The following is a 144179-nucleotide window of genomic DNA, read 5'->3' as shown; positions in this document are numbered from 1 at the left end:
ACCTGTCACCCTCCCATCTCCTGCCCATCTCCCACCTGTCACCCTCCCATCTCCTGCCCATCTCCCACCTGTCACCCTCCCATCTCCTGCCCATCTCCCACCTGTCACTCTCCCATCTCCCGCCCATCTCCCACCTGTCACCCTCCCATCTCCTGCCCATCTCCCACCTGTCACCCTCCCATCTCCTGCCCATCTCCCACCTGTCACCCTCCCATCTCCCGCCCATCTCCCACCTGTCACCCTCCCATCTCCCGCCCATCTCCCACCTGTCACCCTCCCATCTCCTGCCCATCTCCCACCTGTCACCCTCCCATCTCCTGCCCATCTCCCACCTGTCACCCTCCCATCTCCTGCCCATCTCCCACCTGTCACCCTCCCATCTCCTGCCCATCTCCCACCTGTCACCCTCCCATCTCCTGCCCATCTCCCACCTGTCACCCTCCCATCTCCTGCCCATCTCCCACATGTCACCCTCCCATCTCCTGCCCATCTTCCACATGTCACCCTCCCATCTCCCGCCCATCTCCCACCTATCACTCTCCCATCTCTGCCCATCTCCCACCTGTCACCCTCCCATCTCCTGCCCATCTCCCACCTGTCACCCTCCCATCTCCTGCCCATCTCCCACCTGTCACCCTCCCATCTCCCGCCCATCTCCCACCTATCACTCTCCCATCTCCGCCCATCTCCCACCTATCACGCTCCCATCTCTGCCCATCTCCCACCTGTCACTCTCCCATCTCTGCCCATCTCCCACCTGTCACCCTCCCATCTCCTGCCCATCTCCCACATGTCACCCTCCCATCTCCCGCCCATCTCCCACCTATCACTCTCCCATCTCTGCCCATCTCCCACCTATCACTCTCCCATCTCTGCCCATCTCCCACCTGTCACCCTCCCATCTCCTGCCCATCTCCCACCTGTCACTCTCCCATCTCTGCCCATCTCCCACATGTCACCCTCCCATCTCCTGCCCATCTCCCACCTGTCACCCTCCCATCTCCCGCCCATCTCCCACCTGTCACCCTCCCATCTCCCGCCCATCTCCCACCTGTCACCCTCCCATCTCCTGCCCATCTCCCACCTGTCACTCTCCCATCTCTGCCCATCTCCCACCTGTCACCCTCCCATCTCCTGCCCATCTCCCACCTGTCACCCTCCCATCTCCTGCCCATCTCCCACCTGTCACCCTCCCATCTCTGCCCATCTCCCACCTGTCACCCTCCCATCTCCTGCCCATCTCCCACCTGTCACCCTCCCATCTCCTGCCCATCTCCCACCTGTCACCCTCCCATCTCTGCCCATCTCCCACCTGTCACCCTCCCATCTCCTGCCCATCTCCCACATGTCACCCTCCCATCTCCTGCCCATCTCCCACCTGTCACCCTCCCATCTCTGCCCATCTCCCACCTGTCACCCTCCCATCTCTGCCCATCTCCCACCTGTCACCCTCCCATCTCCTGCCCATCTCCCACCTGTCACCCTCCCATCTCCTGCCCATCTCCCACATGTCACCCTCCCATCTCTGCCCATCTCCCACCTGTCACCCTCCCATCTCCTGCCCATCTCCCACATGTCACCCTCCCATCTCCTGCCCATCTCCCACATGTCACCCTCCCATCTCTGCCCATCTCCCACCTGTCACTCTCCCATCTCCCGCCCATCTCCCACCTGTCACCCTCCCATCTCCTGCCCATCTCCCACCTGTCACCCTCCCATCTCCTGCCCATCTCCCACCTGTCACCCTCCCATCTCTGCCCATCTCCCACCTGTCACCCTCCCATCTCTGCCCATCTCCCACCTGTCACTCTCCCATCTCCTGCCCATCTCCCACCTGTCACCCTCCCATCTCCTGCCCATCTCCCACCTGTCACCCTCCCATCTCCTGCCCATCTCCCACATGTCACCCTCCCATCTCTGCCCATCTCCCACCTGTCACTCTCCCATCTCCCGCCCATCTCCCACCTGTCACCCTCCCATCTCCTGCCCATCTCCCACCTGTCACCCTCCCATCTCCTGCCCATCTCCCACCTGTCACCCTCCCATCTCTGCCCATCTCCCACCTGTCACTCTCCCATCTCCTGCCCATCTCCCACCTGTCACCCTCCCATCTCCCGCCCATCTCCCACATGTCACCCTCCCATCTCCTGCCCATCTCCCACCTGTCACCCTCCCATCTCCTGCCCATCTCCCACCTGTCACCCTCCCATCTCTGCCCATCTCCCACCTGTCACCCTCCCATCTCCTGCCCATCTCCCACCTGTCACCCTCCCATCTCCTGCCCATCTCCCACCTGTCACCCTCCCATCTCCTGCCCATCTCCCACCTGTCACCCTCCCATCTCCTGCCCATCTCCCACCTGTCACCCTCCCATCTCCTGCCCATCTCCCACCTGTCACCCTCCCATCTCCTGCCCATCTCCCACATGTCACCCTCCCATCTCCTGCCCATCTCCCACCTGTCACCCTCCCATCTCCCGCCCATCTCCCACCTGTCACCCTCCCATCTCCTGCCCATCTCCCACATGTCACCCTCCCATCTCCTGCCCATCTCCCACCTGTCACCCTCCCATCTCTGCCCATCTCCCACCTGTCACCCTCCCATCTCTGCCCATCTCCCACCTGTCACCCTCCCATCTCCTGCCCATCTCCCACCTGTCACCCTCCCATCTCCTGCCCATCTCCCACCTGTCACCCTCCCATCTCCTGCCCATCTCCCACCTGTCACTCTCCCATCTCCCGCCCATCTCCCACCTGTCACCCTCCCATCTCCTGCCCATCTCCCACCTGTCACCCTCCCATCTCCTGCCCATCTCCCACCTGTCACCCTCCCATCTCCTGCCCATCTCCCACCTGTCACCCTCCCATCTCCTGCCCATCTCCCACCTGTCACCCTCCCATCTCCTGCCCATCTCCCACCTGTCACCCTCCCATCTCCTGCCCATCTCCCACCTGTCACCCTCCCATCTCCTGCCCATCTCCCACCTGTCACCCTCCCATCTCCTGCCCATCTTCCACATGTCACCCTCCCATCTCCCGCCCATCTCCCACCTATCACTCTCCCATCTCTGCCCATCTCCCACCTGTCACCCTCCCATCTCCTGCCCATCTCCCACCTGTCACCCTCCCATCTCCTGCCCATCTCCCACATGTCACCCTCCCATCTCCCGCCCATCTCCCACCTATCACTCTCCCATCTCTGCCCATCTCCCACCTATCACTCTCCCATCTCTGCCCTTCTCCCACCTGTCACTCTCCCATCTCTGCCCATCTCCCACCTGTCACCCTCCCATCTCCTGCCCATCTCCCACATGTCACCCTCCCATCTCCTGCCCATCTCCCACCTGTCACCCTCCCATCTCCTGCCCATCTCCCACCTGTCACCCTCCCATCTCCTGCCCATCTCCCACCTGTCACCCTCCCATCTCCTGCCCATCTCCCACCTGTCACCTACTTGGCAACTGGCAGTCTCTCCCCCCCCCCCCCGTCTCCTACTCATCACCTGCCTGTGACCCACCTATCGCCCAGCCATCTCCTGCCCGTCGCCCTCCTGTCTCCTGTTTGTCTCCCACCCATCTCCTGCCCCTCACCCGCCCGGCTGTCTCCCACTCGTCACCTGCCTGTGGTCCACCAGTTGCCCGGCCATCTTCTGCCCGCCGCTCTCCTGTCTTCTGTGCGTTATCCTGTCCATATCATGTCTGTTTGGCGCCGGGCTGCCTCCCATCCATCGCCTGCCAATGACCCACCTGTCGCCCGGCCTTCTCCTGCCTGTCGTCCTCCTGTCTCCTGTTTGTTTCCCATCCACCTCCTGCCCATTGTCTGCACGGCTGTATCCCACCCGTCGCCTGTCTGTGGTCCGCCCATCTCCTGGCCATCTTCCACCCATTGCCTGCCTATGACCTGCCCGTCACCTGTTGCGTGTCACTGTTGCACAAAGTGAGTGGTAGATGGTATCATTTGCAAGCATGAAAAAATGCAACAGGATGTGTGTCTTGCAAATGTTGTCAAAATGACTCTGTAGAAATGGTGAAAGCTAAGTGGAAAAAACAGAGTGTAAAAAATGTATTTTTATTTAATTATTAATAATTTAGAGGAGTTGGGGCCACCCTGGTGAGAGAGAGAAAAGCATTTCTGGGGTTTTGTGGGGAAAGTTAACCCATACCTTGCTGCCAATCGTCTATTGTCTGGTTGTGAAGTGGAATCCCCTCACTTAAAAACATAAACAGACGACGGAGGGTGCATGACACTCTGCACACCGCCCACATCCATCACGCGCTCTGTAAACAGGCTTTCATTTAGGAATCCTGCTCAGAGTCATCTCAATCCTTACATGGAGAGCCCCAAAGCAACTCTAGGTGCTCCCCTGCAAGACACCCCAAACATCTTACAAACAGCTGCACGTACATGGCTGGTGGCAAGGCGGAAATTCCGGGACAGATTGATGAGCAATCTGTGTAACCGGCTTCAAGAGGTATATCCCCTGACTTGTGGACCCCTCTGCCCTTTGGACCTGTGAGGAGGCGTGTCATGTTGCTAAATCTCACACATTGGCACTCAAACTGTAGAAGCTAGTTCCTTGGACGGTGTCTCATAGGGGACAAAGGAAGGGGCAAAAACAAATTTAGCTTGTGCCTGTTTCAGCAGAGGCTCAGGACACATGCAAGGCTGAGCAAAACAAGAGGCAGAAAACAGGTGGTGTATTGCGCAAATAACTAAACTTCTGACTGACTGCATCCACTGTTTCTGATAACCACTGGCACTAATCACTTGCTACACTGACAGTTTATTGAATAAAACCAATTTGGATTACAACACAACTGGGCAAAAGCCGACCTGCAGAGCTATTTTTTACAGGCCTGTTTGATCGTTACAAAAACAACAGGAGGCTTTATGTTCAAATCCTGTAAACAATAGTAAATAAATAAATGATGAAAATAATTTAATAAATGGCCCCTGCTGACATGATGAAGCTTGTGTTTGGCCCTTTACAGGAAGTAATTGCCCAGGCCTGTATTAGACCTGCATTTACTCATGTAAACTTTGCTAATGATGTTGTTGCCAACATCAACATCCAGTTATTGCAGGAGATTATAGAAAAGTATGAATACCATATTTTTTTTAATGTACACCCCTTGGGCATAAAAATCCCTTGATGTTAGGTAATTGAATATTATTAGGTTCATTTCTGGGTCTTAAATTACTACCAAGTTTAACTATGAACTGCACATTTAGTATGACGAGACTGATTAGTTATGAAACACTGATGTCTAGCCGGTCAGATAATTCAGCCTTGCTATCATGTCACCACTGATGTGAAAGTAGAGATTGCAAAGTGGAAAGTTAATTAAGTACTTGAGCAATTTATATATATATATACAGAAACCATATGAATGATGCATCAAATGCCTTATTTGACTATGCGGTACCCTCTTTATTAGTATTCAACCAAGCCTGTACAAAAGTGTATATGCCATTAGTTTCCTCCTGCAGTCCTTTACGATATTTCCAACACTCACAACATGGAAAAGTCATTTCCAGGTAATTTTATACAGAAAATTCTCACTGCGAGCACCAGCAGGCTTCATCACTGCCTGCAGTGGCCGCTACGGTCCCCCCGCACCACTGGGCTCAGCTGTGAAGCAGAGCACTCCAAGGGGACACAATGGAGACTGTCAAATTACTCATACCTCAGGAAATTATGCATTATACACTGGAGGCAACACTGCCAGCATTCCACACGGCGCCCTCCGAGGGCTATTTCCTGAATTACGGCAGGACTCCAACTGTAGCACTGGTGAGAATTAATTTCAAACCCACTCTGAGCTGTCAAATTTTCACCAAGGAGCTTGGATTGCAACAGCTTTCTGCATCCTCATGCTGCTGCAGTGTAATTCTACCAAAACGAATGACACCACATACCCAGTGAGTGGAAAAATGCCAAACAATGTATTTCACAAGTTCAGAAAAAGAGCAAAATGACATCAATATTGTTAAATATATCACTAACCCTGTATGATACTCCTCCAAGTAGTGATATTTAACACTATGCTCTGAGTCAGCAGCATCAGGCTATATTTTTACCTACAAAAAATAAGACAGTCTATATAGGTCAGTGGTGCAGGGAATAGAGAGAGAGGGGATGGCAGGAGGGGGGCAATGAAAGGGTGAAATAGTGTGTCGAACAGGAAGAGTTGAAGGTGACACAGTGAGGAGGAGGCTTCAGTTATGTATGGGTGTGGAAATGCCCCGCCAAATCTGCATAAACTGTTTGCTTTTCCCCTGTCTAAATAGGGCATACAAGGACCATGAGGGCTGCCATGCCTCCTCAGAGTGTGTCCAATATTGGCCCACTTAGTGCATCCCGCTGGGGGTGGTGGTGGTGGGAGGGGGGGGTTCAGAGGCAGGGCGTAGAGGAAGACTCCAAGGAAGAACAAACATTTCTTTCCTGTGGATCGGTCACCTGTTATGGCCGGATGTCATCAGGAAGTTTCTGCAGAGCTCCAGGTGGACACCAAGGGATATGGCCAGACCTCATCAGGAAGTTTCTGCAGAGCTCCAGGTGGACACCAAGGGATATGGCCAGATCTCATCAGGAAGTTTCCGCAGCGCACCAGGTGGACACCAGGGAATATGGCCGGATGTTATCAGGGAGTATCTGCAGAGCTCCAGGTGGACACCAAGGGATATGGCCAGATCTCATCAAGAATTTCTGCAGAGCACTAGGTGGACACCAGGGAATATGGCCAGATCTCATCATGAAGTTTCTGCAGAGCTCCAGGTGGACACCAGAAGATATAGCCAGATCTCATTAAGAATTTCTGCAGAGCACTAGGTGGACACCAGGGGATATGGCCAGATCTCATCAAGAATTTCTGCAGAGCACTAGGTGGACACGAGGGAATATGGCCAGATCTCATCATGAAGTTTCTGCAGAGCTCCAGGTGGACACCAGAAGATATAGCCAGATCTCATCAAGAATTTCTGCAGAGCACTAGGTGGACACCGGGGAATATGGCCAGACCTCATCAGGAAGTTTCTGCAGAGCTCCAGGTGGACACCAAGGGATATGGCCAGATCTCATCAGGAAGTTTCTGCAGAACTCCAGGTGGACACCAAGGGATATGGCCAGATCTCATCAGGAAGTTTCCGCAGAGCACCAGGTGGACACCAGGGAATATGGCCGGATGTTATCAGGGAGTATCTGCAGAGCACCAGGTGGACACCAGGAGAAATAGCCAGATCTCATCAAGAATTTCTGCAGAGCACTAGGTGGACACCAGGGAATATGGCCAGATCTCATCATGAAGTTTCTGCAGAGCTCCAGGTGGACACCAGGGGATATGGCCAGATCTCATCAGGAAGTATCTGCAGAGCAGCAGGTGGACACCAGGGGATATGGCCAAATCTCATCAGGAAGTATCTGCAGAGCAGCAGGTGGACACCAGGGGATATGGCCAAATCTCATCAGGAAGTATCTGCAGAGCAGCAGGTGGACACCAGGGGATATGGCCGGATGTCATCAGGAAGTGTCTGCAGAGCACCAGGTGGACACCAGGAGATATGGCCAGATCTCATCAGTAAGTGTCTGCAGAGCAGCAGGTGGACACCAGGGGATATGGCCGGATGTCATCAGGGAGTGTCTGCAGAGTACCGGTTGGACACCAGGGGATATGGCCGGATGTCATCAGGGAGTGTCTGCAGAGTACCGGTTGGACACCAGGGGATATGGCCGGATGTCATCAGGGAGTGTCTGCAGAGTACCGGTTGGACACCAGGGGATATGGCCGGATGTCATCAGGGAGTGTCTGCAGAGTACCGGTTGGGCACCAGGGGATATGGCCGGATGGCATCAGGGAGTGTCTGCAGAGTACCGGTTGGGCACCAGGGGATATGGCCGGATGTCATCAGGGAGTGTCTGCAGAGTACCGGTTGGACACCAGGGGATATGGCCGGATGTCATCAGGGAGTGTCTGCAGAGTACCGGTTGGACACCAGGGGATATGGCCGGATGTCATCAGGGAGTGTCCGCAGAGTACCGGTTGGACACCAGGGGATATGGCCGGATGTCATCAGGGAGTGTCCGCAGAGTACCGGTTGGACACCAGGGGATATGGCCGGATGTCATCAGGGAGTGTCCGCAGAGCACCAGGTGTACACCAGGGGATATGGCCAGATCTCAGAGACCTTCAGTTGTGACATTGCACAATCTACCAATTTGTTACTTCGTTCATTTCATTTTAAATCATTGACAAATAGTTGACGTGTTAACAGTATTGTAATGTGGCATATTTGTTGTATTTTGTTGAAGAGTAATAATTAAAAATGAGCGTCTCTCCGGCTATTAAGAACACTATGTGTGGCTGTCAGACGTTTGTTTTTAGAGCCATTTGCCAAAAAAGGTTTTAGATTTTAGTTTTTTTGTTCATGAATATTCACCTTCTGTTCAGAGAGCAATGTCATGAACTGTTGTCAGACACAGTGGAGTGAAAGGGTTTTATGCTGTAGTCGCTACACTGGATCCATGCGATTGAGACTTCTGTTTTTAGTATTGGAAAATGTCTATACTGAATTATTATAGTTGTAGTTTTGAAAACATGGAAGGAAACTCTGTATCTGCGTTTTATTTAACAGATTTAAATAAAAGTGTTCGTGACATCTCATATATTTATATATATTTGTATTAATAAACAGCAAGGCCCACCAAGCTAGATCAAAAAATCAATTCACTCAATCCTGAACCATTATTCTACGTTCAATGCTCCATTCATATATTATATTTTTGAGTTAATAAAATGAATCAGATGCTAGTTAGTTGCTGTCTTGGCTCGTCCATACATCTGAAGACATTTTTAAATGAAAAATACCTAGTATTTACTCTAATGACAAGCCACTTTAAAACTGGAAAGCTAAAACGGAAGTATTAGGTCTATTCACCGCAAAATTATTCTAATACTATTCCACTGTTCTGAAACATAAAAATAGACAGAGATATTTTTCCATAGCTAGTTTTAAATAGCAGCTGAACCAGATACAGGGCTGCTTTCCTGTACTGACCTAGAAAAGACATGCTTGGTGCCTCTCTTGCTCTTCCTTCAATTATACATAGTCCAGCAGACACACATGCATAAACACCCTCTTTAAACATTGCATTGTTAGATCCATCTTTTACACTATTGCTTGTATTCAGGGACTTTTGTTTATGTTGGTGCCTTTTTGTTTTCCTGTACACTCTGCACCCCCATTCTCTGTACCTCTGCATGTCCCTCCTCTCCTGTTTTCCTGTACCCTCTGCACCCCCTTTCTCTGTACCTCTGCATGTCCCTCCTCTCCTGTTTTCCTGTACCATCTGCACCCCCTTTCTCTGTACCTCTGCATGTCCCTCCTCTCCTGTTTTCCTGTACCCTCTGCACCCCCATTCTCTGTACCTCTGCATGTCCCTCCTCTCCTGTTTTCCTGTACCCTCTGCACCCCCTTTCTCTGTACCTCTGCATGTCCCTCCTCTCCTGTTTTCCTGTACCCTCTGCACCCCCTTTCTCTGTACCTCTGCATGTCCCTCCTCTCCTGTTTTCCTGTACCCTCTGCACCCCCATTCTCTGTACCTCTGCATGTCCCTCCTCTCCTGTTTTCCTGTACCCTCTGCACCCCCTTTCTCTGTACCTCTGCATGTCCCTCCTCTCCTGTTTTCCTGTACCCTCTGCACCCCCATTCTCTGTACCTCTGCATGTCCCTCCTCTCCTGTTTTCCTGTACCCTCTGCACCCCCATTCTCTGTACCTCTGCATGTCCCTCCTCTCCTGTTTTCCTGTACCATCTGCACCCCCTTTCTCTGTACCTCTGCATGTCCCTCCTCTCCTGTTTTCCTGTACCATCTGCACCCCCTTTCTCTGTACCTCTGCATGTCCCTCCTCTCCTGTTTTCCTGTACCATCTGCACCCCCTTTCTCTGTACCTCTGCATGTCCCTCCTCTCCTGTTTTCCTGTACCCTCTGCACCCCCATTCTCTGTACCTCTGCATGTCCCTCCTCTCCTGTTTTCCTGTACACTCTGCACCCCCATTCTCTGTACCTCTGCATGTCCCTCCTCTCCTGTTTTCCTGTACCCTCTGCACCCCCTTTCTCTGTACTTCTGCATGTCCCTCCTCTCCTGTTTTCCTGTACACTCTGCACCCCCATTCTCTGTACCTCCGCACGTCCCTCCTCTCCTGTTTTCCTGTACACTCTGCACCCCCATTCTCTGTACTTCTGCATGTCCCTCCTCTCCTGTTTTCCTGTACCCTCTGCACCCCCATTCTCTGTACCTCTGCATGTCCCTCCTCTCCTGTTTTCCTGTACCCTCTGCACCCCCATTCTCTGTACCTCCGCACGTCCCTCCTCTCCTGTTTTCCTGTACCCTCTGCACCCCCATTCTCTGTACCTCCGCACGTCTCTCCTCTCCTGTTTTCCTGTACCCTCTGCACCCCCATTCTCTGTACCTCTGCACGTCCCTCCTCTCCTGTTTTCCTGTACCCTCTGCACCCCCATTCTCTGTACCTCTGCACGTCCCTCCTCTCCTGTTTTCCTGTACCCTCTGCACCCCCATTCTCTGTACCTCCGCACGTCCCTCCTCTCCTGTTTTCCTGTACCCTCTGCACCCCCATTCTCTGTACCTCCGCACGTCTCTCCTCTCCTGTTTTCCTGTACACTCTGCACCCCCTTTCTCTGTACCTCCGCACGTCTCTCCTCTCCTGTTTTCCTGTACCCTCTGCACCCCCATTCTCTGTACCTCTGCACGTCTCTCCTCTCCTGTTTTCCTGTACACTCTGCACCCCCTTTCTCTGTACCTCCGCACGTCCCTCCTCTCCTGTTTTCCTGTACCCTCTGCACCCCCTTTCTCTGTACCTCTGCATGTCCCTCCTCTCCTGTTTTCCTGTACCATCTGCACCCCCTTTCTCTGTACCTCTGCACGTCCCTCCTCTCCTGTTTTCCTGTACCATCTGCACCCCCTTTCTCTGTACCTCTGCATGTCCCTCCTCTCCTGTTTTCCTGTACCATCTGCACCCCCTTTCTCTGTACCTCTGCATGTCCCTCCTCTCCTGTTTTCCTGTACCATCTGCACCCCCTTTCTCTGTACCTCTGCATGTCCCTCCTCTCCTGTTTTCCTGTACACTCTGCACCCCCATTCTCTGTACCTCCGCACGTCCCTCCTCTCCTGTTTTCCTGTACCCTCTGCACCCCCATTCTCTGTACCTCCGCCCGTCCCTCCTCTCCTGTTTTCCTGTAATATATAGATAAAATATAATATATATATATATATATATATATATATATATATATAAATATTAGAAATTATTTGAGTTGATGAATGGATGAATTTTCATGGTTGTTTCTGTCTCTTTGGGTCTCTGCAAACGGTGGAGGTACATTTTGCAGTGCAGGGATTTGTACTTATAGATAGGTGATCAGAAATGACCTCACAGCGCACCCCCACCTGACTTTTCGAATGTCTTATTAGCACTGAATATGGGTTACTGCCAAGACCTAATCTGGGTAAATTTTCCACTTTTTACTTGCGCATAAAATCCTCAGATACTCCTCATGCCGCTGCTGATTCTCTTCCTTGTGCTGCACATCTCCAGAAGCTTTCCTGTCAAGATGATCCCCAAAAGTGCTATTTAGGGGTACTGTTAGGAGACAGCATTGATTCAGAAATCTGGTGAAGGCCCCTCAAGGTGCTGTTTCCCAGCAAGCCAAGGAGCTATGCACGCATCTCCATGGCAACCACTGCCACTAACCCTAGCTAGATGAATGGGAGTTTAGTGGATCAGGTGAACCGATACCTGGTGTTGTCTCCTGCCTGGGTACAGAGAGCTCTCCATGGAAGTGAATTATGGATCTCGGTTACAAGATCCCCTTAAGAAGAACTAGCTTGTGAAAGAGATTTCAATCCTTGTAAATATATTAGACGATGCTTGACTGTGATAACGATGGGCATGGTCATGTTTGGTTTCCTTGTAATACTTTGCTGTTGCCATGGGGAGGCATACAAACATATATTACAGGACACCTACATCATCTTATCAGTACTAATTTACAATGTGGAGATTATTTTTGTAGCTGACCTTTGCTTTATGTACTCAGCCACCTGTTGAAGATTTTCATTTTTATAAAATGTAGAGAAATTACACAACAGAAAAAAGTAAAGTACTAACTTGCTAAACATCAGTGGTGTTTGGGAGAATCTAAGTTATGCAGGAAGATTACTGTGTCCCTTTGAGTGACGGACCCAGTCCAACCATTTTTTCTGGTCTCCCCATCAAATTCTGCCTTTAGTAGTTCATCTATAATTTACATAAGGTAGCACACGACAGTAAATTTTTACCTTTTTCTTTGATGGCTTAATAAATAAACAGTTTTTTTTGCAGTGCTAAGAAAGGAGTTGTGTTTTATTTTTAGCTAAACCCCTACTGTGTATTCATTTTAGGAAATTACCGATGAAAGTTTGCCCAGTGCAGCCAGTAGGAATCATGCCAGCAGTTCTTCAGTGCTGTAACAAGGTTGAATTAATTGACTTTTGTATACTGGGGAAAAATATGTACCCTTTTTCCTGGAGCAAGACCTGGAGATGATGTTTGCTGTTGAGAGCCTGGAGGCCATGCAGCCCACATAATGCAGCCGAACTCAGCCTGGAATGGCTGCCCAGAACCGTCTTGTGGGTGCAACATGCACAGCGATATAAGGGGGGTGTCAGGGGAGGCAAGCATGAGTGGGGAGGACCCAGACAGGAGAATCCTATGAAGCTGAAGAATATCTCCCATGCTGCACAACTTTAGCTACACTGAATTTCAACAGCCAGCCCAGTCTTTTCGTTTTGCAGTTATAGACAAATTAGTGTGAGAACAACCAAACAGAACCTCTGGGTCCATTAGTGTCACTCGGTTCCATTTACACAGTAGTGAACAGGGTTCCACTAATTCCACTAATTAGCAAAGATAATTTTTTTCGATAGCAGATTAGCATTTGCGCTAACTTTGATAACTGTTGGTGACCCACTAACTGTACATCTGGTAACATTTTTTCACAGGTAAAGTAAATAGAGTTTAAGTCAAAAACTTTGTAAACCATAAACTCATGCATATTTGTTTGTCTGTTGTGGATGTGTATGTAATCTGGCACGCCGTTGGATGACTATGCGTAAACACAAGATTTGATTGAGCAATAACTTGTCAGATTGAAGGTAGTCTACACTAAATGTAAATTTACGAAAATAAAGTCCATTTAAACTGGGGTACCCTGAACTAAGTGGAGAACAGCAACCTGTATCACGAAGTTGGATTTCCTGCTTAGCCAGATAACTTGTCAGATTGAAGGTACCCCAAGACAATGTCTTATGACTGTCAATCGAAGATGCTGTAATGGTTTTTTAAATATTATACTGCTCATTATAGTGCATTATGAAATGACAGTACATGTGTCTTCTAGTTTTACAAATGGCATGCAGGAAACACATACATTAGAATGAACTATTATCAGTGAAAAAAGAACCAGTCAAGCATATCTTCTAAATGGCTAAACCATTAAGCAGACAGCCTTTCCTTTAGGTAGCTGACCCAACAACAAATATTCTTGCATTAGGAAAATTGTGTGTTGGCATAATACTTTAACCTTTTCTGAACTAACCTCTTCATCATGCACTTTTTGAAACATTTTGGAAGCTCTGCAAATTCTGGTAAGAATGAGCTGAAATTCTGCCTGAATTTGTATCCATGTCATGTTAGAAAGATTCCAGATCTCGTGACACTTTCACATTCCAGCTGGCTATTTTAGGCATAACATTTTTGATTAACTGTGTCCTATCCAGCAATAAATTTACTGTTCACTAATTCTGATGTAACCATAAATATAATTTTTGCCTATGTATACTAATATTACCATTTTAAACCAGGGTACAGAGCTACTTATTACGTTATGTAAGGATTATTCTTGATTATAAGTTTCATTTATAATTAAATGAAAATGTATATTTTCATGAGGGCTGACAGTCAGTGGAATACACCATGTGCTATAAGGGAAAGGCTTGTTCTTATACTGGCTACACATTACAAAACTGCAGTAAGCTAATATAATACCGTTAAACTTAGCTAGCAATTAAAGATAGCAGACGTCATCCATGGCTCCCTTGGGCTCGTTCAACAGTAGCAATCAGGTCACACAGTTTAAACTGTTAAAAGTCATAAAACTACACAGCCCCCTGACACTGTAATGGTGTAACTACACACAGGGCGGGGCTGTCAGAGGGCCGTGTGCGATTGTCTGTGATGGTGTGACTGCACATAGGGCGGGGCTGTCAGGGGGCCGTGTGCGATTGTCTGTGATGGTGTGACTACACACAGGGCGGGGCTGTCAGGGGGCCGTGTGCGATTGTCTGTGATGGTGTGACTACACACAGGGCGGGGCTGTCAGGGGGCCGTGTGCGATTGTCTGTGATGGTGTGACTACATATAGGGTGGGGCTGTCAGGGGGCCGTGTGCGATTGTCTGTGATGGTGTGACTACACACAGGGCGGGGCTGTCAGGGGGCCGTGTGCGATTGTCTGTGATGGGGTGACCACACATAGGGCGGGGCTGTCAGGGGGCCGTGTGCGATTGTCTGTGATGGTGTGACTACACACAGGGCGGGGCTGTCAGGGGGCCGTGTACAATTGTCTGTGATGGTGTGACTACACACAGGGCGGGGCTGTCAGGGGGCCGTGTGCGATTGTCTGTGATGGGGTGACCACACATAGGGCGGGGCTGTCAGGGGGCCGTGTGCGATTGTCTGTGATGGGGTGACCACACACAGGGCGGGGCTGTCAGGGGGCCGTGTGCGATTGTCTGTGATGGTATGACTACACACAGGGTGGGGCTGTCAGGGGGCCGTGTGCGATTGTCTGTGATGGGGTGACTACACACAGGGTGGGGCTGTCAGGGGGATGTGTGGGATTGTCTGCGATGGTGTAACTATCCACCAGTGGGGGAGAGGTATGGTTGAGATACGCAGGAAAAGTTGACGAAAGGCGTTCCTGAAAATAAGAAACTTTGGGGGGGCAGTCCAGGGGTCTGAATTATATTGTACTTAATCACAATGAAATTTCTCCATGTTTAGGGGGGTTGGTAATAAAAAAAATTACAATCTTTATGTTATAAACCACTAACCTATACTTGTGTCAAACGAAGCATTTTTCTCCACTGCCCCCTCACCCCCCCATAAACCAGTAGATCGGAGTTTTACTGGCCCCTTGTATATTTCTACTGGCCAGTTTATTAATCATGTCTATATCTCGTATATAAACATTTATCCTAATAACAAAGAACTAAATCATTTACTACTTTGAATATTCCTTTTTGGTTTTATTCATGACTGCATTCAGTAAGAGATGTGGATCATTCTGTCTGCCTCACCTCTTTCATTACTTTGTAATTTAAAGAATCCTGAGAATTTATATCTTATTTTTCACCTTTATTAAGGGTGCACAAATGATATAGTAGTACACTCTTGTTTAATTAACCAGAAATTGTTACTTGTGGATCATATGTTCGTTCATCAATAATCAATCATAATGAATCATGTGTTTCATGCCGTCATCAGAACAATGCAATATATTTGCAATCCAGCAGTAATGTCGAGTACCAAGAATGTCCGCGGCAGCTCAAACTGCTCGTCTTCTGCAGCCTGAACATGAAGTTTGGATATCGGAAACCATGTCATTATGGACAATAAAAGCAGCCACGTGACATAAAGCACTAATGGATATGAGAAGTCTTGTAAGTACTTTCATATTTTTGTATTTGCAACGCAATGAACACTAAGTTTTAAACAGTCTCATAAATTAGCTAGCTAGCCAGTGTAGCTGCACTACAGATGGTTAATGTAGCATAGCTTGGCTATATAATGAAGCTTGGTTGCTAGCTGACTGGCTGATTGACATGATATGACATAGTCTTATTTTGTGCATACCATCATTCATGAGCAAAGTTACACTAACACTCACAATAACTTGCCCGACATTCATTTTTACTGACCCAGGGCCATTGCTAATGTCCATGCATTAAATACATAAATACTGTGTTCACGAGATGAAGTATCTTCTGCAGCTGTCCCTTCCTTCCTTTGCTGCCATCAGGCACTGCTGCTTTAATTTTGAGGCTATTTGTCTCAAAATGGAATCAGGTATAAAAGTTTATCCTTATAATATTCTTGTGAAGAGGCAATGAGATCCATTAAATACTTTTTGAGCTATCATCTTCACAAGATAAAGTATTTTCTGCAGTCACCATTGCCTTTGCAGCTTTGCTTTATTTTGGTGCAATTTATCTCAGAATTAGATCACTTCCAGGTCTTCACCCATAAAATGCGTCTGAAAAGGGAAATCATGGAGAACAGGGGGACAGTGTTTCATTTGGTTTCATTCTTCAACAAACAAACGATCTTTGTATTTAAATTATTAAGTTGTGTCCTCCCCCACTTTCAAGCTCTCTCCTATGCCATTGCTTAAAATATTTTTTGGGTTATTATGCTGACGAGACCATGTGTCAAATCTGCCCTTGTCTTTGCTATCACTATGTGGTGCTGATTCAATTTGGCATAGTCTGTCTCAAAATTAGATCAGTTTCGTTATCTCCACCCACAGAATGTGTCTGCAAAGACTGGAGAAGATCTGTCAAACACTTTTTGAGTTATCATGCAAATGAGAAGGTGTCTGTGGTAGCGGCAGTGGACCAGTCCCAAAAGCACATGTATTCCCCATCTGGGTAGTGTAAAAACATGCACTTTTTGAGGAAGGACCGCTTCTTTCCTAATAGTCCACCAGCTCCCCTTAGTCTATTAAATCTAGAATAAGCCTTATTTTTTCCCATGGAATTTTTTCATGAGCACACGTAGCTTTTATAATATGGTACAAGTAATAAAATTCAATTCACTGTTCATGATCTCACAAAAATATTGGTACAAATATCATACCAATACCAAAACTCTTTCAGTCTTTTAGCTCCTTTTCACAGATTCAGCCAAAATGATTGTTTACAAAACACATGAGAGTTTTAATGTTATATCAGGCTTCCAGTTACACATTTTTAATGACCTCCTGGTTATATTTTTTATTCCATTTACTGCCTGCCAGATTTACCACATCTGCTGTGAAACTTGATTATATGCCTCATCTGTACAGACACAGTACAGATAGTCTTGCTGATGTTTTGTTTTTTCTTTCACTGAGGGAACACCTGCTATGGGTTGATGCTGAACTAGGGCACAGTATTTAACAGGGATGAGCATCAAGTTTGGCAAAATCAGAGTTCTGGGAAGTCAGCACAGTCAGTCTGTCCTCTCCAAGTTGTGGGACAAAACGTAGCTTCTCCATATAAATAGAAAACAATTCAGCAAATGCTGGTCATCTGCCATTTAAATAGATTAATGGGAAGCCATTTAATCCATGGCATCTCTCAGACATTGAGTAAACCTTAGTACAACATATCTTCATTAGAAAGCAGCCATTTGATGATCATTTAAAATGTGCCCTTGTGTAAATATGGATTGACTCCAAAATTTCTTTAAAAAGCTTCTTGTAACCAGACTACAAGGTTATTCTTAGCTGAGATTCTGTGAAGATAAAAATAGTTTGACTGAATAAGCAAGAAATCCATCCATTATTAATAAGCATTTATGCGCTGGCACTGTGATGATTGAGAAATCCATAAAATGGACAGGATGACAGTGCAAGGTTTTCACACAGTGAAACACTAACACCACAGCAAACCGGGCTAAATGAAGCCCATCGCCCTGGAAAAATGACATAACAGTGTTACTTGCCAAGTCACTCCACCTCCTTGGCTCAGAGATGGGAATCAAAATTCAGTCTCATTTAAAGCTACATTTGATTTAGCTCATTCTGAAGATGCACAATAGTGGTTCGGTGGGCAGCATTGTAGCCTCACGCCTAAAGGATTGGGTCTTTGAAACCCTTCCCCTCTCTTTCTAGAGTTTGCATGCTCTCCCCGGGTTGTGTGGGCTTTCCTTTATGCACTCTATCGTTGTCCTGCAGTCCAAAGACTCGGTGAATTGGAATCTTTGAATAGGCCATTGTGACTGATTATGCCATCATGAGCTGATATTCTGGCCATAGTTTACCTCATCCTACTATATGCACCCTGGACTGGAAAATGGAAGGTGGAAAAAAGAATGGATGCAAACACAGAAGTACCACCTGCTTCAGAATCCGCTCACATTTTGCAGGCTCTTATTTCAAAGGCATCATAATTATAAGATTTCCCCAATCTGTTTGTCTGATTGTAACTAATGCCAACTAATGAACGCCTAACAGAAAATTCTGTCCCATTTCCAAAATATATTTAGGTATAAAACCATAATTAGTAACACTGGACATTGGGATTAAAAGTTGTGTTATTGTTACAGGAGCCTAAATATTTTAAGAGATTCAAAAAAAGTACAAGAAAGTCTTCTTGTGGTTCAAGTTGGAATATATAGCTTACACTGAATTACTAAAAATACGAGAGATATTTAAGGTTACAAGGGTTTTTCTGGTCGTAGTGGAGAAGGAGACCTGGAATAGTGAGTGTGAGAGAGAACAGCACACTGCCCTCAGCTATATGAGTAAGACTCTTACACAGCAAGAAAATTATTGTGAGCCTGTGAGGTGAGGTGGTGGTGGTGGGGGGGCTGTTATAGATTTACAGCTGCTCATGGAGTCTTCCACTTGGCTAAGCTACGTCAGCACACACTACCTCAGACACACACGCACCGAGAGTCAAAGCAATAAACTGGCCTCAGACCTCTGGCTCTTCCCTAAATGGTACTCAAAATGTCTGTAAGAGGTTCACATATTAATTGAAGTAGAAGCTAAAGAGACAAGGCCCACGCAGGCAATTCTGGGGCAGTCCCTACAAATCCATCTTCAGGAAGCTGCCCCATTTCCACAAGCTAAAGAAAAAAAGGTGTAGTGCATCTATAGAGACTTATTACATTCAGAGGGAATCCCCAAACTTTCAAAATGCCACATGTTGAGATTCAATATAGTTTAACAACTGCCCACATTTAGCTCGTAGCTCCATAGCATGAGTATCACATTAGCTTCAACTTAGGGTGTACTCACACTTTGCCCGGTAGCGTGCCCAAGCAAGATTGCCCCCCCCCCCACCCCCGCTGATCAGCACCCACTTTTCACTTAACATTCTGGGCCTGAGCACGCTTTCATCATTACTGTGTGACTTTTTGCACAGCACAATGGAGTTCATGATTAATGTCCTTATTTTGTGGCTTATTTTCGTGTCTATGTTCCGTGTCCAAGTCCAACTGAACCATGCCCTGGCTCAGCCCCTTCAAGCAGGTACAGAGTAATCACACTAGTCAAATGAACTACACTATGGTGGTGCAATGTACTCAGGTACAGTATGTACTGGGTAGTGTGAGTACACCCTGAGAGTATGTACTGGGTAGTGTGAGTACACCCTGACAGTATGTACTGGCTAGTGTGAGTACACCCTGACAGTATGTACTGGCTAGTGTGAGTACACCCTGGCATACTGTACAGCTCCTGCACACCAGAAGATTCTTTTGCATTAAACTATAGCCAGGAGTGCCAATAGAGAATTTTGCCCCCCAACCTAGACCGATCCAATTATGCTTCTCATTTTTCTGTGAGATTATCCTCACCCCCCCCCTTTCAGCACCCCTGACAATAAAGACTGACTCTATTTAACTTGCTTTGAATTCCTCCCATAACGATGGCAAGCAGTTCCACATGAGATGGTGGATAAAAGGACATAATGAGGATTTTATTGGAAGGAAGAGCCGCAAGCACAGCAAGAAAACTTTCTATAACAATCACTGAAAGCCTGCTTAATACTATTCAAGCATCCTAAATGTTTATTGGCTAGTAGCATTTAACCATTAACTAATTATTTGTCAATTAGGCATTAAATGCTCACAGGTAATAGGCTTGTCCTGGAAATTCACCCCACTCCAAAACCACACCCCCCACCCTCTGTCAATAAATATGTACTCTGTCAAAAGCCTCAACCCTGACTAAATAAGGCAGCATTGGGTAACCATAGGTGTAATGTTCTGACACCATAAGAGCAGCTGGATTAGTATCAATGTTCCTCAGTTCTGAATGCACAGAACACAAGCTACTACACATGTGGACTGATGGCTGACCAGCAGTGTCCCTCTCACCCCTGCACTTCGGCTTTGAATGTTGCCCTTTCTCTGTGGACTTTGCATGTCTTCCCTGCGTGGCACAGGTTTCCTCTCGGCACTCTGGTTTCCGCCCACAATCAAAAGAGCAAGGAGAGTTAGGCAAATTGGCAGCACTAAGGTGGCTATAGTATGTGACTGGATGTGTCTTGCAGCACCACATTCATGTGTGCCTGCCTGCCGTCCTGTGCTGCCTGGGATGTGCTCTAGGACCCCACGGCCCGGCTGCCCTCTGCTGCCTTGGATGTGACCCAGGATCCCACAGCCCTGCCGCCCTGTGATACCTGGGATGTGCTCCTGGACCCCACGACCCGGCTGCCCTCTGCTGCCTTGGATGTGACCCAGGATCCCACAGCCCTGCCGCCCTGTGATACCTGGGATGTGCTCCTGGACCCCACGGCCCTGCTGCCCTCTACTGCCTGGGATGTGACCCAGGATCCCACAGCCCTGCTGCCCTGTGATACCTGGGATGTGCTCCTGGACCCCACGGCCCTGACGCCCTGTGTTGCCTGGGATGTGCTCCTGGACCCCACGGCCCTGCTGCCCTCTACTGCCTGGGATGTGACCCAGGATCCCACAGCCCTGCCACCCTGTGATACCTGGGATGTGCTCCTGGACCCCACGGCCCTGACGCCCTGTGATACCTGGGATATACTCCTGGACCCCACGGCCCTGACGCCCTGTGTTGCCCCTGGGATGTGCTCCTGGACCCCACAGCCCTGCCGCCCCGTGATACCTGGGATGTGTTCCTGGACCCCACGGCCCTGACGCCCTGTGTTGCCTGGGATGTGACCCAGGATCCCACAGCCCTGCCGCCCTGTGTTGCCCCTGGGATGTGCTCCTGGACCCCACAGCCCTGCCGCCCCGTGATACCTGGGATGTGTTCCTGGACCCCACGGCCCTGACGCCCTGTGTTGCCTGGGATGTGACCCAGGATCCCACAGCCCTGCCGCCCTGTGATACCTGGGATGTGCTCCTGGACCCCACGGCCCTGACGCCCTGTGTTGCCTGGGATGTGACCCAGGATCCCACGGCCCTGACGCCCTGTGTTGCCTGGGATGTACTCCTGGACCCCACGGCCCTGCCGCCCTGTGATACCTGGGATGTACTCCTGGAACCCACGGCCCTGACGCCCTGTGTTGCCTGGGATGTACTCCTGGACCCCACGGCCCTGACGCCCTGTGTTGCCTGGGATGTGACCCAGGATCCCACAGCCCTGCCGCCCTGTGATACCTGGGATTTGACCCAGGATCCCACGGCCCTGACGCCCTGTGATACCTGGGATGTGACCCAGGATCCCACAGCCCTGCCGCCCTGTGTTGCCTGGGATGTGACCCAGGATCCCACAGCCCTGCCGCCCTGTGATACCTGGGATGTGACCCAGGATCCCACGGCCCTGACGCCCTGTGTTGCCTGGGATGTGACCCAGGATCCCACAGCCCTGCCGCACTGTGATACCTGGGATGTACTCCTGCACAGGCTGCCGCCCTGTGAAACCTGGACTCTTTAAAATGGCCGTTTTCTACAATCATGTACTGCTCACCTGATATCATTTCCCTTCCAATTTCTTTGTGGTAATTTCTACAAAATCTTCCCTCATATTTCTTTCTGTGACGCTGTCAGCCGCCCTGAAGCCTCAGGTGACCTGGTGTTCATTACATCTACATGACTTTCATCTTTTCCATTACACCAAAGTGAAGCCTGCTCTTTTGAATTCGGTGCTAAAAAACTAGCATCTATGCTGGCTGACCTGACTAGATGGATAAATCCCTTTCAGCTTTTAAATTTCTGCTGTTTAAGACCCGTAGAGTGGATCCTCTGTTATGAGGCCTGAATATCCCTTAGACAAGAGCCAGGAAGCAGCACTAAGAAACCAGAGCATGCTGTAGATTTTATGCACGACCATCGCAATATTTCACATAAGCTGGTTGCTTCCGTGAAATGACTCATTTCCCCTGAGAATAAGTAGAAGGTTATGAAGTGAGCTTGTTAGCGATATTTCTGCCCAGTCCCAGGATACTCTTTTGGACTTGCCTTATTTAAAACACATTAAGATAAAACACACAGTAATTTCTTTTTGTGCACTCTCCAGAAAGCCTTGTGCTTGTTATATATACATTTCCGCAAACAAGACATCCATAATTAATCAGGTACAGCTGAAGGTACTGCAGATGAAATGATATTAATGTGGTTATGATGGGCGGTGTGCAGCTGTGTGGGTTCGGACTCTGAGACCATGACGGGAAGGTCACCGGTTCTAAGCTCATGGGCGGCACTGTGATTTCAGAATGGTCCTTAACTGCAGCCATGCGTTCTCATTTGTATGTCACTTAAAGGATAAAGGCATATGCTAAATATATTTATATATATTTAACAGAATGTGTTGATTTTGCATGCTATCACTCTGAAAGTGGATGAGGGGGATACCCCCCCCCCACCTTGTGTACATTCACTGGGGGTTATTCCTGGATGGATATTGACATCAGGGACCACAGACACTCCTCACTCTACTTCCCCTTCTGTGTGAATTCAAGCTTTATTAACGTACAATGAAAAATTAACCTGCTGCTGAAAAATGAATGGAATGGAATCTATGCCAAGGAACTGGCGGTTTTACGGATTCTGCCCTTTGATAAAGCATGGGAAAGCTTGCCTGGACTAACCCCCCCATGGGGCCCTTCTCAAAACAATTGACAAAATGAAATCAGAATGTCCTCGTGTCACGCATCGTGCACGTGAAGTTTCATAGGATCCGGTTGCCACTGAGCACAGAAAACAGAAGCAAAACCAGAAAAGCTTCTCTTGGTTGCAGTGGAATAAAAATGCCCGCAGTTACAACCATTAGAATTTATTCTCTTCCAGATCCGGATGCTGCCTTTCACTAGAAAAAGTTTATCAGCTGAAGCACACAAGAATGTGTGTGTTCACAAACACTCCAGCACAGGCCAGAAACAAAGGGGAGAAGCCGGCGTAGGGAACACGCAGCTCATAAGCCCCGCGACTCCCACAGAGACGCAGGCAGACCAATACAATGAAATAATATAATATATATTTAATTATATAAATGCAAATATCAAATATATATACCGGAATATCAATGGAAATATTTAAACAAGAATTGCAAGGGCTCTAGATTGTCTTTATTTACGCCTGAATATCGCTGCAGTGGTGTTATTGCTTCTGTGCCCAGTCGTTATTCTCCTAACAGTGACATGCTGGAAAGCACACTTTCAGAAGTGTGAAAAACAAGGCGAGATGTGACAAATATTGGTTGTGACGTCTTCCTGACATTTAGCTGATGGTGCGGGGTACAGTCTGGCCACTGGAGCAGTTAGAGATGAGCAGGCTGGAGACGAACATAGACGTGGATCAGGCAGCGATTAGGCCACCTAAAGTGACAACTTCCCCTCGAACTGAAGTACTGTTTCTAGAATAGAAAGGACTTTCTGGGAACGGAAAGCTTGTGCACCATGTTTAGTCTCCACCCCTCAGAGGTTCATTAATGCCATTTCGTTTTGTTTCAAGTCAGACATTCTCTACACAGCCGCCTTTATTTCCTAACGCACAGTGACGTTGCCAAGTAACCACGTCTTTCACTCGCATTTCCAGCTGTGCTATCAAAGCCCCCATCTGCTCCCGTACCTCTTCAAACAGAGTCGGCCTCAGTTAAACAGAGAGGACAAACACATTTTCCACGTGCTCTCTTGCTGTGCTGTGGTAATTCCCAAAGAAGAGTAATTAGCAAATGGAGCTCATTCTAAAAAGACCGTTATTACAGATTTCAGTTTTACTATTGCTACTGACAAGATTTAGGTTTCAAGCTCAATTTCTCTGTCAAAACACCTTCTTCTCTTATGAATTAACAATCCTTAATATAGTTAGTATTTACCTTAAGATTTACCTTAAGATTTTTTATTTATTGCTTCTGGGAAATCGTATATCCATATATTTGCCTGTGCAAAAAAGAACATGATTTATTACAGGACAGATATGAACAAAAAAAAAAAGTGGCACACCATTGTAAAGTAAGCATACGATGGAAATGTAAGAAATTTTGGAATGGTTTTTGTGAATAGCACTAGGAAAATCTGAGCCGTTCTTGAGCGCTAGGTGATAGCCAGTAATTTACAGCAGACGGACGGAACTCTACAAGCACAAAAAGAGGGTTCCTCTATTGATCTAAAATAAATGGCTAAATATAGTTCTCGTAAGTGCTACTGTTGATGAAATGGCATAAAACAAGCTGTAATTCACATCAGTAAGACAGTGGTTTGGCAGAGTTGCTGTAGCTCATTGTTATTGTGTGTCAGGGGGCTGAGTGGACCAGCAAATTATTCCTACCCAGGGGTGAAGGGGGGCATGGATACCCTGGCAGATTCTGGGGGTCCAGTATTTTGCAGGGGCCCTTGACTACATAAAATTATACAATGCAAGGGGGGCGGGGGCCCAAGGTAACATTTTATAAGGAAGACCAGAATGTCTAGCTACTCCCTTGTTCCCACAACAGACATTCAGACAAACCAGCAAAGACATTCAGATAAAGCAGCTGAGCAGTGAGCAGTGTCCCTGCCCAGTGATGAACAGATCAAATCAACACACACCCAAGAATCCAGTTTCAATTGCAGCTGCGCTACGTTTAATGTCCGTGGCCCAGAGGATGAAAAACTGTCCCAGTTCTGTCAGATGGATGTCTGCCGAAGATGACCACTTGTGAATTGAAGTTCAGCGCTGGCATATTGGGAATCCTGGCCAGATTGAGTTTTGGGCAGCGGGCTGTACAGAAGGACAGGCTTAAAGTAAAGTGTCAGTAATGAGGCCACGTGTACCTGAGGGTACAGTGTCAGGTGTGGCACCCTGTGCTGTCACACTATCTCCTCTCAGCAGTTTTCTCCATCCTGAATAATAGTCTGTTTCTGAATATGTGACATGATGAAACACGTTATGCAGACAATCTGCAGAATGACATATATATCCTAGGACACTGTCTGTATATGCTAGGACACTGTCTGTATATGCTAGGACACTGTTTTTATATGCTAGGACACTGTCTGTATATGCTAGGACACTGTCTGTATATGCTAGGACACTGTCTGTATATGCTAGGCCACTGTCTTTATATGCTAGGCCACTGTCTGTATGTGCTAGGACACTGTCTTTATATGCTAGGACACTGTCTGTATGTCCTAGGACACTGTCTGTATATGTTAGGACACTGCCTTTATATGCTAGGACACTGTTTGTATATGCTAGGACACTGTCTGTATATGCTAGGACACTGTTTTTATATGCTAGGACACTGTCTGTATATCCTAGGACACTGTCTGTATATCCTAGGACACTGTCTGTATATCCTAGGACACTGTCTGTATATGCTAGGACACTGTCTGTATGTCCTAGGACACTGTCTGTATATGCTATGACACTGTCTGTATATCCTAGGACACTGTCTGTATATGCTAGGACACTGTCTGTATGTCCTAGGACACTGTCTGTATATGCTATGACACTGTCTGTATATGCTAGGACACTGTCTGTATATCCTAGGACACTGTCTGTATATCCTAGGACACTGTCTGTATATGCTAGGACACTGTCTTTATATGCTAGGACACTGTCTGTATATCCTAGGACACAGTCTTTATATGCTAGGACACTGTCTGTATATCCTAGGACACTGTCTTTATATGCTATGACACTGTCTGTATATGCTATGACACTGTCTGTATATGCTAGGACACTGTCTGTATATCCTAGGACACTGCCTGTATATGCTAGGACACTGTCTGTATATGCTAGGCCACTGTCTTTATATGCTAGGACACTGTCTGTATATCCTAGGACACAGTCTTTATATGCTAGGACACTGTCTGTATATGCTAGGACACTGTCTGTATATGCTAGGACACTGTCTTTATATGCTAGGACACTGTCTGTATATGCTAGGACACTGTCTGTATATGCTATGACACTGTCTTTATATGCTATGACACTGTCTGAATATGCTAGGACACTGTCTGTATATGCTAGGACACTGTCTGTATATGCTATGACACTGTCTTTATATGCTATGACACTGTCTTTATATGCTAGGACACTGTCTGTATATGCTAGGACACTGTCTGTATATGCTATGCCACTGTCTGTATATGCTATGACACTGTCTGTATATGCTAGGACACTGTCTGTATATCCTAGGACACAGTCTTTATATGCTAGGACACTGTCTGTATATGCTAGGACACTGTCTGTATATGCTAGGACACTGTCTGTATATCCTAGGACACTGTCTTTATATGCTAGGACACTGTCTGTATATGCTAGGACACTGTCTGTATATGCTATGACACTGTCTTTATATGCTATGACACTGTCTGTATATGCTAGGACACTGTCTGTATATGCTATGACACTGTCTTTATATGCTATGACACTGTCTTTATATGCTAGGACACTGTCTGTATATGCTAGGACACTGTCTGTATATGCTAGGACACTGTCTGTATATGCTAGGACACTGTCTGTATATGCTAGGACACTGTCTGTATATGCTATGACACTGTCTTTATATGCTATGACACTGTCTTTATATGCTAGGACACTGTCTGTATATGCTAGGACACTGTCTGTATATGCTATGACACTGTCTGTATATGCTAGGACACTGTCTGTATATGCTAGGACACTGTCTGTATATGCTAGGACACTGTCTGAGATGTACACTGCTGGTCTCTCCAGCCACTCTCACAAAATGAGAATTCTTCAGGGTATCAGCACCCCCTACTTTACAGTACTACTGTCTCCTTCCTGAGTGCCTTTACCTTTTCCCACAGTTCCCACAGCTCCCACACTGCAGCACAGCTCATCCTTGTGCATTTCTGCTCCTCTATTCTCACTCAAAGTGTCATATGTGCAGCAGCTCACTTCAGCAGAAAAATCATTACTTTGTACAAATATCTAAAAATGCCCCCTCCCCTACCATGAAAGTTGAATCTTTGCAGGGGATTAGCTGGTTTTGTAATACCTGCTGTGTTCGGCCAATATAAAGCCTCTGCTTGACAGACAAAAAGAAAAACATTTTCACCACTTCCCAAACATCTCTGTATCCACACAATTCTTTCTCAACTAAAACAATCCCTCAAACAACCCCTCTGATCACAACTGCCTGCTACTTGATTACTGCCCTTTTAATACTCATAATAGAAATTCTACTTCATTTTTTTCAGATTATATACAGTTTCTATCCCTGCGCAAACACCTTCATATTGGACTGCTGATGATCTTGTGGTGCACCGATACCAGCAAATCAACGCATAACACAAACAAAGATAAATAATAAGCAACTGAAAATATTAAGTACAGAACAATACAATTATAACTGAACCAGTAATTCTGGTGAATCTAGTGGAAAATTCATTTGACACTTGAAAAATCTTTTGAGTCGAATGTTATTTGCCAAAATAAACCAAGGAATCAATATAAAAAAATTAACCTTTCGACAGTGTATGTCTCCCTCTGTTTCAATATATACGTCATAACTTTCCAGTCAGGATGGAGACAATGTCTTGAAGGTTGCCAAGACAACCTCGTTCGTCAGAGGCTTCTGTAAATAGCAAACTAGATATGTTCAAGATTCTACACATACGTACTGACATGTGCCCAAATAAATTCAAATTAAGCCAGCAGGTGTCAATTTTGCGCCTCAGTAATAATATTGATATTGGTAATGATATCTATACTAATTATTCAACATAATTTATATTACAAAGGACTTCAGCATTCAGCATCATTCAGTAGTGTTACGAATCATTTTAATCTACGTCTGCATATGAAATGCACAAATAAATGCGCCATGCCTATGCATCTTCAGAACACACATACAGCTTATATATGGCTAAACTATCTATATAACTCTTCTATTCTTATTCCCATTTTGTATATGCACCTGATTATTATTGCCTGTAAAATGCCCGTCACATGCCGGCATTGCAAGTTCCTCCCTTCTCCCTACACACCACTAAATGAATAAACAGCGCTGAATATAAACAAACTGCGATGTAATGAAATATAAATGACAGTCATCTGGAAAGCAAAAAGGTGCCTGTTATACGGCCACGTGCTCACTTGCGGTGAATCATCTTCCCGCGCAGGAATAATTACGCTTTCGTGGACCTTCAGACGGTTTAACCTTTAAACGTTTAAGTGATTATTCTTTTTGTTTGCGCACTAGTTCCCTAGTGAATATAACCTACAGATGTGGGTCATGCAGCCCAAAAAGTTACAGAGAGATCTTTAAACTTATATTCTCTAAACATGGGGCCGCAATTGTCACTGGAAACATTTTGGTTAATAAATCCCCGTTGAGAACATTTGTTGTGGTTTCAACTGCACAACTTACATTGATAGGATAACAACTGCCACATATATAGAAATGATCAAGGGCATAGGAACTGTGGGAACTGAATTTTCCATTTGTATGTATTTCAGTTATAAAGTCACCCCCCAAAGCAAAAGACATACTGCCCTCCTACCTTTGCTGCAAGCGATGAACTTGGCTTTTCGAGAAGATCCCAGAGTTTCTTTCGTTTCTCTGCACAGCACGTGTTGTCGAACTCTTCCCCCTCCCTTTCCCTTAGAGTTTCCGCCTCTCGCTTCAGCTCCTCGTTCATCTGCTCCTTCTTCTGATGGTACCGAGCCTGACAGCACGACTCCAGGTATATCTCGTCAATGCCCCAGTAGTCCAGCTCTTGACTAAAGGACAAGGCGCACATTTCTTCCATCATATGCAACTTACCCGTGCGATAAAAATTTAGGATGGAAGTGAATGCGCCTGGGTGCCTGTCAAAAAAATACTCATTGTCCTCCAGAGAGTAATCATCGCATATTTCGATTAATGAGTCATGGGTGTTGCAATCTCGTAGCTTTCCTAGTCTCGTGCGGGGTAACCTGTCCAGCGTTCTCCACAGAACTTCATGCAGAAGTCCCCCGACATTAAGTTTGACTCTCCGAGTACCCGCCTTGCGTCGCAGAATTTCCACCGGCTCTGGGGGCAGAGAAGAAATCGATCTTGACCCGGATTTATTCATCCTCCCTAAAAAAGTATTTTCCACAAGGCTGGAAAAGTTCATGCAGTCCTGAAGACTCTATCCGGGAGGGATTTACCGTCTACATTTGATTTCTCTCTCCTCCATTCTTGCGCCTGGGAGGTTAGACAAAAGACATCAAGTCTAAAATGGTGACAAAACCCACATGAACACTTGAGAAGAACATTCGTACTAACCGGAGAAAGGAATAGATAATTCAATCGGGTCTAAGTCACAAAGAAGGTCTACTGTACAAAGTTCTTGGGAAAGGAAGACTCTCTAGTTTGGAGCGCTGTCCAAGGAAGCAGTGCTGAAATCGCCGCTGTCACTCTCAGAAACGATAACATTTATACACAGTTGTAAATTCTCAGTTCTGAAATCAATTACGACCTTTAATTAAATATAAGTCGCTCAGCATATATTTATTCATTCAGAAAGTTACAATAAATCGAAGGTGATCATGGAGATGGTAACCTGTCCGAAACTGGAGATACTGACAAAAAAAACGATAACGATAAATAATTGGCTATTGTACCGTAGCGTTTAAAGTCAACTGAATTCAATTGAAAATGACAATAATGGACAATTGAAGCAATGCACTGTGAATTTACGTATTCAACCTCTAATGCATACAGAAAATCCTTCAGCCATAAGTGACTTTTAAGTTTAACGCACAACCATATTGAGATGGTTATACGCCAGTCTTATTGTTTGTATAGCTATTTTAATTTACGCTCAAATGTTTCATTAACCCGAACATTATCAACGAGTTTCTAAGCAAAACAAATCTTCGTGTCTCGCCTTAAAGTACAATATCTTATATTATAGAATAATAACAGTGACACGCATAAAGCCAATGGTCAGTGTAAAAAGTGGTAGGTAAATGTACATTTAATTAATATATAAACGAGCCAACGTCCTCTTTAATGAGGAGAATAACCGGTAAGCGTTATTTGCATTGCTTAAATTACAGAGGAAGCTGTATTAGTTAAAATGCTCTAATTTGTTGCTTTCCAGAGAATGTGATAGGGACGACAAATGTTTTGATGGGCAAGTCCGCACACCTCACAGGATTGTACAGTTTGTTCTATTATTTCGGCAAAGAGAAGTCAAGCAAATTACCTCGCTTGTACAGACTATTTCCGACAGAAAATCATCTTCTGAAATTACATAATTACGTACCTTTATTGCGACCTGGAAGAAAGCATAAAACCACTCCAATGGAAATAAATGTGGAAAATCGTCAATGCTTTATCGCGCGTATTCCATGTGCTGTCTCTGTCATTTTGGGAAAGGGGTTTTAAAAAGCCTGCATCTCGTAGTCACATTTCCTCTCTGTGCAACAATAAAGATCAACAAGTATGTCGGGAATCCATATGATTTTCTATACCGGATCGTGGAGTCGCTGCATGGAGGGTGACAAACCGGAGGGGTTCTGCTGGGGGAGGGGGAGTGGAAGTAGGGAGGGATGAATAGAGGATGAGAGGGGAGGGGAGGAGAGGGGAGTCTCGTGGTGAGTCCGCCGACGGGCTCCAGCACCACCACCGGCATATTTAACTCTTGCGGTTGGTATGTGCTGGGCTGCGCACGGATCCACACCCCCCCCCCCCCCCCCCCCCCCGGTTTGGCTAAGCAAATCGTGGCATTTCCCCTTGCTTCATAATCAGCACAGTCCTTTTGTGTACTAGAAAAAAGCCACATGTTTGATACTTGCCCTAGACGATCCAATAAACATAATGAGCAATAAACAGGGACGCGAAAAGAAAGCATGAAAGCAAGCAAGCACAATATATGGGCTACATAAGAAGCATATTTATAACATAATTAAGCGAATAAATTGAGTAATTATGGAATAGTTTAATAGGCGTATTGTCCTTACAAGGCTGATGAAACGGTGAAATTGTATGTAGGCCTATGAAATAACATGCCTAGCAGAATTTTACTTCATGACAGTGAACCACAGTTCACCGTATACAGTAACATTCACGGTGACAAACACATCATGTAAACATGACATAACTCGTCTTTTACGTCACTTATTACTGACGCATACTTGGGTGTAGTAAAGACAGGCGTGTAGCATTTCATTACTATACATATTCGTCGTACTAACATACCATGCCTTTGGTAATGCAATACTTTGGCAATGTAGACATATTACATTCATACTATGTAGGCTGAGAGTTAAGGGATGATTTATCGCAACAAGAATAAATGTTGAGAAGGAAATTTGAAAAAGGTATGATGTACAGTATACTATATATATATATATATATATATATATATATATATATATATATATATATATATATATATATATAGTACAGTGTATATATAGGCCTAAGATATGGAACCGTTCTACATCTTAGGAGCATTTGGCCGATTGCAACGTTTTTCTTTCAAGATGAATATTGTAACGGGATGTTTCTTCGGAACTGTTTCTTCCAAGAGACTGTTTACTTTGGCTACAAGAAGGGGAGGAAGTAGCAGCCTAATTTAGATAGCAGTTTGTTAATACGAAGAGATTTCAGGTGGCAGCGGGTGAATAGATGAGAAATGCTAGAAATATGTATAAATATTGTCAGCTAAATTATCAGCTTATTAATACATGTTTATGTTTTACATGTGCCGTCCTATCCGTTACTCTGCAGGATATGTAAAGTTGCTGGACCATCTGAGTAAGACCTGACTCTTCCCAGGACGCTGCTAACACATAAAACGACTGGGCGTAGCATGTTATGGGTGCATAGATCTCGTCCGCTGAGCCCTGCAATGTCTTTACCGCGCTACTACTAAAGAATACACATATTGAACAGAATGAGTGATTAATTTAAATAGTTTATCTAACTGCACTTATCTTTCCAGCATTTATTTTTTTGTCTATGTAGAAAAGAATAACTGCAGGTCCAATCGCGTTTGCTGTTGCAAGTGGCGTTTAAGACTCCAAGTAAACAACTTGCATGCAAGGAGTCCAAGCAAAGATAATAAATTATATTATAAAACGGTAGGCACATTATTATTACAGTACACAATTGACTGACAAAGGTGAAATCTCACTTACCGCAAGCACGCCCACAACCCCGTTTCTCAGATCCGAAGCAAAATCATCGCTATCTGCCACAACAGAACAAATAAGCGCGCACAAGTTTTGATGGCAAAGAAGTTGATTTCTTCAAAGAAAGACATCTTTAATTTTAAATCTTAAAAGTAAATGCTCGACGTCAAAACAGCTTTACGTTTTTGCGTAACTGGGCATCAATCTTAACTTTCCAGTCATGTTCCCCAAGGGCTGAACAGGAGGGGAGATTGTTTAACAGTCGCCGAAAACATCGGGTCAGCATAATTAATGAGCAGTCAGTAAATGTTTAAACTACCAGCAGCAGCCTCATTATTTAAAAGTCCCTGCCTCAAACACAAATGCAAAACTGTAATTTAGCATGAAAGCTGGAGAATCTACTAGATTTTACTACACTGCTAAAGTAGTTGAATTAATGCTATTCCAAGAGAAAATGCGAATACTGCCGAGTACTGATTCTGTTGTTGCTGCTGCTACTCATATTACTTCTACTAGTAGTAGTAGTAGTAGTAATAATAATAATAATAATAATAATAATAATAATAATAATCCAGACACAGATGCAGTCAATAAAAGTATAATCTTCATTTGTATGTACATTAAGAGGTTCTGGTTATATAGTACAATATTGTGACACTTTGTAAACAAACATTAACCCATTTATTAACAACAACAACAATAATAATAATAATAGTTAAACAACTTCAAGACACTTAAAAATGTTAAATGTTATAACTTAAAATATGCTGAGACATACAAAATAATTTCATGGCAAATAAAAATGTAACACTTAATGAAAGAAACGTTGTAACACTGTTGCAGGTTTTAAAGACTGAGCTGAAATGGTCCTCTGTCAGCCTCTTCTCCCTGTATCCTATGACGGCTCTTTGAGCCTGTACCGGATCTGCAGGTCTCCTGCTGGCTGCAGCATGCCAAATCCATAACGGCTGGCATCTGCCACTGGCATTTCTGAGTCTGGATCACACAGCTCCAGGTCCAAGCGAGTGAGTAGCATGAACAAAAACCTGTCCAATCCAGAGGGAAAGCTAGTTAGGGCACAAGCTCATGTGTGGGTTTATGTCCTTAACGCATCACCCATTTCAAGTAGGTTATGACTTGATTTAGCTACTATTTATCAGGCACAAACATACTGCACATTACTGTGATTATTATTATCATCATAATTGCTATTAACATAACAACGCAATTCCGTAGCTGTTGGTTGGACCATGATGTGGCACCAAGGTAACATTCAGTTGTGGATGCTACATTAGGAGATCAGCATGGCCTCTGCATGCCACTGACAAACGGATTTCTCCGGTGCTCTGGATGGATTCCCCTCCCAGGCTAATCAATGACTATAGACCAGCTAGGTGACCAGAGGTCTCCCCCCCCCCACAAGGACACTCACTGCTTAATGCCGCTGATAGCAAAGTGTCGGCCCACACACACATTCTTCCCCGCTCCCCACGGCATGGTGTAGTACTTCATCTTTTGTCCACCTTTGAAAAAGTCCTTCCTCTCCGTGCCGTCTGGGTTGAGAAACCTGTCATATTTGTATTTCTACCCAGAAAACAGGGAAGAAACCAAAAGAGAAAGAAGAACAGAAAGACACAGAGCCAAATTAGGGATGACAATTACATGAGGTTAGTGACAAGTGATGAATGACGCCTCTCGCTTCATTACATATGGAGTAGGACCCACGCTCTCTCATGGATAGTCATCGCTATTGTGTCACCAGCAGCAGTAACTGTAGGGCTTTCCTGGCCATACACAGCTCTGAAAGTCAGGCTGATAAAATCACCCATGACATTCCTCTAACCTTTGTTTGTACTACGCCGGAGTCTAATCTGTGAAACACCTCTTTATTGCTTTATTATGTAAGCACAAAATCTGCTTTCATAGTGAAGTGGACAGACTGAAATAACACTGAGATACAGTAAGCAGGGGCTAACATCAGCGCTAAAGGTTACTGCAGGCTTTAGGCAAGCAGAGCAGTGCAGTGTGAGCTAAGGGTCAGTTGTACCTCTGGTTCCTGGTGGATCTCAGGGTCCATCTGAGGACTCAGGTAAGGGAAGAGGCAGACTCTGTCTCCCTGCCTGAGGTCGTACTCTTGCCCGTCCGCCATGTGAAGCGTGGTGTTCACCAGAACTTCTCGGGTGATGAAAGGAGCTGCAGTGAGCCTGAGGGCCTCGCTGAGGGCGCTGTCTGAGAACATTAAAAAACAAGGGCGCATAAGATGCAGTGCTGCACTGCGTCTCCATGCACATCCATGCACATCACCATGCAGTCCAGTTAGCCGGATGCAGAGCAGAGGCTCATGCCGGTACTTTCTGAGTTACTGCAGGCACACTTTATGGTACTGACCGCAGGTGGGGCAGTGGTACTACAACCAAATGGAAGAAGGCAGATGTGTGGCAGTAAATGAGGTCTAAGGTCCTACTGTCTACAGGACATTTCTTTAGTATCTACCTATCAGGTTCAGGCTTTTGGGGCAAATGGGTCCATATATTATGCTACATGCTATCTGGTGATGATCATTTATATTGCATATTTATATATTGTACATTTATTTATAACTGAAGAATAGAAGGTATTGTGTGTTGGAAAGATGAAAAAGTATGACCTGAGGGAATGTAAATAATCTTAGGTTATTGACTAATTTAAGTTATTGATTAATTTATTTTATGGTCATTGATTGATAGATTTTATGAACTGAAATATCCAAGGCTGAATGGATGTAAATAATTTAAAGATACACTCAAGGAGCTACCTAAACCCTTTTTCCTTTTCTGGAAGTACTACCCTATATATTACACTTTATACGAAGAAAAAAGCTATAGCATATCAACAGTTTATGACAAAGAGAATCAGCTATGGTTTCATTCTAAATTTAAGGGGAATAATGATCCTGACCCAGTTTAGAAGCATTCCTTTCAAATGTCGAGGCTCATCTTGTCTCAGATGTAATGCTACCGGATCCTGTAGGAGCCCATAATTACTAATGCTACGTGAGTGAGGCTCACCAAACACAGGTGTGTTCTGCAGATTTTCACAGAGAGTCTCCTCAGATGCCCCTGCTGCAGGCGTTAGGCCCTCAAACTCTCTCTTCACAGCCTCCATGGCCTCTGGAGAGGTCAGCAGGTATCCAAGGAGCCAGAATGTGGCCGGACCTGTATTGCCCTGGCAACAGAGAGAGACCCAGATGCACACCATAAGACCCTGAGATGTAACTGCACGTGGTAATTGTGGGTACCTCACTGTGTGCGGCTCAGTATGTTTGCAGTTGAATATAACCCATATGTTATATAGTCTTCATGACCATTCCCTGTGGTAATTCACTGGTAGGGGAATGCACTGCAAGATGACCAAGGTGGGAGCCATTTTCAATTTCTTGAGTACATCTTTAGATTATTTACATTCCCACTGGTCCTGGATCTTTCAATAAAACCTTAATGGGATTAGGACAGGAGTTCTAATGGGTAGACTGTAGCACACTATCCCACTGTCCATCATATAGAGGGGAAGCTGAGTAGAAACTCCCATTACAGGCTGCAGACATGTGATTTCCAAATTCACTGGAAGAAGAATAACAAATATGAAACCCCACCTTGCATTTGTATTCTATAAAGACTTCCTTTTATTTAAAAAAAACTGATTTTCCATAATGTCTTAGTGAGTCCACATTAAAAAAACAATTACCAAGTGAACTCACAAGCCAACATTGTACTCAGGTGGCAAGTTGAGGTATTGCACTCAAGTTATGCTATGTGTTTAGATACACACAGATTTCCTCTGGGAATACAGCAGACTGTCACCTCCTGTAGAGGCTGCTGCATTGAGTAGGAGACCAGAAGGCACAGCAACAAGCAGGCCAATACTGCCACCTCAGCTTACTAAATGCACTGTCTGCACGGGGTCAGTGGCTGAGTGACAGGAACAGAGCTGACGTCTTCAGCTGCTTTGATTTAATTAACAATACGTGACCCATAACTAATGTTGGGACAGCTGGCCAAGTTCTGCAGTGGGGCTTGCAAATTAGTTCCAGCGTGTGAAAGGTGGATGATCAAAGACATCAATTCACTGACGCGATGAAAGCCTGCAGGGATAGCTCATAATGGTCTGGCACTCTGTGTACCACTGGTGGCACATTCTCTAGCTGCATGAAACGTCACAGCTCACCTGAGTGGCCCAAAGCTGCATCAGCAAGGCCCGCCTCTGTGTGTCCGGGTCCGCACCCTCCTCCTGCAGACGTTTCAGGTAGCTCTGCAGCCAGGGACTAGGCCTCTCCCTCTGGTCTGGCCCCATGAATGTGAGAAAGCTCCATAGCCGTTCACGCGCCAGCTGGGCTTCACGTTTCTCCTCTGTCGCCGACAAAGGGCCAAGGGTAGAGTTAGTAAGATACGAAGATAAAAAGCAGGGACTTCCCTGAATGTGTGAGGGCAGGCTGAGGACTGATAGGTCAGATAAGACTGGAAGGGGCAGCAAAAATCCAGTTATGAGGCAAAGGGACTGAGGGGACACAGGCGTGAGGGGTCTGGCGAGGCAGAAGAATGATCAGCTATGATGACAATATAATATAGTTAAATGGCACTAGTAAGAAACTGTGACCCCAAAAAATGCCGCAGATCTGCATATAAGCTTCCAGGGCCCAACTCTCACTGGAAGTTAAGGGGGAACTGCATGTGTGCAGATCACAAACAGAGAAGTCCCTCAGAACTGACATGTTTTAATATTAGCTGGCTAGCAATAATATTGTTTTGCTTCCTGCATTCCTCCACTCAGTACCTGGCTTAAGAGTGGTCCGGGCCATTTTCGTCAGGAGTCCATCGAATCTCCTGAACTCATCGTAGACAGTGTCCGGGCTGTACTGTCCTGAACCAAAGAGTGTAAGGTACCCTGCCCTAAAAAACAAAAATAGGAAGGTTTAATTGTGTTAATTACAATGACTTACAGTGTTATGATGTTACTAAACTGTTTATTTCCTGTTGTTGTCCATGGACCAAAGAGGTCCGTGTGGGTGGTTTAATAAGGACACAGCAATATTTTCTTCTTTGGACCACAAACTACGTGAAGGTTCACATTACACACGTTCTTTTGCTTACAAATATGGGGCCCGACGTAGACGACTCTGTAAATTGTTTATCTAGGGCGAATGTCACCGGAGACAGACCTGAATAGCAGGCTGTAGCAGAAGCGAAACAGTCCATCTTGTTTCCAGTCCATCCGGTTCAGAAGAATGTCTGATGTCAGAAGGGTCTGGAGGTTTCTATGCATGGTGGCATTTAAGTGTGTCAGGTTTTCTCCATGGAAGTGCCTGCGGTAGATGGTAATGAGGTCATAGGTCAACCATTAGGCATTTGAGTTCAACGTCATTATTCAAACTGCTGATTCATTCATTTAGTTGATTTTTACCCAGCACCATCTTGATGACAAAATCCACTTTAAATGACCAGGGCTATTGACTAACAGTCTGTCTTTGCGTCTGAGGGATTAGCAGCTATATTAAAAAGTTTGGTCACTTGACAATATGCAGGATGAAATTGAAAACATTAGAAAAAAAAGGAAGTCGCGTACAAAGAATGAAATGTCATTGAATAGAACGCATGACAACAAATTTTCTAATGTCAACCGTTCAGGATATAACAGCAACAGATTTTTTTCCTAGTTAATGCATTCTCATTGGGTTCTCTGAGTACTGAGGTACACCAAGTCGCTTACTGATTCATAGCAGCCCTCTCAGTAACGGGATCGTACTGGGGCAGACGCAAGAGGAAAATCCTCTCCATCAGAACCTTGGCGTAACGGCTGAAGTCCAGTGATGCTGAGTTCTGCAGGACGGCGTCATAAGAGTTTGGATCCAGGAGCACAGTCACGTAGCGCCCTGCTACACGCACCTGAGGATAATGACAGATTAGTCTCCGACTCTGTTTTACCTTAGGCAGTGACACTCATTTCTACTTTTGAGAACCTTCCGGAACCCTTCTCTTTCTATGAAACTGAAGTACATTAAGTGGAATGTATTATGCATAACTATACGTAAGAAAAACAATTGCTTAAACATTAATTACTATTTTTATTATTTAATTAAGCATAAATATCAATGTATGATTTTTTTACACCATTTCACAAGCTGTTTAAACCTTATCAGTATAACAGAAGAAGGCTTACCGTGAAAATGTCTCCATGTTTATCTTTCATTTGAGCTAAAAACTTTGCCGCATCCTTTCCAAACTCAAGGGCATGTCCAAGCCATGGAATAACGCCTTTGTCCAAAGGTGGTTCTCTCTTGGTTCTGCGTTTAAGAGACAAGTTCATTTTTAATTTATTAATTTATGAAAGGGAAGCTTGCATTTTGCATGTGAAACATCCAGCAGATTGTTTCACTCATCCAAATGAGTTTCTTAGGTTTAACTGCAATTTAAGCACCTCTTCAGAAGTGTACTATATTCTTTCCAGGGGCGCAGGGGGGCTTAGATACCCTGTCAGATTCAGAGGGGCCAACACTTCACAGGGACACTGAATATGTAAAATGACGTGTAAAATTGGGTGGGGGGCGGGGGGAGGCCAAGGTGTCATTTTGTCATGAGCCTCATAATGTCTAAGAATTCCCTGATTCATTCTATCCCTAATTTAAGATTATTTCATGTTATACGACTTGCAGCTACAGCATAGCCACTAGAATAAATCAGATTTCCAGACTCTCAAATCAGAATGCCTGGTTGTATATACACTCTGCTGACAAAGCTATTACTTATGGACATTGTTCTTTAGTATAACATCTCAATGTTATTAAATTGTAATTAGCTACGCATGATGGTGTAATCTGGATTACTTCCCTTATCATTTCAGCAGTGTTGGGGAACAGTTATCTACAATTACCGACGCAAGTAACTTTTTTTTTTAACAAATAGCGATGTAGCGTGAAATGCTACAGGTCGTGGTCGACTTACGACCTTTGTGTCTTATGACTGACTGACTTTACGGCCGTTCCGAGACCGTCTGGCAGCGCGAGCGCTGTCCCGCGTGAATGGGGAGTTTCTGCAGCAGCACGAGCATCCTCGCGAGATGCTCATTCATTCTCTCGCTCAGGCTGCTGTTCGCGGCGCAGTACAAACACCAAACAACGTGACTTAAAGATGATACAGTTTTATTATACCTAGGCTACATTTTGCATGGAAAATAGGCTGATTTACGACCGGTCAGTCGGAACAGATCGCGCTAGTAAGTCGATAATAATAATAACGTACTTCTGATTAATACTTAAGTAACGACCTGTTTTATTTTTCTCTCTTTACAAAGACGGGCATTTTCGGCGACTAGGTGTTTCTGATTGGTGTTTTTGCTTGAATACTCTGGGGATGGATGTTAAGGAACTGGAAAAGAACTTAACGGCAAACAGTATTTTAGACACTTTCATTAACATGCATAGGAGCTCCTTGGTTCTTGGACATATTAGCAAAATCTCTTTTTTGTTGTATCCCTTCTAATCTTCACACAGCAATTGAAACCTTACTGTGATCTGACATTACATTGTTAAAAAATAGATTTTCAAATTACTTTTAACATCATGTTTCACATTTTGAATTGATCTGCTTTAAGAATACAGCACAAAATTAAGTATTACTCGATGAAATAGCTTCAGTGTAGTTAGCTACTTTTTCTCTGTAGATTGTAGTTATTAAACAGAAACCTGGCGGAAGCTTAGCTCCTTTAAGGCATAAGTAGTTTGTGCCTTGAAAAGCTACCGTTTAAAAGTAACTTCCCAAAAACTGCATTTCAGTTACAATGTTTTGTCAGAAAAAATAATGATGAACTGGCAGCATAGTTTTCTGTTGCTTTTACAAAAAAAAAAAACTTTTAGCTATTCAGATGACTACATACCTGTACAGATTTTGAGATAACCTCTGAGTTTCTGCTACAGACCTGTTCATATCTTATTCAATCTATACTTTACTCATACAGATATAATTAAGAGATTCATCAGCAAAACTCTTTTCACCTTCAGAATACAGTCGACCAGTGATCGGTGCTTTGGGTGGATAATAGGTACCATTTTAAATTTGAATATTTTAAATTTCCTTGCATACAGGCTCATACATTGAATACAAAAGCGTTGAAGATGCGAACAGTGTAACTGTCACTAAATTGCGTCACACATACGACTGATCACATACTTTGCCGTAAAGTTATATATACTTATATACTCTTTTATAAGTATATATTCATTTATATATACTTATATATAATTTAACTTATAAACTGCTTATATTTTCACAAATCCTTCATTCTAGCTATAACATTACAAAATGAATATAAAAGTTTCTACCCTTCCCTGCATGTTCCTATGATGTATTTCTGTTCACTGAATGTGTTATTGGCTTCTTGCTTTCCTGGGAGATGCTGCGTAGCTCATGCTCCTCGTTCCCGGGGAGCTCAGCCTAGGTGCACTTCTGCCTAGCTGATCAATGACAGCATGTATGTGCATGTGTAATGTGCCATTTGCCTTACTTGAGCGTCGCTTTGAGCAAAGGCGCCTGCTGTATGTATCCAATATAAAAGGCTACACATGTTACAGGCGTTACACGTTTTCACCGTTGTACGCCGCAAATATAAGGAACAAGCCTTTAATACTAGGCACGACAAATCACGCCTGTCACGTATGCTATAGGGACACAAAGTATCAATCAGCATGATAACCGAAACGTAAAATGAAATATATCATTTAAGATATCATATAAAACAGTACAGTATAGTAAAGCAGCCCACTACAAACCTACTTCCAGTTAAATTAGATTATTAAAATATCACAGGAAAAAGAAATATCCCAGTGACTGTACTCACCTTTTGCGATTCGAAAGGATTACAAAGAGTAATATAAGAGTATAGCATAGTAAGAGCACTGTCCAGATCATTGTCACGGTGTCCGCTGCCTGCCTGCCCTGGATGGCGAGGGTATTAAGTCTTGTAATGTTTTTATAACTCAGACCACGTTAAGGGGCGTAAAAGGGGTGTTGATCTCCAGCCATTACGTTTAATGTTTAACTTAGACGACTTAACTTGTGGGCTGGGAAAATGTTGGCTTAAAAATGCAATGCATTCAACCTATTATCAAATCCATCAGCCATGGAAAAGATCCCGCCCCACTAACGTTTTTAAGAGAGACTACGTAGGTTTGTTTATTTATGGCGTATACCATAGTTACGCTGTTTGCGTCGAATTAATCACGTACTTCGTAGATGATTACGTGCGGGAACACATTGGTACGTTATATGGTACGAGGCAATACGTGACAGTAATGGAGGGAATCTGATGTTTATGATCATGTTCTACAATCCATAAATTAGTATGACGTTTAGCTTTATCCACGTGAAACTGCTGGCTGGTTCAAGAATTATATTTCACTGGGTGACTTCCTGACATATAAACAACGTTGAAATCGTCGAGGAAAACGTGTATTAAATTACGTGTGTATAATAATGTATTTTATAGAATATAAGAATATTAAACTATTAAGCAATAAACCTAGACTTTATTGTAATGCTTAATATTTTCATGCGTGTTTCTCACAAGTAGACATTAAGAAACAAAGATAAAATAAAAGACTTGGCACAAATTAATTTTATGGAAGAATTTATTTTTTTAACATTTTTAAACCAAATGTAAATAATCTCTTTAAGGTGTTAACTGCCCTGTCTTTGTATTCACCTGTGCACACACTAACCCAGAGCACAGAAAGAATGCCAAACAGTGTGTCAGTCCCCTTCATTTTCCTTCTGAGCTCTTGCGGCGCTTCCTCCTGGATCTGCCCTCTCACCAAGGTCTTCAGAAGTCTCCCCAAAAACCGATGCTATCCGTTTGAGGAGAAACACGCCAGCATGGAGCCCTCCAATGTTCACCCATACTGTGTGAGACTTACGCCAAAGTCCCCCCATCCTTGACAAAGCCTGAAACGAATTTTTTTTTACAAATTTTTACTTAGAGAGACTAAATAATATTACAAGTACAAACCTAGTACCATCGTTCTTGAAAGAAACACAAGATGAAGAACAGGTAATTTGCCTTCCGTTAATTACAAATGTTGCTTTGTTCGGATAAATAGAGATATAAAATTAAGCTCCACCACCAAAACCACCTCAACCAGGAAATAAATTTGGGTAAAGATACTTCTCCCTTAACACGATGGTCAACTGTGACTAACTCTGTTATATGAATTTGCATATAGTATTCATTCTCAGGTACAGGGAGAGTAAGCACACAGGAGACTTTCCCTTCCCAGTATGAAAATTTAATTATTCATTTACACGTGTACAAACCTACAGAGTTACAAGGCAAATCCTGAATCATTCATCCAATTAGATACTATCTAAAGTAAGCCACCGAGTTCAGGAAGAGACTTCCAGCTTCCTGTCGGGAATCACAAAGGCTCCATTCTTGTAATACTCAGCCTACACCTCAGGTCAAGTAAGGGATAATAAGCTGAGATTCCGTCAGCTAGTTAAGAGGATTAGCAAGTTTTGCTGCCAAATCTCTGCATTATGTGAATGTTAAGCTGCTCCATAGAGACGTAGGACACAGACAACGTGCTCTACCTTGGTGAAGCACTTTTTATCCTGAGTCAGAATCACCGCCTTCCCCGTTGCTGGTCGGCAAACTCGGGCCATTTCCCTCAAACAGGATGGATACAAATCCCAGTTTTTCTTCCTTGATCCCATTCTTTGTAGATGTGTGGATTCCAGAAATCACACAAAATATCATTTATATCATTACATTCTTCAACTGAAATAAGAAAATGTCCGTTTTTTTAATTCACAGCTATTCTAAGTTGTATCTGTGAATTTAAGAATTCCGAGGGCTGCTTTTTATACAAATTGTTCAGAATAATATGGAGCATATTATTGCTACTGAATTAATACCACCATCCCCCAAACATCTGAGACTTTTCAATTGTGTTTTGTTAAATTGTTAAATGACTTTCCTTTCCTTGGTGACTTTAGAGTTATGTCATTAGTTTGATATTTTGCACTTCATAGTGTTAACGTGCTGGAAATGTATTCAGTATTATTTTGCTGTTTGGGACAGTTAATCACCACTCACAGCCATGTTTCTTGGAAGCTGTGTAACTCACCTCTTCCCAAAGGGCATATCCGTGACGATTATGTCCACCGATGCTGTTCTCAAGGGTAGGTGACACAAGTCCCACTGCAGGGTGTCCACAGGCAGACCCCACGGTGCACTGCACTCAAATATAAGAAGACACCAGTGCACAATTTAGTTAAAAGTAAAATGTCAATGGCAAAACACTCTGTTGGGTTTATCTGACCAGCTGGAGAGCGTCAGCCTCACCCGCCATTTTCCTGCCTCTTCCTGTGGATGTGATTAATGTTGTTCAGTGTACGTTTCACCGCCTGGTCATTGTTGTCTCCTGCTAAGTAGTAGGAGTTCCTCCACTCAATGGCCCCCTGAGGGATTAATACACCTCAGCATTAACCTCAATTTAAAAATGAAAAAGATACACTCCTTTCAAAGAATATAATGCTACAGGGGGGGTCTTCTGAACTGTACTGGTTATTATACACAGTCCATATGCAATTTCAGTGTGCTATGCTACTGAACAACATTACTAGAGGAAAATGTCTGTGACCCACATACCTCAAGAGGTATAGCTCCTGTTCCACACATTGGGTCGATTATAACATCAGATATTTGCGGTTTGCAAAGTCTATAATAAAAAGAATCCAAAATATCTTTACACACTGCACACTGTGTTTTTTGCAGCTCTTACACCATACCTGCTCCTGATTCTATAAGCGTTAGTGTCTTTTCTTAAGATCTACAGGGCGAAACGCCTTCAAAAGTTAGCAGTTTACATTATATCTTGAAACAATGTGGGAGTTCTGATTGGGAGAAAGCAGAAAAGCTTTACGGTTGACCTCAGCATGCCATAGGCTAGCGTGGAACGCAAGGTTGTAGGCCCGAAATGAGTGATATTCCTCCGATGAAGGCTCTCCTCAGTTAGTGCGATGCCAACCACGACCTCGCTGTTGTGAATATTCAGGAGGACCTGAACAGACACAATGCTGGTGACTAATAACCACTGCAATATTGGGCAAGACTCAACATATCCATGACCGTGGGAAAGCGACTCCCTGAAGAGTGACTGCCATTACCTCGATGTCAAACCTGGTCATATCTGGTTTCCACTGAAAGAAATCTTGGACAGCACCTCCAAAGTCCCTGGCAGCCTCATTGGAGGTGAAGTTGTGCTTCTCGCCAGCTCTGTTGCACGTCACTCGAAACTTGAGCACTTCCGTTGAACTCTCAACTGCCGCCTCTTCTGAATCCTTCCCCTGATTGGCCAAGCTGTCAGACTGTACTGGGGATCCGTTTTCCTCCAGCCCTCCTCCAGGTATTTCAGACTCCAGCTTCAGTTTCTCAGCATTCATGGTCAACTCACCGAAGTCACCCTCTTCCCCAGCTTGACTGCTGGTATATGCCTTGGAGAGGTGTGTTCCTTTTCGTCTCCATTTCTTCTTCTTTAAGGAATTGTTTATTTTCCATACTTCCAGTGGATCTGTCCATGGTAGTTTAGAGGCTAGCTTCTGGAAATCGTTCAATGTCTCCTCCTGTGTTTCACCAAAAGAATTATACATTAACCCATCGCATAGTCTGGTATGAAATAATTAATTACGTGTTGAATCAACAATATATGGATTAGCACATTCTCTGATTTGAATACCACAAAATGCCATTACACCGAGTGTATTGACTAAAACTCTCATATTGTCTGTCATTTTTTTGTATTATAAAAAGCAATATTGTTCAGAAAAAACAGCAACCTACTACAAACCTACTTCCAGTTAAATTAGATTATCACAGGAAAAAGAAATATCCCAGTGACTGTACTCTCCTTTTGCGATTCGAAAGGATTACAAAGGGCAACATAAGAGTATAGCATAGTAAGAGCACTGTCCAGATCAGATCATGGTGTCCACTGTCATATGTTTGGTGTATGCTTAACAAATGCAGCTATGATAATTCTATTGGACTGATCTATTAACTAACAAAAATTAATAAAAAATGAAAATAGACGATAATAAAAGCCGTATAAACCACACATTACAGTCACATACATTTAAAAAAATCAGACTGGTGCATAAAAACTAAAAACAATAAATATAAATGTTAGGTTGAAGAAACAGTTGTTAATCATCTTGTTATTTCTGTATGATCAGCAATGAATGTAAATACATATATACGTTATTTCTTATCTTCTAGCCACATACTTTTAGCCATTGTACCCTAAGTATGTGGTTAACAGCTGCCTACTTAGATAAGATTCTCGCTTCCCTCTCTTGCGCCTCCCACTGACTATAAATAACGCCGGGCGCTTTCCCCAACAATAAATATCAATGTAAATTTAAAATCACAAGCTACATGATGATGGTTGTATGACATACTGTGGCATATAGAGTAGTTTCTTAGGCAGGCACACTGGCTTAAGGAGTGACACCAGTGCCTCACACCTCCAGTGTTGGGGGCTCAGATCACACCCCAGTTATGCTCACTGGTGTCTATAAACTGCCCAGAGAATATGATTCAGTGTGTATGTGACACCTGTGACGAACTGGCAAGTCATCCAGAGAGCATAACTGCTTCATGCTCTGTTCTGTCTGGGAAATGTCACATAATGATAAAGTCTTGTGATAGGTGAAACTTCCACAAGTGATATTGCAAAATTTATAAAACAAAGAAGGAGATGAAATTACGTAAAATAAACTAAAGCCAAACAGAACTTATCATCTACCGACAAGTTGGTCGCCTCAAGTTGTATCAAAAGACACAAGGCAGTGCTGACAAATGCGATATGATTATTCCACATGATTGTGATGACGATGCTGTAACGATATATCGTGCAGCCCTACTGGGAAAGCCGGTGTATAAAGGTAACTTACATCACCTAGTCAGAGCTGTGACAGATATTTATAGCAATCTTTCTGTTATAATTAAACAAATAATTTTTATATATAATAACTTGGAAAAAAGAAAACAATTGTAAATTATCAGCAGCTTTATTGCTGAAGGAGGTTCAATTACTCGCACTTACCTTTGTCTCTTTAAACCCATAGTCCACAAATTCTGCTACTACAACAAATAAGTTGTCAACGGACCTCAACTTGTGCACCTACAGAAAAACACACATAGTTACAGCAGCAGTCGTTAAGTTGCATAAAATAATGCATACAAACCTCAAACTCAAAAGGAACTGCATTGGTAAGTGCAGTGGATTGCCAGAGATCCTCAGCTAAGTTCCTGTACAGACCCTTGTACTAAAGCTACTCCAAAAATCCTTGAACAGGTATAAGTCTAACAGGTTTTGGCTAACAGATTTCTAAGCCAGTGAACAAAGCACCTTAGTATACTATTAACAAGGTAGTTTATTCATCATGATAGTGATTCATGAGGCATTGAATAATTGTGGAAAATCACTGAGACTATTCAGAAGACATCATTAGTGTCAGTCCCATTCCAATGATGGACCCAGACCTTCCATGACTATGACCAGGATTAAGCAGTTAGCAGAAGTTACCAGCATAGCATATTCCTGCTCTGAATTCCAAACACAGTAATGTGAAAATTAGTTGTTTTTTTATTTTATATTTCTTCCTTTTATATTTCTTCCTTTTATTTTTTTTCTTCCTTTTAATAGCTACATTATTAGATTCAGACAACATAACAAGCAAAACATAATCTGCTTCTGGTACCTGACAGATCGTAAATAAATTTACATACAAGAAAAGTGGGCTGTTCTCCAACAACTTGTTCTATCCTGTACTTGGTTTGAAACCTACACATTCATTTCTGGTCGATCTCCAGTTAAAATTCATGCCACGACTTTCACCGAGTGAAATTTCTCTGCTTTAAACCAGAGCTTTATTTCGTAAGAGGAAACGTTAGTCAAAACACACCTAAAAAGGTAACTATACGGTAAACAGGGTGGGTCTCCCAATCTCTTACACCCCCCCCCCCCCCCCCCCCAGAGTTGGACCAAGTTCAATTTATGACTCATATGGAGAGAGGGATGACTTAAATCTCCTGTGATGGGATTAGGGCGAAATGCTAGATTGTAACTGCAATATTACAAAAAAACTAATAATACAGATATGCAAAAGATGTAGGTATTGCTAAAGTGCAATAAAAGGACAGAGAATTTATCAATAAAAGACGGAAATAGTTTGTGTGACTGCATTGCTCGAAGTTCAGAGTAGGTTCTCACCAAGTGAAGGTGTTGCGTAGTTATTCTGAAGTATATTCTACCACGATCCTTGCTTATTTTAACATCTGCACCCGTTTTCTCCTTCACTTCTTCTGCAGCCGTATATTCAAACCCTGTCGGCACTGTCGCCCCAAGAATGACACTAACTGCGTCGCTCTGGTTGTCCTTTCCGTCCTCGTGCTGATCTTGATCTTCTGACATTGCTGAAAACTATTCACAGTTAGGGTTTAACAACATCTACTCCCCATAAACCAAACTGATTTCTAGCAAGGGATAGAACAGGGTCATATTCAAGTCTTTCAAATAAACACCTATTTGTTATTGCCGTTTTAGGAAATGTCGGAGCGTTCAAATAAGGGTACATTTTGTTAGCTTTATATCAATTAAACAACTTGCTAGTAAACCACGTACATTTATGCTAAAACTGGCAAATGCTTTGTTAGCATTTCGCTGAAACCGCTTTTCCATGTCTAAATAACAACTGCATTAGACTTCACAGCTAAGCGTATGCTATGATAAAACACCGAAACCAGGAAATGTAAGGCGCCCAGAGCCCGGGAAATGTGTAACTCATATCGACTCATAAAAGAGATTAGTTATTATTAATATGGCCAATATGTCCCTACCTTAAAATTTAAGTCGTTTTACACTGCAATCCAGCTGATGTATGGTATTATTCTGCACCTACGACTAAGCACATGGAGGGATATGTACTTCCGGGTTGTAGGATGCACGCAGACCCAGTTAAATAATACTGGATGATAATTAAAATTATTCTAGTAATCTGTCTATTGACAATTACCTAAAATATAAAGTATTACTACTGTTGTTCTGCTGTGGTGAAAATGCTGACAAAATACTATGACTCGCAAAAATTCTTTTGTCTTATTTAAGCAGATATTAGTAAGTGAACACTGCAATTATTATTAGTACCATTTTATAATATATTACACAGCTGTTAAGCTTTAATAAAAGCAGTAATTTTATTAAGTAGTAATTAGCGGTAATACACAGTACAAATACAGTACTGTGAAATAGGTCTACCGTTCGGCCGCCAGGGGGTGCAAGTAGGCCGCTTTTCTTGAGATAAGCGTCAAATTAGACTTATGTAAAAATCAATAACTAAACATAATACAATCAACGAACGTAGAATCAAAGAACACTCTAAAAGTGTTAAATATATTTTTTAAACAATTAGCATTGAAATGTATTGCCTAACACTGAATTCCTTGTAAATAATTGAGAGATTGTACACCACACTGTGTTCATAGCTAATTGTTTCTGGCATTATATTTTAAGTGCTTTCGTAAACGACCAAACGATTACATTTAGGATATTTGTACATTACATTTAAATACAAAATTAAGAATTTGACAGATATGGTACCAATTGCACATTTCATACGACTTTGCTATAACGTTAATTTCACTGTATTCTCTTGTTCTCCTTTAGCTCCCCCTATAGGGAAACTACATTCATGTCTCATAAAGCATTTTTAAGTGCATGCGACCATATATGGTTTTAGACCCTACAGTATGTGTATGTGCATCTGTGTGTGTGTGTGTGTGTGTGTGTGTGTTTGTGTGTGTCATGAGGGGGGCACAGTCCCACTGTTTTTGTCTCAGTCCCCGGGGAAATTTAGTTACTTGTCCCATATTTTCTCATTCATTTCGTCCCCCCTAACTCGGCAAACTTTATCCTGGAGAATCCCCCCACCCCCCCACTGCTAAATTTTATCATGGGGGACCTGGAGGTGCCAGTCCAGGGCTGGGATACACCCTCGATGGAATGCCAGTCCATCACAGGGCACAGGCTGGGGTACACCCTGGATGGAATGCCAGTCCATCACAGGGCACAGGCTGGGATACACCCTGGATGGAATACCAGTCCATCACACGGCACAGGCTGGGTTACACCCTGGATGGAATGCCAGTCCATCACAGGGCACAGGGCTGGGATACACACTGGGCAGGTGCCAGTCCATCATATCCATCATAAGGCACAGGTTGGGGTACTCTGTGAGTGACTCACACACCAGTCACTCACACGCACAATTTAGCAGCTCCAATCAGCCCTAGCATGTTTTTTGGACTGTGGGGGGAAACCGAACTGCCCCACCATGCCTAGATCATACTAGATCGTATGATAATATTGAAAGTGACATATTGCTCAAGCAGAACGACAGATTTCTGGGACAATGCACATCATTTGCATGTTTCAGGAGCTGTTGCCTCTATGTCTGCCCAAAGGTATGTGATAGTGACCTAATTTCCTCATCCTATGCTTATTGTGAGTGCTTTCTTAATGCATGTCAGTATGCCGCACATTCTTTTTAAAGCATATTCTATATAAAATAGTATGCAGCAGTTTATTTTGCAGAGACTTCCTGTCACATTGTGATAGTCAATTGTTTTTCATGCACTTTCACACAAATGTGGGTTTGCCCTGCACATATTTTGCAAATTCAGTTGATATGCAGAAAAATTGATGTATACGGACGTTGGCCAGATGTATTCATTTATTTGGCTCTTAGGAGACCACACAGCCATTTCCCCACAGGACAAAAAAAGGTAACTGTAGTTTACTTTAGCAGGATAGCATTTTTACTACACTAGGTGAACTGGTATTGTGCAGTGCCAAAGAGGCTTTACCTAAACTCACTGGTACATTTGACATTTTAACTCAAAAAAAGGTTATTTATGTATGTATTTATTATGTATGTTGAATAGTTGGTATTTTTATTTCCAAACTCCAATTAAAGTACTTTATTTTAAATACAAGTTTAATATTCTTGCTCTCTAGTTACTGGATATCAACATTTGCTTCCAGTACTTCTGCTGAGATGATTATGTTGAAGGGAAAAACAAGATCAAGACTGAAGTCAAGATTGAAAAAACGAACAGAAAAACAGCAACAATACTCATTCTGTGGTCCAGATGGGATTGTTTAGTTGATCCGGGCCTGTGGGAGGGCTTTTTGTAACACTGACCACTCACAGCTCTGCCTATTGCTTTATTTGTCCTGGATACATAATATATCTTTCTGTCCAATAATTAGAAAAAGGCCAGCTGGAAAAAAAAGAGACTGAGCAAGGTTATCATCCACAAAGTATTGATTTGGCAGAGTTTCCTTAGTGAGGCAGTCTTTGCTTTAATAGCCCACATTATGTTTGCAATTAAGAGAAACAGACGGTTGTTTGCCAGGGAAAGTTAGCCCTTGTACCTGTAGAATGGAATAGCACTGTGCACTGTGTTTCTTCACAAGTAAGTTTGCCAGAAAACTACTCTTACAGGAGGGCATCATTTTGCCGTAAATCAACAAAAATTATGGAATTATGGAAAAGGTTTGTATGCTTGCTTTTCCATTGTATGTCAAAGAAGTAAATGGGAGTATGGCAACCACTGGATTTTGAGCGCGAGGCAAAAAGAAAACTGTAATTTTTTTCTCATATTTGGTCCTTCTGTGTGACTCATGCTTCCTGTGACAGCAGCCACATCTCATGTTTGTATTTAGACAATTTATGCATCCATCCATCTTCCACCGCTTTTCCGGGTTGGGTCGTGGACGCAGCAGTCTAAGCAGGGAATCCCAGAATTCCCTGTCCCCGGCCACTTCATCCAGCACCTCCGTGGGAATCCCGAGGCGTTCCCAGGCCAGCCGAGAGGCATAGTCTCTCCAGCGTGTCTTGCATCTTCCCCGGGGCCTCCTCCTAAGTGGGACATGCCCAGAACACCTCACCAGGGAGGCGTCCTGGAGGCATCCTGACCAGATGCCCGAGCCTCCTCATCAGGCTCCTCTCGATGCGGAGGAGCAATGACTCTACTCTGAGTCCCTCCTGAATGACCGAGCCCCTCACCCTGTCTCTAAGGGAGAGCCCAGCCACCCTGCGAACAAACCCATTTCAGCCACTTGTACTCGCGATCTCGTTCTTTCAGTCACCACCCATAGCTCATGGCCATAGGTGAGGGTAGGAACGTAGATCGACTGGTAAATCGAGAGCTTTGCCTTTTGGCTCAGCTCCTTCTTTACCATGGCAGACCGATGCAGCGCCCGCATCACTGCTGATGCCGCACCGATCCTCCTGTTGATCTCCCACTCCATCCTTCTCTCACTTGTGAACAAGACCCCGCAATACTTAAACTCCTTCACCTGGAGATAGACCCCCTCCCCGACCCGGAGAGAGCACTCCACCCTTTTCCGGCTGAGGACCATGGTCTCGGATTTGGAGGTGCTGATTTTCATGAAAATGAAAACTGTGAACTGTTCCAGTGAGAGCCGAAGGTCATGATCCAATGAAGCCAACAGAACCACGTCATCTGCAAAAAGCAGAAACCTAATCCTGAGGTCACCAAACCAGACACCCTCAATGCCCTGGGGATCTAATAAGAGAATGAGCTGCATTTCTTCTGGTTTTTCACCCAGGACCTGTTTGCCTTGAGTGACCCTACAAAGTTGATCACTGAACTGCGGCCTAGGGTTACCAACACCAACACCCTTATGTTTGAACATGGTGTTCATTATGGACAATCTGTGGCGAGCACAGAAGTCCAATAACAAAAAAATCCCAACTATACCTAGTCGGAACCTCACAACCTTGCGCACCAGCCCAGGCTCCTTCCCCATCAGAGAGGTGACATTCCATGTCCCCAGAGCTAGCTTCTGCAGCCGAGGATCGGACCACCAAGGTCCCCACCTTCGGTCACTGCCCAACTCACACTGCGCCTGAACGCCTTGGCCCCTCCTACTGGTGGTGAGCCCATAGGAGGGGGGACCCTTGTTCCTTCTTTGGGCTGAGGCCGGCCAGGTCCGATGGGTGCAGACCTGGTCACCAGATGCCTGCCACTGAGCCCCACCCCCAGACCTGGCTCCGGGGGCAGCCCTATCTCTAAGTGCCGTGACCCGCATCGGGGCGAGGGAGAACGTGAATCTATGTTATTACTCATCATAAGGGGTCTAATGAGCCGTACTTCATCTGGTTCCTCACCCAGGACCTGTTTGCCTTGGGTGACCCTGACAGAGGCATAAAGCCCCAGAAACTTAGCTCCTGGGATCACTGGAACACACAAACCCCTCCACCACGATAAGGTATCGGCTCCAGGAGGGACGATTTATGCATTTAAATTAGTCAAACTATCCTCACTAAAAACAAGCCAACAGCTAATACTGACTATACTCAGTTATATATACAATTATTATTGTTGCTGTTGTTGACATTTGTAATATTTTGTAATACAGCACGAAATAAAATAACAGAGTTGCCTTATATATTTTATTAGTATAGATCCAGTCTGAATGCTCTCCTTCAGTTTGCATGGTACACATTGGGACTGAAATATGGATTCCATATAGTCCACTTTTACAATCTGTAATCTTAACTGTGCTATACTGTATATTACATGTTTCGAACTTTTTTCAACATATCCAATAACACAAACATGCCAATGGAACATAAGAAGGTTTCAGGCTTAGATCCCCTGAAACAGTGTCACCTCACCATTGCTATCCCAGATCCTTATGCAAGTTCAGTGATGCTAGTGCTCAGTCTCTCATCCACTCTGGGTTGTTTTACAATGCAGGCTACTGTAAGTCAGTGGTGAGTCTTGTTATTGAGGATATTACTTCATTTACTATCACTATCTATTTCATCCCCCTCAATCATCAAAATTTACCGAGCAGACACCCCCTCCGATTGGTGAAATTTGCCGAGCAGACATTCCCTCCAATCAGTAAAATTTACCGAGCGGACACCCCCACCCGGATGAAATTTATTGAGGGGTCACCCACAGGGCTGTACAGGGAACTCGTGGATGAGTGCCTGGTGGCTGGCCCTCTACCCATAGGGCTTGGCTGGACAAAACCCAACAGCGTTACAGGGGTTCACCCTCCTGTGGGTCCACCACCTGCAGGGGGCACTGTGGGAGCCAGATGCAGTGAAGATTGGGTGGAAGTCAAAGGCAGGGGCTTCAACAGACTACTCGTTTGTGACCAAATCTGGCTATAGGCACATGAAATGTCACTTTTCTGGTGGGAAAGAAGCCTGAGCTGGTACGGGAGGTAGAGAGATACTGACTAGATATAGTCAAACACGCCTTAACATGCAGCACGGGTTCTGAAACCAAACTCCTGTACTGAAGCTATATTCCATTCCACTCTGGAGTTGCCCTTGGTGAGAGGCACCAGGCAGGTGTGGGACTACTTATAGCCCCCCAGTTTGGACCCAGTACCTTTGAGTTTACCCCTGGAGAAAGAGAGGGCCGCCTTCCTTTGACTTGATGTCACCCTAAGGATTCCACCTGATAAGGCCTCCCTGAGGTGACAAGCCCTATCGTCCATTTTTCTGGTCTTGCTCGTTGCTCTGGTTTAAGACGCACCTCTCCCAGCTGTTTCACGTTTTCTCTTGATCTATACTCTGTTTCTGATAACTCAGCTTGCTGATCTACGCGAGATTGTCATGGTGTACCCTGAGTTTGAGTAATATTCCCTGTGTCCATTTCCCTGTGTATCGGCTCTGCCCGTCCCTCTCAGTACTGACACCGATCGCCTGACCCTTGCCTGGAACACCGACCTCGACTCTTGCCTCAACCCCCCTGGAATCAAACCCAATCACTCGACCCTCGCTCTGATTACTGACCCCGGTTACTTCGCCAATTTCCCATCCACTTACCTGCCTATGTGATCAATGAACCCCCTGAGTGTTTTGTGCTGTCCAGTAATAAATTTGGTAACCCGAAGCCGATCTGCTTTAGTGTCATCCTCTGAGCCTCACAACAGTCTTCTTGGAGACCTTGGATGGTTACGCCAATTGTTCTGTTGGGGGACTGCAATGCTTATGTGGGTAGTGACAGTGAAACCTGGAAGGGTATGACTGGGAGGAACAACCTGCCTGATCTGAACATAAGCAGAGCTCTGTTATTGGATTTCTGTGCTGACCACAGTTTGTCCATAATGGACACCATATTCAAGCATAAGGGTGTTCATAAGTTCACCTTACACCAGAGCACTCTAGGCCACAGTTTGATAGATTTTCTAATCGTATCATTGGATCTGCATCCACATGTTTTGGATACTCAGATGAAGAGAGAAGCTGAGTGTCAATATATCACCACTTGGTGGTAAGTTGGATCTGATGGTTGAGAAGACACCGGAGAGACCTGGTAGACCCAACTTTTTGCACATCCTGTGGTCCTTTTGGTGTCATCAAGCTGTGACCTGCAGCATGAATTGGGGCAGTCTGCAGCTGAGTGTGAGGCAGCTGGGATAATGATCAACATCTCCAAGTCTTAGGCTATGGTTCTCAACTGGAAAAGGGTGGTGGGGGATGAGTTACTGCTACAAATGGAGGACGGTAAGTATCTTGTGATCTTGTTCACTAGTGAGGGAAGTAGGGAGCGGGAGATTGAAAGGCTGTTCGTTGTAACGTTGGCAATAATGTAGACACTGTCTCGTTCTGTCGTAGTGAAGAGAGAGCTGAGCCAGAAGGCAAAGCTTTCGATTTACCAGTCGACATATGCTCCCACCTCACCTATTGTCATAAGCTTTGGGTAGTGACTGAAAGTATGAGATTGTGGATATAAGCAGCAGAAATGAGTTTCCTTCACAGGGTGTTTGGGCTCAACCTTAGATATATGGTGAGGAGCTCTGACATTCAGGAGGAGCTCGAAGTAGAGTCGCTGCTCCTCTACATTGCGAGGAGTCAGTTAAGGTGATCGGGCATCTAGGATGCCTTCTGGATACCTCCACCGGTATCAGGCATGTCCAACTGAGAAGAGACCCTGGACACGTTGGAGAGATTATATCCCTGGTGGAGCTGAAGATGGTAGCTGATGAGAGGGAGATCTGGATGGATGGATGGATGGATAGATGGATGGATGAATGGATTGCAAATGGTGCTGTACTGTACCTTGAACTGATGAACTGCTGAAGCCGTGCAATATTTTCATGAGTGTCACAAAGTGCAAAGTTGCATGCGTTCTTTATTATGAAAAATTGAATTTAAGATGAATTTTTAATATAAATGAATTTTAATAGAATAAATCCATTCGTCAGACAGTAGGTTGTAACCCAAGGACTGTTTGTACCTGAATCTATTGTCTTTGGACAAATTAATCAGTATCAGCTTTCTAAGGAAAATGAAGGAAGCATCACCCACCCTTCTGTTTCCGCGCTGCTCGGCCTAGTGGTAGCGGTTGAAGCGCAGTCAGGCCTCCATAACCCCACTAAGCACTTCAGAGGTGGCAGGTAGGGTGGAGATCCTTTAAGGCCTCGGCATCATCCTCCCTGCCCATCTCCGCCAATGATCACTGAAGCCCATGAGGTTCACAAGTAGCGTCTTCAACGTGACCTCATCCACAGGCTTGTAAAGTGAGCATCGTGTGTGAAAGACAAATCGGTCAATAGGGATTTACTCTATTTCAAAGCCATTGTTAATAATGATGCTCTATGGGATTCACAAGTAGCTCATTAATAAACATCTACCCAATCAAGGCCGAACTAAACACGAGTCCAGACTCGTCCTGCTGCTAACTTTGATCTTTGATTTCAGTTACAAACTGGAGAAAGTGTTACTTTGTTGTATAATTACTGGCCAAAAACCAAAATGAAAGGCCTGCGACTACAAGAAAAAAATGGAACCATATGGGCCCTATTCTCCATTAATTTCTCAGCTTTCCTCTCCAAATAAAACTCACACATTTATAGACTGAGTGGTTCTGGAGCTTTGTGCCGTCCTTTGACATGTTTGTCCTAGGGTGAACAGATGACCAAAAAAACAGGTTTATTAAGTTTCGGGAATGAAATTGAGCCATATTCTGGCAAAGGCAACATTTGCTGTGGTAAAACATGTTGAATTAATTTTAATCTAAATAGCCCAGAAAAAAATATGCCTGGTAAGCAAAAACACACAATACTCAAAAATGTTATTGACAAACTATTTTATAGAATAATTGTTACTAACCAGTAAAGGATGCCATTTACGTAAGACTTTGTTCATGGCCTCACATTCTTCAAATACACTTTGACCTTTGACCAAATTGCAAAAATGAAATGAGTGAGTGAGTCATAACTCATAACTATGATTGATAGCCAAAGCCAGCTGAGAGCCAGATGTTAACCACAGGAGAACCTTTACAGCCGCGCAATTCAGGAAATATTTCAGATTCTTCAAATGCATAGATGCGGTTTTGGCTACCAAGGTGAATATAATGAAATTCTGTGTGCATGTTTATGTACGTGTGTGGTAAACCTTAAATGTACTGTATTCATTTTTCATTTCTGACTAATAATGAAACTAAATGCATAAATAATTCACACAGCTAACACGTTAAACATAAACCGTATTAACAACACTGTTTGTTCATATGGTTAAAGTATTTCACCAGTATGGTAGAATTATTAAACCCACGTTTCTCTTATTTTTGGTTTCTAAAGCTGAATCAGTTCAGGTCCTAGAAGTCTAATTCCTAGAAGTTTGAACAGCAATCCACTACAAGGTTTTGTTCAGGTGTGCATGTCTGACATGTCCGAAGTGTTTAGACATAGCTACCAATTCTGACGTTGAGGAAATGTAGCTGAACTAGATGAAAACAATCTGTAATATTTTGTATTTGGGAAGTTTTAGACCTTATTAAATATCTTAGAATAAGCACTCACAGGTTTAAAAAAAGATGGCTCATTTTTTTTCCACACTTCTCATGCGATGTGCTTGAGGAATGACAGGCATGTTCACGAGTTCAGCAAAAGCTGGATAAATGTCTCAGCTTGCCAAGCTGTGTATATAAACTGTCAGGCAAATGGCACTGAAATGCAGTCTACACAGCCAGCCTGTAAATAATTCTCTTTAGCTTCAGCATTTTATGGGGCCTGGGTGATTTTCTGTGGATTATTTGAAAGCTGACAGGCCATAACGCTTGTGAGGATCGTCCCTATCCAGCTAAAACATCAGCACAGGAAAGATGGCTCCAATCTTCTAAAGGCCATTGGGGAAGGTCATTGGAGGTCAGAGGTCACTTTACTTAGTCCCTCTCTCAGATCCCCTTGACGTCTCTATACATTTAATAATTATTTTCTCAGTATCAACAGTGTAGTTTTGAGGCAAATTTATGAATTAATGTCTTTATCTTGCCAAAGAAAGATAAAACAGACAAAAAGATGTGGCATTTAAAAAAAAATGCATATTATTGGAAAAAACACTATTCTGCCAATAAAGTAGTACATCCAAATGAAACACAAACTTAATTCACTGACATTTTATGAATATATATATTTTCCTGGTACTTAACAATCATAATAACAAGCCAGCCCCATATTATGATAACTAATAAAAAGTATAAAAGAAAGAACATTCCCTTTCCCTAAAGTCATGGGTCTGACCTCATTCCCTCATTGGGGGAATTTTTAAGATACCAAACCCCCCCCAGCACTGAGCCAGTCCTCCTCTTCTTCTTCAGTGCTATTCTAATTCTTTTTGCCACAGCACTCCAGACAGAATCCCAGGGTCGGACATTGTTTTCGGCTGCTCCTCGCTTTGGTGAAAGCGAACGCAGCCCCCACTCAGGCCTCCGGAATGAAATACTGAAGGCCCAAGACAATGGGGCTTTGTGCCTCGAAAACAGTGAAGTCATAGTTTCCCAGGCTTTCTCCCTGAGATGCCTAATAATGAGTGGCGAGCGGAGGGAGGCGGCCTGCTCTCACTTTTGTTGTAAACAAAAAAAGGAGAAGAATCCCTCCAAGTGACAGAAAGGGCATCCTGAGCCAGTAACAGCTGCTGGGTGTCACAGGTGGAGCTGCAAGGAGCACAGAAGATTTTCCAAAATCTCTGGTGACCCACGTAGTTAAACGTCCGCATGAAAAGAGCACACTTGTGCTCAGAAAGATGTCGGCAGCGATATGCCCAATCACAAAAATGGGGGAGGGGGGCAGGATTTGCATAATCTCTCATGCTCATATTTTATTTGGAAGCTGGAGAGAATGATACAAGCTTTCCTTTTAAAGCCTTTGAGGCTGAAGGGTTGCAATCATGTGCTTTTCCATGGAAATCTGTTTTGCTGAAAGCCCCTATAAACACAAAAGCTTGGAACGAGGTTTGGGCTTGGACAGGTCAGACGGGCTTTTGATATGCAGTTAATTCAGAGCGACATACATAGTTGGGGGGGTGGGTGTAGTGATTAACGCAGCAGTGCATGACATGTGCGGACCGGCACTGGGGTAAGAATTGCACAAGCAAAACACCTTCGCAGCAGCAAAAGCTATTTCAGGTCCCATAGGGGCCCCCTCAAACCTCTATGAAATTTTTCCTGGGGTGGTTCATCACCCATAAAATGTATTTAGTCAGCTCAAGGCTAGGAGGGAGCTGTTGGAGCCACTTCTATCTACTCACAAGAAAGGTGTGTATCAGATTGCTGCTAATAATCCATCCATTGTTATTGTTAACAACACAGTTTTGATTACGCAACAGATATATCACAAGTGACCTCTAACATTTTTTTCCACATCATTTTGTTCACCTTGTGTCTGCACTAAAGCCCTCACACAGTCCCCATCACGAAACATTACAAACATTCAGAGAAAAGATGCTGTAAAATGCATTACAAATGAGAAAATAATAAAAACTAATAGCAGATCTCATAAATAAAGAAATAAAACTGGAATATTTGAAGGAGGCCTATTTACTTATAGCAGACGGTCAAGAAGCAACTGGATTTACAAGCACCTTCATTATCCATTCTCTTTATGCAGCTCATCTCTAAGAGACTCTAACGGGCTCTGCACAAATTTCTTGTCTCTTGCAGTATGCATCCATCTTCCAGAAGCACTTATCCAGTACTGGGTCATTGTGTGCCTGGAGCCTGGAACCTGGAGCCTGGCCCAGAAAGCACAGGGTGCAAAGCAGGGGACGTCATGCACACTTCAGTCTATCAGTCAGTGTGCGGTTTGTTTGGATTCGCTTCCTGTCAGGTCACAGATCGGCTTTTCCTCTGGCTGTTCACAGGATCAGCTTGTGTTACTCCTGGCATGAAGTTTCCCTTCGGCGAACAAACTAACAAAAATCCTGCTGACAGGAGCCGTCAGGTTAAGTCTTTGGTCCCAAACCCTCTGGAATCACAGCCAATGAGCATCTCCGATGCGACTCTTAATCACATCGCCCTGATCTGCACATATGCGACATACTGCCATTTTGCATTTAGATGATGTGCATTTGAGCTGTGCACAAAAGGGAACGTCGACCTCATAAAGAAACAAGATTCATCTTTCTGTGATTAAAGTAAAAATGTGTTATCTAGTCATGAACACCAGGCCTGAATGCAATTGACTCCAAGCCATTCAGAACTAAAAATTATCTATAAAGGATTACAAGCACTGATTATTTCGTTGCACTTCAAATTTAAATGTCTTAATTATAATTCTTTGGTTATGGCTGACCAGATAAATTTAAACTCTCTAGTAGTTAAAACTGTAAAATACAAACATTTTGCAGATAAATTGTGCAATAGAAATTTCGACCATGTGTTCTGCATGTAGACACATTATTTAGAAGTCACACTGCAATCTTGAAGAAGTTCAGCCTTCTATCTACTCTCTTCTACTCTTGAACTATGGTGATCTTTCCAACACCCAAAAAACTAAATACTTTTTGCTGCATTAAAGATGCAAATGCCGTTAAATCAATCATTATAACCTCTTTGTTATATTAGTGAACATGGCCAGGATAGGATTCTGCAGGTCATGAAGATGGGAGATGTGGACACTCCATTTATGGGTTAGCAGAGCAGTCACTCTTTCGCCTCCTCATAGTCCCCTTTAACATGAGACAGCATGAGTTAGGGAACGGTGTTTACAATAGATGGGAATTGCTTTAAATATCACTTATACAGCTTTTTTATTAGTAGCGTTCCGTGGATCACATGTAGTGATATGCAGAACATGTCTGTTCTCATTCTCATCCGTGTTCCATACTTCTCTGTTCACGTTTGAGGGAAATATTTCAGTAAAGGATGTTTAGATGAATGTAACTTTCGAGTACTGGATTCACCAAAGTAGAATTTCCACATATACATAACTATGCACAGTGTCAAATATCCCTGTGCTCTTTGACACACAATGTTAAATTTAAAGAATGCCTGAATAATATAATTAAACTCTCTGGTACGAAAATGGATTGCAAGGAGTAAAAAAAAATCCATAAATATTTTTGGCTTTTGTTGGTATATTACTAACGAAAAGCAGAGGTCAGTAAAGCCTGTTTTGGTTTTCACTGTTTCCGACGCCAACTGCCCACAGCACCAGGGGAAACCACACCTTGCAAAAATGGGTTTTATGCTAAAAAGTTCTGCAAAGCAATAATGATTAAAATGTCTCTATACACTGTTCTGATGGAGAAGTTACACTGACGTTAACCAGTCATTCATCTGCCAATCTATCTTAAGTGATCTTTTATTGTTGGCAATGTGTATTGTAGGCCTGCAAGTTTGCTGTTATGTTTTCTGTAGGTTTAGCCATTATGTATTTTAAGGCCGAGCTAAATAAACTGAGACGGGTTAACAGGAAACTCGTGATACCAGACTCACCGAAACAGTACCACAGGGCGTACATTAACATTTCTGAAATACTGTTCTGCTTGCCATACAAATTTTAGCATCATCTATCCATTCATCATAAATCCAGATTTAGGAATTCATCCATACACTTAGTAAATTCTTAAAATTCGGAAGATTTTGCTGAGTACAGCACGCGCAGCCTCAAACTCCGGTTGATATGTCCGTATACATAATAACGCTTCGGTGGGGCACCATTGTTGCGATCTGGCTTTGTACTATGTCTGCATCTGCGGCCTGTCGTGATGGGCGCACATCTGTCATCATTCAACCTTTAGGGATGGGGGATGGGGGCGATTGTGGTCCCGTTACTGCCCTCATAAGAAACCTCAGTTATGACGAACGCTATTCTGAATTCTTCATCCAGACATTGAAATGACCTCGGCAATAATTATGTTAACAGCTCAGAAATGAATACCACAAGCAATACTATCAATGAGCATTATCGTGTCTTTTATACATTTCTTTTACAAATGCATAAAAACAACCATAAGGGTTTTTTCTTTTTTTTAAAAAAAAGGGGAAAAAAAATCTATGACACCATTTGAAACCGTTTTGTCTGCGCAGTTTCGAAACAACTTCCCATTCATCTCCCGATGCTTGGCCGTGCAAGTCCACAATGAGCGAGTAATTACAGAGAAGCGAGGGGGGGCAGCTCTACAATGGGAGGAGTCTAATGTGACGATCTGTGCGTTTCGTCTAGTCCTGCAGCAAAAAAGCTCGGTGTTTAAAACGATCCTTATCAAGCTGCACGTTGATGGACATACGTGAAAAATAAAAATTAAATAAATGTAATACGCTGGGAATGGAACGAAACCTGAAGTCTGATGTTTCGTAGTCCGTTTCGCTTCTTGGATAAAGACGGTCTTTTCTTTTTTTTGCGACCACTGCCCAGGCTTTAGGAGGCATGTTATCGCAATGAAGGTGGAGCCCCTTTTCCTCGCTAGAGCGTATGACTTCTTTGCACGGATCGAGAAATAAAATCCTTGATGCAGGTGGACATCAAACAGCCTTTTAAAGTTTAACTTTAAACCACCGGGGTCAATCTTATGTGAAATTGTAGTTATTTTCGAGAAAATACGTTTTATGTAGAGAGGGAATCACAGGGACAAGCTTGCTTGGAAGAAAAATATTCCCGAACCGCCAGCTAAATATAAAAAGCATAGGATCTACACCAATCGAGCATCTTACTCCTTACTACAATCCCTACCTCAGGAAACATGTCATCTCAAACTAAATTCAAGAAGGATAAGGAGATAATTGGGGAGTACGAGACTCAAGTGAAAGGTGGGTGTTTTACGTGCATGTCTTACGTTTTGATATTTTGAGGCTTGGTTTTGTGAAGATGTAGTAACAAGATACATGTAATATATTTGTATAAAGAATCAGACCTATATGCATTCGTAATTCCAAAAACTGCTCAATATCCAGAAAGAGCTGAACCTGCAAGCGTGTGTACATATAGTCCCTGTCTTCTCAGGTACATTTGTATGTTATAGCTTATAGTGTCTTTGCATCACTCCTGGCTACAAGTCACTCACTGGGTTAGAGCCACCCGTAACTGACAAAGGCGTGTTAAGAGAGCTGTTAATAATCTGTCCGGTTTGATTTATTCATGGATACTCTGACATTGCGTAGCATCGTAACAGACAACACGAAGGCTTGGATGCATTGTTTAGTGTTAAGGTACTTTCTGCAATAGTCAAAAATGTGGATGCATATGTGCTGTCTCTGTATAAATCTGATCTTTAAACAAGTCGTTTTTATTGTGATGAGTCACTACCGCTAATCGATTAACGGAAATCGACTGTGATGACAGTCGTCGGTGTATTTTATTGAGTTAAGCATGGTTAAGCAGGATCACTTACTATGTGGCATGATCTTTGGGATACGGAGCTCTGGTGGCAGACGTAAGGGTGCATCTCGAGGAGGATCAGCATAATTGTCTGCTTTTGTTTTTACTCGGCGAGCACTTTATAGTTACTCTAAACGATGCAAAATGAAACAGAAAAGTAATCGATCTAAACGTACGTGCAAGAATCATATCTGGTCTTGTGATAAACTGTTTTTCTGTTTTCCGATGACAGACGTCTTTCCCTGGGAAGGGTCGACGCGATCTGTGAAACATACGGCGCTCCTGTAAAGATCTGAAATGCTTCAGAAAAATTAAATAGCATGCAAAGACCCAAATGTACCAAAAGGAACATATGCTACTACGATACCACGGGGTGACTGATTCAGTGGTAGCCGATGCGGAAAATTCTCGAACAGTATAAATAAAGTGCAGTTTGCACTTACTCAAAGGGACTCACGCTTCCAGATATAGCATATTGAGAAGAAATAACCATTGGCAAATATTTGTGATGAAATTCCCGTACATTTAAGGCTTTAAACGTGCAATTTAGGGAAATTGTAGAACAAAATATTATCTGTGCTGGGGACGTGTGTGGCGTTAATACCGGTGCCCATACAGAAGGCTGCCAAGTGCAGCTTTGTCACTGTTTAACCGCAGCTGTGCGCATTTCGGATCGTTAAGTTTGTGATTCGTATGCATCCCGGCGATTGTAGTTTCTTTTAGACTAATTGATCCGGTTATTTCCCTTAAAAAGCTGGTTGCGATGGTGCGCCGAGGGCCTTGGAGGTTGTGCAGAGCTGGACTGTCGCTCTTTTGGTCCTGGCATTTGATGGCACTGCATGAATATCTCATGAGCTTTGTTTGAATTATAGTGCCTTCTGCTGACGTAAATGCCAGCATGGAAGACCAAATTATGATTTAATCTTGCTTTGCGGTCAGGTGACTAGATTGATTTTCTTTATTTTTCTGAAGCGGTTCTGTGCTTACTTATTTTGGTCTTTCATTGGGGACTATCAATGTTGTACAGTAATCACATTTTCACACCAACTCTCAAGTGATATTTTTAAAAATGCTTAATTATTTATATTGTTCGTTTCAGTTATCAGGTTTTATTTGTTAGTGCTACTAGGGAAGAAGGACAAGGGAAGAAGGTCTTCCAAAAACAGGAGAAAATTTGCATGATGATCAGGTCTTTGTGCTACTGGCATAAGTTACCTAGTGTTCTATGAAGATGAATGTGCTTGTGCCCACTGCGTTTCTGCATTTCTGAGATGACTTTGCCTGCTGGAGATAAAATAGTCTGACTGTCTCTGTGTGATGAGGAAGCCCTATTATTTGATGTGTTTGATTATTTACATATCTGCATATTTTGCTGAAGTAATTCAGGTTTCAATGTGAAACCGCACTTCCCTCTTGTGGACATCAGTCTGTTGTATTTTGTGATGCACATACTGTAGACTTTAAGCAGTACAATGTGTGACGCTTCATGTAAACACACGTAAAAGGTGGATCAGAAACTCAAAGAGTCTCGGTAATGACAAGTTTTCTGCTTGCAGGAAAAGGGGTGAATCTTTCATTCTTTCTAACATGTATGGACATGTCTGAAGCAAGCATGTATGACACCATGAAAATTAATGAACCATTCATATTATTAATATCACACATCCAGGCCGCACAGCCAGCAGATAATCTATTTGAGGTCTATATTTTATCAATTATGATAAATTATTAAGTTGCATGCAAGATGTGAATGTGTGCAAAATATGCTTGAACTTTAAATAGTATCGCCAGCCCTCTTTGTTAAAAGGTTTCTTGTGAAGATGGTTGTAATATAATGATGGAATGCATTAATAATTGATTTATAATCTAATACATTATTCAATTCAAATTGAAGTTGCATGCTATAAATCTGCATATTATGCAGTGTAGAACATACCAAATCCTTGAGCTAATAAAATGTCTCAGAATAACTGTTTAGGTTAAATCAACTGATGCAAAGACTCAGAAATGACGCTTGATGGACTGTCCTTAGAGTTGTGTGTCTGCAAAAAATCCGCAAAGAACAGATGACAAATGATGTTGTACTAGCAGAAATCCGTAGATAAGGGGTTTCCCCTAAATATGTTGTTAAGCTTTTGTATTTTTTTCTCTAAATTCTCTGCAGAAAGCACAGAGCAAAAGGGACATGGGGAAAATCACATTTAGTCCATTAGTTTGCTATGACCATCATGGTTAGTTTAAATGCACCCAACTGCATTAGACTAAGATGTTTTTATGATAGCTGTGCATGTGTAAGTGCCACTGATCCTCCATTAAAACCATCTTACATGCTGAATTATGGTAGAAGCATTAGTGTAAGTGTTTTAAGCTGACCGGTTACTCTGTACCTATTCATCATCCAGCATTGTGAGAAGGTCAGGAAGAGAATCCACTATCCCAGGAGCTGATGGTGTACGACAGAAAGTATTAGCAGGGAAGTGACGGTCAGGTGGCAGGTGAGAAGAACCTGAATGGGGCATTAGGGGCAGAGGTAAATTCCTGGGGGCGAAATAAATAACTCTGTTAAGCTTCTGCACTGACACTCCACTCCTTTACTCCCTTCAGAGGTGATATTATTGTTATGCTGCTACTATCCACTTCGTGACCTTGGTTACTGCTAATTATTACTGTGTTCTTTTCTGGAAGTTTTTGGCATTTTGTACAGCTAATAAAGCAATAGTTACGCAAAGAAACAGCCACCTCATCCAGGATGCTCTTGAAGAGAGTGAAGAAGAGGGGGATTTGTGCTGGGGGGTGTCATGGTTACGTAGATTTACGTTATGAGCTGTCCCATCTCTGATTGGCTGCCCCTCTCTTCAGCAGTGGGCTTCAAACATCACTTGACATTTCGCACTCGATGCCAGGAAAGAGAAGCAGGTGTGTCTGTTGCATGGTTTTTGACTCTGCGAATGGGCTGTCTGAGTCAGCAAGGACCAGGGTACAGAGCAGTAAGGGATGCTGTGTTTACATGCCAGTGTCAGTTAGAGGACTGCAAGCTCGGACATTTTAATCTGGAGAGACTAAATCCTGATCTCTGTAAACATACATTTTTGAGATTCATGGTGTCTTTGAAGTCAGTATTGGGGAAATATTAGCATTCTTTGAATATCCCTGGCATTTTTCTTTTCAAACAGCTGTTTACGGCTCCCCGGTAGCCCCTCCCAGAAACTCACAATCTGTAAGTCTTTGAAACACCCAGTCCTGCTGTTTTATTGTTGGTATTGTTGTTTTGTATTATTGCTGATAATTCTAATGCTAATATTTATTTTAAATCTAAATATAAATCAAATTATTCATCCTTTTACAACAATTAATCCAGTATAGGGTGACAAGGACGAAAAACACAAATATGTAAGACAGAGCCAGATTTTTTTGGTTTTATGACTGTGAAGGGGGCTGGTGATTGGGGACGTTTTCAGAACAAAGACGTTGTGCACAGCCCCATCAGGCAGCAGGGCTAGGCGTGTGGAGGCTTTAATGAAAGGCTGACTTTAGGCCTGTGAGTGCTAAACTGAAAGGAAAGGGAGGCTGGCAGAGGATGTGTGCTTTGGGGGAGGGGTCCTCAGTCTCTGCCTGCTGTCAGTGGGGAACTCCTGGGCACCTGACAGGACTGAAGGAGGCATTTATGCTGGGGACACTCTGCCAGGCTATAACCCCAACTGCCAAATAACAGAGCTCTTACCTGCAATGACATAGGACTTCGTCCAACTCCGGATATGCAGCACGAATGAAGATTCTGTGGCTACAGGTCGTTATATTATAGGATGTATATCAGTACATTAAGCATATATTCAAAACGAACGTATATAATATGAGAAGGTAGTGGCTTGCTTGGCTTTTCTGTGATCAGCTATAGGACTTCAGAATGGGCCTGTACCACATTGCTGTTATAGGTCATTCACATATGGACCATAAAATTATCAACGTGGTGTCTGTTAAACACAGAATGTCTTAAACACCTTCCTAGTATCGTCTTGAACATCGTTTGCCCCTAGAACAGCCTTCACCAATTCAGGCCCTGACCCTGACCCTTTGGATCCCCTCGGACCTGTGTGTCTGGGACTTTCCTTGGATCCCCTCGGATCTGTGTGTCTGGGACTTTCTTCAGATCCCCTTGGATCTGTGTGTCTGGGACTTTCTTTGGATCCCCTTGGATCTGTGTGTCTGGGACTTTCTTCAGATCCCCTTGGATCTGTGTGTCTGGGACTTCCTTCAGATCCCCTCGGCCCAGTGTGTCTTGGACTTTCATCAGATCCCACTTTAAGGGGCTTCGGTCTCCTTTCCCCTCATTCTTCCTCACATACACAATCCATCTGAATTGTTTCGAGACTGAGAAATTGCTGACGAAAGCAGGTGTGACAGGTCAAGTCAGGTGGCAGGGGGAACACCTGATTTGCGTCTGTTTCAGGAGAAGATCAGGCATCCCTGCCCTTTGGTATGCATTTCTTGTCTGATTATACATTTTGTATGAAAGATAATTTAATCCTCCACTTCATGCCTCGCCCTTCATCTTGAATAAGGCATTTAAAGAAGTGTTTCATTTTGCTCTGACTTTCATTGCCTATTGCAAGTGAAAAGGCAGTTCCTGAGATTTATTAATCAGTCAGATTCAATCTCGTGGTCAAACTGCAAATCTGCATTAAGCATACACTTGAGAGTGTGTCTTTTTTTCCTTATTCATACACTTTTATGAAATAACTTGTCAGACTCATTGTGATTTATTATGACAAATTAATCATTAAGACAGATCTCTGAGGCAAACTGTAAATGCTTAATTACTCTCCTTTAATAACAGCACAAAATTGCTGGTATGTTCATGTTCATTTGTGCTCTCGAGGCAAGCCATATTTTGTAGGAACATCCCTGAGTGTTGGTTTAAAGCACACCCTTTGTAATGTAGGCAGTCAGTATGAACCATAAAGAATAAAGAGACTGAGGGACGGCAGGATCAGTAACTGAGGAGGCCCCAGCAGATGACAGGGGAAAGCCTAACTGGAGACACTGATGAATGGAAAATTTACTGTAGGTCGGTACCCAGTGATAAGTGCAGTGAAAGAATGATTCCTGCCACTGCTTCCTGCGACACTGCCATGCTCATTGCAGCAGGCAGAGAAGGCAGCTAAATGTGAGCTCCGTGCCGCATGTGGATCCTTATTTAATGACTGAGAGAACTCTGTAGACTCGGTCAGCGATTTTGGCTGACCCCGGCATGTGACTCAGTGTACCTCTGGAACTCCAGGTGTCTCAGTCCAACTTCATGGCCGACTGGAGCCACCCAGAACCTCAATGGTAGGATATATAAGGGGCAGAACAGCTGCTTAGCTACGTTGAAGCAAGGAATCACCTGCGACACGAGGCTACAGGTTCAACTCAAGTATGGTGAGGCGTATTTATGCTGATCGTCCTCTTATAGCTAGGTCACTTATTAGTGTCCATTAGAAGGTTTTGGGCTCTAATTGAAGGTTACACGCATCACGAGCGTATGTGGATCCTCTGAATCATCACGCATTGCTCAGCACCTGCACTTCCCCATTCACTCTTATCCCTGTTACAGCCTTAATCACTTGCTGTTCACTACCTGTGATGTAACACAGTGCAACAGAGAAGAGAATGGTGATTTAAATGCGGTCTATTTGCCCATTTCAGTTGCAGAAACACTCACGTTCCGTAGCACCCCTTTTCCGGGGGAGGGCTGTGGTTCTTTCTGTCTGATGCCTGGTTAACAGTAGCGCTGACATTTTCATTCCCTTGGGGCAACAGTGAAGTCCACTGATGATGAGATTCCATGTTGGAATTGGATCCTGTCATTTTTTTTTACTTATTGCTGTTTGAAATCAAGGGGGCGGCATGGTGGTGCAGTGGTTAGCATTGTTGCCTCACACCTCTGGGAGTGTGTGTGGAGTTTGCATATTCTCCCCATGTCGTCGTGGGGTTTCCTCCGGGTACTCCGGTTTCCCCCCACAGTCCAAAAACATGCTGAGGCTAATTGGAGTTATTATAATTGCCCGTAGGTGTGCATGTGTGAGTGTGCCCTGCGATGGGCTGGCCCCCCATCCTGGGTTGTTCCTTGCCTCGTGCCCATTGCTTCCAGGATAGGCTCCGGACCCCCTGCGACCCAGTAGGATAAGCGGTTTGGAAAATGGATGGATGGATGTTTGAAATCATGCACTCAGTGGCCAGTTCATTAGGAACAGCTGCTTGTTAGCACAAACATCCTGCTCCTGCAAACAGCGAATCATGTGGCTGAATCTGAATACATACAGCCTGCAAGGGGAGAGATGGCCATTTACTGACTAAACAGTAGAATGGTTAAGATACCAGATTTTATTGATTTTCAATGTGGTGTGATTATTAGTGTCAAATGTGGTGGTTCAGGCCTCTCAGAAACAGTCACTCTCATGGGATTTTCACACATAATAGTGTCTTGAGTACGGGTGGGCGATATAACTGAAAATTATTATCATGGTATTTATCACTTTTTGGATGGTGAAGGTATTATATCATGGTATTACTTTTTGGGCAGAGTAGCGTGTCCCTTTATTTAAATTTAAAAAATATATATTATACATACACTTTAATCACTATTACAGTTGGGTATGGGTGGTGTTACTTTGCAAAGATATAAAAAGTGACATAATGTTTTCTCGTATTCATTTCATAATTGTCAGAGTAACAACGCAAAATGAAAGATAAGCCCTTTCATTTAAAATAAATTGCAGGGTTGCCAGCTGGGGGCGACATGGGGGTGCAGTGGTTACCGCTCACCTCTGAAACCCGGGTTTGAGTCTCCGCCTGGGTCACACATGTGCGGTGTTTGCATGTTCTCCCCATGTTTCCATGGGATTTTCTCCGGATTCTCTGGTTCCCCCCCCACACACAATCTAAAAACATGCATTTTATTTTAAATGCTAAATTGCCCATAGGAGTGCATTTGTAAGTGAATGGTGTGTGAGTGAATGGTGTGTGAGTGTGCCCTACGATGGGCTGGCCCCCCATCCTGGGTTGTTCCCTGCCTCGTGCCCATTGCTTCCGGGATAGGCTCCGGACCCCCCGCGACCCAGTAGGATAAGCGGTTTGGAAAATGGATGGATGGATGGTGTGTGAGTGTGCACACAATCACACCGGTAATAACTGTGATATTGGTGTACTATCCACTCCTAGTCTAGAGTTTCCAGAGAATGGTGCAATGAACAAAAAGTGTCCAGTCAGGGCCTTTTCTGCTGCTGAAGAAACTTTGTGATGGAGGTCAGAGAAGAATAGCTTGGCTAACAAGAGAGCCACAAAAGAGGGGCATCTTAGAACACAAGACTCATTGACCTTTGAAGTGATTCAGGAAATAAAGGGGGACCGAGTTGGAACTACATAGGTCTACCTACAAACAAAGCCAATGTAGGGCATTTTCATTCTTAATTCTTACTGTCGGACTGCCAGATACACAAGTAATATAACTGATCAATGCAGGATTGACTGATGAATAACAGCCGGATGCGTAACTAGTGTTACACCGTACAAAAAAGGATATTATTATTATGTGGTTTATTAAAATTATTCCATTTCAGTTTAACTCATTCAGTTAGTCATCTTTTACATATTATGTTTAAGCGGAATCCTAATGGAATTTTAAGCATAAATGGAGCCTCAGAATAAAGGAGTAATTAATTCTTACTGCAAATAATGATTTAGGTGTCTCAGTGCATCATGATAATTATTGATATCAGCCAATATGAAAAAATTATCATGATAAAACATATTGCCATATTTGTACTTCCGTTCTTAGTATTGGAACTGGTCTCTAGCAATAGAATGACGTAAAACAGGTGTGCAAGAAACACCTTTTGCCTCCTTATTACCATTTTGGCCCAAATATAAGATGATGCTGATTATAACATGATCCCCCCTATTTTTGGAAACAACTTTTCGGAGTACCAAGTCTTACCTTATGAAGAAAAACATTTTTATTTGACAAGAACATATAAGAAATTAAAAACACAACCACAGGCAATCACATTACAATAAAAGTATTAAACAGCAATCATTCCAATAAACAAAACATAGGGGGGAATGGACAGATAGTAATTAGTATAAACTCCACTACCCTAGACGGCGCAGAATGTTTTCGATGCAGCAGAACGACAAAAAAAAAAAAAAATACAAAAAATGTATTGTGGCAAGTGGTTGAGTCATTTTAATACAGGAAATGTCAGCTCTTTAAAATGAAAGTTACTTTTTTGATAGCCATTCTATGTTTAGTACTAGCAGTGGCACAGATAGGGAAGCCAACAATTTACACGTCAAGATTACATGCTAACAAAACACATACAATACACAGGTAGGACATTTACAATTAACATAAACACACAAATACGCATCTTAATATATACCATTTAAAGATATGTGCGATGCAGTGCAAAGCATGCCGGTAACTGCCCGATTAACCCACTGACCAACCTCGTGGACAACCCATTATGTCCGCTAATTGATTGTGGACAGTGGGTGGGATCACTGCTCATACGATGCAGTATTGTTAAAATACTAAAAATGCTAAAATCCAGTAGGTGGATACAGTGGAATCTGCGTATAGTGATCATGTCCGTCTGGGTGAAATAGATCACTATAAGTGGATGATCATTATAACCAATATTTTTTCCCTTTTTCTTTATGTCTGAGGCAGGTTACCATCTAATTGACATTTGTATATTTATTACATGAATATAAGGTAATAAAACAGACAGCGTCACTATTTCCAGAATTTTATTGACTCTTTCAAAATACAGTACAGCTGTTTTAAACGCTTTTCAAATTACAGTACTGTACAAATTAATTACTGAACTATTTATAATTCAAATATGCTGTTATACAGTACAGTTCTGTACATAAAATTAATTACCAGTCATGTGTGCGCCTTACCTTTAGTGTAACTTCCCTGTGTTTTCCCTGTCAATATAAACGGTTTTAAATTTCAGTCCTCGAATATAAGATGACTCCACTTTTTCAGATGTAATGCTCTGTAAACAACTCAAGCCAATTCGGTATTTATTAGTCAATGCAATCTGTGTTTTAAATGTGAATCTTTGTGTTGGAATTATTTATAAAGGATTAAAGACATTAATAAAACATTTAGCTACATAATTTAATGAGTGGAAATAATGTGATTTCTTGTGTATAGATAATTTTAGTGATTTGGTTTCTGTCAGGGGCCGCAGTGGTTAACACTATCGCCTCACACCACTGCGACCATGGCTCCATGTGTGTGGAGTTTGCATGTTCTTCCCATGTTGTTATAGGGTGTCCTCCAGGTACACTGGTTCCCCCGCAGCCCAGTACAAAAACTTGCTAAGGTTGACTGGAGTTACCAAATTTTCCACAGGTGTGCATGTGTGATTGAATGGTGTGTGACTGTGCCCTCTGGTGGGTCGTTCCCTGCCTCGTACCCATAGCTTCCAGGATCGGCTCTGGACCCCCTGCCACCAAAATTACATATACATCCCGATACAGTCATTATTCACTATTCAATTATCTCTGGTGCCCTTCAGCAGTATAATGCCAACAGTGTTTCAAAGGAGTGTCTGAAACTGGTGTGACCTAGAGGTGGCACAGTCTAGTTTCTGAAGGCGTAATCTGTATACTAATATAAGGTAATCAGTTTCAGCCTTCTCACTGTGGTAACTTAATCATCTTGGGAGATTCTACTACAGTTAGATTTTGAAACAAGAAACCTGAACAGCTAAGTAATTCTTTTCAAGAGTGACATTAATTGGAAATACCAGACTTATTGCCATTGTCAGTATATTTCTGCTTCTTGCTGAAGGATCTTTTCACCGGTCCGGCAGATTCGAATTAGCAGACAATTAGGAAACGTCTGCGTCCAGTGTTTTCTCTGGCTCCTGCGGTAAGTGTAGGGTGGCATGTTGGGAGCACATCCCTGAGTGCGCACATACGTCATGATATCGGAATGCTGGGGACACACAGAAACTACTCCTGTCGTTGGGCCAGAGGCCTTCGCTCCATTCCAGTGGCTGTGCCTCACATGGTGACACCGTCTGAGCCAAATAGTCCTGCTTTTCTGGTAGCTTCTAATTGGAGTCAATGAATAGTGCTGAGAGTGTAAATCATTAGTTGCCTTCAATGAAAAAACTGCAAAAACCAAAAATTATGAAAAAGCAGGGAGTTTAGCATGTAGCTAAGTGTACGACTGTGAAATGGATTTTGCAGTTTCCTCTTTTTTGCCCTCATTTTCAGCTGCAAAATATAAAGTACAGCATCATTATTACATGCGACATCATTATATGGTAAAAATCGCATGTTTTTTTGGACCACAGTCATTCTTTGGACATAGATATAAGTCAGCTCCCAGCTGCTGTTTTACATGGACCATGGAGATTCGTAAATGAAGCTGTCTGAACTGTCTGTGTTCTTTGTGAACACTATGAATAATAATGCGAAGAATATTGTTGTGGCCAATGGAGGATGGTGTGCCCGCTCTGGCTGACAGCGTCATTCGCTTTCATATCTCTAAAAAAGGGCCATGTTGTCAGTTCGGAACCCTTTTACGTTCAGTTCTGTTTATTCTTTGTTTTGGAGTTAAAAGCCGGCTGAATAGGCGATTTGATTCTCTTCACTGAAGAAGGGTGTCGGGAGCGTGCTCTGCATAATAAGCAGCGTCTTTCAGGCAAGTCCTTCCGGGGGAGGCGGAGGAGGAATGCCAAGTGGAGACGAGGCCCTTTTGGAATCTGGGGGCGCCTGGTTCACCTGCCTCCAGGCTGTTAGGCCCTGGCATTGCATTCATTTGCATTTAAATGGGAGGGTGCCACACAGCAGAGGTCTGGGCGTGCCCCGTGATGGGTGAACACTGTCCGTCACTCTTGCCGGGTGCAGGGCTCCTACATGGCCTGCAGTGAAAGCGAGGCGCGGCACTCAGGTACTGAGAAGCCATTCTTACTCTCACAGGCAATGACCCTGCGCTGTGTGCGTGTAGGGGGCGCTATGCTTGCCAAATGGCTGCCGTCAGACTGTTACACAGCTATGATGAGATCCAACTGGGAGCAAGGGAACCTTCCAGAAACCTGTGCTGATTGATGTCCTGCTGATGACATTTAATGTTTTATTATGCTATAAATTAGAGGTGGAAATGCAGTGATTAGTGATTTGTCAGTAGAGGCAGTAGATCCATCCATCCATCCATCCATCCATCCATCCTTCCAAACAATCATCCATCCATTCATCCGTTCTCTAACCACTTTTCTTGGCAAATGACATAAAATGGCCTCTGTATGTCTGTATGAAATCCTGGTATCAGTGGCTGGGATCCATTTGTTACGCCTAATGCTGTGTCTAACCGGCACAGGGTTGCAGGGACATGCTGTGTTTTTGCTGTGTAATCTCACTGGACGCTCTATTGTCTGCTGGCCATATGGCACATCTGTGCCTGGACAGGGTGCACCTGCATTGGCCACATTGATTAGATTTACCTATTGATTTTCTTGCGACTGCTCTCCTGGAAGAGGAGGGAGGACTAAGCAGCTTCTTAGCCCTTTGGCTGCATTCCCCGTGTTTCGTCCATGTTAACGGGGGGGGGGGTTGAGGGAGAGCCAGCTGCTTTGGCCCCCTCTCACGTGCCCCTTTATGAGAGACTCTGTCCTTAACGAGCATTTCAGTAAAAAAAAGTTCAAACAGAGAGCTAGTTATATTCACATTTTTGTGCTTTTTTATTGAAATGTTGTTTCCTAGTTAGTGTAGCATAGAAAAGCCTTTGGCAGTTTGTCTGACTTTCACTCCTGTTTTAGGATTGGAGGCAAATCGTGTGGCGTAAATTTAAAATATTTGGTTTAGTCTTGTAGTGTTGGAAGTAAAGATGGAACATATTGTATGCATTTACTGTTGTAAGTAAATAGGAAACATCTTGTATGCTTTGAGTAAATATGGAACATATTCTCTGCATTGAGACAGAAATGCTGCCATGATGATGACAAGTGACCTGGGAGGCATCATTTTAAAAAGAACTGTTCTAGAGCACATGGAAAACTGATTTAAGCAAATTTTGACTCACAATGGTCTTGTTATTGCTCTGTATCCTGCTTTGATCCTTTAAGCAATGATTTGTTTTTGGTTGGTTGGCTAAAATAGTGATGTTTAAGGGTGGGTGCATGGGGGGGGCAAAATTCCGGAGAGAGTACGCCAACACTGTCATTGACAGAAAACTCAGGGCTTCATTCTCCTGTGGTCTGAATACAGTTGAGGTCACGTCGCCTTTCAGCTTTCGCCCTGGTCGATGAAATATTTAAAGCTTTTTGAGACTTCAAAACCCAGTAGAAAAAACATCTGGAGGGTGGTCCAAAGTGTACTTCATGGCAAGCCTTGGAGACTGAACTCGGTCTAGTTGCTTAGCTGAAGCTAGGTTTAGCTGCTTAGCTGAAACTAGGTTTAGCTGCCTAGCTACTTAGCTGAAGCTAGGTTTAGCTGCTTAGCTGAAACTAGGTTTAGCTGCTTAGCTACTTAGCTGAAACTAGGTTTAGCTGCCTAGCTGCTTAGCTGAAACTAGGTTTAGCTGCCTAGCTGCTTAGCTGAAACTAGGTTTAGCTGCCTAGCTGCTTAGCTGAAACTAGGTTTAGCTGTTTAGCTGAGTCTTTTATCCAAGGCGTCTTGCATCATTATACTCTGGGGTATTTTATTGGCAGAGTTTGGGTTGGGCGTTGTGCTCCCTGGGGAAGTGGCAGTCTGTGCTGGGACACGTTTACATAGCCTCTGAGTCACGGCGCCTGGAATTTAAATGATGGAAGTTCAGCTAGGCTGAAAGGGGATACCGTTTTTGTAATGAGCCAAGGTCTTTGAACACAATCCTACCGCTGCTAACATGCTGAGTATTATGAACTGCTCTACACTAGCCAGGTGGAGGGGGCCCAGGCCTTGGGGTGAGATGTGCAGGTGGTTACAAGCTTTCAAACCTGAAATGGCATGCTGATATAAAATGGGGTATTAATACTGTTTTCTTCACAAAAAGCCACATTCCATTGTATTCTAACACAGTATTAATCAAGCTTTCCATCCCTGTGCCCCCCATTCAGCATTTACCATATGGCGGCCCAGGGTCCTCTGTACATCATTCCGACCAGAGGGGGTGGGGCCTCGCTGAATTTATCATGTGGCGGCCCGGGGTTCGCTGTACACCATTCCAACCAGAGGGGGCGGGGCCTCGCTGAATTTATCATGTGGCGGCCCGGGGTTCGCTGTACACCATTCCAACCAGAGGGGGCGGGGCCTCGCTGAATTTATCATGTGGCGGCCCGGGGTTCGCTGTACACCATTCCAACCAGAGGGGGCGGGGCCTCGCTGAATTTATCATGTGGCGGCCCGGGGTTCGCTGTACACCATTCCAACCAGAGGGGGCGGGGCCTCGCTGAATTTATCATGTGGCGGCCCGGGGTTCGCTGTACACCATTCCAACCAGAGGGGGCGGGGCCTCGCTGAATTTATCATGTGGCGGCCCGGGGTTCGCTGTACACCATTCCAACCAGAGGGGGCGGGGCCTCGCTGAATTTATCATGTGGCGGCCCGGGGTTCGCTGTACACCATTCCAACCAGAGGGGGCGGGGCCTCTGTGAATTTATCATGTGGTGGCCCGGGATCCTCTGTACATCATTCTGAACGGAGGGCGCGGGGCCTCGGCGAATTGCTCTACCAGCAACTGGCACCCTGCACCCTGAGCTTCTGATGGTGGTCTCTCTGCACAGCAGTAGCACTGGTGGCTGTGGCAGTGACTGGAACCCTGCACTCTGAGCTTCAGGTGACACCCTCCCTCTGCGCACAGCTACAGCGCTGGTGTCTGTGACAGTGACTGGCACCCTGTCCCCTGAACTTCAGGTGACGGCTTCTCTTTGCACTGTCACAGTGCTGGTCTCTTTAACAGCTACTGGCACCCTCAGCTTCAGTTGATGGCCTCTCTGTGCACATAGGCACAGTGCTGGTCTCTTTAAAAGCTACTGGCACCCTCAGCTTCAGTTGACAAGCTATCTCTGCACAGCTGCAGTGACTGTCTATTAGCATTTCTTCCACACTGGAGCAGGTGCCCCTTTCTAGAGGCTTCTGCTTACTGGAGCAGGTGACTTTCTACTCCAGAAGTGTATTAACCCTGGCCTAGAGTTCGAAATGAATGTTTTGAAGGGGTATGGGAATTGCACACTGGCATCTTTAGAAAACAGATTGCACTGTCAGCTGGAAATTGAGAGCATGCATTATTTGAATAAAATCCATCCTTCTTTCAGCTGTTTATCCTGGTCAGGTCTTCAGAGACCTGAAAAATTAATTATTTGTGTGTAGTGTGTACATTATTATTACTGATTGATGTTGTTGGTTGGTGATGGTTGTTGATGGTATTGTTGCAAGCAAGTCACATTGTGGAATAATTATGTAATAATAACAATGATAAATATATACATTAAGTATCCATCCATCCATCCATTTTCCAAACCGCTTATCCTACTGGGTCGTGGGGGGTTCGGAGCCTATCCTGGAAGCAATGGGCACGAGGTAGGGAACAACCCAGGATTGGGGGCCAGCCCATCGCAGGGCACACTCACACACCATTCACTCACCCATGTACTCCTACGGGCAATTTAGCAAGTCCTATTAGCCTCAGCATGTCTTTGGACTGTGGGGGGAAACCGGAGGAAACCCCACGACGACATGGGGAGAACATGCAAACTCCACACACATGTGACCCAGGCGGAGACTCGAACCCAGGTCCCAGAGGTGTGAGGCAACAGTGCTAACCACTGCACCACCATGCCGCCCCGTATATGCATTGTCGGCAAGACAGCTCCGAATACCATATCCAATTTGCATTTCCCAGGATGTTCCACAAACCTTGTTGATAGCCGTTCTTGTTAATTTAAATAGTTGTGCACAGTTAGTGTCTATTATGCTCTGTTATGTTGTATTACCATATCTTGAATAGTGTTTAATGTAATGTGTTGTAAATAATGTGGGTGTGTACCCACGGTGGGGTGTTGGAGCGGTCAAGACGCCCAGCCTGATGGACAGGGTGTGAGTGAGCTGCTGCTGCTGCTGTATGTCTGTGTTTGGTGCTTTTATGGGCTTCTGTTATAGAGCATTCTCTTTAAACCCATCATCATTCCTCTCATTCTTGTTGCTTTGATGCCTAGATCTGCTTTTTACCTTTTAGTGGTTTTCACCAAGTCACCCTGGATGATGATATCAAATGAGATGTAATGTTTTCATGCTTAATCCTGTACATTTTTCCTGGTTGGGCCTGCAGTCAGCAAACATGAATAGCTGCTGTCCAGCCTAATGTCAGCTTAGATATATATATATATATATATATATATATATATATATATATATATATATATATGTATGTATGTTAATGTGGGTGTGCTCTCCACGTGAGTGTTGCACATAATACATACCTGTGTACGAGTCTCCAAATGCACACCCATGGTGGGTGTTCTCCCCCCCACAGGTGTGCTATGGTTTGATTGACTTTCTATATCTCTCTCCTCCCTCCCCTCTCAAATATGCAATGGTTTAGGTGATTTCTCCCTCCATAGACATACAATGATTTGACCAACTTTAGTAAAATAATTAGGTAAAATAATTTCTGTATTTCCATGTGCAGTACAATTTATCTTTTCTAATCGCCTTCTATCGAGAAGTGTAGTGATTGGAACGGAGACTGGCCAGTCAGAAATTAGGTATGTTTAGTCTCCATTTGGCTAATGCTGGTGGGAAAAAGTGATGCTGTGCCAAGTTGAGCGTGTACAGAGTGAATTGAGTTAACGTACAGCCTGAGTTCTGCGTGCACAAAGCAAATTGAGCAAACGTACAGCTTGAGTTTAGCGTGCACAGAGTGAATTGAGTTAAAGTATAGCCCGAGTTTAGCGTGCACAGAGTGAATTGAGTTAACATATAGCCCGAGTTTAGCGTGCACAGAGTGAATTGAATTAACATATAGCCCGAGTTCAGCGTGCACAGAGTGAATTGAGTTAAAGTATAGCCCAAGTTCAGCATGCACAGAGTGAATTGAGTTAAAGTATAACCTGAGTTCAGCATGCACAGAGTGAATTGAGTTAACATATAGCCCGAGTTTAGCGTGCACAGAGTGAATTGAGTTAACGTATAGCCTGAGTTTAGCGTGCACAGAGTGAATTGAGTTAACGTATAGCCCGAGTTTAACATGCATAGAGAGAATTGAGTTAACGTATAGCCCGAGTTCAACATGCACAGAGTAAATTGAGTTAACGTATAGCCTGAGTTTAGCGTGCACAGAGTGAATTGAGTTAACGTATAGCCCGAGTTTAACATGCATAGAGAGAATTGAGTTAACGTATAGCCCGAGTTCAACATGCACAGAGTGAATTGAGTTAACATATAGCCCGAGTTTAGCGTGCACAGAGTGAATTGAGTTAAATTACAGCCCCAGTTCAGCATGCACAGTGGAGTGAGTGGAGTGAGCAAGCGTGCAGGCCGAGTGGAGTGTGCACAGAGCATTTAGGTTGCCTGCAGAAGTCCCAGTGTGTTCTCAGGAATGAGGCACAAATATAATGCCATGCCAGAGAGAGTCGCTGATAAGACCAAGACTGTCTATTGTAAGACCCAGTGTGCTAACCCATTTGAGACTCCAATATCCGAGTGTCTGTATGAATGCAACAACCTCTGCAGATTAGTCTCCCCGGGGCATCTAAGGGCATTTTCACGCCTGTAGTTCGGTTTCTCTGGTCCAAATCAGCTGATGAGTTTGTAAACTTGCAGCATTTTCCCCTTGGTTTATTTTCTTTTCACACAGAAAAATCGAAACGAAGCAGCAGTACACACTACAAACCACGTGAGAACGGTCAGTCTTCTCATTGGTCAGATGTGTCTGTGGCAGGAGCAAGAAAGTAAATACAAGTACAAGGTCCAGTGTCCTGGACTAGGCAGTTGAACATCTCTCACTTTTATATATTGCCTCAGTTTTTACCGAATTGTGACCCCAAAACCACCGTTTGTATCGCTGCAATAGGATCATTTCCTTTAAATGGATAAATATTACTGTATAAACCTCAGACCTATAACAGCAATAGAATAGCATTTTCTTTTGCTATCAGTCAAATGGGTTCAGTATAATTTCAAGCATAAGTTGGCCGCAGATCTCAGAATGAAAACAGAGAAACCAATCACTACATGGTCAATATGGGAATATCTCAAAATAATTTCCTGCGGGTTTATACTGTGTACTGTATAAGTTATCATGCTACATAATGACTTATGTAATTTCCGTTCCAAAACTTACTGGTGTACTTGCCCAGCATTTTCCCACTGATTTTTAGCAGCTGCCCTTGCACATGGTCTGTCACAGGCACTGTATGATGATGGTGGGCAGGTCACTGAAGCGTTCTTTCACTTCATCGTATCCTTGGCTACTGATCACGGCAGTAACATTATTCTGAAAGGAACAGACCTTCCTACATAATTAAATATAAAAATGAACAGGGTCACATGTTTGCGGAGTTTGCATGTTCTCCCCATGTCGTCGTGGGGTTTCCTCTGGGTATTCCGGTTTCCCCCCACAGTCCAAAGACATGCTGAGGCTAATTGGAGTTACTAAATTGCCCGTAGGTGTGCATGTGAGAGTGAATGGTGTGTGAGTGTGCCCTGCGATGGGCTGGCCCCCCATCCTGGGTTGTTCCCTGCCTCGTGCCCATTGCTTCCGGGATAGGCTCCGGACCCCCCGCGACCCAATAGGATATGCGGTTTGGAAAATGGATGGATGGATGGATGGATGAACAGGAGAGACATTTTGAAGACCTTAATAGTCAACGTTGATATGTCAACATTGAAAAAGTGCAAGAAAATGCATTTGGCAAGAAAAACTGAGTGACATTCATAGTCCTTACATACAGTTTTGTATCAATCCTCCATGCAATGGACTGACATCCCGTCCAGGGTGTGCCCTGCCTTGTGTCCTCATCTAACTGGGATAGGCTCCAGGACCTCCAATGACACATACTGGTTTAGTGGATGGGAGATCAATGACTTGATGGAACAGTTCAAGTAATAATTTCATCCATCCATTTTCTGTACTTGCTTGTGCTATTCAGGGTTGTTGGTTGTGTTTGGAGACTAAAGCAGCAACCAACCCAGGATGGGGCACCAACCCATCACAGGGCACAATTACACCTGGGCAGTTTGGTAACTCCCATTAACCTCACCATGGTTTTGGATTGTGGGGGGGAAAGTAGAGTATTTGGAGTAAACCTCACAACAACACAGGGAGAACATGCAAGCTCCACACACATGGAGTCATGGTGGAGACTAAAGCCCTGGTCCCAGAGGTGTGAGGTGACCGTGCTACCCACTGTGCCACCCTACCCCAAGTCATATAAGGCAGGATGTGGCACCAATTCATGGCAGGAATCCTCTGAGCTTTGTAAGTTATTACTATGCTAATGGTTATATTACTAATATTCCTCAGCCATTTTGCAGAGTGTGAAATAATCCTTCGGTTTGCCAGTTCTGGCTCAGCGACAGTCTTTGGCTCTGTAGCCAAGGCCTCTCTGTTCTGTTGTGCCTCTCACTAGTCTGCTGGCAACCTTGGCTAATAGGGCTTTTTCTCGGGTCCCTGTCATTAATGAGACTCAGGGCCATTAATGAACACCTTTTCCCAGCTGATTGCTCCAGGGAGAAACTTCTGATCTGCCGACATCATACAAAGCCCTGATACAGGGCACTGATACAGCACAGCCATTAAACACCTGCAGATTGTCAGCTACTCGTAGCTGCAGGTAGTGAGCAGGCCAACGACAGCCAGTGAAAGAGCACAGTCATTAAACACCTGCAGATAGTCAGCTACTTGCAGCTGCAGCTGCAGGTGGTGAGCAAGCCAGCGTTGGCCAGTGAAAGAGCACAGCCATTAAACACCTGCAAATAGTCAGTTACTCATAGCTGCAGGTGGTGAGCAGGCCAGCGTCGGCCAGTGAAAGAGCACAGCCATTAAACACCTGCAGATAGTCAGTTACTCGTAGCTGCAGGTGGTAAGCAGGCCAGCGTAGGCCAGTGAAAGAGCACAGCCATTAAACACCTGCAGATAGTCAGCTACTCGTAGCTGCAGGTGGTGAGCAGGCCAGCGTTGGCCAGTGAAAGAGCACAGCCATTAAACACCTGCAGATAGTCAGTTACTCGTAGCTGCAGGTGGTGAGCAGGCCAGCATCGGCCAGTGAAAGAGCACAGCCATTAAACACCTGCAAATAGTCAGTTACTCGTAGCTGCAGGTGGTGAGCAGGCCAGCGTCGGCCAGTAAAAGAGCACAGCCATTAAACACCTGCAAATAGTCAGTTACTCGTAGCTGCAGGTGGTGAGCAGGCCAGCATCGGCCAGTGAAAGAGCACAGCCATTAAACACCTGCAAATAGTCAGCTACTCGTAGCTGCAGGTGGTGAGCAGGGCAGCGTCGGCCAGTGAAAGAGCACAGCCATTAAACACCTGCAGATAGTCAGCTACTCGTAGCTGCAGGTGGTGAGCAGGCCAGCGTCGGCCAGTGAAAGAGCACAGCCATTAAACACCTGCAGTGTTGCAGTGCCTCAGGCCTTTGCTGTAGCACGGTGCATTCTGAGCTCCTACGCAGCCGCTTTGCCCTGCTTCCTCTCAGCATTTATCGCAGGCATTTGCTGAATCTCTCATGGACCCTAAATGAGAGCATATGACAGCTGGGGGGCTCTTAATAGCAATGCATGATAATGTAAGAGGCTAAGACTATGAGTGGGGGTCTCCTTTAAAATGAGATGATTTTTAAAAACCCTTCTTTACGAAATGCTTCGTGGTTGCACAGCTTAGCGGTTTCATCCAAGCATAAACCCTGACTAATATTTATTAAACACTTACATTTACAATATATGCATGGCTTGTGGTGTTAATTTTACTGTATCTAACATAACAAAGACCACTACAAACGTGATAACTACAAACAATCTGGCAAAAAGGAAATCAGAAAGGTGTCACGGGCCATAATGCAGTATAAATGCAGTGAGTCGCTCAGTAGGCATAAGCCTCTGTGTCTGTGATTGAAAGGTTGCTGACTGAAGTCCAACTTTTGCAGAATAGTCACATGTTCGCGGGCCCTTAACCTCCAGCTCCATGGGTGCCGCTGCCCTTAGCTGCCAAGTTTGCTCTTATTTACGTGTTTTGGAGAGCAAGATGGGGTTGGCCAGTGCTTCTCAACCCGAGGGGGTGGAGCCGTCAGTGGGGACTGAGGGCAGACCATATGGCTTACTTTAAAAGCGTAGACTAAAGTATGAAATTGCTATCAATACATTTTCAAAATATAGAATGACTCAATATCGCTTATATCTATATGCATTTATTATGTGTTAAAATTAGGACTTATTAAAGATCCTTAATAAAAAAAACAATAGTATTCCTTCTAGGTTGTAAACTGTGTGAGAGCTTCAGTTGTGATTTTCACAGACTCCCAGAATCCGCAGCTAAAATCAGACCAGGAGAAAGGCAGGGAATCATTGAGGTTCATATGATGTTCATTTTTATACATTGTTAAAGATATCATCATTTGCAGTAGTTTTATTCTGTTGCAGGCTAATACCTTAAAATGAGGGTCTTTTCAGATGTTAAGCACGTTTAATGGTTGTCAGACTTTTGATGCTATGCCTGTTTTAAACTTAGATCGTTTTTTGTTCATAAATATTCACCTACTAAACATTGACCTTTGAGTCACAAACTGAGAAACAAAGAGTAATGGTGGACATAGTGGATTGAAACTTTGTTTGAGATATTTAAAAGAAATTACATTGTTTGGCAGTGTAACCAAATTATGTTCATATTAAAAAAACGTAAGAGAAATAATATCATACCCAAAACAGGGCGTAGACGTGTTTTCCTGGAGACAGGGGGCCCATGGGTAAAAAATGTTGAGAACCACTGGCGTAGGCAGAAAGAGAATTTCACCACAGGGATCAATAATATGCCATTGTTATTATTATTATTTTACATTCAATTAATGGAGGTCATTAATTAAAAGGAATTGTTGGGGCCTGCGTCAGGTGGATTGCCTGTCTGTCGACACTGAAATCGGAAGGCCTGTGATCGGAAGGCTGCTGGTTTGAATCCCACATTCGGCAGAGTGATGTTACTGTTGGGCCCTTGGGAAAAGGCCCTTAACCCTCTACAGCTCCTGTAAGTCAGCTGTCTGCCAGAACCTGCTGCCACTTTAGATTGAAGGTCCTGTAAGTCAGATCTATGTAACATTCAAATATGATTTAGTTCTGGTACAAGTAAAAGCTGTATATTTGGACAGTTTGTTCTTGTGCTGTAGAAGCAGTCACTCCATTGTGGCCTTTTCCCTTATTCACATCTCTGCTGGTTCCCTGATTAGCTCTGAATCCGTTTGCTCCGCCTGCCTGTGCACTTGCAGTAGAAGGTTTTTATATCAAGATGTGGTGGATGCTGTGATTTTTATATCTGCAGGGCGGGCTGCTGCTGAAATTCCCAGAAGCTTCATTGCACTTTGTTTATTTGTCTGTTTATTAGTACAGTCATTTAATAGGCCCCGGCGCTGATGTTGTATCCTCAGATGGGAAGCTGACATTTAATGGGAAGGAGCCAAACTGTTTGCTTTAAACCACCAGCTAGGGATTAACAATGACATACCTGCAAGCAAGTAATAACCCTTATCATGTCACATGATAAGACTGTTTTTTGTTCAATACTGTGGTTATTATTATAGTTATGGTGGGATAAGCGGTTTGGAAAATGGATGGATGGATGGATGGTTAGCCTGTGAAACCACTATAACCACACATCACACAAAACTAACAAATCAAAATCCCCTTTATCTCAAAGGCATTAGTGAAACCTAAACATGGGTCACATAAAGTTTTAGCTCCACCTTCAAGTACTTCACAGAGAATCACCATTTCCTTGTTAAATCTAGTGAGAAAAGACCAAGATGTTCCATGTGTGAATATCCAAATCTCATGTCCTCAGAGGTCAAAGGTCATGCAGACAACAATCACTGAGGGCTGGGTGGTGCCACAGAGTCCAGGCTAACAGATGTTTTATCCTCCCTGCATTGTATCTGAACTCGGCCTCACTGTCAATAAATCTGTCTTCATGGTTCAATAGAGTGAGGAAAGGTTTGATACTGGGAAGCTCATCCTCATTTTAAGTAAAAATTATCTGTTCTAGTTTTGTTTATATGATAATATGAAATTCTTCCTGCAGTGTAAATAAGAGCCCCAGTATAGGAAGAACTGCAATTTTGCGGCACATTTTTTTTTTTCAAAGTGAGATTTATTACTGTTCCTGTGTTTTGGTTACTGTCTGGACAAAACACCAAGAAAGAGACATTCTGTTCAAACTGTGGGACTCATTAGCAAGTTGAACTTGCTTTTGAATGCAACTGGGCAGGGTTGAGGTTGCTTTGCACGATGACATAAACAGAACCGTATTGTAGAAGCAGTTATCTGTGAGTAACATATAGCCTTCAGCTATATTTCGTCCTCCAGCTGTTGAGCGATACCACAGCCAAAAAGAACAAAACTGCAGACACAGATGTGGGATTTGTTCATTTAGAGAGAGACAGTGAATGTTCTCCCACATTCAAAATGCTTCTGACACCCCTGTGTGCAGCTGTGTCAAAGGTCAGGGATCTCCTATTTCCACCAATTGTTCTCCATGGATCTTCTGGGTTTTTGAGCAGGAAGGCTGTTCACCCTACTCCCTCTTTCTCAGGACATCACAGTGTGATTAATGTGCAGGGCAGGTGTTCATGGTATGAAATACTGTGTTACTCTACCTCTGGCCCCTGCAAGATGTTTTCCCATAAAAAATATCTTTAGAAGCAATGTTTTCCTTTGACGCTTCTCCTTTCATGTGCTATTTAAAATGGTCTTTTACGTATTTGGACAGCTGTATATTTTGAGGAAATTCTGGTTAATTACAATAGTACTTGCCCTGCATGCATATTACATATTTAAATAACCTATAAAATGAATTATAAGAGCTTCTGCTTTTACGAACGCAGAACCTCTGCTTAAGCGTGACTGGTGTGTACCTCAGTGTGTTAAGAGTCTGTGCTTGGGTCCAGGTGGTTGTTGGTTTGAATCTGTTTCCTGGCACTGTTAACGTGTCACACGATAGCAAGGCCTTTAACCCCAGCTGTTCTTGGGATGTCTGCTAGCCCTAGTTTTATCCCAATACTTTACCCTGGCTTCCAACAAAAAGTGTCTGCTGAACAAATAAGTGCAGGACCCAAACCCCTGTGGTCATTTTGCCTTCTAACTGCAGTGCTAATGCTGTAGCTGTAGCTTTTAATTATTATTGAAGTTGCTGGTAAGTGAGGGAATTCATTGGCCTTACCATCCACAAAAGCAGATGTGTTTTGCTTTGTATTCCTCGTATCTCCGTCTACAGCGGGGACGCGTAAAAGGCCAGCTCCGAGCTTTCAGTCATGTGATCTTTCGGCACCAAGGAATCCATCAGATGCCTGCTGACTTTGCTTCTCATTTTCCTGGCAGCCATGGGGGGCGGCCTTGCCGTGAGAGAGACGTTCTCGCCCCACGCTGAAACGGGGAAGCTCCTGCTTGTCAGCCATGCTGTTGATATATAATTCATCGATACAGACAGGCCATTCAGGAACAGACAAGCGTGTCCATTTTTATATGTGCAGAAAAGCCCACAAAGCCTCCTCTGTCCGCTCTGATAAATAGATAATAGGGAAGGCCAGCGATTCCGGGATCGCCACATTGGAATTCTGCCGCACGCTCAATTTCACTCGTTGGAAACATGCTATTATTACCCAGTCGGGATCGACGCCTGATGCATGCTTAACTATAAACAATTCACAGAGGAAGTGATTTAGCGAAATGGATTTAAACTAGGATACAGTCTTCGGCAAATCGACCTATGAGGCAGATGCAAAAGAACAGCTGCCTACCTGATTTTGTGGAAGAATAAAGAATTCAGCGAGTATGCCTGTGCTATGGCTGTGTTTGGGTTTATAACTGCGGCTTTAGAGCCATTCGCCTCTACTTTGGCTGTCACATTCTGTGTACTGTCAAATATCGCCGTTTAATTTCAGACCCCAGGCTGTCGCTACCTCCTGGGCGACACATGCGTATACATGGTGCTGCATGGTCACACATCCCAGCAGACTCTGCCCAGTGGTTGGAAGACATTGAGAAATATGCCATTTCCCTCTCCGTCACAGCTGATGACAAAGAAACCGTGTCATAAGCCACCCCCGGTTACCCTGGCCTTCATCCCCGGCAGATACAGAAATAAACACATAAACACAGGCGTGGAAGTATGTGGGAGAGGTGGCTGCTAAGCAGGGCCCTGTTAATTGCTGGATTTCTCAAAGAAAATAAGAAATTGGAAGGAAAACAATAGCTGTAAATGAGAGGTTATGCATATAGCATCTCATTAGCTAAACTGCTCCTATTCTGGTGGCGCTGACCCCCTACTGCACTGCAGATACATACAAAGTGCCACTGGCATAGCTAAAATAATATAGGGAAAGGCTTTGCGTTATTTTGCGAAAGGCTTTATTATACATTCATATAACATTCAATGCACCTTCATAATGCATTCATAGAACATTTGATGCACCTTCATAGTGCTTTTATAATGTAGGCATAGAACATTTGGTGCACCTTCATAATGCCTTTATATTGTATGCATAGGATATTCGGTGAACTTTCATAATGCATTCATAGAACATTCGGTGGACCTTCATAATGCATTAATAGAACATTAGGTGCAGCTTCACAATGCCATTATAATGTATGCATAGACTATTCGGTACACCTTCATAATGCATTTATAGAACATTCACAGAACATTCAGTGCTCCTAATAAACATTACACGATTATAGGATTATAATGTTTGTTATTAATATATAATGTCTGTTATTAATATGTAATAAAGCTGTTAAAGTATGTTAGGATGTTTAGGTATAGTTACACAATGTTTATGAATGCACTATAAATGCATTATGAAGGTGCACTGAATGTTCTTGAAATGTATTGTAAAGGCCTCATAGATAGATAGATAGATAGATAGATAGATAGATAGATAGATAGATAGATAGATAGATAGATAGATAGATAGATAGATAGATAGATAGGACTTTATTGATCCCACAGTGGGGAAATTTGCGTGTTAACGCAGCTCCACACAGCCAGCAAAAGAGAGTTTACAAGAGTAAAGAATATAAAAAATACAAGTAAAAATACAAAATAAAAATAATATAAAAAGATAGAGCAAATAATAATAATAATAATAAATAATAATGCCTATGTGCACCTATACACCGTATGGAATATGGGTAGTGGGTTGTGGAAAGTGCAAGTAGTAATAAATATCAACTGTTTAACTACTATATATACAATTCCTACTGAGGTAGTGAGGTACTCATGAAGGTGCGGTTAATGTAAATTATTGCCTAATAATTTCCCTGTGAAACTATATCTCTGGGTTGTGCATTTAATTCTTACCTTGGCAAGTTAAAAAAAACCCATAAGCCAAACGCAAAAAAATACTTGATTACTTATAAATAACGATCACTGCCAAGGATATATCATGCGGTTCTGCAGTTAGCTACTTTTTCATTGCATTTTCCTGTATATATTATTTTATGCTAATACACACATGTAAAATATTATTTAGGACTTTTGATTTGATGCCAGCTTTTGAGGGGTAGAATTTCACATGTAAGGTTTCAGCATATTAGGATTATTCCAGCAGTACTTAGCAAAATTTCCAAAACCTGTAGCAACCCTCATAGCCTGTGAATAAAATAAAGACTGAGGTTTTAAACCAAAGAAAACTACAGGAAGGATTAAAAATATTTCCTTTTTTAGGGGGAGGTGTATTTTTCAGGATTTCAGAAAGCTGCGAACGATGCTGATGTGATGTTGATGTGACCCATTTCCCAGCTACACTGTCAGGTTTTCACAACATTATCTTCTGGAAGCCTTAATATAGCACCGGAATTATAATTCAATGTCTAATTTTGTAGGGTGTTCTTCGGAGGTGTGGGTGCCACCATTTTATATAAGCCTGGGAAGGGGGAAAAAGATAAAAGGAGAGATTTGGAAAAGGCCCCGTATAGGGGGAACTTTGGAGAACTGGGAGGAAGTTTGTTTTCTCCTGGGTTGCTGGAGATGGTTTTGGTCCCTGGGATATGTGAGGTATTTGCCGGCAGGGTTGCAGGGGTGAAGCCACAGATATTGGCCGGGAGAAAGGTTCGGGTGGAGCGGTTAACCAGAAACAGGAGTGTGCAGCGTGGCTCGGAGGTGGAGGGAACTTTCTTAGCCCTCAATGGTCAAGTTCCTGAACTGATATGATTAGTTATTCTGATTGTCTCTTTGATGTTCTGGATCTGGGTTTATTGCATCTCTGTGCTGAGCTGAGAAATGAAACACTCCATACAAAACCATGGCATGCCACTATTGGCCTGAGTCATTCATTTATAGTTCATCCTATGCATATCCCACCTTGTTTTCCTGTGAGACACATGGATGTGAACAAACCTTGGGATCAAAACACAGGTTCGCTATTTAGTCGGCGCACTGGAGCAGTGATATGATTATGGTTACACTGTCTGCCATGGGATGTGAACCAGTGACCTTCCAGACACAACCTCCTACCCCACACACCACTCCGTGAATCCATGAGCTGTCCTACAATCAAGCCGTTGTTCCTAGTGTGGGCCTAAAATGTCCTTTGTCCCTTGAGACAATACCTCTTTGAAGAATGTCTTTAATCTTCAAAGTAACATGGCTGGACGAGCTACAGAAAAGACATTTTCTTCTAAGAAATTTCATGTACCTGATAACTGTAAAGAGCCATCTGAGGTCTTCTGTGCCACTGGCAAAGGCAATCTGCCATTCCCGCTGAGGAGCTCGCAGTACTCATGCTGTCATCTTGTGTTTCCATTATTTTATCCCACAGATAACCTTGGTTCAGGCAGTCCTTGGACCTGAGGGATTTGCGCCTTGTCTGGCAGAGCTTTGATTTTATACATTTACAAAATGGTTCTCAATACTGAATTTGTTTTGACATTTGAATCAATGTTGAAGTGGCCTGCATGTTTTGACAAGTGACAACGTAAATATGACATTTTATACTGAGAAACCCACTATATTAACAGCTTTTGGGGCACCCTTTATGGAGTCAAAAGCAGGCTGCTTCTTATGATTCCTTCACCTGTTTCAGCCTATATTATTTCTCTGAAATGGAGGCAGCCTTTCCTTGTATTGCGGAACCACAGACACTGGATCGATCTAGTTCCATTCCCATGAATGCAGTTTTCTTCTAGTAGCTGGAAAATCAGCGTTCTGTGTCTTTAATAGTGGCCTGTGCTGTTCTGGTTTCTGCTCTGGGCTGCACCTACTCATTGACATCTGAGCTCATGATTATATGTCTGTTTCTCAAGTCTCTGCGTTTGCACACAGTGAGAGGGCAGGCCGACCTTCACTTCAGCTGTAATGTAAGTAGCGGAAGCTGAGGATGTGCCGTTTAAGGAAGCAGACTTCGATGATACTGTATTGTGTGTATCATTTAGTGATATTGTGTTTTACTATGAATTGTTTGTCTTGTGTAACTGAACAGAAAGAGTGTTGGTTAAATTTTCCCTCAAAGAAGTTGCCTGTTTTAAAGACTCCCAAACTTCGATCAGTTTTCATCGTTTCACGTTTGAAAAATATATTCACTCTTACGACTCTAGTAGAATTATGCAGTAAAGGTTCATAAACAGCAGCAGCATCTGCTAAAGTGTACTTGTCACGTCGTCCCCATCGTGGATGCCTTGCCATTCCTGATTCCTCCCTAGCGTTACCATAACAGGCTATGCCCAGGCTGGGTTTGCCCTTACCCCTTGTTCCTACTCCTCGAGTAATTGCCCCAGCTGTCTCCTGTTTTCCGCTTTTCTCTTTTGTATTTAAGTGCTTCTTAGTAGTACAGGCCTTATATCTGTTGTGGTTCATCATTGACATTCCTGTTTGTTTCCCTCCCTGTCGAATAAATGCCCCACAAAGGATGGAATGCCTGTGGAAAATTAATATATTCCTTCTCAGACTATCTCAGAGACATATGTGTTGAGATTCCGTTAGGTGTGTGCTCCACCTGTTTTGACCCTGTCCTGGTGGGATGGTCATCTAGCAACAGAGACTTTTGTCACAATCCTAGCTTTGGGTGTCCTACCGGGATGGACTGGAGGGCAGCTGAACGTTATCTGCATCTGCAGCTTCCAGACAGAAAGTGATATGATTGAAACTTCTTTTATACTGTAGAAGTTCCACTAGCATTTTGGAATGAACTGCAGTGAGGTTGTTGATTGTTATCAGTGAATGTGACCATGGATATATAAAACTATATTTCATGACGTTGCATTTTTGTTGCAGACCTTTTGCAAATGTTTATCTGTTTTGTAGCTGTGATTATATTTCATTTGGCTGTGGCAGTGGTCATGATGTTTGGTTGTCTTTGTTCGACAGAGATTCGCAATCAGCTGGTGGAGCAGTTCAAATGCCTGGAACAGCAGTCCGAGTCCCGCATTCAGCTGCTGCAGGACCTGCAGGAGTTCTTCCGCCGCAAGGCGGAGATCCAACTGGAGTACTCCCGCAGCCTGGAGAAGCTGGCCGAGCGCTTCTCCTCCAAGATCCGCAGCTCTCGGGAGCACCACCAATTCAAGTGAGTGCGAGGTGACCGCGTCTGCAGGGGGTGCCAAGTGCCGCACGCAGGGAAGCCAAGAAGCCTCACAGCTGCAAAGCACAGCGCTGCAGCCCAACTAGGCCAAACTTGTTATCCAGTCTGTGTCTGCTTGGTCTCCTCTTCAGCTCGGCTGTGCTTGTCCACCGATTAGTTTTGGCACTTAAAAAGCAAAATGTAGCTGTTACGGATCGATGTGCTTCACCTGAGTAATATTAGTGGCATCAGAAGTGCTTCTTTCCTCTTTGAAGATCAGAACTGCTAGGTGAACAATGCTGAGGGAGTGAGCGTAGTTTCGACATATTGATCAAGCTTTCTCTGAGCTCCATAGTCCCTATCCAAAAACAAACTTCTCACACACTACGCCTAATGCACATTGCTATTTATAAGTCACACACCCCCAAAGCAGAGTTATTTGCTTAACATTATTGTCTCAAACTATTTATTTGCTTGGCAGGTTGCCAAAATGATTTACTTAGCTTATAGTTTTACTGCTTGCTTTTGACTGAGTCAAACCAGGATGAAGAGCCAGACTTATATCAATTTCTGTGTTGTTTCGTAACCAGTGGCAAATATTGGTTTTGTTTTTGTAAGCAGTAGCCACCTTACACTACTTTTCAAGGCTTTAGGATTACAGTGTGCAGTTTGCGGCCTTTTACAGGAATGACAGAGAGCATTTTCTCACTTCTCTTTGACTTTTTATAGCCAAATCCAGATGGCAAAAAGTAGTTAGCACTGCTAGTTTTACTGCTGCATATTCTGACTTACATTTCGATTAATTACTTATTGTCATTATTTCAGAGAAATAATGTAGCCTGAAACAGGTAAGAGGAGTCTTATAAAGTAGCCTGCTTTTCACTTAACAAAGGGAAAGAGCTGTTAATAAAGTTAGTTTCTCACATTGTGATACTGGGAGTAACAGTGGCGTAGTCGGGGTTGTAGACATTTCCTTGCAAAGAGTCCTTGAAATAAGCACTTCCAATATTGAGAATGAAATGGGGTCTCTGTGAAAAATAAAAGAAGATTTAGATTCTAAAGCAGGGATCTCCAACTTTATTTGCAGAGAACTACTTCTAAAAAGCGGTGATGATGGTAAAATTTGTCGCATATTCCCCCAGGTCCACAAACTTTTATGATTTGGGTCATGATTTACTTACCAAAGAATAATGTGGGACCTGAGGCTAAACCAGCTGAATCGCTGCCTTAGCAGAATATCCAGGGCGCTAGCAAAATATCCAGAGTGCTAGCAGAATATCCAGGGTGCTAGCAGAATATCCAGAGCGCTAGCAGAATATCCAGAGTGCTAGCAGAATATCCAGAGCGCTAGCAGAATATCCAGAGCTCTAGCAGAATATCCAGAGTGCTAGCAGAATATCCAGAGTGCTAGCAGAATATCCAGAGCGCTAGCAGAATATCCAGAGCTCTAGCAGAATATCCAGAGCGCTAGCAGAATATCCAGAGCGCTAGCAGAATATCCAGCGTGCTAGCAGAATATCCAGAGCGCTAGCAGTATATCCAGCGTGCTAGCAGAATATCCAGCGTGCTAGCAGAATATCCAGGGCACTAGCAGAATATCCAGAGTGCTAGCAGAATATCCAGAGCGCTAGCAGAATATCCAGCGTGCTAGCAGAATATCCAGCGTGCTAGCAGAATATCCAGAGCTCTAGCAGAATATCCAGAGCGCTAGCAGAATATCCAGAGCGCTAGCAGAATATCCAGCGTGCTAGCAGAATATCCAGAGCGCTAGCAGAATATCCAGCGTGCTAGCAGAATATCCAGCGTGCTAGCAGAATATCCAGGGCACTAGCAGAATATCCAGAGCGCTAGCAGAGTATCCAGAGTGCTAGCAGAATATCCAGAGCGCTAGCAGAATATCCAGCGTGCTAGCAGAATATCCAGCGTGCTAGCAGAATATCCAGGGCACTAGCAGAATATCCAGAGCGCTAGCAGAGTATCCAGAGTGCTAGCAGAATATCCAGAGCGCTAGCAGAATTTCCAGAGTGCTAGCAGAATATCCAGAGCTCTAGCAGAATATCCAGGGCACTAGCAGAATATCCAGAGTGCTAGCAGAATATCCAGAGTGCTAGCAGAATATCCAGAGCGCTAGCAGAGTATCCAGAGTGCTACCAGAATATTCAGGGCACTAGCAGAATATTCAGAGTGCTAGTAGAATATGTTGGTAAATATCAGCAAAACCCTTGACCCAAATCACTCCAAGGACCGACTGACCCTGTTCTCTCAGTTGTAGGTCACCTTGGATCTGCTAGAGCTGGGCGATATGGTCAAAAACGTTATCATGATAAAAGTTTTCATATTAGTTGATGTAAATAATTATGATAAATGTCAAATCATTATTTCTTTCCAGTTTAAAGGCTGATTTTTACTCCTGAGTTAAAACAAACTAGATGGTTAATCATAGTTATAAACTATTGCCTCGTTTTCACGGCATTGATATTGAGGGAAATTATATAGCGATAATTATCTTTATCATTTTGTCGCCCAGCCCTACCATCTGTGAAATAAATGTAAATAAATTATATGGTCTGTACAAGTGAGACATCTGAGATTTAATGATTAAAGTCTGAGATTTAGTTTGATGACTAGCTGACTACAGTTTGAGTTTTCATTGCACTGCATTTGAGAAACGTTCAGATGGTTTCAAAAAGTTGCCTGTATTTAGCCCGAAATGTGCTATTGTGCCCAGGAACTTTTTACGTGAAATATGGAATTTAAACTGTGGATAAGCCGGCTATTTCAATATAAACGATGATAATAGTAATTATGTGAATATAAAGAGCATAACCAGCTGGTATTTGCCTGGGATTTTGAGAAAGGCAAATCCACATAGTCTGTGCCTCTTTAATGGAGCACAGCTGGGAGGGAATGGGCCCCTCAGTCCATAACACACATACACACGACACACACACACGATGGCTGCAGGGCCTGCTTCACCTCATCAGCATAGCCGGCGACGGCCGTTAAATCTTTCTTAACCTCCCCCAGGAAACCTCATTCCAGCCAGCTCTCCTGTTCCGTCATTTATTTAGCTTTACTGCGGGAAAGTCAGCCTTCTGTTTTCTTGTTGACGGCCCTCGTTCGTGCTGGTGAGCATTCCCTGGACCCTGGCTGCTGCTTCACATCTTTGCAGGCTGCCACCGGACCATGAGGTCTAATGCTATGATGGCTGCTTTGGCTGTTTATACCAGACATGCCTAAGTGCCATTAACGTACACTGAACGAGACGGCAGACGTGTCACGCCAGTTAGTGTAAGGCTTGGCAGCGTTCTGCAGACGTCTGGTCTATGGGCGACTCGTGTTCATTCGCTTGCTCCAGGGTGTGATGCTCTGCAGATGCTGTTGTGCGGTCAGAGGAGGAAAGGTGCTTGGGATGAGGAGTGGGGCACTTGGAAGCTGCCTCACAGGGATGCTGTGGAAAATGAAGCTCTATTAAATCTTGAAAGAGGGCTTTTCCCAATGGGTCAATTGGGCTGCACTGTGTTATGACTGTCTACATAACACTACATAATGCTACGTAACACTAGACATCTTATACTATGCAACCACTGTCTTACACTATGTAGCACATCTTACACATCAGTGGTGACTGATGAGCAGTATTGACTCATCATTTGAATACTGCAATTAAGTGTAATTCGACAGGTTGATGAGTCTCATAAAAGTGATAAAGATTGACCTTTGGATGAGGCAGTGTGGTCTCTATGCTGCATTCTGTGTTCCACACCCTGAAGCCGCCTTGCTTCTTCACGTACTGGTCTTCCTGTGCTTAGAATAGAGACACCTCATTCAGCCTGTGTGGAAATTGTGTTCAACTTCTTGCTCTCCATTAGTCTCCGGACACATATGGAGGTGAGAGTGAGCTTGGGCATCACCGAAAGGGATGTCCGGGGCCCCTGTTGGTTAAGGGTCTCGCTCAAGCGCTCAATGTCACCCATCGTCGGCATGATGCTGGTCACGGGATTTTAACCAGCAACTTTTCGGTTACAGGCTCAGAGTCGTAACTCACTGAGCCGCACACCAGTCTGTCTCTGTGGCACTCTGGGGCTCCCTGCAGAGTGAATGTGTGAGCTTGCACATCTCCCTTTTTGTGTGGTCTATATTTTTATACCATGTATTTATGCTGTGGAGACACCATCCCTGTGTTCCTTTGGGTACCATGCAAGTGACAGGCTCACCATCATCGTCCGTGTACGTTTGTAACTTGCCATCCTGGCTCTATGATGTGCCTTTTTCAGCTCCCACGCCCGAGCAATGCACCAGTGGGAATGTTCCTTCTGTGAAAATGCCCACAGCTCTCGTGCTGCAGCAAGCAGAGAGCATTCTTACAAGATGTCTGAAAGCAGACCTCTCGGAAGTGTGAAGCTGATGGGTCCCTCCCTCTGTCCTCTGATTTCCCTTTGATTCCCCCATCCTCAAACTCCCTTTACTTGTCGATAAGCAGCCATGCTTGAGTGGCATCAAAGCCTCTCTCAGGAGTGGAGTCTTCGTGTGAAGTGTGATTTATCCCCGAATCACAGGAGCGGGACAAAGCATCTGATTCTGTAAACACATCTGTGAACGTACTGCATTGGTTACCAAAGCAGAAAGCAATTTATTGTGCTTTCTGGAATGTCTTTATTATTTCTCATTTATCTATTCATCTTTGCAATGGATCAGACGTTCAAAAGAACTGACTTTGGTCTGATTCTTTCCTGGGTTGGCATGGTGGTACAGTGGTCAGTACTGTTGCTTCATAACTGTTGGGGGCGGTGAGTGGTTCAGCCGGCTCAGAGTTTCTGTGCCTGTGATCAGCTGTGCCCAAACAATCACATACCAAGGGGCCATTTAGCAATCCCTTAACCCCTAGCACCAGGGACACCACACATTGGCTGACCCTGCACTGTGACCCCCAAGCTATGGAGAGCAAGATGGGGTGAATGAAGAGAAGCACTCCAATGTACCTGTACGCGTACAAATGGCTAATAAAGCCTTTATCATAAGTATCATTAATTACACCTCTGAGCCCAGGGTTTGAGTCTCCACCATCACGCCATGTGTGTGGAGTTTGCATGTTCTGCCTTCCTGTGACCTGACCTTATAATCAATATACAGCTTTCCTGTGGCCTTATGATCACAGTAAACGCTCCAGACAGGCAGTGGGCACAGGTGGCCAAAAAACAACAAGAATGGATCCAGGTCAGGTATCTCAGCAGGGTGCTGCAGTAGGAAAATTGGTGTTGTACTCTCAATTGGGCTGAATAATCCAGCCATCCATCCTAGTCAATTAGTGGAGACGCATGTATGCAGGTCCACTTTAGATTACCACTGTTCGTCCTGCCATCTGAAGCAGCACCAGCACCTGCCTGCCATCACCTGCCTGACATCACCTGCCTGCCATCACCTGTCTGCCATCACCTGCCTGCCATCACCTCCCTGCCATCACCTCCCTGCCATCACCTCCCTGCCATCACCTGCCTGTCCCCTGTTTTGAGACTCAAATGTTAAAATTGGGACAGTGTGAATTGGAACTTTTCTCATTTGACTTCCTCTGCTGGCCCCTGGAGGATGGGCTCCCCCTTTGAGTCTGGTTTCTCCCAAGGCTTCTTCTTTCTATGGCGTTTGTCCTTGTCTCTATCACCTTTGGCTGCTCACTGGGGGCTTTGGGCACGGATAATGTGAAGTGCTTCGAGACAATGTAATGTTGTGGAAATTCACTATAAGAATTGAATTGAATTGAATTGAATTGAGCTACCTAAACACTACTCCTCTTGCCATTATAGGTATCCATCAACATACGTCCGGGTTTCATCCGAGAATTCTGGACGTATCTTATAGGGAAGAGGTCAAATACACTGTACAGCATAACACACAAACCATCTCACACATTTAAGCAGGTATAGGACATGGATGGATGGATGGATGGTCAGGAAAATTAGACATACTGTAAGGGAGTGAAGCAGTGATGCCCTTGAACTGGGAAAAATGTTTTCAGTCCCCTCTCTCCTCTAATGACTTTTGAAGACCTTATCCTGTGCAATGATAAGGAGCTGAATCTCTTGTAGGGCTTAAGATTTGCTCACTGACTATGAACAGATGGGCACAGGACCTCCAGAGTGCACCAGCCATGAGGGCACATTTGAAAGTGGTCCTCCTGTCAGATTACTGTGGCTCAGGGGGCGCAATGTGATACTTTGATTAGTGTGGCCTAGGAACTGTGAATATTGCCTTTAGCTCCATGTGCCTCCCTCCAATTGCTGTGAGGCCCCGGGCTCGCTGTGTTGGTATAGATCTTCTTAGACCTTCAGCACTTGGTTCCTGTGCGATACAAAAAGCAACCTACAGCATGTCATTAAAACGAACCTTCCAAAAAATGAAAGACCAATCGATGATGTTTTTGAGACTCTTTTCCATGCTCAAATACCACCGGGTGATGTGTTTAGCAACATCTCAAGCGGGGACATGTGCACTGCAGTTTGCCTCCTGATGTCCTAATGTGTCTTTCTGCATTTCGTTCAAAAACTCTGGAAGTAGTGGGGGTTGAGCGAGCTGTCGCTAGGACTCTGCTCCCGCTAAATTTTTAATAAGCGTGTGGATGAAAAAAGAAAAGTGGTATATTTGATGTTTATCTGTCAAAATGTCGGTCAACTTCGGGACAAGAAAAACGGCCCTTTTTAAATCAGGGTTAGAAAAAAAGGAATCATTCATCTTCGAGTTTCTGGGGACCCAAAGCCTATTGCAGGCAGCACCCTGGGTGGGATGCCAGTGTACACTGGCCGACATTCAGATGTTACTCGCCAGTTAGTGACAGAGACAGAGTGGGGACCGAATTCAAGGCCTAAACCTTGGAAGTGTGAGGTAAGTGTATGAGCCACTGCGCTGCTAAAAAAACTTAAATATTTCAACAATAAATAGCCGTGTTGGTAGTAACTGGGCTTTCATGTGTGATGCAGGAGATTGCAGAGGCTTCTGAATCCCTGAGTACTGATACAGAAACAGAAAACACCAGATTAGTGTTAACTTGGCTGTTGGATTTAGGCCCTTAAGTCCATTAACAGGAGTATTCAGGGCAAGAGTTGCAGGTCCTTCAGGCTTCCTCGCCAAATTATTTCAGAGTAAAATATCCACTAGTGATGCCATTATTGGCTAATAAATTAGAATATATTGCACTAGGGGATGCAATATAAGACAGTTCTAGTATGAAAATAACATTATGTGTTTTATGTGCTTTTATGAAACAAGAATTATGGAGCTCTATCCATATTTTCATCCGAAGCCTCTAGTTGCCTCAGTGATTACTGTAGTAAATTAACAGTAAAAAAACAGTAAAAAAATGCAAACAGCATGTACCAATAACAGGACTCCACCTGATGCTCTGATTGGCTGGTCATCAGACATACATGATTCAATGACCAGTTGGCTCTTTTTCAAGGTCAAAATTGGTTATGGCGGTTTAATTGTCTAGCATGAGCCTTTTTGTTCTTGTAGGGGATCAGGGAGGACTGGCTTGAATGAGATGATCAGCAGTGTACTGGCAGACATCATGACTAACAGCAAATAAGAGTAACAGGAACTACTACGGTCCCCTTGCCAAGGAGCAGGCTTTCATAATCTTGATGAGATTAGGACAGAGCTAAGAAAGCGGATTATGTTTGGCTTAGATGGCTGTCTTTGGTCAATAGGGGATCTCATTGTAAAGGAGTCATGTAATCAATACAATGTCAGGCCGTCATGTCAATATGAGTGCTGAGATTTACAGTGAACACAGAGCTGACTGTACTCTGTACTGGCCTATATTGGAATGGGATACTCTTGTCTGTCTTGTTTTCTGTGAATCGCCTGATTGGCCGTGGGGCACAATTTCCAGTGGTTTGCAATTTGCAAATGCGTAACCTTATTTAGTGTTACTCTCCACACATACACCGTTGTGAGAATAAGTTTGTTACCCTGTTGGAATTCTTATGATATGACTTAAATATTGTGATCTTCATCTAAGGTTTAATAATAAAGGAAGTGTGAAATGAAGCCGGGTGTTTTGAACTTCTCCCGTTTGTCTCCATTGCTGCAGGAAGGACCAGCACCTCCTTTCGCCTGTGAACTGCTGGTATTTGGTCTTGAACCAGACGAGACGCGAGAGCCGGGATCATGCCACACTAAACGACATCTACATCAACAATGTCATCGTGCGCTTGTCGCAGATCAGCGAGGACGTCATCAGGCTCTTCAAGAAGGTTAGTCACAGAGTCACATCCCCATTGGGGGGGGGCATGTGCAGATTCTGTAGGCATTATGGCTTGGTCACGACATTCTAGAAATGACTGAGTCTCATTCAAACACGACACAGTGTTCACACCTGGTGGAGCATACTGTAGGCGAATCTTCTGCCTCTATTTCGTCAGGCAATCCATCCCAATGGCCACACCTCCCCATCGCCCCGCCTTCTGCTTTTTAAAATCTGTACATTGTTAAAATCCTGCAAAACAAACCCAAAAATTTGTGAAATGAAAATACCAGTTGAAACTGATACACTTCTCAGGTTTGCACAAAGCTGAGTGTTATTTCCTGATTTTTTTTTTGTTGGCTCCAGGAATCAGCAAAAATAGAAGGCTATTGCTGAATAATCTTTCTTTGCATGATATATATAATTTTTATTTTATTTTATTTTTGTTCTTCATATAATAAGTATAGGTGATAGAGTCGGTAGCACTGAAATATCACACCTCTTCAGTTGGGGTTTCGAATTTCTGCCCCACCCTGTGTTTTTGCAGTTCCCTCCATGACAGTTTCCTCGCAGTTTTCTCCCGCAGTTGAAAAGCAAGCAAACGGTGACTTTAAACTGCCAGTACTTTGTTGGCATGTGCTGCGTTATGGCCTGGAGTCATAGGCTCCAGGCTCAACACGATGCAGAACCGGATGATGAGTTGTAGATGGACTTACAGTATGATAAGGGGTTATGTGAAGCCAAGCTTTTATTGTGTTCATGTTGTTCATGTTGATCTAGAGATGAAACATCGTGAACCAAGAGTCAGTATCAACAAGGTCACATAGCCGTGTGAATAGATTAATCCGTGATGGGAACTACGGCTTTCCCTGTCCAGAACCAAGACGATTTATCTCCAGTCCGATGCCAAACAACTCTGTCATTTGTCGTGTCCGTGGTTGTTGTGACTGATTATTACATTTCTCAGCATCAGAACTCGGCAGTGAAATGTTTAGCAATGACATGTTTAGCCATGTTGGGGGATCTCTAAATAAGTTTCAATAAAGGAAATATTTTTGCACAAATAATATTTCTAGTACTGTAGTGTAAGAAAACCATAGCCCAGACAGTGGCTGGTGGAGAATATGAGAGAACATCATGAAGGAGGAGGGTTTTTCGTGATGAGTTTTCAGCTTCTTTAATGTGTTTATTTCTTTCAAAGAGCCCCCACTGCAAAGGGCTGCTAACTGACCGGCTCTCCTGTTACGTTTCCTCCTTCCACAACATCCACAGAACCTGCCTCTCCTTACTGACAAGCTTGTCCCTGTCTTTTGTGTGGCTTCTGTGTATCAGGTTCAAGTCATATTGAGGGTGAACACAGGAGGGTAAACAACACTGTTGGTTTTTATGGTTTTACGGTCCATGGCCAAAATAGCCTTTTTTAACATAAACATAATATAAAATATCTGAGATTTCAAAGATACTTTGGATGTAAATGTCACAAATTGCTGAGTCATTTTGAAGGGTTCCTTAAATCCCCCAGAAGGGCTTAGTTCCTTCCTATCCTTAAAAGCTCAGAACCTCAACTTAATAGCTGGATTATGGTGTGATAAAGGAGAGGGAAGGTCCTCATAGTGGAGCAGAAAGGCTTTGACAGTCTTTCAGAATAGTCTAGTATCTCCTGAGAATAGCTGGTTATAAAACAAAGCGCCTTGACTGCTGAGCTTGAGGATATATTGATTTACTTTATGGTCAGAGATGATTTATGAGGCAAAAGGAGCAATACAGCAAAGTATCCTGGTGCATGGCATCTGCTAAGGACTGATGTATTGCTCTTTGTGATTGACTGAAACCTCTTTATGCGCAATAAGGATTTAAGTGTGAACATTTGGGGAGTGGTTCTTTTACACTAGTAGAAGAGATTTTTTAATATTGTTTTTTTTTTAGTTGGTGCTTAAAGGAACTGAACGAAAACAAACAGGGAAACGAACAGGCAGCAGAGTGATGAACATTTCACCCTAAGATGGCGTCTCACTCATACACCAACTCTCTGCTGTGCTGCACGGCTGCATCATTGTGCCGCTTAAATGATGACCAAGAATGACGTTTTTTTATTTTAAATACTAAGCAAGTCATGCACTGAAAACAAGCCACATTGCCTGTCTAAAGCAATATAACTAAAACAGTCTAATTGCTTTTTGTTGCTTACTTCCCGTTTCTTAAAAAAGCACAAGGATATGTAGCAATCTTGACCTTATGTTACACATTCCGTAATCTCTGTTCTGCATTGTATTCATTTTAGAATATCTGAAAAACGTTAACTCAAGCATTCACTATAATACTATTACAAGGTTTTTCATACTCAAAAAAAGGTATTTACACTGCTGTTTCGATTATTTGTATGTACTTCCTTCTATATAAATGAATATTGATTGTTCAGATACTTATACAAGAGTGTCAAGTGACAATGAGGGTTTGTTGGTCATCATCCAGTCCATTGGCTCTTTGTGGTTGCTTTTGACCACGTAGAGGGAACTGCTTGGCAATAGGTTTTTGACCTTTAAACAGACTACTAAAATTACTCAATAATTGTAGGAAGAGATGGGACCTTGGGGGCGATAATTAAATAAGGATGTAAATTTTTGTCACCATTTGAAACCAGGGTGCCTTTTAGCTGGAGATGACACGATGGCTACTTTTCTGGTTTGATCCTGATATAAAAATTTTGAGTAAGAAATCTACGGCAAACACGATCTACTCAAGTGTACTTCTTTGTTTCATTCAGTAACAACTTTCACAAAAAAGAAGAAATATGTTAATAAAGAAATCAATCATGAAATAGTACACCTGAGTCTCTGATACGGAATAGACAATGGAGCACAGATAAGTGGTAGTTCACCACATTTTAGAAAGAATACAATTCTCACTAAATCTAGTTTGTATAAATGTTACTGTGTTCAGACTTAAGAAAAATCATCAGTAGCCTTACAAAGACTGGACTCTGCAGTTTTGCTTTTTTTCTTCCTTCGGTGTAAAGTACTGTACAGTTACCCCTTCATATTTGCCAGTGTTAGGGGTAGAAGGTCCCTGTGAAAATTTGCAAATAATAGGCACCCCAACCTCAACCTATAACAGTCTGCTAGCCTGAGCAATAACATAATGTAGCGCAGCGTAACGTAACATAACATAAAGTGTCTGTTTATTGCCAATGTCTAAACAAACAGTACTGTACTGTACACTTGCATGTCAAATTACTTTGTCATTTCCTATTAAGACCTCGTTATACTATATACTCACCGTTTAAATTATGCTCTTGTATATACAAAGTTACCACTGTACGCAGTGGGAGCAAAATGTTTTGGACTCATTATTAATAAGGTAAAATTAACATCAACAAAAAGTATAAAAGATAATTGTAGGAAATGCAAGATTCCAGAACCTTTCAGCAAGCTCCAAAAATATTCCAATTTGATTGTTCATAGCCAACTCAGAAATAACCAAAGCAAGCATGTAAAATGCATGGATGTGAAGGGGTTACCGTATTTCCTCACAGCCAACAACACTGCTCCAACATACTCGCGTTGCTGAAGAACTAACCACTTCTGTTTACAGTATGTCACGCTAAGGGTGCAAGAATATCTGTGATTTTTCGGGCTAGACCTAACTCTGATGGAACATTATATCAGTTTCTTACTACACTGCTACCCGATGTGCGATCCAGGATTTTTTTGCCAGTACAGATGCTCCTCTACTTATGAATGAGTTATGTTCCGAATGGCTGTTCGTAACTTGAAATGTTTGTAAGTCGTTATTCAACATCATTTTAAGGGCATACGCAAGTACAAAGAACTAGGATGCTGGGAGTACGCACGCTACGCTGCTGCGAGGTGGGAGTAGCGGCCAGAAGTCGTACTAGACAGAATTGGCACGCAGAAAAAAATAATTGATTTTGCGGGCAGGAAATCAGAGTACAATGAACACAATTTGGACTTGCAGTCCTCTTCGTTGGTATGTCTGAAAGTTCGTAAGTTGAAAGTTGAAGTAGAAAAGCGTCTTTATACTGGTATGCATACTGGTAGTAGGTAACGGATCAGTGCCATCTCTACTTTAAGTCAAGGAACCACACTTAACTCATTGGCAAAACAGGAAATCCATTTATCTCTACATAAGTCAGTTGACTCTTCCTGGTGTCGGACAGCACATGTTGAGGGTTCCCTGTCAAAGAATGTCCCCTGGGTAACAGCTGAATCACTCTGGCCACCTTCTCTTTTTAGGCTCATTCCCTGTTTTGTTGTATGGTTCTCGCTACTCTGACATTTGAGTTGCTGTGAAATGTGCACTGGGCTGTATGTGTGGATGGGTGTGATGTTTAGGTATGACTCACAGCTTTCAGTCCATTTAGGTAGTTCTTTTTTAGTAAGAAGTCAAAAATATCTTATTCACCTTAGTTTACGAACCACAGTCCTTTACACTATATATTTATAACCGTATTTTTCTTCTTTTAAAAATAATGTGGCTAAATGAAGCGTCATGCTAAACTCACTGTAAAATTTCTTTTTTTTGGTTAAGACATACATCCATCCATCCATCCATTTTCCAAACCGCTTGTCCTACTGGGTCGGGGGGGCGGGGGGGTCCGGAGCCTATTCCGGAAGCAATGGGCACAAGGCAGGGAACAACCCAGGATGGGGGGCCAGCCCATCGCAGGGCACACTCACACACCAGTCACTCACACATGCACACCTATGGGCAATTTAGTAACTCCAATTAGGCTCAGTATGTTTTTGGACTGTGGGGGGAAACCGGAGTACCCGGAGGAAACCCCACGACAACATGGGGAGAACATGCAAACTCCACACACATGTGACCCAGGCGGAGACTCGAACCTGGGACCCAGAGGTGTGAGGCAACAGTGCTAACCACTGCACCGCCATGCCACCCCCTAAGACATACAGTAACCCCATTTTTTTCATTCATGGTAGTTTCTTTAACTTGACTAAAGCATGTTGATGTTTTCTTTTACCCTGTTAGATTAGAGGTTGTTGTGTAGTTGTGTAACTCATGCTCCGATGCTGCTTACACATGGGCCTGAGCCTTCATAAGAAGGTCAACCTTGCTGCGTTTATGTCTGATTGACTCCTTGACAGCATGTATGTTTGTAATGTGCTATTTGCTTCACTTTCATGTTGATTTGGACAAATGTGTCTGCTGAATGTGTTAAATGTAAATGCAGATATTCATGAGGAGATGCCATACGTTAGATGTGTCTGTGGTCAGAGCTGATTGTGGCTTAACGCTTCTCTGAAATGTGTCTTCTCCTCCTTGGTTTCCAGAGCAAGGACATCGGAATCCAAATGCACGAGGAGCTTGTGAAGGTGACCAATGAGCTCTACACTGTGAGTAAATGTCCCCCTGCTCCTCGCAGCGCTGACTCCGGACTGAATCTGTCCCTCGGTCTTTCCGTTTAGTCACAGATCTGTCCTTCTTTTTGTGCCTTGATGTATGAAAGCATGGAGGAGTGCTGTGGTCCCACATCAGTGATGACAGACTGAGCTATGGCTTCCTCGTGGGCCCACTGCAGGTCCAGTCAGCCCCCTCTGCTGCCCCAGCAGCTCCTGGAGCCTCAGTTGTAGCATGTCTGGCTCCTGTACTGGCACTCCTGCATTCTCTTGTGCTTACAGGGGCTCCTTTTCATCTGCCCGTCACAGTGGTTTAAAGGCCTACCCTCCAATAAACAGCACTGGAAGCCAAAATATCATGATCATGATCAAGCTTGCAGTAAACTGACAGCTGCTCGTTGCGCTAAGGACGTGTGGCTACAGCCCTACCCATCTCTCACAGACTCAAAGCAATGCAAGTACAGCATTAGGCTAAGCGTGCAGCAGGACCTGCCCAATCAGCATTACAGACCTGAGGCTGGTCCCTGTCTGCCCAGCAGAATCCAAAGGGCACATTATGCTGGCTTTTCTCTGAAAATCCTTAATTGAAGGAGACTCTGTACCCATTGCTGGATGTCTTCCCAGCACTATCAGCAATTCCTTTGCCCCTCAGAGAGCCCACTGTTTCAAAAAAAGAGAGATTACTTATTCATTGGATGCAAGTAATCAAAGGACAGACTTTGGCTTAAAAAAGCTGCCTGTATCTACTTTTTCAGTTAAACTCTATGCCAAAGGGGGGTTGGCGGGGGGAGAATGCTTTATGCTTCAAGCTGAATGGCTATGCTGTCATGGATGGGGGGGGGCAAGCACTACGCTGTTTGAAATCCTCTGCTGTACATTGATTAATTAGTTATCAGTTTCCCTGATGCTTAATAGAATAGCTCTACAGTATAAAACTATTTATACATCACAGTTTACTTTTTCTTTCAAACAAACAGGTACAACATTAATACCTATGTTGCAAAGTCATGCAAAAGCAGATTAGTAAGCATTTCTAGTCAGACTTTGGGATATGCTTAGAGAACTGGATTATTACTGAAAACACAAACACCACAACCAACCAAATGAAGGTGGTGTCATATGGATGTTGGCACATGTCATATGTCTGTTTTGCTTTGCAATTGATGGTCTAACCACCTGTCCTGGTCAGGCAGGTGGGGGGACCTGCAGCCTGTTCCAGCAGCATCAAGCACAGTGGTGGGGTGCCCATCACAAGGAGTGTTATCACTGCGCCAACATTTCAAACTTCCATATTATACCAAGGGGGCGGCATGGTGGTGCAGTGGTTAGCACTGTTGCTTCACACTTCTGGGACCCGGGTTTGAGTCCCCGCCTGGGTCACATGTGTGTGGACATTTTACTTTCAGTCAAAGCATAATGATATTAAGTACAGTAGCAGCCATTGTATTCACACTGTAATCCGGTTCAGAGATTTTCATAAGCGGTAAATAAATAATATTAAAAATTAGATGTTAGTTTATATTATTATCATCATGCATAATAGAACAGATATGCATTACTTTTTCATCCCTTCTTTATCTTGTGTCTCAAAGCATAAACACTTTTAACAATTTCATGACCTAAAGTTTGTATCTGAATGATCGACGCCAATGACCATGACCTCACAAAATCATATGGAGCAGAACACAGCTTACGGGTAAAAATAACTGCCCACGGTTGTCTTATTGTGGAAACGTTTAACTGACTACAAAAACAGGCAGATTAATATTTCACAGATTCAGAAATATGATACCTGTCCCTTAAATCTGTTTGTATTGTGATGCATGTCGGGCCTTTAAATGTTTAGCTCAGTGTTTTCCAACTCAGTCCTCGGGGAACTCAGTCCACATTTTTGCTCCCTCCCAGCTCCCAACCAATCAGGAACACCCAATACCTGGTACAGGTGCACTGGGAGCTGAGAGGAAGTAAGAACATGGACTGTCCGGAGTTCCCCAAAGACTGGGTTGGGAAACACTGGTTTAGCTAAATTTGTGGTGGTTGCCACCTTGATCAGTATTGTGCGGTGCCACCGCTGACACAGAGACTTGGCTGTGTCCTGTGCTTTACTGTCTTCATTGGGTACAGAGGCTTGGCTCTGTCCTGTGCTTTACTGTCTTCATTGGGCACAGAGACTTGGCTGTGTCCTGTGCTTTACTGTCTTCATTGGGCACAGAGGCTTGGCTGTGTCTCGTGCTTTACTGTCTTCATTTGGCACAGAGGCTTGGCTGTGTCCTGTGCTTTACTGTCTTCATTGGGCACAGAGGCTTGGCTGTGTCCTGTGCTTTACTGTCTTCATTTGGCACAGAGACTTGGCTGTGTCTCGTGCTTTACTGTCTTCATTTGGCACAGAGGCTTGGCTGTGTATCGTGCTTTACTGTCTTCATTTGGCACAGAGGCTTGGCTGTGTCCTGTGCTTTACTGTCTTCATTTGGCACAGAGGCTTGGCTGTGTCCCGTGCTTTACTGTCTTCATTTGGCACAGAGGCTTGGCTGTGTCCCGTGCTTTACTGTCTTCATTTGGCACAGAGGCTTGGCTGTGTCCCGTGCTTTACTGTCTTCATTGGGCACAGAGGCTTGGCTGTGTCTCGTGCTTTACTTTCTTCATTGTGCACAGAGGCTTGGCTGTGTCCCGTGCTTTACTGTCTTCATTTGGCACAGAGGCTTGGCTGTGTCCCGTGCTTTACTGTCTTCATTTGGCACAGAGGCTTGGCTGTGTCTCGTGCTTTACTTTCTTCATTGTGCACAGAGGCTTGGCTGTGTCCTGTGCTTTACTGTCTTCATTTGGCACAGAGGCTTGGCTGTGTCCTGTGCTTTACTGTCTTCATTTGGCACAGAGGCTTGGCTGTGTATCGTGCTTTACTGTCTTCATTTGGCACAGAGGCTTGGCTGTGTCCTGTGCTTTACTGTCTTCATTTGGCACAGAGGCTTGGCTGTGTCTCGTGCTTTACTGTCTTCATTGGGCACAGAGGCTTGGCTGTGTCCCGTGCTTTACTGTCTTCATTTGGCACAGAGGCTTGGCTGTGTCCCATGCTTTACTGTCTTCATTGGGCATAGAGGCTTGGCTGTGTCTCGTGCTTTACTGTCTTCATTTGGCACAGAGGCTTGGCTGTGTCCCGTGCTTTACTGTCTTCATTTGGCACAGAGGCTTGGCTGTGTCCCGTGCTTTACTGTCTTCATTTGGCACAGAGGCTTGGCTGTGTCCCGTGCTTTACTGTCTTCATTTGGCACAGAGGCTTGGCTGTGTCCCGTGCTTTACTGTCTTCATTTGGCACAGAGGCTTGGCTGTGTCCCGTGCTTTACTGTCTTCATTTGGCACAGAGGCTTGGCTGTGTCCTGTGCTTTACTGTCTTCATTGGGCACAGAGGCTTGGCTGTGTCCTGTGCTTTACTGTCTTCATTTGGCACAGAGGCTTGGCTGTGTCCCGTGCTTTACTGTCTTCATTTGGCACAGAGGCTTGGCTGTGTCCCGTGCTTTACTGTCTTCATTTGGCACAGAGGCTTGGCTGTGTCCCGTGCTTTACTGTCTTCATTTGGCACAGAGGCTTGGCTGTGTCCCATGCTTTACTGTCTTCATTTGGCACAGAGGCTTGGCTGTGTCCCGTGCTTTACTGTCTTCATTTGGCACAGAGGCTTGGCTGTGTCCTGTGCTTTACTGTCTTCATTGGGCACAGAGGCTTGGCTGTGTCCTGTGCTTTACTGTCTTCATTTGGCACAGAGGCTTGGCTGTGTCTCGTGCTTTACTGTCTTCATTTGGCACAGAGGCTTGGCTGTGTATCGTGCTTTACTGTCTTCATTTGGCACAGAGGCTTGGCTGTGTCCTGTGCTTTACTGTCTTCATTTGGCACAGAGGCTTGGCTGTGTCCCGTGCTTTACTGTCTTCATTTGGCACAGAGGCTTGGCTGTGTCCCGTGCTTTACTGTCTTCATTTGGCACAGAGGCTTGGCTGTGTCCCGTGCTTTACTGTCTTCATTGGGCACAGAGGCTTGGCTGTGTCTCGTGCTTTACTTTCTTCATTGTGCACAGAGGCTTGGCTGTGTCCCGTGCTTTACTGTCTTCATTTGGCACAGAGGCTTGGCTGTGTCCCGTGCTTTACTGTCTTCATTTGGCACAGAGGCTTGGCTGTGTCTCGTGCTTTACTTTCTTCATTGTGCACAGAGGCTTGGCTGTGTCCCGTGCTTTACTGTCTTCATTTGGCACAGAGGCTTGGCTGTGTCTCGTGCTTTACTTTCTTCATTGTGCACAGAGGCTTGGCTGTGTCCTGTGCTTTACTGTCTTCATTTGGCACAGAGGCTTGGCTGTGTCCCGTGCTTTACTGTCTTCATTTGGCACAGAGGCTTGGCTGTGTCCCATGCTTTACTGTCTTCATTGGGCATAGAGGCTTGGCTGTGTCTCGTGCTTTACTGTCTTCATTTGGCACAGAGGCTTGGCTGTGTCCCGTGCTTTACTGTCTTCATTTGGCACAGAGGCTTGGCTGTGTCCCGTGCTTTACTGTCTTCATTTGGCACAGAGGCTTGGCTGTGTCCCGTGCTTTACTGTCTTCATTTGGCACAGAGGCTTGGCTGTGTCCCGTGCTTTACTGTCTTCATTTGGCACAGAGGCTTGGCTGTGTCCCGTGCTTTACTGTCTTCATTTGGCACAGAGGCTTGGCTGTGTCCTGTGCTTTACTGTCTTCATTGGGCACAGAGGCTTGGCTGTGTCCTGTGCTTTACTGTCTTCATTTGGCACAGAGGCTTGGCTGTGTCCCGTGCTTTACTGTCTTCATTTGGCACAGAGGCTTGGCTGTGTCCCGTGCTTTACTGTCTTCATTTGGCACAGAGGCTTGGCTGTGTCCCGTGCTTTACTGTCTTCATTTGGCACAGAGGCTTGGCTGTGTCCCATGCTTTACTGTCTTCATTTGGCAGAGACTTGGCTGTGTCTCGTGCTTTACTGTCTTCATTTGGCATCTAGAGGCTTGGCTGTGTCCCATGCTTTACTGTCTTCATTGGGCATAGAGGCTTGGCTGTGTCTCGTGCTTTACTGTCTTCATTTGGAACAGAGGCTTGGCTGTGTCTCGTGCTTTACTGTCTTCATTTGGAACAGAGGCTTGGCTGTGTCCCATGCTTTACTGTCTTCATTTGGCAGAGGCTTGGCTGTGTCCCGTGCTTTACTGTCTTCATTTGGCACAGAGGCTTGGCTGTGTCCTGTGCTTTACTGTCTTCATTTGGCACAGAGCCAAGTATTTCCAGATGCCACTTTGGTTACACTCTATTAATTAAGCACAGTGGTGAAAGCTCTGACACTTCTGAATTAGTCATCTTACTTTAACACCTTGCGTGTGAGACTGCACTCATGTCTAGGTGTGCGCATTAGTAGCCTGCGAGCCTCTGTGCTAAGACTGAACCAGAAGTGCAGGCTGTAGCATCGGTGCTATGAAAAATGAGTATCAAATGAATTTCATATATAGAATCAATACTTTTGGTACTTTTGATAGTTTTAACAACCTTAATCAGAAAGCACATACACTAATTAGAGGCAAGATTAATATAACCGCGTACCCTAAAAGGAAATGCATAAAGCACAAGGAGAACATGCAAACTGCAGGCGATGTGAGCTGGATTCAGACCCCCAGGCCTGGAGGAGTGACGCATCACCCAGTGCGTCTCCCATGCTTAGGCTCCTAGTTACTCACGCTGCTTCCACCAGCAATACCTCACTAACTGAACATTGTGGAATTAGCTCTGATATTATTGTAATTCACTTACATGTCTGTTCCATCAGTTTGGCTAGAATTGCTTGCATAATACAGGGTTACATTATAATTGCAATGTTAAGGTATAAAACCATCCATCTGAGAAATAAAATGTGATATTTGAATACAGCGATAGTACATTCGTAATTTAATTCTTTGTCAGCAGCAGAAATTCTGATAAATTACTACGATGTGGCTTATTTTATGTAATTTTCAAAAGCGTGTATTGTTGGAGGAAAAAAATGCCACGCAAAGTAGATGATGCGAGAATGAGAAAACCCGAGATTGGAATAGCAGAAATATCGAAGGACAGCAGCGGTGCGACTCGGAGAGCAAAGTGCCCACCTCTGTTGTCCTTTGTGGACTTATAATGGTGACTGCAAAGACTTAAAGTGCGAATGTGCTGGGTAATAGCTAGAATGAGAGAGCATGACAGGGAAGACCTGAATCTTATCAGTAACTGAAAGATCAATTCCTGCGTTCGATCAATTCCTGCGTTCGATCATCTCTCCTAGTCAGAACTTGGAAACACGCCTCCTTCCTGACGTTGATCTTGAACAGAATTTTGTTGTCCGAGTTTCCCCTGTGATGTCATTCCAACATGGCAGCCTACACAGTCAACAGTAATTGTATTTTATAAATATTTAAAAATGTTTATTTTGTTAAATGTATTAATAGTTATAAATGTAATCGCACGTGGTCGGTTTAGAGAATGCCATATCACGACTGTAAATAGCATCCTACCAGGCAATATCAGATTTTTACCAGACTTGTTAGTGTCTTTCGTTTGTTTGTAGTTTGTTTGCATCTCGAAAAAAGAATATCACTTTGAATCTACTAAAATATTATAAAGTTTTTAATGTGGTTTGACTAGTTCGTGTTTCTTGTTTTTTTGTCTCTCAGAAAAAGGAATCTCACTCCAAATCTGCTAAAATATAAAGCAACAACACAGAACAGCGTGTTCAGGGAGGCAGCCATGTTTGTTCCGAGATTTGTGTAGCTCGAACGGGGGATTGCTTGGACGTGACGTCACGCACCTCGGAATTTACTACTTTGGAGAGATAATCGAACGCACCAAATCAGCTTTCTTGCTTTTATTGCTCTTTTTATTGCAGAACATGGCACATTCCTCTCTCCGAATTTCGGCTCTTTGCTCTCCTCTCTCTGCAAACACGCTTTGTTAACAGATAAGTTATGGAAATGAGATCCAGATCTCACACTGGTGCTTCTGGGTTCGCTGCTCTCTGATTCGTCTGTCACCCTGTCTTTTGTGATGTAGATTTCTGTTCCATTTTGTGTTTGACCCCACATCTGATAGCAGGTGTAACGGCTCCATGAGGGTGACGCTGCTCGTGGAGAAACCCGTGGTCTGATAGAAGGAAAGAGAGACAGTTTTTCCCACCAAAATCCTACACAGTTACAATGAGAGACTTTGGAGAGGCCACTGCTGCAGTCTGCAAAATCAAATTGCAGATAATATGGGGGGGGGTAAATGCTGGAGATTTTAATTTCAAGGGCAGATTATGTGACATGGGTATCCCACAATTTAACATTTTCAAAAGTATGTGGCTAGTCTACTTTTTGGTCGATTTTCTTTCCACCTATTGAACAACCTGATGCTGTTTTCCCAAGAAATGCCAGTATGCTGGCACAGTGAATCCGAGTTGCTAGGAGACCTTTATGTTCCTTCTGAGGAAGGGAACGACGGCTCATGAAATGGCCGTGTTGACCTAGTTTTTTTTTTTAAACACAAATTCTACTCTGTAAGACTGGAGCAGAGTGGAATTAGGTGGAATTTAATTTCACTGGTTTTTTTGCCCTAAGTAAATATAGTTCAGATTTGTATTGTATTATTGCTTTAATGTAATATATCATCATTTGTAAATACTTAATAGACATTACTCTTCTGAATTTTCCCATACAAGTACACAAAAGAGGTGCATTACCATACTTAAAATTTTCATTAGACTCTTGGCCTAAACGATGGCTGGTTTATTTTGGAAAGTGATTCAGACTTTCTATATGGTATTGACTACAGCTGGTATGTTAGCATTAGCTAATGATGTGTACATTAATGACCCTGTACAGGTTATGGGTTATGAGCCCAAACCCTGTATAGGCTATGAGTCCAGACCCTGTGTAGGTGAGTTATGAGTCCAGACTTTGTACAGGTTGTTAATTTTAAGCCCAGACTCTATATAGGCTATGAGTTATGAGTCTAGACCCTGTATATGTGAGTTATGAGTCCAGTCTTTGTACAGGTTGTTAATTTTGAGCCCAGACTCTGTACAGGTAATGAGTTATGAGTCCAGACCCTGTGTAGGTGAGTTATGAGTCCAGACTTTGTACAGGTTATGAACCATGAGCCTAGATTCTGTACAGGTTATGAGTTATAGGTGAGTTATGAGCCCAGACTTTGTACAGGTTATGAATTATGAGCCCAGACTCTGTACAGGTGTGAGTTATGAGTTCAGGTTATGAGTTAAGGGTTCATACCCTGTGCAGGTGAGTTATGAGCCCAAACTTTGTACAGGTTATGAGTTATGAGCTCAGAACCCATGTAGTTTATGAGTTAGGAGTCCAGATACTTTGTAGATGAGGTATGAGCCTATACTCTGTACAGGTTATGAGTTATGAGCCCAGACTCTGTATGCATTAGTGGGTTGCTGTAGGGGGTATGGGTGTAGGTTAGGCTGTTTAGTGGGTGGATGCATCCTGTACACCTACATGTTAATTGGAGCAGGTTGCTGCACTTTCTGCACTGGGACATCTGGTTTTGGAGTCTGGGGGAGATGGAGGTTTTAGAGTCTCTTAATAACAGTGGAGGAGGGGTGTGCATAGAAAAGGCCCTTATCTACATTTTTGGCGTGGAAGGCAGTTACAGAGCCTGTGTGCTGAGATCTCAGTGTTTCTGTAGTGATTCAGGGGGCGAGTTGATGGGGGGTGAATACGGACCCAACCTTAAAGTAAGACTGATTAATGGTGTGAAATGGATTAGAGGAAGAATGGCTTTGTGTTCTCGGCTCAGCACACAATAGGGGGGGGGGGGGGCTACTCTGTGAGGCCCAGTAATCAGGCCCGTTTTCTCCAGCCATCGTCCGGCTAGCATTTGCTGACCATGTGGGGAGACGTGATACGGTTGAGCAGTAGAGCAGAAACTTCCCTGAGTGCTCATCAGGGGCTGGAGATGGGGGCAGGGCCAGGGGAAGAGCCGAGGGGCTAGAACAAGGCTTCGGGCTCTTATTACATCTGGCATCCTTGTTGAAAATCTTGCATTGTATGACAGACATTGAGCTAAATCGAGTAGCGTCATCGGGAATCTCAAAGAGAGCCAAAAATAACTCTCTGGCTTATATTTATTTTTCTCCAAAGGTATGTACAGTTAAGAAAGCAGGAAGTTCCTGGAGCTAGTGGGGGGTAAGGGCCTTGTCCATAGGCCCGATGTTGAAATCACTCTGCCACGGGGTTTGAACCAGCAACTTTCCGATCACAGGCCCCGTCTCAGTATACTGCCAGGCTGGTATAAGCAACATGCAGCTTTGTCTGGCATATTGCCATCATGGGAAGGTCTTACTGAAAGATCCTCACCTGCCCAGCAGCCATCAGTGTCGTACACTTTCAGAATGATGTCCCAGTATGGCTGGGGTGTAATGATGTGTCCTGGGGTCTGCATTGCATTAGAGTGCAAAATAAGTAATAATGCGGAATACGCCCTATTGTGACGACCTGCCTGTGATTTCATTGTCTCTCCATCCCACCTTCCTTCTCCAGGTGATGAAGACCTACCACATGTACCACACAGAGAGCCTCAGCGCAGAGAGCAAGCTGAAGGAGGCTGAGAAGCAGGAGGAGAAGCAGTTCAGTAAGTCGGGAGACATCAATATCAACCTGCTGCGCCATGAAGACAGGCCCCAGAGGCGCAGCTCCGTGCGGAAGATGGAGAAGATGAAGGAGAAGGTGAGGCCTCTAGGGCAGTGCTGGGTTGTGGCTGAGGCTTGCATGAGGGTTAGCATGTAGAGTTCCTGTTAAGCCAGCAGGTGGACTGGTGGTTATCCAAAAAGCTGGCAGTTCAACTTTCAGCAATCTACTAAGGCAAATGTGTTGAAATTCTATGAGATCTGAAAGCCGGTTTGCATATTTAAGTGCCTGACTGGCTGCTATGTGTCGGTGTCTGGATTGTCTTGACCTCTTATGCCCTTGGTAGCATTGGTCTCACATTCTGAGGTGACTAGCTGATGATATTTGCACTGCTGCAGTTGATCTATACATTGTGCTTTTACCGTGACCATGTCCACAAAGTGCCCGGGCAGGAGTTTGAATGGGTACCCCACTTCACTAAGAGATGCTAAATAGGTGCAGCTAATCCAAAGCTTTAACGGGGGAATAAGATTTGGGCTTCTAGGTCAGCGACTGAACAATGAGAAGACAATGATTGTAACCTCAGCAGATCGATCCGTTATATATCTGCCGAGTGACCTGGCAGGCTGTGATGATGAGGAGTGACAGTGAGGGAAATGTAGTAAAATGATGGCATACTTGTCATGAACAGGCGCGATGCACGGAACAGGGAAGCAGGAAAGGGACGTGTAGGACTGAGGAATAGGGGATTTAATGGATAAAGGGAGCAGGGACACGGAACAGGCAGCACTACGCAATCAGACTACAATCGACTTCAATGTCAGACGTAGGGAAATGGACTCGAACACAGACTAAAATACACAGGACTGGACAGGATGGAAAAACAGGAAACAGCTGATAACAAGCGGGATTCCACACGAGGTTAACGAGGGAGTGTGGCACACAGGAGGATCGGACAAGCAGGGCATGACAATACAAGTCTCTCCACTCTACAAGATACTCAGCCAATAGGAATATCTGTAATTCTGACATTCAGGCAAATGAAGCATGTTCGTAATAATCACATTTGTTTGACTAACAGAGTACCTGTAAATGTGTTAATTGATAAATAGTTTAGAATGTTTGGAGACCAACTGATTGCCGCACGTCCTTGCTTTAATGCAGGGTAATTTATGCAGGATACTGTCTATTCCTGTCTCTTAAAACATACTTATGGATTTTCAAAGGAGATCCCATAATTTCAGCATGTTTCAGCCCTTTTTTCTGTCCATGATGTTCTGTCTTCCTTGATGACGTTGGTCCAGGCTGCTGTAGCTGGTGTGTTCCTTGAAGAGAATTTGCCTGAGCAGCAGTTTTACTGTGAACATCTTTGCATTTAGCCCGGCCGCGTCGTCTGAAGTCGCTACAGATTGGCAGGAGACGCACAGATGGCATCCCTTAAGACGATTTTACCGTCGATTTTACCACCGATGATTTGTCATCTGCGCTGATGTTATTGGCGTGCTTCCGTGTGCAGAGACGTTATCAGATAAATAACGTGTCACGAAACGGGAGAGTGGTGTTTGTTTATTGACGACTTTCCTTTTGATGTACAACTCTTACTCAATGACCCCCCCTCCCCCCACCCCAACAGAGACAAGCCAAGTACTTTGAAAACAAGCTGAAATGCACCAAGGCACGGAATGACTATCTGCTCAACCTGGCTGCGACAAACGCCGTTGTGGCAAAATATTACATCCATGACGTGTCTGACATGATAGATGTAAGTGCAGATAAGTGTTCATATAGCCTGCCAGCATTTCGCACCGTTTAATCCACACAGTATACGAGGTTTGTAACTATAGAGAAGCACATGATTCTCTATAAATTCACTGAAGGCTATCTGTTTAGCAATCTGGAGGACCACATTACTAAGGACACTTAACAAACATTCTATGTCCTTGGCACTCAAAAAGGTTTTAGTAAAAGAAGATGACAGTTTGATTATAAGGCGTTAACCTGTCCTCTTCAGACTTACTACCCTTCTGTACGTTCTGAAGTATTTGATACATACTATTGAACTGCGAGTGTTGCATTTATAAAGCTGCTCCTTTTTCTCTTATAGATCTAATAGATTTAAATACAAACTATAGCTGATAAGTTACACATGTGGCCTAAAATGCCTCCCACTCCAGTGTGTGTTGCACACAGTACCATGGGAAGTGTAGGATGTAACACACTGACATGGTTGTCTGCACACTATGTTCTAGCTGCTTTGTGTACCTGAATTTCCCCCTGGGATCAAAAAAATAATATTAATCTTAAGCTCAATCTTAACCTTAGTTTTACTTCCTCCTTGCAGTGCTGTGACCTAGGCTACCAAGCCAGTCTGGCCCGCGCCTTCAGGACATACCTGTCGGCAGAGTATAACTTGGAAACCTCACGACATGAGGGCCTGGATATCATCGAGAATGCTGTGGACAACCTGGATGCTCGCAGTGACAAGCACAAGCTCATGGACATCTACAACCAGATCTTCTGCCCGCCCATGCGCTTTGAGTACCTGCCCCACATGGGTGATGAGGTGAGCCTCTTTCAAGTCTTAGTTTCTCAAGCTGTATATAACATGGCCAGTGGGTCAGCGTCCCCAGGCACAGTAGCCTGAATCTTCATAGCAGTGCTGGAGCAGAACTCCGACCGTATGAATAGTGTCTTGGAGAAATATAAATGGCGGAAAAGCATCTGAACCTGACTGCATAAGCATAATAAGCTGCCACAAACACTGGGCACTGGGCACATTTTACAGTTCTGTATTTGCATGTGAAATATGGTGAGAAGGTGGCAGCACCTTCATGCAGGTTCTGGTGCCTTGCCCGCAGGTGTGCCAGGTCAGTGCCCAGCAGCCCGTGCAGACTGAGCTGCTGATGCGGTACCACCAGCTGCAGTCCCGTCTCACCACGCTGAAGATTGAGAATGAGGAGGTGAGGCCTGTTCCTGAGCTGGGCAGGCAGCCCGTGTGTGTAGTCCAGGAGATCTCCTGTGCCCCTTGAGTGTGTTTGTTACTGGCCATTGCAGATGGGATTTGGTTTCATTTCACGCATTCATACCCTTCCACAGTAATGCTAAATGTATTCAGATGCTGGTAACAAAAGTAATACCTCTGCAGCCCAAGTTGATGTCGGGATAATTTTCTGTCTTATATCTGGCTGCTATTGGATGACCCGTGGTATCTTAGAAAAGTGATATATTAATATCTCTGTGAAACAACGAGGAGCCCAGAGCCATCGTAACCCCGAATCTTCAGGGTCTTCACTTCTAACTGCTAGGCAGAGGAATATGTCTCCTGAGGGTAGGCCTGCTTGCAGCCCAGGAGCTATCACTGCAGGGCTTTTAGGGTGGGCCTGCTTGCAGCCCAGGAGCTATCACTGCAGAGCCTTCAGGGGGGGGCGTGCTTATACCCCAGGAGCCGTCACTGCAGGGCCTTCAGGGTGGGTGTGTTTGCAGCCCAGGAACCATCACTGCGGGGCCTTCAGGGTGGGTGTGCTTGCAGCCCAGGAGCTATCACTGCAGAGCCTTCAGGGGGGGGCGTGCTTATACCCCAGGAGCCATCGTTGCAGGGCCTTTAAGGTGGGTGTGCTTGCAGCCCAGGAGCCGTCACTGCAGGGCCTTCAGGGTGGGTGTGTTTGCAGCTCAGGAGCCATCATTGCAGGGTCTTTAAGGTGGGTGTGCTTGCAGCCCAGGAGCCGTCACTGCAGGGCCTTCAGGGTGGGTGTGTTTGCAGCCCAGGAACCATCACTGCGGGGACTTCAGGGTGGGTGTGCTTGCAGCCCAGGAACCATCACTGCGGGGCCTTCAGGGTGGGTGTGTTTGCAGCCCAGGAACCATCACTGCGGGGCCTTCAGGGTGGGTGTGTTTGCAGCCCAGGAACCATCACTGCGGGGCCTTCAGGGTGGGTGTGTTTGCAGCCCAGGAACCATCACTGCAGGGCCTTCAGGGTCGGTGTGTTTGCAGCCCAGGAACCATCACTGCAGGGCCTTCAGGGTGGATGTGTTTGCAACCTACTGTAGGAACCATCACTGCAGGGCCTTCAGGGTGGGTGTGTTTGCAACATAGGAACCATCACTGCAGGGCCTTCAGGGTGGGTTTGTTTGCAGCCCAGGAGCCATCATTGCAGGGCCTTCAGGGTGGGTGTGCTTGCAGCCCAGGGACCATCATTGCAGGGCCTTCAGGGTGGGTGTGTTTGCAGCCCAGGAGTCATCATTGCAGGGCCTTCAGGGTGGGTGTGCTTGCAGCCCAGGGACCATCATTGCAGGGCCTTTATGGCACAGAATAAGGATGCTGAATTTTTCAGGCAAATATTGCTCTCAGTTTAATGCTACCTATGGAGTAGTACTACGGTCTTCTTATACATATAAAATCAGCTCAACAACAGCAGAAGTTTAAAGCTGTTTTTGGTCATTCCTTGACCCTATTTATCATGTAGATAGAGCAGTAATGGTTTTGTTACTGGCTTTCAGTAATCTGTCATCATTCTTGGTATTACAATGAGGAAGGGGGCTGTCCTGCGAACTGTGAAGGGGGGTCTAGAATTTTCCTTTCGAAGCATGTTTGTCTGTCTATCTATCTATCTATCTATCTATCTATCTATCTATCTATCTATCTATCTATCTATCATTATTTTTTACTGAATGTATTTTATGGGTTTTCCTTCTTAGGTGAGGAAGACGCTGGATGCCACCATGCAAACGCTGCAGGACATGCTGACGGTGGAAGACTTCGATGTGTCTGACGCGTTCCAGCACAGCCGCTCCACCGAGTCCATAAAGTCTGCTGCTTCGGAGACCTACATGAGCAAGATGAATGTCGCAAAGCGCCGAGCCAATCAGCAGGAGACTGAAATCTTCTACTTCACGGTGAGCTGGAGTGCGGTGGGCTGGGACACGGCATGTTATTTTATTGATTTCTTTTGACTGTTTGGGCAGGAAGAGCCACCAGATCCTATTCTTAACATCAGTAAAGTGTATTAGGCATGTGTTGTTCACAGTCACAAAACGTTGCCTCCTTTTCTGTGGTGAGATCTTTTCCTTTAGACCTGTACATTGTGTGTTTTCACAGAAATTCAAGGAATACCTGAATGGCAGCAACCTCATCATTAAACTGCAGGCGAAACATGACCTCCTGAAGCAGACACTGGGAGAAGGTGAGAGTGTTAGGGTTATGGTTAGGGTGCAGCTCCTCTCGTGTGGCAACCACGTTAAGGCATTCGCTCTGAACGGAAGCGCTGCAGTTATGGAGCACACAGTGTAGCACTGGGTCACACAGTAGTAGGCGTATCCATGTAGCCATCTTGAGGAAATTCAGCCAGTAGCCCATCCTGATCGTGATGATGAGCTTTTGTTTAATACAACCTGGCCAGAATCGGATAGAGAGAATCGGCTCCCCCTGGGAGTCTGTCACCCTGAAATAGGCTGTTACAGCCAATCAATCAGCATGTCATCATACAGGCTGTTTGGCTGGTGCCTCTATTCCGAGTATTAATGTAATGGGAGCAGCTGACATCCCAGCCCAGCTGAGTCCAGCTGCCCAAATGCACACCCCCTGCCCAAAAGGACACCCCCCCCCCATATGGTCAATTACAGCTTAATCCCATTTCCCATCGCTCATTGCTCACATCATCTCTCACATGTGAGTCTATTAGGGTCACGGTCGATGGCACCTGCTTGGTCTTCATTTATTATTACGTTTAAAAAAAGGCCTGGCCAGTCTGTCTGACCTCCATAGTATAACTGAGGTGTGTGAGCGGTATGAAACCTTGTCTCTTGAACGTCTGATGAAACCGCCTGATCACAGCCGTGAATTAAAATAACAACTGGACATTTCTGTTACCTCAGTTATAGGAGGTTGCGGTTTGACCAGTACTGAGAGTGTGAGGCTTCATTTTAATGCACGTTGATTTGAGTGATTTTCTGTTGACTAGACAAGAAAATTTTACTGTTTTAAAAGAATGACAATGGATAGCTTCTGCCAGCCGGGTAGTAAGTTGTCTACCCGGAACACACGTCACCAGATTTTTGTCTATTCATGCGCCCTGGAGAGGTTTGATAATAACATCTTAGCTAAGCATCTTTCTCAGAATCCCCCTCCTCCCCCCGCCTGACTGTGTGCTGGGCAGCTGGAGCTCCCTGAAGCATCTCAGCCTAAATGAGTATGAAGTCCAGCTTAATAAGCGCTCAGCTGAATGACTGAGAGCCTCCTCCTGCTATTATATGGGGTCCGTCTGAGGTCTCTACGGCAACCGTGCAGGGTCTTTGTCTCAGGAATTATGTTTGCAGAGAGCCATTCAGTTGGGCTTGAAAAGCCCCCCTATTTTCCTCTGGCTCACACCTCCCACCCGGAGATCTGGAAGCTTAATAATACCATGGTGCATGTGCTCGTATTCCCCATGCCTCTTTCATTCCTTAACTCTCTCTCTTTCTGATTGCAGGGGAAAGGGCCGAATGTGGAACAACCAGGTAAGAATATTTAACGTCAACTATCATCATTAACCCCCAAAACAAAAAAAATTGCAGAAATCCAGACAATGAGAGGCAGCTCCTGCATGCTGACCTGCCTGCTGAAAGGCTCAGCACTGCCCTGAGGCCTGCTAAAAGGCTCAGCACTGCCCTGAGGCCTCCGCCTTGAGCCAGTGAACAGTTCCCTGGATATGGCAAGAAACAGGCTAGTGGGCTGACAGGCTGGCTAACTGACCACCTCCCAGTGCTCCCAGAAGGCCACTGTCTGCTCCCCATCTACGGAGCAGATGGAACTGGATGCTAGCTTCTGGGCACAGCATGCAATCAAAAACCACTGCAGCGCATTAACCCATGATGGAAATCCCAGTACAGAGACACCTGTTTATTTTTGAAGGTGAATATTTTGGCTAGCGATGGACAGCAAATCCCATTTTTACAGCTTGGTAGATGCTGAGAAAAATCATTTGAACTTGTCTCTCCCAAATGCTACACTTAAAAAAATCAAGTGCTGCACTGTCTAAACTTTTTGATAAGATGTTAGAAGCATCAGTGTTGACTTGCATTGCCTCCAAACATTGAGTGGCAGCAGTGGGTTTTAATATAATGACCCAGCTGACTCTCTGATGTGCTGGAGAAACCAGCCACCATTTGTAAAAGCTTGGTTAGACTCTGGTGGGAGCAGGAACGGCTCCGGGGCGCTGCAGGGCGTGCAGATCCCTGGCCATGCGAAATTAATCCCAGAATAAAGCTGGGTCATCGGAGGAGCTGAAGATAAAACAATGGAGTCCACCTATTTCTGGGCCATGCTAGCTGACCATCTGTGAGTGAGACAGGCCTGTCGTCTCTCGCTGGAAGCCAAAAGCGGCTCTGAGTCACGGTGGTAGACATGGAGGAGGTGGCTCGTGATTTCCATGGCGGAACTTGGCAGGATCTTAAGCAAACAGCATGACCCAAAGTGGTTTCTAAGTGTCAATGGAGAGTAAGGTTTTGTCCTGTGGCCTGTACTACGAAGCGGGGCTATTGGCTTATTGGGGTAACTTGTCGGATTTAAGGTAGTCTTGGCAAAATGTAAGTGAACGACTATGAAGTCCATTTAAACTGTGGTACCTTAAATCCGAGAGGTTACCCTGATAAGGCAGTAAGCCCGCTTTGTAGTACAGGCCACTGGTCTTGCTCTGGCAATTCGCAGCACAACCTTGCGATATTTGTATTTCACAAAAACATTTAACGAGAGTAAAAAAAACTAAGTGGGAACTCCAAAAATACTCTTGTGCTCTGAATTCTAAAGGTATTAAAATTATTTTTAAAGAGATAAATATAAAATCTGCTTGCCACAACAGGTTATTTATATATATTATATATCTATATCTATATATATATATATATATATATATATATATATATATATATATATATAATAAATATTTAATTTGTTGGTCTCCTTGGTAACCCATTAGTGCATTAGCAGATTTTAATGGCTTGTTGAAATGTTAGCAGTTGAAAGAGCAGACTTCATTCCTTCAGAGGATATTAAGGTTTAATTAGGGGACACATTTGTAATGAAACACTATGCGTTATGGAATCTTTAGAGTACAGGCGATTAGCGCTACACAGGCCATGTGAGCCTGACTGTAAGCATGTCCTGTGTTGTCAGGTTTCACTCTATTTAGTGTTTTCCCCTTCATCATTTCCTCAGGCCCCCCACACTTCCCCCTAAGCCACAGAAAATGCGGAAGCCTAGACCCCGCTCCGTGTATAACCATAAGCTGTTTAATGGCAATATGGAGACCTTCATCAAGGTACCCTCCGGCTGTGGTGTGTGTATGAGCGCCCCCTGGTGGGCGGGATGGACTGGCGGCTTGGGGCCTCTTCTATTGCTCTCCCTCATAATTGCTGATTAATCTCACTTTGACTCCGCTGCCTTCCTTTCCATGGCTCTCATGATGCAGCTTACAGTAGCACCCCCGAAGGCATTCAAAGACAGGGAAAAGGGTAGTGTTAGCCTTAGCTGTACTCTGTTCGAGTCCCAGCTGGCAGACGGTGATAGGAGGTTTGCTGGCAGAGTGAGGGTGCAGGAGCACACTCCGGTACGGGACTACTGGCCTGGTGGTATCTGCTCCCTGCTCCTGCTGTATGCTGGAGTGCCCCCCCGTATTTGCACATGCCGGTGACATGGCTTTGCCTTCTCTGCCAACGAGACACATTTTGCGCACTTTTGCTGGTGTGCAATCTGCCACAGCCCCCCAGAGTGCCCCATCCCTTGTAGCCCACTGTGTCCCCGCCTCTCTAGCCATCCTCAGCGCACCCCTCTCTGCTTCTCTAACCATTGTGCTTCTTGCTTCCCCTCTCCTGCTTGTTGCTCCGCTGTTTTCTGTCCAAGGGGAAGAAGGAATACCCGAGCACGCAACCAGGTACACTCTTCTGGGATGTTCCGCATGGGCGCCGCACTCAGCTTGCCCACTAATCGCATTCCGCCCTTTTTCTCTTCTTGTTTGCTGTTGTACTAATGACACGAAGTGCATTGCAGGACTGTGAGGGAGAGTAATATGGGCCCCTATCTTTGACACTGGGTGTAATCTGGTTCTTTTCCACGGCCAAACAAGAACTGAGCCACACACAAGCCGCACCCCGAAGAGAGACTAGCTACAGCACAGTTAGAGCTAGTTTCGGTTTTCCACTGCGGAAGGGACGTTATCGGGTTCGGAGAGTGACAGTGATGTAAAACCGAAGAGCTGATTTACTGTTCACACAGTCTACATCATGATTTACTAATCTGCTCATTTCTGATAGCACGTCTGTGAGAATTACCGTCTTATGTTAGCCTCGAACACTAGCGGAATTAGCCTTTACTTGTGTAAATTTGCATTACGAATCTATCCAATTCATCCGTTCTATAGTACTTTGTTAAGTAGGAGGTTGTAAATTTTTAAGTTCCCAGTTTTTCGCAATGCATCATGATGTGGTACTACTAATAATGAATAATATGCAGAATAAACACTTTTTATATCAGATAGTCCATGAGTCTCTCCGTGCATTTTCACCAATCAGATGGTGGTGACTAGCTCGGTCTCTCTAGTAAACAGGGCCATGTCAGTGCGGTGACGACTCTGGTGCGGCTCAGATCATTTGCAATAGATAGCCATCAGTTCAAGGCACGTTTTGGTTCTGGGTGGCAGTGGAAAAGCGGCATTTGATAAATATGGTGTGTGTGTCGGGGAGGGGGGGGGGTGTTAAAATATTTAGAGTATCCTCAGTTTTCTGCTTGAATGCTGACTCTGTCTTGTATCGTGCTTTTTTGTCATTTGGATGACTTGTGAAAATGTGTTTGTGTTGACTTTTTGCATTGATTTTTATAAGCTATCATGTGTTATACAAGGGGCCAAAAAGGCTATTAGACTTGCCCTAATAGAGTTGAATTACAAATATAATGGAGTGATTGATCATCAATGATGTCACTAGCTGGTGCTAAGCAAGGCTTGCCCTGTATTTCAGGATTCGGGTCAGGCTATTCCTCTTGTGGTGGAGAGCTGTATTCGCTACATCAATCTGTATGGTAAGTAGACTATGGTTAATGTGGCAACTTGGCTCTTAAAGTTACTTATAGTTTCAGACAGACAGCATCAAAGGTGTGTTTTTGTGAGAGATCTGACTTTGTGTGTTTCTGTGAGAGAACTAGCCTTCCCTGTGTATCTGTGAGAGACCTAGCCTTCAGTATGTGTCTGTGAGAGAGTTGGCCTTCAGTGTGTATCTGTGAGAGACTTGGCCTTCAGTGTGTATCTCTGAGAGACCTAGCCTTCAGTGTGTGTGTGTGAGAGAGATTTGGCCTTCAGTCTGTATCTGTGAGAGACCTGGCCTCCAGTATGTGTCTGTGAGGGATTTGGCATTCAGTGTGTATCTGTGAGAGACCTGGCCTTCAGTGTGTATGTATGAGAGGTTTGGCCTTCATTGTGTATCTATGAGAGACTTAGCCTTCAGTGTTTATCTGTGAGAGACCATGGCCTTCCCTGTGTATCTGTGAGAGACCTGGCCTTCAATGTGTATATACAGTATGAGAGATTTGGCCTTCAGTGTGTATCTGTGAAAGACTTAGCCTTCCGTGTGTATCTGTGAGAGACCTGGCCTTCCGTGTGTATCTGTGAGAGACCATGGCCTTCCGTGTGTATCTGTGAGAGACCTGGCCTTCAGTGTATAGGGCCGGATAGAACAGCTTTTTCATAATTTTAAACATTTAAATTTTTTGTCCGAAAATTAGATTTTTTTTTTTTGGTGGGGTTTGAATGAAGAAAGAAAAGCATGCTTCTTAAGGGGCAAAGCTGTTTCCTAAACATTCCTAAACTGCACCACACACAGAGATGAGGGTCAATTGGAACTGAGGGTCAGTAAATTGATTAAGAAATTAAGTTATCTGTGATGCATAGTGAGGTTTATATGAGGCCCATTTATCCTTTGAACTGCTTGTCTGTCTTCATTTGTGACTCTTTTTGTGGCATGTGTTAGAGCTGGTCCCCTTCCTGGGGTTAAAGTGAAATCACAGAAAGCAGGTTTATAACTAAAACCATGTGCTTTCTGAGCCTGGGTGAAGGCTAGTGGGGGCTAGTCTTGGAAAAAAACGGCAGTTTGTGACCAGATTACATTTCCTGTTCTCTATTACGTCCCCAGATTACTTTCATGTGCTGACTTCCCCAGTTTGAAGATAACAGCCATTTGACTCGGCTGTGCATCTCTCTTTCTTTAGGTTTGCAGCAGCAGGGAATATTCAGAGTTCCTGGCTCTCAGGTCGAAGTCAACGATATTAAAAATTCATTTGAGAGAGGTGAGATGTGAAATGCACAACTTTTATTGCTGATGGCATTGAATTCCAATTCAGTTTCCTCGTCATCTGTGCTGAGGAGTTACCGATCAGCTGCAGTAAGCATGTGAATTAACATCACACACGTATACAGTATAGTGTGTCTATTTAGATGTGTATATATGCCATTTTAGAAAATTCCAAGCAATTACTATAGCCATTACAATATTTTAATTAATATCTTGACAGCAATATTAATCTTGAACACTAACATTGAAGGAAAAAAACTAACTTCCAGAAACTTCATACAAGTTCACTGTTGTTTAATTTTTGCTTTATATTGACTTTGTGGTTGGTCAGCTGTATGCATTCCCTTGTGAAAGATGGTAGTGTCTAGGATGCTAAGTTTCTCAGGCGAGTGCTCTTCCTCCAGGAGAAGATCCTCTGATTGATGACCAGAGTGACCACGACATCAACTCTGTGGCAGGGGTGCTGAAGCTCTACTTCCGCGGCCTGGAGAACCCCCTCTTCCCCAAGGAGCGCTTCCTGGACCTGATCTCCACAATCAGTATGTTTTTCCCTCTGGCCAGGGCTCAGAGCTTTGGCCATTGAAATAAAATCCCATTTCTGATTTCCATGGACCACGAATTGTGTTCTTCTTCTGCTTGTTTCATCATGAAATTGTCACCCTAAGACCATCGCCTGTGCTGGGATCGCTGACTTGGCCCAGTCTCCATTATATAACGCCCCCGCAGTCTCCTTGCTGGGATACCGGAGCCCACTTTCCACAGAGATACCAAGTCAAGCATATGGAAGCAATTGAAATGCTTTGGCTCCATGGCTGTGGCTGGACTGGAATTTAATCGATTGGGCGATTGAGGCGGGGCTGGGGCGCGTTGGATTTGTTGTTAAATATGGATTTGTGAAAACCTTTCTGGAACCCCATTATCAGAAGTTAACATTTTGCTGACTTGAAGAACGTGTCTTTGTGAGAATTCACTTCATATTATGTTTTAATTAGTAATATAAACTTGTCTTCTCTCTGGTATCTGAATTGCATTCCAGTTCTGATTGTTTCTCAGCGAAGATTCGCTTCGTGGTTTTGGCTGTTAAGCACTGTGTTTCTCCTTGGCATGTAAATGAAAAGCCGACCCGTAATCTTGTCCATTTTAGAACTTGAATCGTCTGTTGAGAGGGCCCACCATATCCAGCAGATCATCGTCACCCTTCCTCGCTCTGTCATCATCGTCATGAGATACCTGTTTGCCTTCCTTAACCAGTGAGTGTAAAGCTTGCGGCTGACTGCGTTCACAAGCTGCAGAAAATGGCTATATGATGATGTCAGCGTATGAGTGCTTTTTCATTTTTTGTGAAGAGCAAAAAGTATCCCTGAATAGGCCGGCCGAATTGCGAAATGTCAAGAAAAAGTGTTTCGTATCTGTTCACAGGTTACTTCAAGTGGCACATTTCCATTGGTTTCGCACTTCTCCTTTTATGTTATTTGTAAAACAGGAACGTCTTCTTTACAGAAGTAATATTCCTGTCCTTTTTCAGTGCACTGTTCTTGTTGAAGGCTTGGCCTATAGCAGAGTGAAATTTTTCATTTTACATCTGGCGTCGTATATCTAGCGTCGTATTCTTTTCTTCACTTCCAGCTTTGAAACATTTCCAACAGCTGTTTTTTTATGAACTGGCTTCATTGTGTAGACAGGCCTAATCTGATCAGGAAGTCCCCTCAAAGGTGCATGTTAGTGAAGGCTTTCCACAGACTTGGGGGGCAGTGAGAGCAATTCTCACTGAGGGGTCTGACTCAATAAGTAAATCTTAGTTATATGCAATGGGGAATTTATCTGGAGATGGGAGTGAATGTGGGAGGACTACAAATGAAACAGAGTTGGCCTGATTTTAGCAGGTGAGGGACTACAGGGGAGGTGGGTCACAGTAAGGTCTAGAGACCCTGGAGGGCTGGGGGGTTGGGGTATGGAATGACCATGCTGACCACTGAACCCCAGCCTGTCCCAAGATAGTTACGTCACTGTATCTTACTGTGTCATTTACAGACCATTAATATCATCATGGCCGTGCCTGATGACAAGAGCACTGAACAGCATGTGAAAGGCTGATGTTTCAACATAACCCATAATCAGTTGTTACCATGAAATGACAGAATGATTTCATTGGCTGCCACTCCAGCTTATCGCAGTACAGCGACGAGAACATGATGGACCCCTACAACCTGGCCATCTGCTTCGGGCCCACGTTGATGCCCATCCCTGACGGGCAAGACCCTGTAGCCTGTCAGGCCCACGTCAATGAAGTCATCAAGACCATCATAATCCACAACGAGATCATCTTCCCCAGCAACCGTGAGCTGGACGGGCCTGTCTATGAGAAGTGCATGGCGGGAGGCGAGGAATACTGGTCAGTGAGTCTGTGGACCGTAACGGGGGTCCCTTTGTCCTGTGTATCCATGGCTACTGTTCAGGGTAGAGCTTCATGGTTTCTCTTTATACTTATGTGTATGTTACTGTAACAGCCCACTGATTAAATGGACATATTTGGGTCGAAATCAAGCTATATGAAATAGAAATATGCAATTTATTCTTGCAGGGGGTGAGCAGCAAATTTCTGTGTAGGACACTCTTACCTCAGCTATGACTGTTGCACTGAAACTCACAGTCCTCCTCTGTCAATATCTTTCTAAAATCTATGCTGTTGTTTTAAATAATGTGCTTTTGTGTACCCTGACTAGGGTAAGCGGTTGCAGAAAATAAATGGGATGCAGTTTTCACGTGGAACTTTTACAAAAGCAGTAGTGAAATTGCAGTGTTATGTCATTGTCGGTGATGCCATCTTTATTCCTCCTCAGTGACAGCCCTCATAGTGAACAGGGCACCATTGATGAGGTGGACAATGGCACAGAGCCACACACCAGTGATGATGGTGAGACTATACTTAAAATACTCCATCCATCCATCCATCCATCCATTCATCCATCCATCTATTCATGCATGCAGTATATGGTGATGGTGAAATTATGTGATTCATTTCAATACAAACTTAATACATCATAAAACTCAATATTAATATGTAATAATATGTGCTTATGTATCACAAAGCACTTTATGAAGGTTTACCAACCTGAACAGCATGGGACAGATACAACAACAATTAGAGTTCAAATATCCTAATGGGAAATGATGGCAAAGAAACAGGACTACGGTATTTACAGGGAATATGTCTGCACATGAATCATACTCACATAACAAATACTAAAGATGTATTTGACATTGAAATGGCTTTGTCTATGAAGTTTGAATTCCTGATTAAAAATTGAGTTACTTTTGCTTTGGCTCTGACGATTGCAGCACTTCGATCATTTACATCTCTGCTTGAGCTCCAGTTTTCAGTGTTTAATGAAATCTACTGAAGTGTTTCCTCAATCAGTTGAGTCGAAAATGTTATTGTTTTCACACCTTAGATCTGACCCCACGGACATCCCCCTCTACCTCTGTTACCCCGCTTCCCCCCACTCAATCTACATGCATCTTTTTTTTCATCTATTGGACATCAAATTTGCTTTATATTGCAGTATTCAAATACCTCTTTTCCTCTTAATGTTCTTATAATTATATTGCACAGCTTGCACTATTTTATTCCATTATTGTATTATTAGTGTATTTTTCTATGTATTGTTCTTCATGCATGTTCTTGCTCTTCTGTGTCATCTGTAAATATAAGCACAAATACTGGCAAAACAAATTCCTAGTACATGCAGTTGTGCCTGGCCAGTAAAGTGATTTCTGATTCTGATTCTCTCATTCTGGTATGTGTGGCCCAGCTGTGAATGGACTTAATCAGATAGCAATAGTCCAGACTGCATGCACTTTTAGGCTGGAGTCCCCGTTCTCGGTTCTGGTAAGTCCCCGTGGCAGCGTGTTTAAGCTGTGTGGAGTCTGGACCTTCATAATTAAAGTCAGATGCACGAACAGGCATTTGGTTTCCACACAGAGCAGTATTTCCCTCAGTGAAGCTCCCTTTAGAAATGTCCTCTGCCCTCTTCTGATGTGTTATTGATTACTAAGAGGAGTTTCAGTTAGACCTCGTTTGCTAACACCCCATAGAGATAATAAGATTGACCTGGGATATTTCAGGGTGTACATCCACTCCCTGAAAAAGGAGCCTCCTCTGGGTGCTGCAGCCGTTAAAATCACTAACATTTTTTCATGTTTTGGATGGATCTTGGGCAGAGAGGAATCCCAAAGGTGGATGGGGACAGCTTGTGAGTGCTGAACCCCCCTCCCCCCATATGCGTACACAGGCAAACACACAAACAGATGCTCCTGGCTCACTGCCTTGCCCCAGCCTGTTACCCTTTTTTACTTTGTTCACGGTCAGCAAACAAATCCCACAGGGCTTTTCCTTTGTTTCGTGTTTTCCGGCTCCTGCCTTTGCAGATAAACGCCAGTAAACGGACTCAGAAACCCAGAGTACGGATAGTCAGATTGTAGTCAACTGGGTTAAGAATGTATAAAAATGTCTGTCATCTGTGGCCAGGCAATGGTTAAGCCTGTTCTTAAACATAATGCTTCGACATAGTTGTACTTTCTGTAAGTGAAAGCAAAGAACTGCAGGAAAGGAGTGAGAAGGCAGCCTCCTATTTAATATGCTGTGAGGGGTTAGATCACATGACTCAGCTTCTAAACATGAAGCTGCTCCACAGGGCTGCATCCATTCGAAAGGAAAAGGGGAAGCTGGCCTTTATGAAAGTGAGCTGTGGCCTGCTGGTATTCCTCATGACCTCAGCAGAGAACAACATTTCAAATCACACATCACGCCCTCAGACGGGTTCATTCTTATTAAGTTAGGGGTTACGCAGAGGCGGGAATTTGTATGAAAACCTCAGACGGGTCCATCCCCATTAGATTAGGGGAGGTACAGAGGCTGCGACGGGTCCATCCTTGCTAATCTAGGGGAGGCACAGAGGCTGCGATTTGTATGAAAACCTCGGACAGGTCCGTCCTCGCTAAGCTAGGCGAGACGCAGAGGTGTCGATTTGTATGAAATCCTCTGATGGGTCCATCCCCACTAGCTCAGGGGATTTGCAGATGCTGTGATTTCTATGAAATCCTCGGATCGGTCCATCTTTTCTAGGCTGGGGGACACACAGAGGCGGCAATTTCAGTGAAATTCTTGGATGGGTCCATCCTCACTAGGCTAAGGCATATGCAGAGACGCCGATTTCTATGAAATCCTCGGATTGGTCCATCCTCACTAGGCTAGGGGAGACGCAGAGACGGCGATTTCTATGAAATCCCTGGATGGGTCCATCCTCACTAGGCTAAGGCATATGCAGAGACGGTGAGTTATATGAAATCCTTGGAAGCATTAATAAACCCTGCTTACAGGCCAGGTCCCACATTTCCCGCTGATAGCCAGTTTATTTAATGCATCTACTTATCCTCTGACCCTGGCATAGGATTAATTTGAGGCCTCTGAGGCTTACTGTGTCTCTCAGGAAACTCCCACAGTCATAGAGCATTTCCATTCTAAGCATTAGATGAGGAGGAGCCACATACTGCCCCCACCTGGCTCAGCTGCTTATGCCTCTGTGCTTGGGTTCAGATGGTCACTGGTTCCAATCCCCCTCAGGAGAGATTTCCAGTGTGACCTTAAATAAAGCTTCATTTCAGAATCTCCTAAATATGTTTCCATACATGATAACTTTGAATTTTAACCTGTGGTCAAATTAGCATTGAAAGAACACTCATATTGTAGCTTCAGTTAACTAGATCTTAGATCTACCCCTCCTGTCCAATATACCCCCTAGTTCATGTGTAGTCATTTCTTCTACTTTTTCTCAGATAGTCCTCCCCCCCACTAGCAGGGGGTCACATACCGTTCTGTGATCTTCTAGCTTCTTCTCTTGGTCAGGGTGAAGGGGGGGGGGGTCTGTTTTACAATTCTAGCTGAAATAAGTCAAATTTTCTCCCTCCTCTGTTGTTTCCCCTGTCTCTCCTGTTGTTTTCTCTGTAGAGCTGATTCTTCATGTCACTAGTTTTACTCCAGTTGCTAGTGGAGTCGCATTTCTGTTGGGTCCTTGAGAGAGGCCACAGAATGCTGGAGCCAGAAAAGGGGCAGACCCTGCACTCTCACTTGTTAATGTGTGTGTTTGTCACAATGCAGAACAAGATTGGACACGTAGACAAAGTTTTATCTGTATTCGGCACCTTTAAAGTCAATACACAGATGATTTACCATAAATATTACATCTATTTGTTTTTTTTTTTATGCCTCCATCCAGAATGATGCACAATTGAGAAAATAGGGTCAGCCAGTCTCTGGCATGATTGGGGGGTAAGGGCCCTGCTCAAGGGCCCAACATTGAAATCACTCTGCGAGTCGAGGGATTTTAATTAGCGACCATCTGAGCACAGGCACACAGTCCTCACCTGGAATTTTCTCTATGTCTCAAAGTAGAACAAGATGGGATATGCAAGAACTAAGGTATCGTAAAGTACATATAGAAATGACGGTTGCATGATGGTTATTTCTGCAGGTGGTTTTTGGCTGCGAGCTTTTGTTACGAAGAGAGTGCTCTACCCCACTGGACTGCACAGACCCCGGTGTCTGAACTGAAGGCCACGCATGGGGCAGAAGTGTAACCAAAAGCGTGTGTCTGTTGCTCTCTGTAGAAGTGGAGCAGATCGAAGCCATCGCCAAGTTTGACTACACAGGCCGCTCCCCGCGGGAGCTCTCCTTCAAGAAGGGCGCGTCCCTGCTGCTGTACCACCGTGCCTCTGAGGACTGGTGGGAGGGCCGGCACAACGGCGTCGATGGGCTCATTCCACACCAGTACATCGTGGTGCAGGACATGTGAGGCCGCCGACTACATCACTGCACCCAGCAGCCTTACAGTCCATGCATAGATTAATACCTGCAAGCATTACCACAGTCACGGCATTTATTTATACAGCAGATGCTTTTATTCAAAGTGATGTACAGTTGAGATAGGCTTGGTCAACTGGTCCCTGGAGTGTCTGGGGATAAGGGTCTTGTACAAAGGCCCATAGTGACATCACTCTGCTGACCATGGGCTTTGAGGTGACGGCCTTTGGAATACAGGCACAGAACCCAAACCCACAGAGCCACACTCAGCCTCACTCAGAAGGAACACGCTTTTAAATAACTTTTACATGTTAGACAGCTCCATCCTGGTACACATCACATGTATTTCACTTATGATTTTGAAATCGGAAAGTACACCTGATTTTAAATAACTTTAAAATGTTTGACAGCTCCATCCGGGTACACATCATACAGTATGCATTTCACTTATGATTTTGAAATCAGAAAGTACACCTGATTTGATACTTTCTCATTACTATAGTTAGACTATATTGATTATAATGATAAATGACTATGGTGTTTCCAGTAAAAAAAAAAAAATTGACACTACAAAAGATGGAAAAATATTATGCTTGGTCTACACTGCTCTTGGCTTGGGAGGATTTAAAATAACATCTGCACCAATAAAGTTAATACTGAGAGCCAAATGCAAGTTTTACAACATAACAGTAAACTGGTTTACTGTTTGATGGAAGGACGGCCCTCAGTGATACCTGTTGTTGGGCATGTTACTCTCTTTTTCATGTCACCTGGTTCCTGAGTATTTGCAGTGATGATTGAAACACTCAGTGTTTGTTCTGTACTTTTCTTTATTCCATTCTGCACTTATTGCATAAATGGCCCCAGCTCAGATACCATTACGCTTGAGGAGTAACAGAGTAGAAGTGCATGGGGAGTAGCGGTGGTGGTATTATGTTTCAGGATGCCTGTATTTTATTATTTCTTTATGGGGCAAGAAATGAGATCACCATAGCAGCAGACCGCAGTGGGTGTCCCCGTCTGTACTGGCCCCTGTCCCTGAAGCGCTCTTTCTGTTCACGGCTCTTCAGGGACGACGCCTTTTCCGACAGCCTGAGCCAGAAGGCTGACAGCGAGGCCAGCAGCGGGCCGCTCCTGGACGACAAGGCCTCCTCCAAAAACGACATGCCGTCCCCCTGCGAGGCCTCGCCCGACTACGGCTTCGGGGGGGTCATGGGAAGGTAAGTGCAGCCACGCTGAGACCCTCAGGCAGCTTAAGCCCCATATCTTCACCTCCTGATTTTCAGCTCCATAAAAATATGCACCCCACATGCAAGTAGGGAGTATTTATTTTATGATTAAGAGCAGTGAAGATGGGTCTGATATAATATCTGGAAGATTCTGTGTGTGTCGCACATACACCCGCACACATTTATATGTCTACACGTTTACACAAGCTTCTTAAGGCTTACTCTGATCCCTGTGAAATACCAGGCTAGCTCTCTAATGCCTCTCTAAGCCACTCTGGGCTGTAATTAACCTTTGGATGAGATTCAGTTTGGAACATGTTTCCAAAAGGGTACTTCTCGCTTGAATTTCTTCCTGTATTAGCAGAAAACTTCCTTTTCTCACACCTGTTTTGCCAGAGACGACATGAGATGGTAAATAATTAGCAATATGCTGTGGTTTCCGGGGTGTTATGGTTACTAATCGCCAAAGTAATAAAATACATCTTTAAATACTTTTTGCAATAACACTTAACCAGTTAGTCTCACTGTGTTTTGAGCCAGAATGCTCACATGGGTAGCATGAATAGCTTACAAGAACAGTGTGTCTTTGGAAGAAACCAGGAGTGCATGGAGAAGTCCACATGGACGTGGGGAAAACATGCTAACACCATCCCATCAGAGCTGGTTCCAGATTTCTACATTTACATCATGCAGCACACAGGGCAGTGAAATCTCATTTAGCAGGTCTCCAGCCAGCAATACAGAGGCAAAAATATATAATAGTAATATATAATATATATATACAGGTGCTGGTCATATAATTAGAATATCTTCAAAAAGTTGAATTATTTCACTAATTCCATTTAAGAAGTAAAACTTCTTAAGCACAGTACCTGTCTACCTGCCTCCAGAGTGCGCTTACGCTCCGATGGAGCTGCCATTCCCCGCCGACGCAGCGGCGCCGACGGCCACAGCCCCCCCCCTCGGGGTGTGGACACCCCCCCGCGGGCTGCCGCCTGCCCCAGCAGCCCCCACAAGATAGCCATCAACAGGGGGCGTTTAGAGAGCCCCGAGAAGCGACGACTGGGCACGTTCGGCAGCGTGGGCAGCATCAACTACCCTGACAGGAAGGTCTACCCAGAGGGCCACCCGCTGAGGCCAGCACCCGGGGCCACGCGTCACAGCAGCCTGGGGGACCACAAGTCTTTGGAGGCGGAGGCCCTCGCCGAGGTACCCAGCAGCTTGTTCAGTTATCCAGTGCCTTTGCAGTCTGTTTCTTCAGCAGTGGAAGAACTTACTGCCAGTTAAAAAAAGCCAGGACTACCTTCTATGGCTTCACATTTGCTAATGGTATAACTGATGACAGAGGAGATTCTAGTTTTTTTTTTAAAGTGGGGGGCGTAAGAGGGCCCATACTTCATTCAGAGAGCCCACCTTATCATTAGTCAATGAGTACCAGGGGATGGGACTCTCCTGTGGCCTTCCGGCTCTCTGCTTGGGCCTGTATATGCCCACAGCTGCTGTTTTAGTCATCAGATAGTAGCTTGAAGTTCCAGGTTATGTGATGAACACCACTTCCAGAAGCCAGCCAGTCATTATAAGTGCCCAAGCCAATACATCCCTGATTCCAGCATTAAATCAAAGGCAATCCTAATACTCTGCACAACTTATGCATTTTCCTTCCCCCTTAATCCTTAGAACCCAATAAATGCAAAATGCGTTGATTTTCACACCCATTAATGTCAGACTCGTAACTGGATACGTATAAAGAACAGACAAGAAACACAAATCTTTGGAATCGAGAGAACTTTCTTGATCAAGTTGCGCAAGTTGTACGCTAAACTATTCCAGAGTAATCCTGTGCACAATGAGGCATATATTTTAAACATTTTCCACCAAAAAGCACCCCAGATAACAAAGCGCAATGATCCACGCACTACCAACTATTAGCAGAACAGTAAATATAAACCAAACCAAAGAATATTACTCCTAAGATATTTGTTTTGAGCTTATAATAGGATTTGGTATGCTTTGTTTTCGCGTGTTTGTTTCAATATTTCTTCACTTAACAATGATTTTCTATTTCCATTTGTTTCGGATGTTAGAAAGTAATAAATAAAAATATATAAAAGCATGCATTGCTGTGTCCTGGGTATGATGTTAAACTGCATCCGGCCCTGCATGCAGTCCTCCAACTTGCAGGGAAACAATTTCTTTGGGGGTTGATGGCGGGATTGGCACTCGAGCCACCATAAAACAAATCAAAACTGCTCGATTTAATGAAGCACGATACTATTCTGCTGTCGTGGGGGTAGCTCTGCTGCAGCCACCTGCAGGAAGGCTGCACACACCATGAAGGGGATGGGGAAAAGCCTTCAGGAGCCCCATCCTCGGACGAGTGGGAACCGTCAGAGAGCCAATAGGGTCAGACATGTGGGTAGCTCATATAAATACAATGTAATGAGCTTAAAATCAAAGGGATAGAAAACGCTCAAAAATGGATAGGGTTCAAAGGGTTAGTCAAAGCAAGGACAGAAGATGCATAAGTAAATATATCTGAATTCAGGAGAGACTTGCACTGTATTAATCTCTGTTTTATGCTGAATAGTGGAGTTGATTTCGCAGAAGATAAGAAGATACAAAAAATTTTTTTATTTTATATGCAAGCTTCTCCTGATTGTGTGCAGAATCAGTACTTGAGGTAATGGAATTATAATAACAGAGCTCTTGTGAGGATTTTGGAAAAGACACTGATCAAGTTTAGTAGTATAATAATGTCTAAGTATCTTTTTTCACTGTTTCAGTAATATACCTGGTGCCATTAGACAGTTTGTCACCAAGCGCATCCTGGGAGTTAAAGAATCTCTCAGGATGGTGACATATCACTTTTGTTTTGTTGCTCCAGTCTGCTCCAATCTGATCCTTCAATCAATGATCCAAGCCCTGTACTGGATGCTACACCATTGTTTAGTGCTGACATTGCAGAGTGTTAATGCTTTAAGCAGAGCAGCTTTGCTATTATGCTTCCTCTGCCATTTAAGGAACTTGTCATCGTTTTGTCTTTATCAGTCAAATTGCTTGAGGGAAAATGTCATAATAGTTTGAATTCTCCGAAGAACAGATGGGACATTTGGGAAATATGTGGTGATACATAGTCAGTGCTTTATCCGTGTCTCGTGTAGGACATCGAGAAGACGATGAACACGGCCCTGCATGAGCTACGCGAGCTGGAGCGCCAGAACACAGCCAAGCAGGCCCCAGACGTGGTGCTGGACACGCTGGAGCCCATGAAGAATCCAGCAGGCTCGGAGCCGGGCAGCCCGCTGCACACTATCATGATCCGCGACCCGGACGCTGCCCTGCGGCGCAGCAGCAGCTCCAACACTGAGATGCTGAGCACCTTCAAGCCGGCACTCTCAGCCCGGCTGGCTGGGGCCCAGTTGCGGCCGCCGCCCATGCGGCCCTCCAGACCCGCCCCGGCCCAGCACCGCTCCAGCAGCTCCAGCTCCTCTGGAGTGGGCAGCCCCGCCGTCACCCCCACCGAGAAGATCTTCCCTAACAACTCCTCATCATCCGACAAGTCCGGCACCATGTAGCCCTGACAACAGACTTCCCTGCGGCTCGAAGGAGATGTTAGACTTTTGTGCGCTTTAGACTTTTATTCCAATCTTTTTCTTTCTAGAATCTTCTAGACTGTTTACTTTGCAGCCTCGGTGACGGGCCAAAAATTCAGAGGGAGCGTAAACATTTTTATCACTGCACTGCATCATGAGCTTAAGGGAAAACAAGAAACATGCCGTAGCCACAGAAATGTATTTGAATTTTTATTTCCAATTTTTACCTCAGAAAAAACGAACATTGAAAAACTTTAGAGTTAAATTTAAATTGAACATCTCTTCCTGCTTGCCCAGCTTCTCTTTCAGAGACTGCAGAAGATGCAGGTACGAGAGGGGCCTGGCATTTCTGTCCTGCACTGGTCATCCTGACATTTGACAACTGAGTTCTTGCCTTCAAAGGGCTGGTCAGATTTTGAGAGAATACCTGGTATATCCTGTGTCTCCCAGACTGGATCTAATGTCTTCATCAGAATTTCTCTCAAAGGTTGTGATCTCCTCGACCAACAGCCTGTGGGTTGTATATAAGTACTTACTTGAAGTGGTATTCCTTTTGTTTGTAGTTCAAGGGATACTCATCAAAATAACAACATAGAGAACTTGTACACGTATATGAGATGCAGAAACCTAAAACCAATATTCTACCTAATCGTAACATACCTGTGTATGACATGTAGTTTAATCTGTATATTAACTTGAGTAGACATTTTTTTGTATGTGTGATATTGTACAGTTTGAGATGGAACAGGCAAGACGATGGCAGAAGAGAATGGCGTCTATTTCTAAACAAAGGACACACAAAGGAAACGAAAATCTGTGTGCAAAAAGGGTGCACATTCAATTTAGTTTTTTTTTCTTGTTTGTTACAAACAAAATTTCACTGAGATGTTGATGACAGTGTGTATTTGCAGTGAAATCGCACTCCAAATCATTAACATATTTATGATTCAACATAGTGCTAATGCCACATTTCATTTAAAGAAGTTTACAAATATGATGTTTACATTGTTTTACATTCATGCACATTCCATTCTTTATTGCATTCCATATCTGTTCATATTTTGTGGATTATCACAGGGCTTAATCATCTCTGTTTGAGAATGGCTTTGTGATCCAGTAATGACAGTACTTTGACAGTGATTTTACAGGTCTTGGGAACGTGGGGTAAGGATCTATTGAGGAGGTACCATTGCAAATTCAAAGGATCTTTCAGAAGCCAGACAATTATTACATTACCTATTCTATAACTTTTTCAGCACATATTTTCCAGAGATGCATCTATCCATCCAACTTACATTTGTCAGGGTTGCAGGGATGCCTGGAGTTTGACACAGGCAGCATGTAACTTCAGGCTGGGGTACCAGTATTTTTCCGCAGATCATCTTTCAACTGCAGTTATGTCCAGTCCACACTTATTCCTGTCTAAGCAGATGGGTCTTACAACCCTGCAGCACAGCTAGGTGCCCATTCCTGGAAATCCTAACCAAATCTCAGTGATCTAACGGAGACTGCTGCTTCTTTTTAAACTCTGTTGCTACAGGGTGCTGGGTACATTTAGAGTACATAGCATTCATGTCGGGCTCTAGAGACGCATCTGATGCTACCCTTAATGTATTTCCTTAACATTTAACATGTTTGTGTTCATACCTGGATATTTTTAGGTGTGTCTTGCTGTTCCTGATCTATCCAGTGTTACTGCAGTGTGGTTGATTATTTTTAAAGTCAAACTGCAAACGAACCATTCAGCACAGAAACAAAAAATACAGCATAAAATATTGATGTGTCACATCCTAGATGTAACATTAATCTTAATTATGTTCCATGACTTCTAGTACCTTCAAAGCAGATGAGTTCCTGTCTGGTATGATCAGTTACCTGAGTCTGAGATACTTCCATGTTTTTAGCTGGTTTTTCAAATGTTCTTTTTATCTACTGGTCAGTCTGAAATCTGTGCACAGTGGAAAGTAAGTGTTCATCCTGCTTTTTAAAGCTATACTGCATTAACTTGTTTAACCACTGGGGGTTGCCTGTGTATCCAAAAGAAAATTATATGGCTGAACAGAAATCTTTCCCTTGGTTTTGTGAAAAACATCAGTTGACAAGTAACGTATCTGCTACATTTGGTTTTGAAAGTTTGTAGACAGCAAAATTTTATATTCTCTGGACATCAGCATTCTATCCCCTCTACCCCTGCAATACATGAGTCTATTTAAAACTAAACATATAGTTTCATATTCTCCTTTATTAAAATACATACAATTCACAAAGTCACAAAACACTTTCCTGGTTCTAATTGTTAGTTTTGAGTCGTATGAAAAATATGACTGGATGATGCTGTGATGCTCACTGGGAATGACATGACATTTGGAATGACAAACTGTGATGCATAGGCTTGGTAATTAAAATGCACTCTCTTTGGTGTAGATGTTAACCACATACATTGAAACACACCATCATCAAAATAGAAACACCTGACAATATTTCTTTGATATATACTTTGACGTATAGACATATACTTTGAACGTGTTAAAGTCTTCTATAGCTCAATGTCTCATTTGTACGTTTTGGCTTAAGGTGGATTTGTAACATACAGCCATTTTGGCCCCTCAGTGAAAGCAAAAAGACATAACACCTTAAATGAGTTCACTTCAGTCAGAGTTAATGTCATATCTGGACAACCTCTTGCCTGTTCCAGTCTGATCTATAAATTGCTTGCATTGCTGCAAAAATTTGCTGGAAATACTGTCAAGATTTGTATTATTAATTGAAATGTGATGATGTCCCAGAATCTGACAGATTCTTGATGTCACTTTAAGTGGTTAAATGTCTCAGTGTAAGGAATATCTGGCAGTCCATCATTCTTTCTCCTCAGTCCTGCATCAAATGTGTTCTATCCATGTTGCTGAAGTTCTATCTCAGAATGCATATCACTTTTGTCCATTTTGTGAGATGATTTGTAAACAGACCTCCAATCGGCAGGTGTCAAAAGAGTGAATAGCCCAGCAGTTGCCTTGTTTGGTGCTGTTGCGGGACCCTGTGGCATTGTGGCGGGCTGGCATCTTTTGAGGTGACACGAGTCTGCATGTCTCTGCCCTTGTGTGTGTTGGGGAGGTCAGACGTGGTTAGGCAGTGCTGAGTGTCCGTTCTGTACCTTCTTTCAAAACCCACTTGATGTGACAGTTTGACAGAGACTGTTTGTCGTGCCTTCTTGTTAACATGCACAATGTACGCCTTTGCCTTCAGTTTTGTGGGCTAAGGGAAACAGAAAATGCCTATTGAGACCTGGCGTAAACATTGTAGGTGTAATTTACGGATTATTTTGGCTGGGAAGAGGGTAAGTGACAGGTACAGAGAATATATACCATGAAGAGCCTCGGGAAGCAATACTTGTAATCCTAACAATATTTGGTTATAGTGCATATGCTGTTATATAGACTGATCCAAAAATTAAATTCAGAGTGTTTGAAGTCTTCACTCCTCCTTTGTAACACTGTATTTCAGAATATTGTTTCATGGGGTCTCTCCTTTGTAAACTATATCTCAGATTAGCGTTTGAAGGGTTTCCCCTATGTAACACTGTATCTCATTAACATTTGAAGGGGTTTCTCTTTTGTAACACTATATCTCAGATTAGCCTTTGAAGGAGTTTCTCCTTTGTAATACTATCTCGGATTAACATTTTAAGGAGGTTCTCCTTTGTAACACTGTATCTCGGATTAGTGTTTGAAGGGATTTTTCCATTGTAACACTATATCTCAGACGAGTGTTTGAAGGGGTTTCTCCTTTGTAACACTGTGTCTCAGACTAGAATTTGAAGGGGTCTCTCCTTTGTAGAACTATATCTCAGATTAGCATTTGAAGGGGGTTTCCTGTTTTTCCTTTGTAACACTTATATCTCAGATTAGTTTTTGAAGGTATTTCTCCTTTGTAACACTCTATCTCAGATTAACTTTTGAAGGGGTTTCTCAGGGCAGACTTCAGTGCCATGTTTTTACTAGAACATGACCAATGAAATGGTCCTGCAGCAATTCATCTGGATGGTAGGATAACAGTATTGTGAATAATAGAAAGTCAATGAACTTTAGGAGATATTGCCCTATCTGTGTAAGGAAAAAGTATGTTTGGGCTTTTCCTGTCCATTGTAGCTGAGACGATAGCATGGAATGTGACACCAACAATATGACCACTGAAGGCATACGCTACATAACTGCCTCTCATTACTCCCAGTAAGTAAGTAAACTTTGCCAGTCATTCTGACTTGACAAGGACAATACAATAGAGGAGAAATGCCAGCAATCAGTCAGTGATAGGTCAGTGCAGTTCCCGTTTACATTTTAGTGAACATGGCACAGGAATCTTGCCATTCTATCATCTGGTATGCTGAGCCCTAGCTAAGAAAGAGAAGCCTGAGTAGGCAATATCAGAACTTGGTATGCAATTGCCCACCCTCTGGTGGCCAACTTTAGCATTGCTCCTCTCATAATGAGACAAGTTTTTTATTCTGTAGGTTACCATTTCTTGTAAAGCCATCAATTAGACAGATCTGTCACATTTTCTCCTGAAGGATATGCACAATGAAAAGTCCATTTGCTTTGATCAACAGCCTGTCATTTCAAATACTAAGCACTTTTTCTACAAGCTACAGTATAGAAAATTTAAGCCCATTTTCTTATGTTTCAAAATTCTTATAATGCTTATTTGAAGATCATACATATAATAAAAAGCACAGAGTTAATAAATTCTAAGCAAATGGCTTATTGACAGATATCAAATATACTGTGTTGACATTTAATGTTACTGTAGTATTTTGATAATTTATTGCCTTTTAGATTTTTTTCCTACGGGGAATTTTTACAGTGCCTTTGGCGCACATCATCATTTTTTAACAGACGTGAAAAATTGCTTTTTTAAACTATACTGTGTATGTTTGATCATACTTGATCTTTAGACATTTTTGTTGTTTCACACTAACCGAAATCAAATCCATAAACTGTCATCAGAGGGAACCAAATGATATTTAGATTGTTGAAACGATAGAGGTAATGTGATATGTATGACTCTGCATTTAGGCTATGAAAAAGTGGAAAAAGATTAATGAAACCTGTTACACATCCACAGCTACTGGAAGAATTTATATCAATACTATTGATCTGGTATAATCTACCTGACCTGTATCAATTTCCTTATATTTAGATGTGAGGTGAGAAGCAAGACCTTGAGTTTTGAAAATAAAAAGTCACGGTGGATGTATGCTCACTGGCTACAGTAAGCTCATTTCCAGCACTTTGAGTTCATTCAAACTTGAGTTTCACATTTCATGGCTTGATTTATGTTCATTTATATTCTCTGTGGTCAGTTACTCCCTTCACCTATGATGTTGGCCATTTGATGTATAAAAAATTTGAATTTAAGTGCTCACACTTCCAATCTAACAAATCTCAGAGTTTACGCCACCTTTAGCTCTTTTAAAATAACCACTTCTGTCCAAGGCAACTGTGCATCAACCTCCCAGCAAACAATGAAATGTTGTGATGTTTGACGTGTAATAAACTGAGAGCGTGGAATAAGAAAGTCATGTCTTGGTTATTTGTTACTTTTTTGTACATTGCAGTGAGGAAGCCATGGGTTCTAAACTGCAGTCATGCATCCTGAATTTTTGTACAATCTGTTCATTAGTGTCTGAAATGTTGAGCTCTGTAATGAAAGGCACTAACCGAATGTAGGGAAACAACAAACTAGTATTCAGTAAATTCACCGAACTCCTCCTCACCAATGCATGTTCAACGGATATTTGGAAACAGTACATTGTGCTCTTCATACTTATTGATTATGGTCAGTTACTGGCTGTTGAGTCAGTGCAGTGATGGAATCACTTACTTTAGTTCCACGCTAACACGATGAGAACAAACCCAATCACATCCAAGAAGGTTTGAGGTTACTGTGATTCTCTACATGGGTACCTTGATCTGAAAATAGAACAATTTTCAAAGGCAAAAAATAAGCAGTGACTGCTGCTATCTAGTAAAATATTCCACTCATAAAAAACAAGCTAATTCTTTTGCAACAATTGTGCATTTGCTTCCACATTTTAGTAGCAACCTATTCATTATTTAAATTGA

The 144179-nt window shown here is 43.9% G+C and overlaps 4 protein-coding genes across 6 annotated transcripts in view; 1 reads left to right on the top strand and 3 right to left on the bottom strand.

Moving 5' to 3' along the window:
- The window catches only part of LOC125746983 (potassium voltage-gated channel subfamily B member 1-like), a 50399-nt gene extending 19684 nt beyond the window's left edge, over positions 1 to 30715 (bottom strand). The window contains exons 1-2 of the mRNA XM_049021602.1: positions 30485 to 30715; positions 28751 to 29418 (exon numbers count right to left, since the gene is read on the bottom strand). Of these exons, the coding sequence (XP_048877559.1) occupies positions 28751 to 29347 (597 nt within the window). The 5' untranslated portion in view covers positions 29348 to 29418; positions 30485 to 30715. The remainder of the gene's footprint in view (positions 1 to 28750; positions 29419 to 30484) is intronic.
- A 2224-nt stretch (positions 30716 to 32939) lies between these two features.
- Positions 32940 to 41471, bottom strand: LOC125746990 (prostacyclin synthase-like). Its single transcript, XM_049021615.1, has 10 exons — positions 41223 to 41471; positions 38550 to 38673; positions 38100 to 38275; positions 37552 to 37695; positions 37167 to 37282; positions 36561 to 36742; positions 35405 to 35561; positions 34405 to 34586; positions 33790 to 33941; positions 32940 to 33403 (listed from the first exon to the last, which is right to left on the bottom strand). Exons 1-10 carry the CDS (start codon positions 41291 to 41293, stop codon positions 33253 to 33255), a joined length of 1455 nt encoding a protein of 484 aa, XP_048877572.1. The 5' UTR covers positions 41294 to 41471; the 3' UTR covers positions 32940 to 33252.
- A 523-nt stretch (positions 41472 to 41994) lies between these two features.
- Positions 41995 to 48405, bottom strand: thumpd3 (THUMP domain containing 3). Of its 2 annotated transcripts, none has more exons than XM_049021614.1 (10): positions 48282 to 48405; positions 47656 to 47865; positions 46486 to 46563; positions 44549 to 45004; positions 44312 to 44442; positions 44031 to 44100; positions 43725 to 43840; positions 43507 to 43614; positions 42971 to 43094; positions 41995 to 42325 (listed from the first exon to the last, which is right to left on the bottom strand). In XM_049021614.1, exons 2-10 carry the CDS (start codon positions 47854 to 47856, stop codon positions 42134 to 42136), a joined length of 1476 nt encoding a protein of 491 aa, XP_048877571.1. In that variant the 5' UTR covers positions 47857 to 47865; positions 48282 to 48405; the 3' UTR covers positions 41995 to 42133. The 2 variants fall into 2 exon arrangements, with proteins under 2 accessions (XP_048877571.1, XP_048877570.1); XM_049021613.1 differs by having other exon boundaries at positions 47656 to 47858; positions 48282 to 48364.
- A 13490-nt stretch (positions 48406 to 61895) lies between these two features.
- LOC125746976 (SLIT-ROBO Rho GTPase-activating protein 3) lies at positions 61896 to 143631 on the top strand. Of its 2 annotated transcripts, none has more exons than XM_049021583.1 (22): positions 61896 to 62531; positions 91641 to 91836; positions 99917 to 100079; positions 105382 to 105444; positions 114984 to 115169; positions 116704 to 116832; positions 117412 to 117633; positions 117929 to 118030; positions 119765 to 119962; positions 120165 to 120249; positions 121534 to 121561; positions 123942 to 123972; positions 125054 to 125114; positions 126297 to 126374; positions 126784 to 126918; positions 127524 to 127629; positions 128544 to 128771; positions 129220 to 129293; positions 133046 to 133226; positions 134309 to 134458; positions 135358 to 135676; positions 137629 to 143631. In XM_049021583.1, exons 1-22 carry the CDS (start codon positions 62465 to 62467, stop codon positions 138040 to 138042), a joined length of 3216 nt encoding a protein of 1071 aa, XP_048877540.1. In that variant the 5' UTR covers positions 61896 to 62464; the 3' UTR covers positions 138043 to 143631. The 2 variants fall into 2 exon arrangements, with proteins under 2 accessions (XP_048877540.1, XP_048877539.1); XM_049021582.1 differs by lacking the exon at positions 123942 to 123972 and adding an exon at positions 123258 to 123360.
- Positions 143632 to 144179: the final 548 nt, after the last annotated feature.

This window comes from Brienomyrus brachyistius, chromosome 8 (assembly GCF_023856365.1).
Source record: "Brienomyrus brachyistius isolate T26 chromosome 8, BBRACH_0.4, whole genome shotgun sequence".
Taxonomy (NCBI): Eukaryota; Metazoa; Chordata; class Actinopteri; order Osteoglossiformes; family Mormyridae; genus Brienomyrus; species Brienomyrus brachyistius.
The sequence above is the reverse complement of the archived record's forward strand: the minus strand, read 5'-3'. Positions and strand labels throughout refer to the sequence as shown.

Coding starts and splice junctions, on each gene's coding strand:
- LOC125746990 (XM_049021615.1), bottom strand. CDS start 41,293: ATGATCTGGACAGTGCTCTTACTATGCTATACTCTTATATTACTCTTT. Junction 36,743..37,166: donor CCGGACCACTCTTAAGCCAG/GTACTGAGTGGA, acceptor TGTCGGCGACAG/AGGAGAAACGTGAAGCCCAG. Junction 35,562..36,560: donor TGCAGCTTTGGGCCACTCAG/GTGAGCTGTGAC, acceptor CTCTGTTGCCAG/GGCAATACAGGTCCGGCCAC.
- thumpd3 (XM_049021614.1), bottom strand. CDS start 47,856: ATGTCAGAAGATCAAGATCAGCACGAGGACGGAAAGGACAACCAGAGC. Junction 45,005..46,485: donor ATGGGTTTAAAGAGACAAAG/GTAAGTGCGAGT, acceptor GGTGAAACACAG/GAGGAGACATTGAACGATTT. Junction 42,326..42,970: donor ATAAAAAGTGCTTCACCAAG/GTAGAGCACGTT, acceptor AATTCGTTTCAG/GCTTTGTCAAGGATGGGGGG.
- LOC125746976 (XM_049021582.1), top strand. CDS start 62,465: ATGTCATCTCAAACTAAATTCAAGAAGGATAAGGAGATAATTGGGGAG. Junction 117,634..117,928: donor TGCCCCACATGGGTGATGAG/GTGAGCCTCTTT, acceptor CCTTGCCCGCAG/GTGTGCCAGGTCAGTGCCCA. Junction 133,227..134,308: donor TACATCGTGGTGCAGGACAT/GTGAGGCCGCCG, acceptor ACGGCTCTTCAG/GGACGACGCCTTTTCCGACA.